Here is a 122,009-nt window from a genome sequence, read left to right on the forward strand (position 1 = left end):
ACTCGATATATGATTTTGCCATAAGGGCTCCTTGTCCCGCCCTTCTGACAATGTCAACTACCCTGTCAAAAGAAACGTATGTCTCCGTGGCGTCATCACTCGGTATCCCATCGTTCACTGACCGACCTTTCGGGTAGGACAGATGGTGAATTAACCGGTATTTACCCTGCCCTTTCTTGGGGACTATACACAAAGGGGAAACTCGAAAACACCAAAAAGCACAGTAAAACCAAAAACACTCTGTTGCAAAAAAAAAAAAAAATCACAGTGAATAGCAAGTGCTGTAAAAAAATGTATACTAAGCCGCTCTACCAAACGTCAAAAACGTTGGTTTTACTGTGCTTTTTTGTGTTTTCAAGTCTCTTGGTGGTATGAACATGTCTCTACAGGCTTGTTCACTGTGCGCACGGCTCATGTGTTCCTGTTTTACCAAAGGTGGAACTCGTAAATTCGAAAATGGGCGAACATTGAACGGACCGTGAAACCGTGAAATCGGGCTAATTTTATCTCTATGATTAGATTCTTGCCCTCGCACTTGCCCAGTTCCAATATGGCGGTTATGGCACTTGTGCGCATCCTCTGTGACCGGGGCGGGCAGGCCTTATCGCGTGATCCGCTTGTGATGTCATGGACGGCGCTTTGGCGCCTTTGTGACGTGGCCGCAGGTCATGTCCCGGGGACGCTGACGCTGCGGTGGCATGGGATGCGCCGCCTGTAGTGCCATGATTGGCTCAGGATATGCGGGCCTGCATATAAAAGGCAGTCAGTGTACCCCCTATGCATCACTCCCTGAAGAAGCGACATGCACGTTGGAGTGCGGGGTTGAGGCACAGGAATGCCAACATGAGCACCGGTAAGGTCCATCATATGCACTTTGCACCTTAAACTAATTATATCTTATAGAGAATGTGAGATAGGTACTGCACAGGGACTATACCCTACATTATTTTACATTGGCAGTAAGTGCCATTAGCGTTATGCACTGTGCACCTTATATTTGGATTACCTAGAGCAGTGGATAATAAATCCACAAGGTTTGAATGCACTATTGGCATTGATTCTATTGCTGGTTGGTTCTCACCGCGGCTCATGTTTGTATGGACATATAAATTGGAGGCAAGGGCTTTATTAATTATTATATTATATATTGAATGTTGTAGTAAATTGCCTTTGCACCGATTATTTCTGTGAATTATATATTGTGCCTCCTCCGGATTTCTGTGTTTTGTTTTGTTTGGTGTCTTTATATTATACAATAAAATATTTGGTTTTATAAATTTTGTGTCATCAATAATATTTTCAGGTAGTTTTTTTTTGTTATATTATTTCAGTAGGCCCAGGGACATGAGCTAGAGTTCATGTGAGAATGACTTGGCCCCTATTGTCACTAAATTATTGTTCACTGGCTGCATTTCTTGACTGGCTGCTGATTAGCTATTGTATGTGTCCTAGTATTGTTCTACTATCTATGGGAAACAAAGGCATAATGTTTGTTAATATGTTGATGACCCCCATTGGTTCTCTGCAATATGAAGGACAATCTATGCATATTGTTTGAGCACTCCAGCAGTGAGGGATGGCCTTCTACCACCTTCCCCCAAGCCTGTGGTGGAATGACTGAATGAGCAGTTGTGATCTATAAAAAGGAGGATCTTCCTGTGTTCATTTGACCATCACTGAACCCTCAAAGACATTTAGAGAATCCAAGGTTGGACAATCAAGTCACCTGGCCTTGTACATAAATGGAATCTTCTCATTTCCTCCTCACTGTGGGGGCCCGCCAAAAGCAGGGAGCAACTGTTGGGGGTACTACTCGGCCTTGGAAACAGCTCTAATCCCGGCGAGTCAGCGGAAGTGTGAGACACTGTAATTTGCACCATCTTGGGTATTTGCTGGGACTGTTCTGTATTCTATTGGTGTTAGTGGTCCAATAAATTATTGCCATACTGTTTTACCCTCACTCTATGTTGTCCGAGTAGTGTTCTACCCATGGGGAGATAGAGCGGGCGTGCAGTGGTATGAGCTCTGGTCCATGCAGTCTTTCTAAACAAAACCGGGCCAGTGGACGAGAGCACCCACTGACCCCCATGTCTCCACACCTTCCATCCCTCTATCTAGTTGCCCGCCTTTGAATTAACTTCAGAATATTCATTTTAAAAAGTGGAGCCCAAAACTGGATCCCATATTTCTAGATTTGGCTTCACAAATGATTTATAGAAGGGTAAAACTACTTTAGAATGGCGGGATTTTATTTCTTTATATACCCCCTATAAATATTTGCTTTTGCAGTTGCAGCCCGACATTGAATACTGCTGCTCCGCTTACTTGTAACCAGAATACCCAAGTCCTTCTCCTGTTCTGTAGTCCCGAGTATACTTCCATTTAATGTATATGCAGCAATAGGATTACTCCATCCCAGGTGCATTACTCTACCTTTATCAACCTTAAATCTCATTTGCCAAGTGTTTGTCAATTCAGGCATCATGGCCAGATATGCATGTTTTGGGTTTCTCTTCCTTATGCTGCTTCTTTTACTGCTCTCTCACCGAGTTGGGTATAGCCTGCTGTGGAGAGATTACTTATTTCTTGAAGAGTAATTCTTAAGGTACCTTCACACTCAGCAACTTTGCAACGAGAACGACAACAATCCGTGACGTTGCAGCGTCCTGGATAGCGATCTCGTTGTGTTTGACACGCAGCAGCGATCTGGATCCCACTGTGATATCGCTGGTCGGAGCTAGAAGTCCAGAACTTTATTTCGTCGTCAGGTCGGCGTGTATTGTCATGTTTGACATCAAAAGCAACGATGTCAGCAATGTTTTACATGGAGCTAACAACCAGCGAGAACGATAAGTGAGTCGCCGTTACGTCACTGGATCGCTCCTGCATCGTTCTGGAGCTGCTGTGTTTGACGTCTCTACAGCGACCAAAACAGCGACGCTGCAGCGATCGGCTCGTTGTCTATATCGCTGCAGCGTCGCTGAGTGTGACGGTACCTTTAGTGTCAGTGTTAATCCAACTGAATAGACTCACTAACAATTGTAACAACACTGTCAAAAATAAAGGATGGTATCTAAATATCCTCCAAGAGCAACTTCACCCAAGCATTCGGTAGCAATTTGGTGATTAGTGATGAGTGAATATACTCGTTACTCAAGATTTCCCGAGCACGCTCGGGTGACTTCCGAGTATTTTTTAGTGCTCAGAGATTGTTTTCATCACCGCAGCTGAATGATTTACATCTGTTAGACAGCATAAGTACATGTGGGGGTTGGCTGGTTGCTAGGGAATCCCCACATGTAATCAAGCTGGCTAAGAGATGTAAATCATTCAGCTGAGGTGAGGAAACGAAATCTCCGAGCACTAAAAAAAATAATACTCGGAGGTCACCCGAGCGTGCTCGGGAAAAATCGAGTAACGAGTATATTCGCTCATTCCTAGTGATGATTAGAGGCATTTTTGGTACTCAACGTAAAATCTTTCTTGGAGCCTTCTTTGGAGGACACAGGTAACCATGGGTGTATGCTGCTGTCGCTAGGAGGCTGACACTAGGCAAAAAAAGGAAAATAGCTCCTCCTCAACAGTATACACCCACCGACTGGCACAAAGCACATCAGTTAGGGTGTGTGTCCACGGTCAGTAAACGCTGCTTGTTTGACGCTGCGCAGAGCTGCAGCGTCAAACACGCAGCGTCCAGATGTTCCAGCATAGTGGAGGGGATTTTATGAAATCCCGTGTCCACTATGCATGGAAACACGCATCCGACTTCCCTGCGACTCCGGACATGCTGCGCGTCTTTTCAGATCGCAGCATGTCCGTACACCTTGCGGGGACGCAGCGTCCCTGCAAGGCATAACACAGGGCCCTATGGGAGGGGGGCGATGATCCCGGATGTGTACAGTTAACACATCCGGCATCCTCGCGTCCCAGAAAGGGGGCGGGGCTTCGCCGCTCCGGCGATACCGCCGGCCATCCTGACCGTGGACACGCACCCTTAGTGTTAATGGAGTAGGAGAAGCAACCAAAACTCACCATATGTTCCAACCCAACAAAGGCACGTAGGCCCAAAATAGGTTCAACCAGTTAGGGAGGGTGCTGTGTCCCCAATGAAGGCTCCAAGAAACATATTATGGCGAGTACCAAAAATCTCTCTTTCTTTATAACTTCATTGGGGGACACTGGTAACCATGGGATGTCCCAAAGCAGTCCCAAGGGTGGGAAACCAAAAGAATGCAAAGAAAGCAGAGTCTGGTCGGCCAGTGCTCCGCCTACAGCACCTTCCTTCCCTGGCCTGCATCAGACGGGGCATGGGTATGAACCCTGTAAAACCTCACAAAGGTGTACAAAGATGACCCGGTCGCAGCCTTACAAATCTGTAAAGCAGAGGCCCGGTGACGAACTGCCCAGGAAGCCCCCACCGCCCGGGTGGAGTGAGCCTTTACCCCCAGAGGAGGCTGTATGTCCTGAAAGCAATATGCCTCCAATATTGCCGAACGAATCCAACAGGCAATAGTGGACTTGGAAGCTGGGAGCTGCTTACAACAACCTTCAGAGATGACTAATAGTGCTTCAGAGTGATGAAAGGAAGAAATCCTTGAAAGGTAGACTCTGATAGCTCTGACCAGATCCAGCTGGTGGGGGGACTTCTCCAGGGTATGGACCGGAGAATAACAGAGAAGGAAGGACAATTTCCTCATTAATGTGAAATGAAGAGACCACTTTAGGCAAGAAGGAAGGATCGGGTCTGAGAACCAGGAATGGAGAACAACAGGATAGTGCTACTAACCCAGAGGTTCTCCTGATGAACATAATGGCAACTAAAATGGAAACCTTCCATGACAGGAAAGAACGCAAAGTCTTGAATGAATTCAAAAGGAGGGTGCTGGAGGATACCAAGAACAAGTTTAAGATCCCATGGATCTAACGGAAGACAATAAGGAGGTGCCAGGTGGGCAACTCATTAAAGGAAAGTCTTTACCTGGGGACGAGAAGCCAGATTTAATTGAAAAAGAATTGACAGTGCGGAAACTTGACCCTTAAGGGTACTGCGTGAAAAACCAAATTCAAGACCTGCTTGGAGAAAACCCAGGGTGGAAGGAAGGGAAAAGGACATCAAATTGTTGTCCTTACTCCACTGAAAGAAGGCTTCCAGTATCTGTGATACGTGAGGATGCTGGTTTTCTCACACTAATCATGGTCTGAATGACATGGGAAAAATCGACCTCCTTCAGGACTGTGACCTCAACAGCCATGCCATTAAACTCAGACTGTGAACTCTGGTGGAAGAGGGGGCCTTGTGAGAGATCTGGATGGTCTGGAAGCCTCTAAGGGGTATCCATGAGCATGTTCACTAGCTCCGCTACCAGGCCCTTATGGGCCAGTCTGGAGCCAACAGGATTACAGGAATCCGTTCCGCCATTATCTTTTTCACGACCTTCAGAATCAAGAATCAAGGGGAGGGTCGAAAAAAGATAAGGCGGCTGGATTTGGGACCATTGGATTACTAGGGCATCGTAACCAATGGCTAGAGGATCTTCGGACCTGGTATCGAACTGAGGCAACTTGTGGTTCATGCGAGACGCCATCAGGTCGACGTCTGGGGTGCCCCATCTTTGGCATATCTGCTCGAAGATGGCGGGGTTGAGAGACCACTCGCCCAACGCGAGGCCCTTAAACTCAAAAAATCAACTGCCCAACTGTCCACCCCCACTATATGCACGGATGATATGCCGGGGACGTGACGCTCTGCCCAAATTAGAATCCTTGCTACCTCCCTTATAACCTGTTTGCTGCACGTCCCGCCCTGATGGTTTATGAAAGCCGTGGCAGTGGGGTTATCTGACTGGATGCGGTCCAGATGACCTGGGAGATGGATCTGCCAGCGGCAAAGAAAACTGCCCTGATCTCCAGGTAATTGATGGGGAGAGCAGCTTCTTGGGATTTCCAACGACCCTGTGCTGTGTGATGAAAAAAAGGGGATGTGGAGATGGTCGTCTTAGAGCACGGTCCCCAGGCAGAGAGAGAACTTCTTCCCTGGCAGATTCTGGTTTGAGCCGGGTCAAACCTCATGCCCAAAAACACCAAGTGCTAAGATGGGGTCGGGGAGGACTTCTCCCTTTTGACTATCCAGGCGAGACGGACGAGTGTCCAGGGAGATCAGAAGACTCTGGTCGCAGTCTCCACGGGATGGCCCCTTGATCAAAAGGCTGTCCAAGTAAGGGATTAGGAGTATCCCCTTGGAAAGAAGGATGGCCATGACCTTCCCGTATACTCTGGGGGCAGAGGCAAGGCCGAAGGGGAGAGCTGTGAACTGATAGTGGTCCTCATGAATCGCAAACCGGAGGAATCTCTGATGCTGAGCACAAACAGGAATGTGGAGATAAGCATCCTGAATGTCCATAGAACCAGGGGAATTTCTTTGCTCTGTGGAGGCGATTACCGAACACAGGGACGTCATCCTACATGACGGTTCAATCGCTTGAGGTCCAGAATTGGACAGAGAGACCAGTCTTTCTTCAGGACTAAGAAAAGATTGCAGTAGAACCCTGAAAAGCATTTGTGCCAGGGAATGGCTACAATTACTCATGTGCGTAGCAGAGAAGAGACGGCCTGAAGAATACCTGGGGCCTGAAGAATACCTGGGGCCTGAGGCGGGGGTTCTTGGCGGATGAGACAGAAAGAAACGTCTTCCTGGGATGGGAATAAAAGCCGATTTTGTAGCCTGAAGTCACGATCTCTCTGACCCAGGCGTCGTCGACCAATGACAACCAGGCATCCCGGAAGAGAAGAAGCCGGCCTCCCACCCTGGAGAGCCCTTTGGGCGGAAGAGCAGTCCCGCTGAGAGGACGTCCCTGAAGGAGAGAAGGGCTAAAAGGAGCGAAATTGGAGCAATCTTTTCCTATTGAAAAGGTCATTTAGGTTTATACTGAGGAAGAGAAGTGCTCTTCCTTCCGGTAGCATCCGAAATTTTTTGATCCAGCTTGGACCCAAACAGTCTAGAGCCTTGGAAGGAGAGGTTAGTGAGGGACTTTTAGACGGTGGATCCGCATTCCAGGCTTTCAACCAGAGAATGAGAGGTATGGCAACGATGTTGCTGGTATCCCCAGCGGAACAACTGGCCGCATCCAAGGAAGCTGTCAGATTTTTGCTAGCATGGGCAATCTGGTTTGCCAAGTCAGCCAGCTCATCCAGAGAGGCTGCCGCTAGGATACCCTGACAAAGCATTCTTGCCCAGGCAGACGTGGACTTTGCCACCCGGGTGGAGGCAAAAATGGGACAGAGGGAGGCGCTGGCTATTTCAAAGGTTGACTTAGGCAAGGAGTCAATCTGCCTATCGGTAGAGTCCTTAAGAGATGCTACGTCCGGCAGAGACAAGACTGTCTTGCAGGATAGTCAAGAAACCATCAGATCAACATTAGGGGACTCTGTCAATCTACTAACAAGGCCTGGGCTAAAGAGAAAGAATGTGTAGCTGCTTCCTTTCTGGGAAGCACTTTTCAGGTTGTTCCCAGTGTTTAGACATGATTGCTTCAAATTCCCTGCGATTGGAAAAGGTCCAGGAAGGACGTTTCACTCATTTGAAGGAAACTGAGTGCTCCTGGGCAGGGACCTCGTCCTCCTTAAAATTAAGAGTTTGACTAATCGCTAAGATAAGGCTATTGACCATATCCTGCAATTTTGGGACCTGGTCCGTATCAGACTGACTGGGAATCCACATCTGATCCAAAAGCTGCCTCAGAGGATGGGGCATAGGTTAAGGCAGGCATCCTGGAAGATGCAGAGGGGCCCAGGAAACTGGAGAAGGAACTGGAAAGAGCCCACTTTCTTGACTTTGTACCCGATCTGTCCCTGTGAAGGTCATGGTCAGGTGCGTGCGAATCACCGTGAGAGGTGTTCGGAGCACTAGTGGCGGTGGACAAGTGTGGTAGTCGCTCAAGGACCTGGAGCAGAAACTGATACCATTGTCAGGTTAGAGACCGATTGGGACATAGCAACAGCCCACTCTGGAGGAAGGGGTGTGCTCTCGTCCCAGGTGGTAGGGGGCTCCGGTAGGGCAGACATGGTAGAAGGGCTGCAGGACTGACAGAAAGAAGAAGGCTAACCTGAAGACCACTTCCTTTTGCAGAGAGCACAGGCGTAATGAATAATAGTATGCTTAGAGGATCAAAAAGAAGCCTCTCTAGGGTTAGGCATAAGTCGAGCCTAGGTAATACTGCTATATAGGAGAGCAGAAAAGAGTGTGCAGGGCCTACCCGATGTCAGCAACGACCAGCAGATGACTGTCACTGGCTGTGTCCCCGTTTGCAGGTCTCCGCAGATCAGATGCAGAGAGCGCAGGGTATGGCAGTGTATCAGACAGGTAATTACGGTAAATCTGCTGAGACAAGCTCTGATGAGTTGCGTTCCAGTGCGGTCGGCGGGCACGTCAAAACGCCGCATGCGGACGCATCCACATACAATGCATGTCCCTGCGTACACAATGTTAAAGATGGGTATGCAGGATGCATGTGGAAGTAGGCAGAGCGTAGGTGGAGCTTAATGGAGGATGTACGGAGCCATACGCAGACCAGCCAAACGCAAGTGTGAAACCAGCCTAAGAGTCTGTTCAAAAATCGGCAATGCAAGTTTATGGGTCAGTAAATAATAATAGAAAAAAATCGTTCTGCACTCGGATGACTTTCACCTACAGTTCGATTTTCAGAAAGGGAAAGAGGGAGAAACTTTTTCTATGAAGAAAAACTGAAGACACTGATGCGGAAAATACGGACCTCTGAATGAGCCCTTAACCAGCAGAACTCAACTATTTCCAATACTCTTATTGAGGTTGAAGTAGAGATACGCCTGATTCGCCTCGGTACCATTCAGATACTGCCCCTTAGAAGCCTATTTTTGTCATCAGTAGGAGTTCCAGCAACTGAACAATCAGCAAATTATCCTCAACCCTATTGATCAGGGGAATATTGCCAATCTTGCTACAAACTTTTAGTCCAAAATTCTGATTGCATGGAGAGACCACTGGAAGAGTAAGGTTTTTGAAGACCATATTTAAATCAACCAAGAATAATCAGCAATTTTTGTTTGGATCCAATTATGGTCATTCTTTCAAATGGCCTAACAGCTATGTTAACCACCAGGATGTTGGAAACATCAGTAAAGTGTAAGACGCAGGTGCGCCGCTCGTCCACGCTACCAATCAAGGTTCCTCAAACCTAAACAGATCACCTACCAAGCCAATCAGAAACTTCCTTGGGCCCCTGGACCCTACAGGGACCTCATTTCACGTCTCTTAAACTTGAGTCACATATTATACCTGAAATAAAAAAGAAAAGGAAAACCACTATAGAGAATGCACACCCCTAAATAATATATAAAAGGTAAACTTTATTTTGACACCACATAAAAACAATTAAAATCAATAGCAAACAAACCAACCCCCCACTTACACGTGTGTGGTCACGCAATATACAGGAATATAAACATGCATATGAATATATGACTATTATAAACACCCCTGAGGATAGCAAATGATCCTGAAACCAGGATGATGCACAAGCATGGTACGCTGATAAGTAAAAGCCAGAAGAGTCTGATACGCCTAAAGTAAACCATATATTGCTATCTAAACAATTATAGAGAGCAAAGCCAGTGCCAGCCAATGAAAGTTCACAGGGCGAGCAGCCTGTCAGCAACCATAGGAATGCATATGCCCGTGACAAAAATTGCCCAAATAAACAAAGGCTGCACCAGATGATTGAGCCATTAAATAAGGCTCGCATGCACAAGGAGAAAACAGGCGTCCAGCTGGCTACTGGCAGAACAAGGGAGGGGGAGCACGAAGGCGTGGGAGGGGAAAGCCCAACGCGTGTCGCCGTTGCACGGACGGCTTCGTCAGGGGATAATAGTCATATATTCATATGCATGTTTATATTCCGGTATATTGTGTGACCACACACGTGTATGTGGGGGGTTGGTTTGTTTGCTATTTTAATTGTTTTTATGTGGTGTCAAAATAAAGTTTACCTTTTATATATTATTTAGGGGTGTGCATTCTCTATAGTGGTTTTCCTTTTCTTTTTCGCTATTCTTTATTACCACTAGTTTGCATCTCTGTTATATATATTGTTGATTGGTAGTGCGCCAATTTTTCTTGACATATTATACCTGAACTAAAGCGCCCTTAGATTAAGACCCGGGAGCGGTCGAAACATCCACACTGTTGTGTCGCATTTAAATTTGCTTGATTATACTGTATATTAATCCTATGTTGGTGATCAATATTTGTTTGTGTTAGAATAAATTTGCATTTCTGAAAAGATATTCCACATAGGGAGTGCGGTGGATTTAATAACTATGAAAAACAAACCGCACAACTGACTGGAATATCCAAAACGCACCAAAGGTTTCCAAAAATCAGATGTAAGAAGTAAATAGCCAATTTTCCAGGCAGTATAAAAGATGAAAAGGAGTAGCACCGTACGGGTATGGGTACAAAGTCTGCATGGCAAGGACCAGACAACCCAGACAGAAAGCAACAACTGAAGGCAGCACTCCAAAAACAGTTAGCAAAAAAGAGTGGTTTATTTCGCCCACAGGAGCTAAACCACTTTTTTGGGTAACAGTTTTTGGAGTGCGGCCTTCAGTTGTTGCAGTTCAGTTTTTCAGAAAGATGTGCAACTTTCATTTTGGCACTAATGGTGCTATACGATTAAAATAAATAAAGAGCCCTTTGTGATGGATACTCACGATGACACAGTTCTTGCTAATACACTTCCAAGAATACTGATCAGATTATTGGGGACGAGAGATCCATCGTGGAGGTTGATGATAGTTTTCACAGGCCAGACTTTATGTAAATAAATAGCACTGCTCATAAACTCTATGCCACCGGTGTTATTCATACCGGCTATAAGAAGCTGGAGCATCTTCACGATATGCTAGTCAATTTTAATTTGAGGGCAACAAAAAGTTGGCAATTAACAAGAGCTTGGACTTTAATGTAGAGGCAATTGTGCTTTAAACGTTTAAACGTAGTGGAACCAAATGGGAGGGAAGTTAGCTGTCTTAGTGAAGAGTTAGAAGGCCATTGAACAGACATGAATTGCTACGCAAGGCTCAAACTGGCCCCTGGCCCTCCCAACCAGAGCACGACTGCTGCACAGAAATTCTTGGGGTCACGCTCAGAGCCGACGGCATTATGCTGCAACTCACGTCCATGTTCTATGGCCGTCTGACTTCTCTTATAGCAAGAAGGCCGTGTGAACCACTGCTCATTAAGATATGAAAGCAGATCGATATGGGCAACACAGAACATTTTTTTTTACTGAAAAACAAACTCGACCCCCCCCCCCCCCCCCCCGTGGCACCGAGGAAGCAGGGGGAAAATCTTCGCCAGATCCCGCTTCAATATTCTCATATTACAGAATATTGTATGATAAACAAAATGATTGCATTTTGCCCAGATTAACAAAAAATATTAAGGTTTAAATCATCCCCCAACCCCACTCAAAAATAAATTGAAAACTGATTATATACAGGTCCTTCTCAAAAAATTAGCATATAGTGTTAAATTTCATTATTTACCATAATGTAATGATTACAATTAAACTTTCATATATTATAGATTCATTATCCACCAACTGAAATTTGTCAGGTCTTTTATTGTTTTAATACTGATGATTTTGGCATACAACTCCTGATAACCCAAAAAACCTGTCTCAATAAATTAGCATATTTCACCCGTCCAATCAAATAAAAGTGTTTTTTAATAACAAACAAAAAAACCATCAAATAATAATGTTCAGTTATGCACTCAATACTTGGTCGGGAATCCTTTGGCAGAAATGACTGCTTCAATGCGGCGTGGCATGGAGGCAATCAGCCTGTGACACTGCTGAGATGTTATGGAGGCCCAGGATGCTTCAATAGCGGCCTTAAGCTCATCCAGAGTGTTGGGTCTTGCGTCTCTCAACTTTCTCTTCACAATATCCCACAGATTCTCTATGGGGTTCAGGTCAGGAGAGTTGGCAGGCCAATTGAGCACAGTAATACCATGGTCAGTAAACCATTTACCAGTGGTTTTGGCACTGTGAGCAGGTGCCAGGAAGCATGAAGTGCTCCAAAATCTCCTGATAGCTAGCTGCATTGACCCTGCCCTTGATGAAACACAGTGGACCAACACCAGCAGCTGACATGGCACCCCACACCACTGACTGTGGGTACTTGACACTGGACTTCAGGCATTTTGGCATTTCCTTCTCCCCAGTCTTCCTCCAGACTCTGGCACCTTGATTTCCGAATGACATGCAAAATTTGCTTTCATCAGAAAAAAGTACTTGGGACCACTTAGCAACAGTCCAGTGCTGCTTCTCTGTAGCCCAGGTCAGGCGCTTCTGCCGCTGTTTATGGTTCAAAAGTGGCTTTACCTGGGGAATGCGGCACCTGTAGCCCATTTCCTGCACACGCCTGTGCACGGTGGCTCTGGATGTTTCCACACCAGACTCAGTCCACTGCTTCCTCAGGTTCCCCAAGGTCTGGAATCGGTCCTTCTCCACAATCTTCCTCAGGGTCCGGTCACCTCTTCTCGTTGTACAGCGTTTTCTGCCACATTGTTTCCTTCCAACAGACTTACCATTGAGGTGCCTTGATACAGCACTCTGGGAACAGCCTATTTGTTGAGAAATTTCTTTCTGGGTCTTACCCTCTTGCTTGAGGGTGTCAATGATGGCCTTCTTGACATCTGTCAGGTCGCTAGTCTTACCCATGATGGGGGTTTTGAGTAATGAACCAGGCAGGGAGTTTTTAAAAGCCTCAGGTATCTTTTGCATGTGTTTAGAGTTAATTAGTTGATTCAGAAGATTAGGGTAATAGGTCGTTTAGAGAACCTTTTCTTGATATGCTAATTTATTGAGACAGGTTTTTTGGGTTATCAGGAGTTGTAGGCCAAAATCATCAGTATTAAAACAATAAAAGACCTGACAAATTTCAGTTGGTGGATAATGAATCTATAATATATGAAAGTTTAATTGTAATCATTACATTATGGTAAATAATGAAATTTAACACTATATGCTAATTTTTTGAGAAGGACCTGTAATTAAAAAAAAAATGGAACATCTGAATTGCAATCACCAAAAATATACGGTAATCAGTAACCCCAACCCAAGAGGAGGCTGTTTAAGTCTGGTGTCACAGTAATCGTACTGACCTGGAGAATCATGTTACCTGTTCATTTTTATCCCACAATGAAAGCCATAAAAATCTAATCCCAGGAAACAATGAAGTAGTACGAAAATGAAAAATTCCCTGGTACTTAAGGAGTTATAATTGTTTATTCAGGAGTGAAGCGACTGCACAGCACTTAAAGAAATCAACCAACACAAAACTGTACAGGTGTGGATCAAAATAACAGGATGTGCGCACAATACTTCCCCTGGTAATTACACAGCAGCTTTGACAATCGGACCATATAGAAAGCCATTCCACCTGTTTAAGAACCCTACACCTGAGGCAAGACTGGGCAGGAGATTATTTCTACACAACTAACTTAAAGAGATGGTCCAGTGCTTTTGTATTGATGACTTAGCCTTAGGATAGTCATGAATATCAGATTGGTCTGGGTGAGGCACCCAGCATGCTCACTGATCACCTGTTCCCATTGCTGACCTGTTGTGATCAGCAGTGGAGTGAATAGCACAGCTTCATTAACTGTATAGTGGCCACAATGGGGTACTGCGGGATCCACCCCTACCCATTAGAAAAGGGGCGGATGTACAGCACCTGGATGGGACCACTATACATTTGACAGCTCTACAACAGATTACATCTAGCCCCCGGGAACAGCTGATCAGTAGGGGTGCAACACCTGGTACCACCACAGATCGGATATTGATTCCCTATGCCGAGGATAGGTTATCAATAGTACTAGACAACCCCTTTAAATGGAATCTGTCAGTAGGATAAACCCTGTAAGCCGTCTATATGGGTATGCAGGCCATAGGAAGCTGAATAAATTTATACCTTGATACCAGCCATCTGATGAATGGATTTCTCAGTAACCACTTTTATTTCTAAATCAATTAATCTGGCACAGATCTTTTCAGCTCATTTGCTTAAGAAAAACAAGGATTTCTCAGGAACCATTCATCGGTTTGCAGCTAAGGTATAATTTTATTCAGCTGCCAATGTCCTGCATATCCATATAGACTGTTTAGGAGTGTGCATGCTTCCTTGAAGGTTGTTTAACCCATTTTCGACATCGGGCATAATAGTACGCCGATGTCGGACTCGCTCCCCTTTGATGTTGGCTTCGGCGCTGAGCCCACATCTTTTCTGGCGCATGTCAGCTGTTTTGAACAAGGAGCCACCATCTTGTTAGAGAAAATTAAAAAAAAAAAAAAAAATTCCTTCTCCAAGGTGGCGCCACCTGTGCAGTAGCAGCCCTTGGCAACCGCTGAAAACTTCTACTGCACAGGCAGCGCCATATTGGAGGAGGAAAATGTTTTTTTCTTCTCTAGCAGGATGGCGCCGCCGGCGCAAAAGCAGCTATCGGATCACAGCTATGTACACCGATACCTGCTACTGCGCAGGCGCCATTTTAACTTTTAATTTTTTATAAACTTTATTTTTTACTGTACTTAATAGTCTTTTTAAGGAACTTCAACCTGCGATCTTCCAATCGCTCGTATTTTACAAAGCAGTGCATCAGCCCTGCTATACAAATCACAGTATCCTATGAATGCCAGCTAAACGCTAGCTTTCACAGGAGGATAGTCATGACAAGCACGGAGGTCTTCTGCAGACAGTGGTATTTAACAGGTTAACAGCAAATGTCGGAGTGTTGCTCCACTCGCGGCTGTTAGAGCCTGATTAATAATTCAGCCATCATAGGCCAGGAAAGTCAGGGACCCGGCATATGACAAAAATGTATGTCGTATGTCATGACGGGGTTAAAAATCATCTACACGCTACTGAAATATTCTGTGGGTAAATTGACCTGCGGTGCAGAATTTGTGATCAGCGGCATTTCAGTTCTTTCATTGTTGTTTTTACCATTTGCAATAGCTGAGGTTAAATCTGATAGTAATATATTAATTATTATGTCTTCCAGACACATTAGACCAGTGTTTCCCAAACTTTGGTCCTCATGGCCCCCAACAGGTCATGCTTTCAGGATTTCCTTGGTTTTGCACAGGTGATGGAATGATCATCATCAATGCACCAGAATTTGCCGCATGTTCTCTTACCTGTGTAATACAAAGAAAATCCTGAAAACATGATCCGATGGGGGCCGCGAGGACTGAAGTTTGGGAAACAAGAATTTGTGTACTCACTGTAAAATTCTTTTCTCCGAGCCACTCATTGGGGGACACAGGACCCTGGATGTATGCTGCTGCCACAAGGAGGCTGATACTAAAGGTGCCGTTACACTAAGCAACTTACCAGCGATCGCGACCAGCGACGTGATCGCTGGTAAGTTGCTGTGTGGTCGCTGGGGAGCTGTCACACAGACAGCTCTCTCCAGCGACCAAGCGACTTCGGCATCGCTGAAACTGTCTTCAGCGATGCCGAAGTCCCCATGTAAAAAAAAAAAAAAAAACACTACATACGCACCTTCTGTCGTCCTTCATGTCCCTCGGCGCTTGCCGCACTGACTGTGTCTCAGCGCCGGCCGGCCGTAACAGCGGTGCCCAGCGGTGAACCGCTGTTACTGCAGGTTCACCGCTGGGCTCTGCTTTACGGCCGGACGGCGCTGAGACAGTCAGCACGGCAAGCTCCAGGGGACGTGACGGACAACAGACGGTGAGTATGTAGTGTTTTTTTTTTTACTTTTACCATGGTATCCATGGTAAATATCGGGTTACTAAGCGCGGCCCTGCGCTTAGTAACCCGATGTTTACCATGGATACCAGTGAAGACATCGCTGGATCGGCGTCACACACGGCGATCCAGCGGTGTCAGCGGGAGAGTTGCGACGAAAGAAAGTTCGTCCACTCTCCCTGCAACCAGCGATATCCCAGCAGGATCCAGATCGCTGCTGTGTGCCAAACATAGCGATATCGCTATGCAGGACGCTGCAACGTCACGGATCGCTGGCGATATCGCTGCAACCTCGCCTAGTGTGACGGTACCTTAAGTGAATACAAAAAAGGTTAGCTTCTCCCCCTGCAGTATACACCACCCACTGTGACCAAGCAGTAGGAGATCATGAATACTAACAATAGGTACAACATGTCAAACCTGAGAACAAAAATAGCCATCAGGCCAACAGGGTGGGTGCTGTTTTCCCCAATGAGTGGCTCGGAGAAAAAGATTTTACAGTGAGTACACAAAAATCCCTGGTTCTCCTTCACCACATTGGGGGACACAGGACAGTGGGACGTCCCAAAGCAGTCCCTGGGTGGGGAAATAATAACACAACAGAGTAAACCCCAGGTACCCGCTGTCTAAGAAGGTGCGCCACCGCTGTCTGCAGAATTCATCTGCCCAGACTGGCATCAGCTGAAGCCTGAGTGTGGACATTGTAATGCTTTGAGAAAGTGTGCAGGCTAGACCAGGTCACTGCCTTACAAACCTGTTCTGCCGACGCTTGATGCCGAATGGCCCACAAAGCACCTACCGACCAAGTGAAGTGTGCCTTGATCCCCGCTAGGGCAGGTTTGCCTCTGACACGTTAAGCTTCCTGAATAGCCGAACTAATCCATCTGGCAATCGTCGACTTAGATGCGACCAATGTCTTCCGGTGGCCCTCCGGGAGCACGAACAGCGCATCTGTCTGTCGAACAGAGGCCATTCTCGAAACATACCTTCTGAGAGCTCTCACAAGGTCCAAAGTGTGAAGAGCTTTCTCCACACAGTGCACCAGGGCCGGGCAGAAAGAGGGTAGAACAATGTCCTTGTTAAGATGAAAAGAAGAGACAACCTTTGGTAGGAAGGGCGGGGACGGTCTGAGAACCACCTTATCCTGATGAAAGGTCAGGTCAGAAAGGGAGCTCGGCAGGACAGAGCCGACAATTCTGAAACTCTTCTGATTGAAGTTACCGCGACTAGGAAGGCGACCTTCCATGATAGGTGAGACAGAGTGAGACGTCCTGTATCGGTTCGAAGGGAGATTCCTGCAGGACACCTAGAACCAAGTTAGGGTCCCAGGCATCTAAGGGCCCTCTGTAGGGAGGTACCACATGGGAGACTCCCTGAAAGAAAGTTCTCACCTGTGGTTTGGAAGCGATCTTATGCTGAAACAAGATGGACAAGGCTGAAACCTTTCCCTTGAGGTAGACTAGTGCCAGGCCTGAATCTAGGCAGGCCTCTACACCATTCAAAAAAGAGGTTTTCGGGATCTGATGATAGATGCGTGCCGACACTGGCTTCCGAGCATTAATCATGGTAGACACCAGCTTGGGTTAGAACCCAGGATTCAACGGCCAAGCAGTCAAACACAGGACCCCTGATTTCTGGTTGTAAATCGGACCCTGGGAAAGCATGTTTGGTTGACCTGGTAGTCGCCAGGGGGTGTCTGCAACCACTTGTACTAAATCTGCGCACCATGCCCGGCGTGGCCAGTCTGGAGCAACAAGGATTACCGGAACCCCTTCCGCTTTGATCTTCCTGATGACCTTGGGAATCAAAGGTAATGGGGGAAACAGGTAGAGAAGACAAAAACTGTTCCATGGAAGGACGAACGCGTCCACCCCGATGGCTCCCAGGACCGAACTACTAACTCGGGCACCTTGGCATTGAACCGTGACGCCATCAGATCCACATCTGGAGTCCCCCAGCGAAGACAGATCTGCTGGAAAATCTTTGGATGCAGCGACCACTCTCCCGAGGCCAGGCCTTGCCGGCTGAGGAAGTCCGCAGCCCAGTTTTCCATGCCTGGGATATGAACAGCCGAGATGACCAAGTGCTTTCTTTCAGCAGAACGAAGGATGTGTTTCACCTCGCGCATTGCTGCGGGTGCCTCCTTGATGATTGATGTATGTAAGCCCTGGCAGTAGCATTGTCTGATTGAATTCGTATGGGACTGCCTGCCTGGAGACGATGGAACCGCTGCAGGGACAGCCGAATCGCACAAATCTCCAGGGCATTGATCGGAAGACGTGACTCCTGAAGCGACCACCGCCCCCGAGCCGTGTGATGACGGAAGACAGCTTCTCAACCCAGAAGGCTGGTATCGGTATTGACCACATGCCAGTGTACGGGGAGGAAGGATTTCCCTTGAAGGCGGGAGGACCGAAACATGCACCACCTGAGTGCCTGTTTGACCAGCAGGGAAAGTCGGTACAGGCGAGCGAGAGAGAGAGAAGGGGCTCCTGTCCCATGCGTCCAAAATCGCATGTTGTAGGGAACGTAGATGCAACTGAGCGAATGGGACCGCTTCCATTGCAGCCACCATTTTCCCAAGGACCCTCATGCAGACACGGACAGAACGAGGAGATGGATGACAGAGCTCGGACCCCCTGCTAAAGGGCAATGACCTTGTCCTGTGGGAGAAGCACCAACCCTTGGGAAGTGTCCAGGAAGGAAATCCGCTGAGCTGGGACTGCAAAGGATTTGCTGAGGTTTATCTACCAACCTAACCTAGAAAGAGTATCCAAGGAAACGCGGATGCACTCCTCGCAGGACGGTCTCTTGATCAAGAGGTCGTCTAGATAGGGCAAGACGACCAAGCCCCGAGAGTGTAGAATGGACATGACGCCATGACCTTTGTGAACACTCTGGGGGCAGTAGCAAGGCCGAAGGGCAAGGCTCTGCGAACGGCGAAGCGCAGGAACCTTTGGTGAAGATTGGAATGTGAAGATACGCATCCCGAATGTCGATGGAGACTAGGAACTCGCCTTGCTCCATCGAGGCGATAACGGAACGAATGGACTCCATCCTGAAATGTCGGACTCTGACAAATTTGTTCAGGAGTTTTAGATCGAGGATGGGCCTGACTGTACCATCCTTTTTTGGGACCACAGATTCGAATAGAACTCCTCAAACCGCTGGCTTACTGGAACCGGGGTAAAGACGCCATCCTGGCAGAGTGACTCGATGGCTTGGTAAAAGGACCGAACTCTGGTTCCCTCTTTGGAGGGACGAGAGGCAAAGAACCGGGTTGGGGGATAGGAAGCAAACTCGATTTTGTATCCGGAGGACACCAGATCCCTGACCCATTCGTCATGGACGACGGCGAGCCAGACATGGCGGAAATAGAGCAGGCAGCCGCCTACTCTGCTGGTCTTGTCCGGAGCACGTCGCAAGTCATTTAACCGAGAGTCTCTGGGACCTGGATCCTCTAGAACTAGCCTGCCTGGAGTGGGACTTCCATGAGTGGCTGGTCTTGCCCAATGGCTGTGGACTCTTGTGCCTTTGAGCGGGACGCCCCGAGGGAGACGAATTGTCCGTAGAGGACGAGCCGAGATTGCTGCGAAAGGACCGGAATTGTGTCTGCAAATAGGACGCCTAACTTTCTGCTGGGGAAGGAACTTGCTTTTACCGCCTGTAGCATCTGAGATAAGTTGGTCTAGTCTTTCTCCAACTAAGCAGCCGCTCTGGTAGGGCAAAGAAGTTAAAGACTTCTTGGATGCAAAGTCCGCTCGCCACTCCGAGCCATAACGCTGTTCTGATAGCTACTGCGTTTGAAGCCATGAGCGCAGCACAATTAGCCTCGTATATGGATGCGTTTACCACGTAGTCGCTGGCCAAAGAAATCTGATTTGCCAGCTCCGATATCTCCGGGGAAGATTACTATTTTGTATAGTCTTGTACGAGAAGCTGCCCAGGATACCATGGCTTTAGCTACCCATGTTGCTGCAAAGGAGGGAACAAGTGCAGTGCCTGATGCCTCAAAAACAGAGCGGGCGAGGCTGTCGGTTAGGCGATCCGTGGGATCCCTGATGGAGGATCCATCAGGCAAGGACAGATGAGTTTTGGAAGCCAATCGGGACACAGGAGGATCCACTGGAGGGGATTCTGCCCACTGTTTGCGGAAGTCAGATGGGAAAGGATATCTGGCCTCAAGGGACTTTTGTCGTGCAAAGCGTTTGTCTGGCCCACTCTATGTTCTACAACTCAGGGTGATTGGCAAACACCCTATGAGGACGTTTGGCCCTTTTAAAGGTCACCGCATTATCCGCGTGTGCAGAAGTGGTTGTTCGCTAACCTGCAAGGTCTGGTTGACGGCCTCTATGAGACTATTGTTGTCTGGTAATCCGGAGATTCTAAGTCAAGAGGCCATTCAGACTCATAGGCTACTTTCACACTTCCGTCTTCTGGGCTCCTTCGCAATCAGTCGTTATGAGCAAAAAACGGATCTGCAAATGTGCCTAAATTTAGCACAATGTCCGTCGGTACATCTGGCCTACGGTTTGCGACGGCCCCGTACTGACGGAAGTGTGAAAGTGGCCTTACTCAGAGGCTGGTTTGCTTTCAATCCCTGGAGAGAGAGCGAGAAACAGAGTTAATTGATGCTGAGGCACCAGAAGGCCTGGGAGACGTGCTATGTATCCATTTTCTAGATGCCTGTGTTTGCTTTAAGCGAGGACTTCCCCTGTAGACTGACGGTTCCCGAAATGTAGGGCAATCCTCCGAGAAAGGCAGATTAGTGTCCCCACTCCTGGAGGGATGCTGAAGGGACTCAATAGCCTTGGTTAAGGAAGCCATGGACTGTGATAAGGATGCGACCCACACAGGGGGACTAGTCACAGGATCGGTAGCGGCGGGGAGCTTGTGAGTGCATTTTGTATCACATGTTTTGCAGAGCGGAGTAGTGTGTCTGCTCGGTAATGCAGCCTGACAGGAGGTACATGAGGTGAAAAAACACTGTGCTTTGGTGGCCTTTTTAGAAGCCTTAGGTAGGGACATGCTGTACATTTATCTCAACAGTCTATACTGCAGGGAAGACTAACAAGTGCAGCACAGAGAATGCTTTACTTCAAGGGAGATTGTAGCAGAGCCCTTTGTGGTAAGAGACAGGGAGTGGCCTGGGGAAGGTGTGAAGAACCTTACCCTGGTCCTGTGCCCCAAGAAGGCCTAGTCGCCTATTGGTTGGCACGCAGTCCTGTCCTCCTGTGATGCTAACTCCGTCTAAGATGGCTGCCGAGAGTGGAAAGGCGCTTCTCTTGGAGAACGAGAAGTGCCTGGATGGTGGGCGGTACCGCCGCCGCACGCTTGTGGGCGGAGCTATCAGTTTGCGGCCTAGCAGAGGCCGAGGCCAGGGACTAAATTAGCTGCGCCTGGCCGAGGAACACAACCGGGCCCGCGACACGCTAACGAAATCACCCCCCCGGATCCCCAACTTACTGCAGAGCCTGGGTGGAGGAAAGGCCTTGCTTGCAGGTATGATGTGGATGATGCAGGAACCCGCTTATCCACCGTCCCTTTCTATGGGGGAGGTGGAGAGGGACCGTCCAGCTCCATGCAGAGCCGCTGTTGTATCAGTGGTGGTGGAGTGGGAGCAGCACGGACACCATAGGAGCTTCTCTGCAGCCTAAGGATTCACATCCGTAGGATGGAAAAGGGCTGTGTCCGGCTGTAGCCTGGCTCAGAAGGAGGTACATGGAGGAGACACTCCATGTTCCCGTCTGTTGCTGGGAGACCGGTGCCCTGAAGGGAACCGCCGCCCTTAGGACAGCTCAGGCCTGACTTGCGTTGCAGGAGAGGATACGGGAAGGCGACACTTCCCGTGCTCGCCTGTTATTGATTGGGGGAGATCAGCCCCTTGAAAGGGTCCATTGCCCCCTTGAAAGGGTTTATCGCCCCTTCCTTGTAGAAAAAAAGATTAAAAATGAAAAAAGAATAAATCCTACGCACACTAAGCTTGAACTGGTTTTCTCTAGAGCCAGTGGGTGGTGTATACTGCAGAGGAGGAGCTAACCTTTTTTGTATTCACTTAGTGTCAGCCTCCTAGTGGCAGCAGCATTCACCCACGGTCCTGTGTCCCCCAATGTGGCGAAGGAAAAACATTATATTAGACTAAAGTTGAATGACTGAGTCAGGTTTTTAGCTGCACGGACCTAAATGTTTATTCCGTTTCCTGAGAAGGATTGGACATTTTGAACATAAATGTCGGATCCTTCTGTTTCCCAGGAAATGAGCCATTGGCAGTGTTGTCTGACTGCCACTTACCCCACTCTCCATACATACCACATACAGGCTCCGAACTGAGCAGACATGTATGGTGGGGTGGGAAGAGAGAGGGTGGCCAAAAGAGTGTTCGATCAAAAGCTATACAATACATATGGCCGCCTTTAGAGCCAATCGGTAAGAAAGCCATGACAAGAAGAAAGAACAGATTTCAGTTTTATCCCAGTCTTAATGTCAACCTCTACTGGAAAAGTTTCAGGGGGAAAAGAAATTAAATAAATTGAGCTTTGTAGTAAAATTACTAAATCAGAAAACAGAAGACCTGATTATCCAGTATCCATGAAAAAGAGTCTTAGAAGCCATTTTGTTCCTGGCGTTACCAGGAAAAACTTTATTAAAAAGAAGAAAAAAAAAAGTGCAAAATAAAACCTGTGCATTTTTTCCATCACCAGCAATGGTGTGGCCTCACATCCACACACATTGTAGATGACTAGATGAGGCCTCGGTGCTAAATGTCCATCCATTGTGTCCCTATCTTTACAAGTCACCGGTATCTAGCGCGGGCTTCAGCGCTCCTTCTCTGGCGAGTTTATCAGCTTCTTCATTTCCTCCAAATCCAGCGTGGCCGGGAACGTGCATCTGAAGTGACATTATAAAGAGACACAGAAATTACAACTGGGAACATCTGAGGCTCAAGATGGAAAGTCAACAGGCTACTGTGTGTACAGTGTTTTATCAGTCATACTCACCCATTTCACATCCAACCCCTGCGTGAGCCCGTCTAGCTTTTCAAAGTCTTTCCTATTTATCACCTCTTTCCCCGTGCTCATCTTCCAATCTTTCAGCTTCCAGGAATGGATCCACTTAGTGATGCCTAATAAAAGCACAGATATGAAGAAGGCACTCATACTTTATACATTGGGGCAGAGGGAGGAGAACACCAAGTCTGTAGAGCGCACCAGTATTACCATTTATTGTGTGCATACTGTCCGTGTATAGGACGAGGTTGGTGATATTCTGACTTTTGGCTTGCTCTAATGCTTTACAAGCAGCCTGAAAATAAAGAGAGAAGGGCGGTATTATACTTCTATCCACAATGCAACGATTGCCGTATAAAATTTCCCCATCAGTAGTAAAGAACAATGTATACTACCAGGTACAACCTGTATAGGATTATAGGCTTTTCCATCTGCTCTACGGATACATCTATAACATCGATGCTCACACTGCTACCAATCATGCCATATACCACTGCAGCCACTCTGATTAAAGGAAATCTGGCAGCAAAGCAAAAAAACAAAACGTTTACCTGCAGTCATAGTGGTAATCTGCAGTTAAATACAGCTTTAGGCCATATTCAGACAAGTATATGAAAAATTATCTAATTTTCATTTGTATTCCATCAGAATGTTGACCCTAAGATCTGCTTTTATAAATCAGTGTATCAGTTTATAAATCAAGTGCTGATCACACTCTACAGCTCTCATCTCACAATGTGACAGTGCTGTGAGAGGAGAGCTGTTGTGTGTGAACAGCGGTCATCACAGAGTGCTCTGCAACTGTCCCAGGTACCAGGACAGTATTCCCTGATGACTGGCATAGATGTACAGCAGCAATTGTAATAATACACAGCTCTGCTCTCCTCCCCCAGCACAGTAATGGCTGGCAGCTAAATCCTAGTGTGACCTGGTTAGACAGGAGTCTTACCATAATCACACAAAGAAAGCCGGTTTTGACATTCTCTGGAGGCGTTTTGTTTTTACCTCTGCATGACGTTGACTAATCATACCACAGATGAAGCTCTGTACGTTTTAATTCAGATCTTTAGCCATTTCACCATGATGTGGCCAGTTTAGTATGTAAAATATGGTGAAAGGTGCTCTCTAACTAGCTTTAACCCGAGCAGCATAAAGATTTACAGACCCGAAAATGTGATTTAAGATGCAGAAATTCACTGTAGGATTTAATGCATGGCTTTAAGTACCTGTATTTCAGCTCGCTGATTAGTCTGCCTTCCTTCAAGTCTTTCTGCCACATTCCTGTTGACAGAAAAATCAGAATATGATTAGGATGTTACACACAAATGGACTTGTATAAGTGACTCTTATAGGGAAAAAAACACCACATGATCTACGGTTTCTGCTGGGGAAGTACCTGATGGGCAGCTATTTTGTTGAAGTACAGGACTGTGCTGAAACCAAAGTGTGGCACCCACCTATACGCCATTACCCATTTAGAGGAACAGGTTTTTGAGGATTTTTTTGCACTTATTTCCTCAAGTTCTTACAAAAGCGATAACCAAAAGCCATATTTTTCCACTGACAAAAAAGTATGAGGACTTGTTTTTTTGCAGAACGAGCATACCATATATTGTTTAAATGTTGTCACTTATTTTCATTATGGTTCATCATTGTATAGGATTTTTTTAATTATGTATTTTTTGCTTGCTCATCTATACTCATAAGAAAAATAATTTAAAAAAACTATGAGGCTACATGCATTTGTATTGGGCTTCTTTTCCCATCATTGTGCCCTTTATGTGACCCCACTGCCTTCTTTTTGGGTATAATGGGGTGTTTTTTGTGGCATTTGCTATACATTGTTGTACAAAATAGTTGTAATTTTGTATCAATATTAGTCATATTTTTGAACATTGCATTTTCATTTTTTTTTTCTTAAAGTGAATTATAGGTTAATCTAGGAGTCTTTTGAAAATTGACAGTATTTTATTGATTGCAAAGTACTGCAGTGCGCAGGTGCCGGTAAAGGTCAGAGAGGCCCTGCAGTACTTTGCTCTGCCCTCAACAGGGCAGACAAAGTACACCTGCGCCGGAGCCGCAGCGTGAAGACAAGAAGAGGACGTCATCGTAAGAAGATGGGAGGCCCCGGACCAGACCGCGACGCCCATCGGACCGGACCGCCCTTGGGCGAGTATAAGCTAACCTCTCTTTCTCATCTTTCAGGATACATCGGGGGCTTATCTACAGCATTACAGAATGCTGTAGATAAGCCCCTGATGCCGGTGGACTTAGCTCACCTTCGATTTTGGGGGTGACAGGTTCCCTTTAAGTTATGAAAAAAATATTCAAAATATTAGGAAACTATTTTTAACCCCTTCACGACATGCGCCGTACGTGTCCCCCCTTTTTAGGTGGGCTCCGGTGATGAGCCCACATATTTTCCAGCATATGTCCGCTGTTTTGAACAGCTGACATGTGCCTCTAACAGCTGTGGGTGGAATCGCGATCCACCCACGGCTGTTAGCTTGTTAATTGCCGCTGTCAATCTCTGACAACGGCATTTAAGTCACGCTTCTAGGAACGCGCCGGAAATCCCGCCCATCGGTGACCCTGTCACATGATCGTGGGTCACCGATGGGTTGGCAGGTCTCCAGCAGATCTCTATGGTTGTCACCGCTGGATTACTATGAGCGCTGCACAGTGGTCGGCGTTCAAAGCAAGTGAGCATTTCTGCTACACACAGGTGATCGAATCATCGCCTGTTTGTAGCAGAGGCAATCTGACAACTAGTCACCCCCTGACGAAGGAATCTTTCCGAAACGCACGTCGGGGTGTGCGCAATATCGGGACTTGGCATCCTAAAAAGTTATTTTACCCTTATTTCTCATTCCTCTTGATTTTTTTGCACTGGGCACTTTATGTGTGGCATTGTATGTCTTTAGATTACCTGGAATATATTGCACTTAATTTGATCTCATCCGTTATGTGTCTTCTCTTGCCAACTTGGTCACATTAATTATTGCACTATGCACTTTAAGCACAGCAATAAATCTTGTTTTTTATTATATTTTTTGCACACTAATTGTTTGCACTTGGGGGCGTTCCCCCTCTATGCATTTGGTAGAAAAAAGCAAAATTCTATGTATCGACTGTATATCGCATAGACAAAACCACTGTATAAATATCTGACAAAGCAAAAAATGTGGAAATATAAAACGTAACTTTTATTGTAACTAAAGCCACTAAAACAATACACCCAAGTAAATAAAAAAGGGGGGGGTCTCAGACTATTGGTATGATGACCATAGAGACCAATTAACCCCTAACAGGATCGTATGATGCCACCTGGTTGTAGGTGAAATCAATAAGACTAGGTCATAACCAGTGTAAGAGCTGAAATGAAAAAAACATACAGCACAGTATACCTAGTTACATGTAGAAACAACAATTAACCAGCAGTGGAAGCATATATTATAATCAATACCACTGGTGGCTATATACATAAAAAAAAGGAACAGTCTCACCAGTTCCAATGTATGGGCACAAGGAGTATCGGATGTCCGCTGGTCAGGGGATAATCCGGAAAAGAGGGACGACAGACCCTATGTCAGTCCCTATGGGGCTATCAATCAGCTATCCCCAAAACTCCTGCCCTTACAAGGGCAGTCCACAGCTACCCCTGTATAAACATGCCCTGCACTCTCCCTATGTTGTTCGTCCCGACGCGTTTCCTCTAAGCCGATTCCTCAGGGGACATGCTTGTGCGTAGAGATAAAGTGCCTACGTGCTAATGAAGAGGGACATGAAATATCCTGCCACCCTCTATGCTGTCCTGCAGAGAGTGGCAACAAAGGGCTTGTATATAAGTAATAAAACAGGAAGTAGAAAAAAACTCTAATTAGCCACTTCCCTATGGGTACCCATGTGGCCACATGGAGGTAACCATGGCAATACAGAAGACCTAAACCATAGTCATATAAAGGACTTACTGATTTGTGGCATGCTGCTGTATACAACATCCACGTGGCTGCAACATGACCGGTGAGCTGGCTGTGTAGATGACGTCACACGCCGAGGGCCAGACTGACCAATCACCAGCTAAGCGGTGTAAAACACTTACTGCCTTGCGTGCGAGTGCCCGCATCTCATACCTGCTAGTAATGGAGACGCTGCGCTGTGTACACATAGCGTACCTAAGACTTCCTGTAACAAACACCGGAAGTGAGTGTTACCCAGCAACGCCAGAACACAAAGCCGCTGTATACAACGTCCACGTGGCTGCAACATGACCGGTACACTGGCGGTGTAGATGACATCACACGCCGAGGGCCGGACTGATAACCGGCTAAGAAGTGTGAAACACTTCCTGCCTTACGTGCGAGTGCCCACATCTCATACCTGTTAGTAATAGAGACGCTGCACTGTGAACATACAGCGTCCCTAAAACTTCCTGTAACAGACACAGGAAGTGAATGTTACCTAGCGACGCTAGAACACAAGGCTGTATTGCGTGCGTGTGCCAGCATTATTATCAAATAGTAAAAACGCCACCTAAAAAAATCACTATAAATACTACCTGTTAAGAGCGATAGCTCCGGATGTAAGTATAGATATGTGGCAAAATGTGCTAGGTAATTTACCCAGAGTGTCATGCTGGGTAAAATAAGATAAATGCTATTGGCACCAATAATACTGACTACTAAGTGTGCTCACTAGAAAGGTAAATAAGAGTCATATATAACAGGAACCACATAAGGAGCCTGCACGCAATATTAAAAAACACACACAAACAGCAGGAACACATGCAGTTCAAGGTTCAATGTAAAAAATAATTGCCATGGCTATATAGTAACCCATAGATAAAGCCACATAACAACGGTACCCAAACGAAATACGTATATAATGTAAGAATATGAGTTGTTACTCATGAGAATCCCATAACGTAATTGGGTGAGAAATATTAGGATTTAGGCGTGATGTAGTAACACTATCTGTGTCACACCAAGAGAAGGACTACAGGCATAGGCTAAGGAGGACATTCAAATAAAGCAACTATAGTTAATTTTGTCATTGAGGCCATATGGGCTCACTGTGTTCAAATAAAACGTCCACTTTGCTTCACGTTGTAACAACATTTGATCCCAATTGCCTCCCCGTATTGGTTTATTAACCTTTTCGATGGCCATAAAATTAAGATGTTTGGTATGGCCATTATGCATGGTATTTACATGTCGAGAGACAGAAGTATCTCTACTATGCTCCACATCACCAATATGTTCAAGAACTCTTCTTTTAAACTCTCTGATGGTCTTACCGACATATTCAATACCACAGGTACAAGATATCTTATAGACAACCCCCTTGGTACTACAGTTCATAAATTGGTTGATTTTATAGCTCTTGCCGGTAACATTACTGACAAATTGTTTGCCCGTACCAATATACTGACAGGCCGTGCAATGACCACATCTGTAACAGCCTGTTACATCACTTCTGAGCCAAGTCTCATTGGCAGGGCTTACAAAATGGCTATGCACCAGTCTGTCGTTAAGTGAACGAGCCTTTCTGTAAGTAATGGCAGGGGTATCACTAAGATAATTTGAAATGTCCGAGTCCATTTGTAAAATGGACCAGTGTTTTTTTATGATTTCTCTTACATATGTAGCCCCATTATCAAAGGTGGTGATAAAACGTATAAATTCATTATCCTGTGTCTTAGTGGTGGGATTCAGGAGTGCTGTTCTATCTCTACCCCTCGCTTCATGATAGGCTTTCTTTAAGACTGTGGAGGGATATCCTCTTTCTTGAAAACTGTTTCTTAATTCTTTTGCATGGACCTCAAAAGTTGCAGCATCCGAACAGTTCCTACGGATCCTGAGGTACTGTCCCTTAGGGATCCCTCTTTTTAGATGATCTGGATGATGGCTGTTCCAGTGAAGTAGGGCATTTGTGGCTGTGGGTTTTTTGTAGTTAGATGTACCCAGACTACCATCAGCCCCTTTCGTGATTAAAATGTCAAGAAAGGGTAATGAGGAGAGTTCGATCACAGATGTAAAAAACAGGCCAATGTCATTATGGTTGAGTCCATCTACAAAGCTCTTGAAATCAGAAATAGAGCCCGTCCAGATCAAAAAGACATCATCTATGTATCGTGTCCAAATGTCCGGGACACGACACATAGACGAGTCACTCCCCATTTCATCACTCCAAACCACCGTCTCCTCCCACCAGCCGAGGAAGAGGTTGGCATAGGCCGGGGCACAGGGGCTGCCCATGGCCGTCCCCCTCAGCTGGTGGAAGATCCTACGGTCAAATGTGAAGACATTATGTGTCAAACAGAACCTAAGAAGTTTTAAGATGAAATGATTATGGTCCTGAAACTGACATCCTCTCATTTGTAAAAAGAAATTCACCGCCTCCAAACCCTTGTCATGGGGGATGGAGGAGTAAAGGGCCTCCACATCTATACTGGCCAAATATGCATTTGGTTCAACAGTAAGGCCTTCCAGCCGTCGGAGTAGGTCAGGTGTGTCCTTAACAAAGGATTGTAGAGCAGCCACAAATGGACTCAATACCCGGTCTAAGTAAATTCCTGCATTTTGGCATAAACTGCCTACCCCAGACACAATGGGCCTGCCTTTTAATGGGTTAAGGCCCTTGTGTACCTTGGGGAGGCAGTAAAAAGTGGCCGTGACCGGGTGGCAAGGAAACATAAAGTCAAATTCAGTTTTGCTTATAACTCCATTCTCCAATCCCTCTTGTAAAATAAGACGGAGTTCCTCACGATATTCCGTACTGGGATCACGTGTAAGAATCTCGTAGGACTGAGCATCAGAGAGAATAAGTTCACATATTTGCTGATAATGGGTCCTGTCAAGGATGACCACATTGCCGCCCTTGTCTGAGGGCTTGATGACGATGGAGTCATCACATTCAAGACGCTTAATAGCTTCTATCTCATTTTTTGTACAGTTAAACTTACATGACACTTGAGAATGTGACAAATTTACCAAGTCCGATGTAACGAGGTTAGAGAAAATATCAATGGCTGAGAGGTCACCTGTTGGAGGAGGCATCTTATGACTTTTCTCTTTTAATTCTGTAAAGGGGCCGATGCCTGATAAATTAGGATCACTCTCACCAATACTATGTAACAATCTTACGTCCGTTAGCATATCCATTGGAATACCAAGTTCAGAGCAGGTGCGAGATTCCTGTTTATGAAAATATTTTTTCCATCTCACTTTACGTAAGAAAAGATTAAGATCCTTTACAGTTCTGAAGAGATCGAAATCACTGTTTGGAACGAAAGAAAGGCCTCTCTTCAACACTGATACTTCATCAGCATCAATGTCTCTAGCCGAGAGATTGATTATCTGAATGTTTTTGTCAGTGGCCAAACCAGAATCAGCGATGGAAACAGTTGAGGAATATGCCTTTAGGGTTATTTTCTCACTTGAAGTGGTCTGTTTCTTAGGGTGTAAACCTGATCTAAAAAACCCCCACCAGGATTGCTGTCTGATCTGTCAGAGTGACCTTTCGACCCTCGGCCCCTCCCTCTCCCCCGATTTCTGCCCTTATTGGGTTTAATCCTATTATCGGGCTCTGAGAAATCAGTGTCTGTTGAAGATAATTCAGTATCGCGGTCAGGAGGGGTAGTTCTAGGGGTCAATACAAGATAGGCTTTGTTGTCCTTAAAATCTTGTGTGTCTCGCATATATTGGCGGTGTTTCCTCTCCTTAAGATGATATTGGAAACGTTCGATATGAGTCTGCAATTTGGTCTCTTTTGTTGCGAAGTCAGTTTCTGTTGAGAACTTTTTAGTTATCTCTATCTGCTCCCTAAGTTTGTCATTTAGCGCAGAAAGAGACAACTTTTCTTCCTCAAGTAACAACTGCATAAACCGGAGAGAACTCTCTGTTGCCTCTCTCTCCCACTTGTGTGTAAATGTAGGACTTTTGTGTCGATTACCTGCTGACAGGTTAATACGCAAACCTCGTGGGACAATCCTGGCCCTCAAGTAGCTTTCCAAGCTTTGGACCTCCCACCAAGAGGTGATTTGGTCCCGATAAATTTGCTGTAATTCTTTGAAGGCTACATTGTAGGTAGGAAGATACTTTTTTTGTACAAATGTCTGCTCTGAGAACACCTCCTTAGCCTCTGTCAACCAACTGTCAGTGTTGAGGCCCACAGACAAGAAGCCAGCCATATCCTAAACAATAAACTAGAAAAAAGCAAAATTCTATGTATCGACTGTATATCGCATAGACAAAACCACTGTATAAATATCTGACAAAGCAAAAAATGTGGAAATATAAAACGTAACTTTTATTGTAACTAAAGCCACTAAAACAATACACCCAAGTAAATAAAAAAGGGGGGGGTCTCAGACTATTGGTATGATGACCATAGAGACCAATTAACCCCTAACAGGATCGTATGATGCCACCTGGTTGTAGGTGAAATCAATAAGACTAGGTCATAACCAGTGTAAGAGCTGAAATGAAAAAAACATACAGCACAGTATACCTAGTTACATGTAGAAACAACAATTAACCAGCAGTGGAAGCATATATTATAATCAATACCACTGGTGGCTATATACATAAAAAAAAGGAACAGTCTCACCAGTTCCAATGTATGGGCACAAGGAGTATCGGATGTCCGCTGGTCAGGGGATAATCCGGAAAAGAGGGACGACAGACCCTATGTCAGTCCCTATGGGGCTATCAATCAGCTATCCCCAAAACTCCTGCCCTTACAAGGGCAGTCCACAGCTACCCCTGTATAAACATGCCCTGCACTCTCCCTATGTTGTTCGTCCCGACGCGTTTCCTCTAAGCCGATTCCTCAGGGGACATGCTTGTGCGTAGAGATAAAGTGCCTACGTGCTAATGAAGAGGGACATGAAATATCCTGCCACCCTCTATGCTGTCCTGCAGAGAGTGGCAACAAGGGGCTTGTATATAAGTAATAAAACAGGAAGTAGAAAAAAACTCTAATTAGCCACTTCCCTATGGGTACCCATGTGGCCACATGGAGGTAACCATGGCAATACAGAAGACCTAAACCATAGTCATATAAAGGACTTACTGATTTGTGGCATGCTGCTGTATACAACATCCACGTGGCTGCAACATGACCGGTGAGCTGGCTGTGTAGATGACGTCACACGCCGAGGGCCAGACTGACCAATCACCAGCTAAGCGGTGTAAAACACTATGCATTTGGACACATTCTTTAGGTTATATTATTATTTGCTTTTTAAATCAGAGAAATTTTGGATGTTTTTTTATGTATTTATTCATCATTTTTTAATCATTCATAGTTGGTATTTTTCTTTTATTAGGGTCTGCCATTTTTAATATTTTTATATATATATATATATATATATATATATATATATATATATATATATATATATATATATATATATATATATAGATTTATTCTTGTGTTTTTTGACCTGACATGTGCACATTGTCTTTTCTGTACTACTTTTGCCACTATGGTCTAATAAAGATATATTTTTTATAGATTATTTCCTGTCTGGAATTTCTTGGCTATCCAATGTTTTAGGTGGTTTTGGTTGGTTTCTTTATTCTGAGTGGTATTCCCTCTTTCTTCCTCACAGAGCACCGGGGCCATTCATTATATACAGTAGATACGTGTGTATATATATTTGTATGAGTGTATAGGACCGTAAGGTGTTCTGTGGTTCTGATCCAAGGCTAGGCTTTGCAGAGACTGGTTCACAAAATCTGAGGATCCCAGGAGTCAGACCCACAAGCACATGAGAAATTCTAACTTTACTTACAATGGATGGTTTGGACCCCAATAAACGCCAATCCCAGCTCGTGCTTTTAATCTTCCATTACGGGAGCAACAACCATCGGTGTACACAACTGTGGAATCTCCTGGAATAGGAAATAGAATGACAATTATACAGGGTCATTCCATATCAAGTGATCCAAATATGAATATTTTTTTTACCTGACGTCTTTAGATTTTTTTTTATTTTTTGTTTTTATGAAGTAAAACTTTAGATAATTACAAATTAAAAGTTTAGATTTTTTTTCTTCATCAGTTAATTTTTTACAGATTTTTAAAGTTTTGAAAAAGCGCTGATTTTGGCCTGGTATGGCTTTACATTTTTTATCATATCTCGGGCTAGAATTAAGATATAGAGGTGGGAGAGGCATCATTTTTCTCAGAACGGTACCGGCTTTCATTTGGTATGTCACAAGACTATGTTTCTTTATATTTTGTTTTAGTGAAATCAAATTAAACATTTTGATGCGCAATTCTGAAAAAAACTTATGTTTTAAAATTGTGAAAACATGCATGTGTGTTACTTGTGTCCTTGTTTATATTTGTACAGGGATTCAACTTGGGACCTATCAAATTTGTATTTTTTTTTAAGCCTTGAATCATCTGATTTTATGTTTGTGTGAGTTTCTTCCCTTTTTCTTTTCAAATTACAACTTATTGCATTCAGCATTTATATGTAACAATAAAGAAACACAAAAAAAAAATACCAAAGTGCCAGAATAAATACATCTTAATCATCATAACACAACTTGCTCAGCATTTTCAACCTGAATTCATTGAACAAGCCAAAAGAAAAAACGTGATCACATCCTCAAGTGTGATTTTCTAAATACAGTCTGATCCTAATTATATGTTAAAAACAAGATTAAAAGAACCAATATTTCTACCACCTATTTATACATGGAACAATTTTTTTTCTACTATATCACTAAACATGTCATTTCTGAAGTGTTTAAGAAGAATAGTCCAGCAGTTAAATCCTCGTTCTATAAAATATGAACTAATCAAACAATTAATAGTAGGTTTTTACACTGGCCTGTTATCATCAATGTGTCCCTTCTAGTGGGTGAAATGTCATCTTGTCCATAAGCGCTCACTAGCAATGGCCATTTCCTTCTGTGTCAGAGTATGTCCGGCCTGTCACGGTGCTCGGCTCCACCTGAGTTATATCTGATTTTTGTTCACTTTTACAATGTCTGATTTTCTTGGATACACAAAGGACGGCGCTGGACCAGAAGGTGCAGAAAAGTCACTTCTACGTCTTCATTTTCACAATCTTTGGAGAGTCCAGTAGCCGCCACCAGCGCCGATCATATTCACAGGTCACATAACCAGTTCTGTCATCCATGGCCGATCTTGTGCCGCCTTCTACCACTTCATGGACGTCACTGTCTTTATTTCCACTACATGGGATGACAGTCCGGTATTGCGGAGTCCCTGTGATGGGTTCTGCTTCCTGTAACCGATATAACAAACTCTCCTCCTCTTCGTAGTCCTGGATTGTACAATACATGAACTGGATGTTAAGAATATTTTTCTCCCTCCATTTGAGGAGTTGCCTGGGTGATAAGATTTGGTGTGAATACGGCCTGTGGAGGCCCGAGCTGCCGGCCGGTCATCTGCTCTGCAGTCACCGTCTACCCCTGTTCAATCTCAGGTTGGGCCCTAACAAAGCTTTCTCCTCTGTCCTCTCCTGCTTCTAAGCTCTAACATAATAAAATAATACAGGAATATGTAGCAATCATGGATTATTTGGTAAATATGGACCCCATACTTCTACACCACAGGCTGAACAGACCTGAAATCAAGATTTTTGAACTGACCCTGTAATAGTTTCATTTTTTAAAATATGATCCCATCACGATCCCATCTTGTATTTTGGTACAGATGTGGCTAGGAGCATAGCAGGCACATGTGCAGTTTTTGAAATTTTTAAATTAAACGTTTTTTTTCGGAAATGCGTTTTAAAGTTTTGCGCTTGCGTTCGCATAGGTAAAATATTATTAAAGATACTCGTGTGACATATCTGGTGAAAGCCTGTACAGTTCTGAGTAGAATGGTGTTTATTGTTTTCTCTATCTCTTTTTGAGCCTGAGTTATGGGGAGAAATGTAAAGGCAGGCAACACCGAAAATCGCACTTTTTCCGAACTTTGAAAATCAATAAAAAATAAAAACAAATATCTAGAATTTTTTTTTCTTCACATTTTGCATTCTCTGACACACTATTGCCAAATAACAAAATCTCAAAAGAATTAAAAATATAGTGGTAAAAATCATTGGTTCACTTGACATGGAATGACCCTACACTGAATATCAGTAAGGTGATTAGTGTCAAGCTATTAGGACAAAACGGTTTTCTAGAAATTCTATTAAGCGTTCCAAGGACCTATAAAGTAAAAAAACAAACCCGGGAGAACACCAATGAGTGATGTATCCCCCTATCTCTGGACAGGAAGCCAAAAACAAAAATAAAAAAAGACAAAAGTCCCACTTCCTCCTTCAGTGGTTTCCAAGTAGGAGCTGTCCAAATGTACCACCATTAGACAGAAACCTCAACTAGATGCAGGAGGTGAGCGAGTAGAGGTACCGTCACTGGATTCTGGAAAAAACGAGATTACGGATGAGTAATAATTTTTTCCCCATCAGCCATGAAAGGATAACAATGGAAGATACTCTGATAGGAAGGGAACATCCCTTGTAAGATCTTACACAAGAAAGAAAGATCCAAAGAATAACCTAGTCTAATGGGTAGTGCTTAAGGAAGAGAGTTAATGTTTTGATTGAAGAGTCTCTACTACTGTGACCATCCATATAGATCTGGAGCTCAGATGAAAAGAGTACCTGTAACCTCACTTGAGACACCTGGCTCCCTAAAAAATAATGTAACAGGTTATAACAAAATCGACTTGTTTTAAAAAAAAAAAAAAAAAAAGGGGAAAATCTGTATGTTTGATTATCTCCTGGGATTGGGAATGAACAGTGGAGAACAGTACAATTCCAAGCAACCAAGATTCCTGGAGGTCTTCAGCCTAGAGAGGCCAGATCTGGTCTAACTAAAAAACAAGGGAAAAAAAAAAAAGACCTCTAAAATCATAGTAAAAAGGAGGATGTAATAATGTACTTGATAAACCAACAACTACTGCACAAATGCTGAACAGTCAGTAAAGTTATAGAAGCCTTCCTCCCATCAAAGTTTTTATCCTCAATGTATTGGGTCAGAGTATAAAGCACTGTGTAGGTTTACAATGGCCTATTTTGCCCTTTTACACAGCCAGCCAATTCTTCTCCTTTCTGTTAGGTCAGTGACGAGCGATTACAAACTGACTAGCTGAATCCTACTGAGCTCTATGTAGAAACAGAAGGAAAATTTTCCCTGTGCGAGTCAGGAGTCAGTGCAAAAGTTCCTGGCAGAGGGAGAATCGGAGCAGCTGGATGAGGAGCTGAAGAGGGGAATGATAAATGCAGGGACAAGAGACTTTGTTTCTACATAGATCAGAGAAAAGAGAAGGATTAGTTGGGTAGAAGGGCAAAATGAGCAATTGTAAGTACTGCAATAGATGGTAATATGCTGACTGCAATATATTAAGAGGATAAAAACTTGGATGGGAGTGCATCTAAGTATGGAAGCAGAAGTCACGTGAGCCAAACCACGCCCAGAGTAAGGTTACAAGCGGGGGCAAGAGACCCAACAACTGCACCTTGCCAAAATTTATCCAAAATCACCCTGATTCAATCATTGTTGACACACTTATGATCAAACAAGGCACCAGAATTCAAATCATAACAAGTTACAAATTAGAGAACAACCCAATGTGGGTTCAAAAGGACAAAAAACAACAACAAAACAGCAAATTCCATATCAGAGTGTAGATTGTACACCCAGGTACGCCAAACTAGATTTAGTGACAAAAAAGAACAGTACTCTGTAGTGTACCCAAGGGATTTTATTCTAACTTTAGGGTACTGTCACACAGTGGCACTTTGATCGCTACGACGGTACGATCTGTGACGTTCCAGCGATATCCAATACGATATCGCTGTGTCTGACACGCAGCAGCGATCAGGGACCCTGCTGAGAATCGTACGTCGTAGCAGATCGTTTGGAACTTTCTTTCGTCGCTGGATCTCCCGCTGTCATCGCTGGATCGTTGTGTGCGTAAGGCAAGATTGCCTTGTGCAGGCGTGTACTATGGAGGACAGAGAATGAACTTCAATCCAATATTGCAGCCAGCATGCAGCCAGCGGGTAAGGAAAGGGTGAATCAAACACCAGAAAACCCCACCCCTATGGCTGAAAATTGTTCCCTCCAAATTCAGTTGACAGTGTCCCTTTAACGCTCCACCACCACTAAGAGATCTCAGACAACCAGAGCAAGCAAAACTGGTCTGAGATGAGAAGTATAAAGAGCCACAATCAAACAGATAGGTAGAGATAGTTAACTTGTTTATAATGGGACAACTCTAACGAAATGCATTAACTTTTTTTTCCCCCAGCTAATCATGTGCATATAATGTACTGTATTAACCCTTTCACAACCTTTGACATGTACATCAAAGGTCGTGTCCCTAACTTTGATGCGGGCATCTTTGTCAGCAGATGATGACTGTCACTCAGCAATCATGTGCTTTTAACAGCCGTGGGTGGAACAGTGCTCCGCCTGTGCTTGTTAACCTGTTAAATATGGCTGTTGATCTCCGACAGCAGCATTTAACATGCACCATCAGGAGGGCGCTTATTCCATTCCTATTGTCGCATCCAGAGCGTGATTGTGGGACGCCGATTGGTTGTCATGACTAGAGATGGGCGAACCCGAACAGTAAAGCTCTACGTCTGTACTGAACACCTACTGTTCGGGCACGGACACTGACTTCACCAGGAAGTCCGTGCTACTGTTCGGGTTTGGCTGCCCAAACACCGGGTGTTTGTCATGTGCATGGCAGCACGGCAAACACTGCTTCTGATCGGAAGAAAATCATTAACCGCCGGTCAGACAGCCGTGGTTCCCAAGCTGTCAAAAAAGTTTACCTCTGGTCACTGGTGTCAGCTGATGGGACTACTGCCAATAACAGCGACAACAACAAAATGCAGTTTTTAAAAGAAGGACTTTATTATTAGGAAAAAAGAAATCCAAACCTACAGGTCCCTGTGTGAAAAAGTGATTGCCCCCTAAATCTAATAACTTGTTAGACCTCCATTAACAGCAACAACTGCAATCAAGAGTTTGCGATAACTGGCAATGAGTCTTTTACAACGCTCTGGAGGAATTTCGCCCCACTGATCTTTGCAGAATTGTAATTCGGCCACATTGGAGGGTTTCCGACCATGTACAGCCTTTTTAATGGTCATGCCACAGCATCTCAATTGGATTAAGATCAGGATTTTGACAAGGCCTCTCCAAAGTCTTAAAGGGAACCTATCACCCCGTTTTTTAAAGATTAGATAAAAATAGTGTGAAATAGGGGCAGAGCTGGGCTTTACATTAGTGCCTCTTTGGTGCCTTTACACCCCCGTTAGGCTGCCGAAATACCTTAGTGAAGTGTCCGTTTTGTCCTGTCACTCAAGCTGGTCAGGTCGGATGGGCGTGGTCACAGCGCTGTTTGTCCCCCAGGATCCTGCTCATCATTACGTTGGTGGCGTAGTGGTGTGCGTATGTCCAGCAGATGAATCCACTGCCCAGGAGATGAATAACGGCGCGGTCTTCGCTATTCAGCCGTTTACCGGTGGGCGCGGCCATCTTTCCTGTGGCCGCGCCTGCGCAGATGGAGCGCTCTGCTGCCCGGGGCTTCAGGAAAATGGCCGCGGGATTCCGTGCGTGCGCAGATGGAGATCGCGGCGGCCATTTTCCTGAAGCCCCGGGCAGCAGAGCGCTCCATCTGCGCAGGCGCGGCCACAGGAAAGATGGCCGCGCCCACCGGTAAACGGCTGAATAGCGAAGACCGCGCCGTTATTCATCTCCTGGGCAGTGGATTCATCTGCTGGACATGCGCACACCACTACGCCACCAACGTAATGATGAGCAGGATCCTGGGGGACAAACAGCGCTGTCACCACGCCCATCCGACCTGACCAGCTTGAGTGACAGGACAAAACGGACACTTCACTAAGGTATTTCGGCAGCCTAACGGGGGTGTAAAGGCACCAAAGAGGCACTAATGTAAAGCCCAGCTCTGCCCCTATTTCACACTATTTTTATCTAATCTTTAAAAAACGGGGTGATAGGTTCCCTTTAATTGTGTTTTTCTTAAGCCATCCATGGGAAATTAGTTTTGATCATTTTTATGTTTTATTGCTTTTAATGCATTCCACTATGTAATGAATAAAGATTTGCAACTGAAATATTTCATTCAGTGATATCTAGGATGTGGTATTTTAGTGTTCCCTTTATAATGCTAAAGTAACCTCTAGAAACAAATTGCACCAATTACTGGACCAATTGGGCCCTGGGATATTAACATCAGCTAGGAAAAATCTAGATATCCTGCCTCCAGTATGCCTCCTTTTTGGGCCTTGTGCTGCACTCTTGGCCATGTGGCTTGGTTAGTCGGCTTTCTCATGGTTTTGGTGCTTTGCAGAAGAGAGAACAGGATACTTCTCCATGATTTTGATCAGAATTGAAATTCATATGTTTATTTCAACCTCTAAAGGGTGGCGTTAACATCAGCGCCCAGTGGAAGTCACAGCAGTGTCTGGAGGAAGCGTCCAGCGTGACAGCGCTGCGGTGGGAGACAGACACCGCGAGGAGGCGGCAGGATGCGGAGCATCTCTGTATTGCCTGCTCTGAGGCACCATAGACACAATACAGACTCCTACACAAGAACATGAACTGCACAGTATACACAAGATCATGTGTGACGTATTGTACTATGACAAGTCAAATATCATCCTGGATATATTGTCCTCTGTGTGACAATGACATATTGTCTGCTCCTACAGCATATTACTCAATGGCTGCAGAACATCACACACCAGTCACATCATCCTGTATAGTATGTTACACGGTCATCAGATGTTCTGCCAGTCACATTCTCCTGTGTAGACCGTCTGAGGTGTATAGTCACAGTATAGCATATTGCAGTCATATTACACGATGAGCACAGACATCATATGTATTATACAGGATAAAGTGTGACTACATAGTTCATGACTCATCTTACATATTAGGACCTGTTATCTCTTCTGCACAAGCAGCTGGATCCACCAAACCATGAGAAAGCCGGCTAAGCAAGCCACATGGCCATGGTGAAGCGGGTCACACGGCCCAACAAGGAGGCGTACTGGAGACATGATATTTAGGTTTCTCCAAGCTGATAATATCCCAGGGCCCAATTTGTTTCTAGAGGTTGCTTCAGAAGATCTTAAGGATGTTCCACAATTCACGGATGCTCTGTCTGTTCTCTCAAGGCTTCTATGCTTAAAAGGACAGGAAACCACTGAAGGTTGGAAGTGGGAGCTGTATTTAATGTTTTTTGCTTGTCCATTGATCAGGAGGATTCCTCCCTTACAAATGCTGTCATGGATGATGAGAAAACAGTTATAGAATTATCAAATAGTTGACCATCTCCCTTACACGCTCACATCTTTAATCTCCGCTGATGCTTTTAGTTATGATATAACATACAAGGGACGTAGTGTCCAGAGATGAGAAATCTGCTACGATTCCAATTCATCAAATCACATGGATTTCACAGGGAAATTTTATTTGCATTAAAGTTATTTGTATTATTAATAAACATTGGAGATATATTAGATATCAATAACTCCCCGCCCGCCATCTGGTCCTTCGCGCCCTCTTCTCGCCTGCCTGTCACACACAGGCCTCGTTGGCCTGCCTTGCTCTTTGCTAGATCTTTCTGCACAGAGGCCTCTGACATCTCTGAATGCCAAGCGACGTGTGGAGGACCCAATGGCAGGACAAGGAATAGTGAGGAAAAGTTATTTTTTTTTACTTAAACCTGTTGTCGGCCCTGTATGATTCATCAAAATGGAAGCTGCAGCATTCTGGAGAATAGAAATTTTGAGAAACTGGAATAGAATTATCCCTAATAATGTCACTATGGGTGACACCTCACCACAGCCGGCATGTAACATTACCATGTACGAGGACTGTAAACAGGGAAGCAGCAGGAACAGAGGAAATCCTATTTACAAGCCCCTGGAATAAATCTTTGAAAAGTCATATTTTTCTGTCTTAGAGCAATATAAATAATTGTTTTTCAGAAAATAATGCCGGCCATCATACCCATCTGCGTGAAGGATTGCCCAAGTAACGGCGGCAGCGAGTTGATGTCTATGAGCTTGGTTCGCTTAGGAGCCGAGGACTCTGTAGATATTGCACATGGAAGTGGTCTTTTGCTACTGTATGAAGGCTTTACATTTGAAGAACTTTGGTCTTTTGAATTACCTGAAAAAGAACATAAAATGTCTTACAGTGAGAAGATCTTGTGATGTACACTACATACACTTTCAATAGCTGCCTCTCAATTCCTTACACATGGCTTCTCAGCAGAGATAAGTGCACGTCCTCTCAATGGGGAGAGGGGAGTAAGCCGATCTCAGACACCACTATCGGCCGCTTGGCTACCTTAGAGTATTGGTCATGTTAAAATTCAACATACTTGATCCATATTCTTTTCACGCCTCCTTAACAAACATTGGGCAAGTAGCTAACACATTAGATGCTCGGCAGCTCCCACTGAAACGGTTGAGTTTTTATAATTTTACAGGAGTTGAGCAACATTAACCCCTTCATGACCTTGGGATTTTCCGTGTTCGTTTTTCACTCCCCTCCTTCCCAGAGACATAACTTTTTATTTTCCTGTCAATTTGGCCATGTGAGGGCTTATTTTTTGTGGGACGAGTTGTACTTTTGAACGACATCATTGGTTTTACCATGACGTGTACTAGAAAATGGGAAAAAAATTCCAAGTGCGGTGGAATTGCAAAAAAAAGTGCAATCCCACACTTGTTTTTTGTTTGGCTTTTTTGCTACGTTCACTAAATGCTAAAACTGACCTGCCATTATGATTCTCCAGGTCATTATGAGTTCATAGACACCAAACATGTCTAGGTTATTTTTTATCTAAGTGGTGAAAAAAAATTCCAAACTTTGCTTTAAAAAAATAAAAAAATAAAAAAAAATAAATAAAAATGCGCCATTTTCCGATACCCATAACGTCTCCATTTTTCGTGATCTGGTGTCGGGTGAGGGCTTATTTTTTGCGTGCCGAGCTGGTGTTTTAAGTGATACCATTTTGGTGCACATAAGTTATTTTGATTGCCCTTATTGCATTTTAATGCAATGTCGCAGCGACCCAAAAAAACGTAATTTTGGCGTTTCAAATTTTTTTCTCGCTATGCCGTTTAGCGATCAGGTTAATCCTTTTTTTTATTGATAGATTGGGCGATTTTGAACGAGGCGATACCAAATATGTGCATATTTGATTTTATTTTTATTGTTTTATTTTGAATGGGGCGAAAGGGGGGTGATTTAAACTTTTATATATTTTTTTAAATTTATTTCATTTTTTTTTAAACATTTTTTTTTTTACTTTTGCCAAGCTTCAATAGCCTCTATGGGAGGCTAGAAGCTGGCACAACTGGATCGGCTCAGCTACATAGGAGTGATCATCAGATCGCTCCTATGCAGCTGAATTACAGGCTTGCTATGAGCACCGACCACAGGGTGGCGCTCACAGCAAACCGGCATCAGTAACCATAGAGGTCTCAAGGACCTCTATGGTTACTATCCTGACTCATCGCTGACCCCCCGATCATGTGACGGGGGTCGGCGATGCGCGCATTTCCGGCCGCGCGGCCGGAAGCTGTAGTTAAATGCCGCTGTCAGCGTTTGACACCGGCATTTAACTAGTTAATAGCGGCGGGTGGATCACGATTCCACCTGTCGCTATTGCGGGCACATGTCAGCTGTTCAAAACAGCTGACATGTCCGGTTTTGATGTGGGCTCACCGCTGGAGCCCACATCAAAGCAGGGGATCTGACCTCGGACGTACTATCCCGTCCGAGGTCAGAAAGGGGTTAAAAAAAATAAAGTGTTTTGCAGGATTTTGGTCCGGCAGGAATGTTAGTAGTCATTGGCCACTGGACCAGAATCCTACAAACCTCCTACTTGCAGCCTTTTCTGATTAGCATGTCCTCATTATGTTGCAGCACAGCTCAAGTGTGAGAGCCCATCACAAGAAAACAAATGGGGTTGCCCCAGGTAGGATGTTTGCAGGTTCCTGAAAACCTTTTCGTTGAACTCTAGTAACCAGAGTTACAAGTATATTTAGTAGATGTAAAAAAAATAAAAATAAAAAAACACTATAGTCATGTCAAAAGTTGGTAGTTTTTGACCTTCTTATTACTGCTCCTCCCAAGAGTATTCAAATTTTTGTTTTTCTAAAAATCATACGGTTCCAGAGATATGGACCTCTTAATTTTATGCTCTTTACCAAGTGGGCCTGGCCCTCAGGGTAATAATCAGCAGACTGAAAACACACCCCTGAGGATCCACCCCCTTAGTAAAGACCATTTCTGAAACCACAAGGCTGATTTTTAGAAAAAGAAAACACCGGATTACGTACCGGTAATGCTCTTTTATAGAGCCACGACAGCACCCACTTGAGAGAGGGGATCCGCCCCTAGGAACAGGAAACCCTATGGAGAGATAAAAGGGGCGGTCCCCCTCGCTCCCACAGTTGGGTTACAGAGATTGCGAGGAACCGCCCACCAGAATTAGTAGGCAATTTGATTTCATCAATTATCATTAGTTAACTTAGTATGGCTAACTATAAGAACCAAAAACACCCTTAATCGTGCTTTTATAAAAATAACTTAATAGGGTGGGAAGTGAAGGGGTGCTGTCGTGGCTCTATAAAAGAGCATTACCGGTACGTAATCCGGTGTTTTCTCTTCGCCACGACAGCACCCACTTGAGAGACTTTCAGAGATAGTCATTTGGGAGGGATCACAGTGTTAAGAACTGATCTACCAAAGGACAGGTCAGATGAGGAAGACAGATCCAATCTATAGTGATTATAGAATGTAGTAGGAGAAGCCCAGGTTGCGGCCTTACATATCAGTTCTATTGGAACTTCCGCACGCTCGGCCCAGGATGATGCTATCGCCCGAGTGGAATGTGCTTTTACAGTCTCAGGCGGGTTCTCCCCTTTGGATGAATAGGCCAAACATATTGCATCCCGAATCCACCGAGATAAGGTACCCTTCGTGACTCCATCTCCTTTTCTATGGCCCTGGAAGGAAATAAAGAGAGCCCTGCTCTTCCTCCAGGCGCTAGTTCTATCTAAATAGGCTAATATGGCTCTCCTCACATCTAATGTGTGGTATTTTTGTTCTTCCTGATTCGTAGGGTTATCATAGAAGGAGGGAAGAAAAATTTCCTGTGACCTATGAAATTTAGTACATACTTTGGGCAAGTAGGAAGGGTCTGTTTTCAGGACAATTCTATCTGGATATACAGACATAAATGGTGGATCTATCGATAATGCCTGTATGTCACTTACTCTTCTAGCTGACACCAAAGCAACAAGGAGAGCTGTCTTGATGGAGACATGTTTTATGTGAGCTGAATGTAGTGGTTCAAAGGGGTGGTCTGTTAGAGCTTCGAGGACCAAATTAACATCCCAAGGTGGTACATGGGGAATTTGGACTGTTTCTGATCTTTGGCAAGCTGCGATAAATCTAGCTACCCACCTGTCACCTGCAATATCGTGACCATATAAAGCACCAAGCGCAGAAATGTGTACTTTTAAGGTTCTGACTGCCAGACCTAAATCGCGTCCTTTTTGAAGAAATTCTAGAATCATAGGGATATGAATTTTGTTTGATAGTGCTGTTGGGTAGAGGTTTAAAATTTTTTTCCACACTCTCACATAAATGGATGTGGTGGATTTCTTCCTACTCAGTAGCAGAGTGTCAATTACTTTGTTAGAGAACCCTCTCATTTTTAGCAGCTGCCTCTCAAATGCCAGGCTGTCAACCGCAGACCCTTCACCTGAGGGTGGTTGAAGGGGCCTTGAGAGAGAAGATCCTGATCCTCCGGAAGGATCCATGGGTCTGAGATTGACATGGCTCTCAGCCAGGAAAACCATGGCCTCTTGGGCCAAAATGGAGCTATTAAGATCACATGAGCTCTGTCTTCCCTTATCTTCCTGATTACCGTTGGAAGAAGTATTAGAGGGGGAAAGGCATATGCTTTCTGGAATGTCCATGGGACTTGCAGAGCATCGAAGATATCTGGATTGTCGGATCGGAACAATGAAGCGAACCTTTTGACTTGTCTGTTGCGTCTCGTCGCAAAAAGGTCTATCTCGGGAGTGCCCCATTTTTTGACTATCATTAAAAAGATACGTCGGCTGAGAACCCACTCTCCTTGGCGAAGAGTGTGGCGGCTGAGGAAATCCGCTCTTGGATTGTCGACTCCTCTTACGTGCAGTGCTGACAAGGATAGAAGGTGCTCCTCTGCTATGGATAGAATGTTGCCAGCTATAAACATGAGAGCTTCTGATCTCGTTCCCCCTTGGTGATTTAAGTATGCCACCGCTGTCATGTTGTCTGAAAGGATTCTTGTATGCTTTCCGTGTAGCTGTGGAAGAAATTTACATATGGCATAATAGATAGCCTTCAGTTCTTTTTTATTAGAAGAATCGTTCGATTCTTCAAGAGACCACAGACCTTGAGCTATTTGATCTCCTAAGTGTGCTCCCCAACCACTAGGACTGGCATCGGTAAAGATTGTTTTTGAAGGTTTAATCACCCAGGGAACCCCACTGGTAAAATGATTGTGATCTAACCACCAGGTAAGGGAATTTAACACGTCTGTTGGTAAAGATAATCTGCTATCTAATTGGCCTTGTAACCTCTCTTCTTGTTGCAGAATGTTGTACTGTAATTTTCTACTATGGTATTGAGCCCATGGGACAGCTGGGATACACGATGTGAAAGAACCCAGAAGGGACATCCCTTCTCTTAGGGAAATTAGGGGGTTATTAATCACCGATTGTACTTTGTTTATGATTGCTATTTGTTTAGAGTCAGGAAGAAAGCACCTCTGACTTGTAGAGTCTAGAATAAGGCTTAGAAATGTTTGTCGAGTTGTGGGGGATAATCTGGATTTTTCCCAGTTTACTAACCACCCTAATTCCTGCAGGGATGAAATTGTATCAAGTACTCGCTGATGGCATTGGGAAAAGGAGTTACCCACTATCAAAAGGTCATCTAAATATGGTATTACAAGTGTGTCTTTTAATCTCAAGTATGACATTACTTCCGACATTAATTTTGTGAAGACTCTCGGGGCTATCGACAGTCCAAAGGGCATTGCTGTATATTGATAATGCCTTACTTGACCTCCCATCATAACTGCCACCCGAAGATACTGCTGATGCTCAATGAAGATTGGTAGATGATAATACGCATCTTTAAGGTCAAGCACTGCCATAAAGCAATGGGGAAACAGAAGCTTAATAGTTGATCGTATAGATTCCATTTTAAAGGTTTGGTTTTCTAGAAAGACGTTTAGTCTTTTCAGGTTAATTATTGTTCTAAACGATCCGTCTGGTTTCGGAATCAAAAATAAAGGGGAATAAAAACCTCTTCCTCTTTGATGAAAAGGGACTTCCACTAGTACCCCTTTGGACAGGAGATTTATTATTTCTTGTTCCAAGGCCTCTTGTTGTGATTGAGACCTTAAGGAAGTCAATAGAAATGAGTCCGGAGGGACTCGGGCAAATTTCAATTTTAGACCTGTAGAAATGAGGCTAGTTGCCCACGGATTAGAAGTTATTGTCAGCCATTGTGACAAAAAGAAAGACAACCTACCACCAACGGGTAGATCTGTCCTAACGGGGTTTATCCTCAGGCTTAAATGGACGCTTTCCGAAGAACGCTCCTTTCTGTTTAAAGTCTTTATTAGCCCAGCGGTCTTGGTTTTTATAGTCCTTTTTCCTATTAAACATGGGCTTTCGGAATGCTCTCCTGTAGGATGGAAGATAAGTGTTATTGGGGAACCCCTTCTTCCTCTCACCTGCTTTAGTTAATATTTCGTCTAACTTAGTACCAAATAGGTACTCACCCTGGCAGGGAAGACCGCATAACTTAGACTTTGTTTGGGGATCTCCTTTCCACCCCTTTAGCCATAAGGCTCGACGAGCCGCGTTAGTCAGACCTGCCGATTTGGCCGCTAGCCGTATGGAATCAGCTGAGGAATCCGCTAAAAAGGCTGTAGCTCCTCTAATTAACGGCAAGGAAGAGATCAGTCTATCTCGGGAAAGGCCGCTCTTTAATCCTTCAACCAGACCAACATGGACCTGGCAGTGCATGTGGCTGATATAGCCGGCCTGAAGGCTCCAGTACAGGATTCCCATGCCCTCTTTAGGAGGGTATCGGCCTTCCGGTCAAGCGGGTCTTACAAGGAACCGGAATCTTCCACGGGTAATAAAGATTTTCTAGAAGTGGAGGCCACTGCTGCATCCACCTTCGGGGCTTTTAACCATATGGAGAAATCTTCATCGTTAAAGGGATAGCGTCTTTTTGATGAAGACGGTAATCCTCTTTGTCCCTGGCTTTCCCACTCCTTTTTAACTACATTCTTTATTGCTGGAATCACAGGAAAAGAAGGTTTTTTCTTCTCTGACAGGCCTGCAAACATCACGTCCTGTGGAGTTTTAGGGGTTTTTGTTTCCTCAATACCCATGGTGTTACAAACTGATCTTACTAAATTATCGATACTATCTGTGGGAAAGCATGTATCTCTCTCATCATCTGAGGAAATGATCTTTTGGGAACCATCCGAATCTTCAATATCAGAGGACTGTTCAGACCTAGGGGAATTATATTTTCTCCTACTCTCGGGAATTTTTTCTGAGCTTTGGAAGGCCCGCAATTCTTCTCTAATCATACTCCTAATATCTTCCGACCTTACTGAAGATTCCTCACGTAAGGTGGATTCGATGCAAGGTTGGCACAGTTTCTTTAAATAATTATCAGGGAGCGGCTGAGAGCATAACGCACATTGTATGTGTTTTGTTTTCCCCGTTCTTTTTGCCTAGGAAATATAGACAAAGAGGGGAAGTGTAATCAGCGTAAAAGGGCACAGACACACACTCACCCAGTGAGGTTGTTTTTTACAATACCGGCTGATGAGGAGGAGACGGAGGCACAGATGGAACTGACCGGCCCGACTTTTTTTCTCTGGCGCTTTTAGAAGAAGACCTGCGGCTGCTGCTTGTGCGGCTGACAGGTGTAATAGCGGTGACTTCGGATGAAGCCATCGCTGGGTCCTGTGGAGATGCCATGATGGACGCCGGAGGATCAGTGCCGGCGTCCTTTTCTAATGGGGGCCGCCATCTTGCTTCCTGCCGTACCCGGAAGTGACTGCTACATCCGGGTTGCGGCCATTCTGTATGCGCCTGCGCAGCCACCAGCATCAGCGCAGGCGCCGTCTCTCCTGAGTCACCCCGGAAGTTTGCGGTACTGCTTCCGGGGGATAATACACCGGACCCACGCTGCCTGCTGCCTGCGCACCATCCGAGATGGCGCCGCAGGATCACCTTACCCCAGCGTTTCGGTCCCTGCAGGTCGGCTGGGTGAATTTTCGTGAGCCAGGCGACTCCCCGGACCTGGCCTCACGGTACCCGCCAGCAGAGGGGGGAAGCTACCATAGGACCCCCGACGCTGCTTCCAGCTTCTGGAGCCCTTGCCGTCTCATAAAGGTAAACCGCGCAAGCGGCATCCAGGCTGGGTATCCTCTTCTCTCCACGCGTCTCCCGTAGGAACAGGAAACCAACTGTGGGAGCGAGGGGGACCGCCCCTTTTATCTCTCCATAGGGTTTCCTGTTCCTAGGGGCGGATCCCCTCTCTCAAGTGGGTGCTGTCGTGGCGAAGAGAAAAATCTGAATTCTTAGGGAAGCAGCAGGAATAAGACAAGAACAAAAACTGTCCACTTTTAATCTGTTGCCAGGACCTCTTTACAAAGCATTAATTAACACTTCTTACCTGACCTGTCTTCTGTACACAGATTATTTCTAGGTTCAATTTATTTTTATTAATTTTGAAAATACAAAAAAAAGACATAACATACAACCAAGTATATTATGATCAAATACATCACGCAGGACTTAACAAAACTTGTAATGATAACAATATTCATGCGGAAATATAAACAGGTCGCTCCATATTGTCGCTGCAAAAAAGAAACTACCTAAACGTTAATATCAGCAAGTGAAAAGTTATTTTGAAAATTCCAATAGAGGTTAGAAAGAGAAATAGGGAAAGAGAAGAGAAAATATAAAAACTTAAATTTTTTTTCCGGGAGAGTGGGAGGGAGAAGAGGGATGAAAAGTGTGGGGGGTAACAGGGAGAAGAGGTATGGAAAAAGGAGGGAGGGAAAGATGAGGGAAATGAGGTGACAATCTTGAGGTAAGCACACAGCAACAACTCAGAAACACATCACGAGAGAGCGACCCATCTATTGGAATAGTTTATGAAAATCCTCTGAGTCGCTCCACAGTCTCCTAAATCTATCACCGCGTCCAGAGCTTCCGGCTGCGAGTTCTTCCATCCTACAAACACTAACCATCTTAGGAAACCATTCCGACATTAGGGGAGTGTGGATTGTTTTCCAGTGTCTTGGAATCACTGACTGCACAGTTAAATAAAACCAGAGACTAGCTTTCCTTTGGGAACCAACTGAGGAGGGAAAAATAGAAAGAAGGGCAATCTAAGGGTATGTGCACACGTAGAAAGGTGCTCTGCGGATTTTTCCGCAGCAGATTTTAGAAATCCGCAGGTAAAAGGCACTGCGTTTTACCTGCGGATTTACCGTGTTTTTTAATGCGGATTTTGTGTGGATTCCACCTGCGGATTCCTATTATGTAGCAGGTGTAAATCGCAGCGGAATCCGCACAAAGAATTGACATGCTGTGGAATGTAACCCGCAGCGTTTCCGCGCGTTTTTTTCTGCAGCATGTGCACTGCGGATTGCGGTTTCCATAGGTTTACATTGTACTGTAAACGCAAGGAAAGCTGCTGCGGACCCGCAGCTGCAGATCCACAGCAAAATCCGCAACATGTGCACATAGCCTTAGGACTGGACTCCAAACTCCTTCCCGTAACCAAAGAGTACTTGAAAAAACCTTTTCCCAGAATGGCTTGAATCTACTGCAATCCCACTATATATTTATCATATTACCTCTATCTCTTCCACATCGCCAACATGTGAACAGATGGAAAGAGAGCATGCAATTTTGAGGGATAACAATACCATCTTGTAATAATTTTATAGTTTTTTTTTCCTGGGCAGGACAAGTGATTGATAATTTATATGTAAATACTAGAAATCCTTCCTCCCACTCCGACTGAGATAAAGATTCCCCAAGACCCCGTTCCTATTTCCCCCCCGCATCCCCACAGATTATTTCTATGCAGCTCAGAGCCACATTTTAAAGTAAACTGATAGTCAATGTAATCTGGGGCATACACTGCCGGAAACACATGTAATGATAGGGACTCGAAAGTCTATAACCAAAAAACTAAACATACTGGTGAAGAAAAAGAAGAAGAGACAATATCCAAAGTATCACAGACTTTTTCTCACTTTCTGTAAGACTTGAGGAAACTTTTGGGTTATCCCCTACAAATTTCCAGGCCTCTTCCTCTGAAGCAAACTTCTTGTACCTTGCTGCTGGAAACCGATCTACTTGTTCTTTACATTCTGCCCTACAGGTGGGAGAAAAAAAAACAAAACAAAAAAAAAACACAGTTGCACAATTTTGCACATTAACATCAGTATAGTGCAGCGATTATTAACACTTTTATGACTGAGCCAAATGTATACCAGCACGTACGCCTGGTGCGTCTATACCCATACACTGAGGGGGAGAATCTGCAGCTGCACATCCCTCCTCCTAGATCTACTATTTACCAAGTTGCTCAAGACAGATTTAAGGGGGCTGATCTTTTTTAGGGAAATATTAGTCCCCAGTTGCTGTTTGGTATAAAACAAAAGCCGAGCTATACCCCCGGGTACATCACCCTGCTCCCAGTGTCTGCGGCATGGACGTCATGTTGATAACGCTGCAGCCAATCAATGAGCTCAGTGGATCTGCCCATGAGTGCCCTTCTCAGAGGCACTGAGATCACAGATCGACTGCCACACTAGTGATATGGTGTCAGCGCCGCAGCTAATGACCAACACCGGCAGCAAGAGCAGAGACTGATCAATGGACCCGGGGACGGTAAGTGTAGCACGGTTTGTTTTATACCAAACAGTGCCCGGGAGACTGAGAGTTCCTGTAAGGTGACAACTCCGTTAACAGCGGCTGAGGAAGGAAGTTTCTACACCTGCATATAGTAGAGAGCAGGCGGCTTCTGGCTGATGACGCCTGATGGCTGCACATCTTACGGCGGTGATGTCAATTTCCCCATGGAAATTATATTACAAGGCTCTCTATATATTTACATATTCATACTCTACCAGTAGGTTCACTTTAAGGTCGTGATCACATTATCACATTTTTTGGTGCAATTTTCCAATAACATAGCCATGTTTCAGGAAAATGGCAGCAAGACAACACATTGTGTGAAAATGCCATAAACGTTGTAGCCAGAAACAGCCAAGTAGCACAGAAGCCGGGCTCACATCATGTTAGCATTGTCCATGAGTAACGATTTCACGGCAGGGACAGATCCATCCCATGACGGATACCAGCAACGCCTAGTAGACCCCACTGGCTTGTAATGGGGTCCACCAGGCATCTGTCACTCCATTGTATTAGATAGCCCGGGGAGCAGTGTGGGTTATTTTCTTACCAGGTCTTGTAGACTCCGGGACTGCGTCCTTTCCGCACAGCATAAAACATTCTGGCGACTGAACTCTGGGCACGAGATAATGCCGTACACAGCAGATGAGCTGAAGATAAGATGCCTGTCGAGATCTTGAACATGTCCTATTGAAGAGGCTATGCTCTACCAGCCGCGATAGGGGGCACACGAACACCGCACATCCTGCAGAGCAAAGGCAATCATCATCACATGTTCACTATACAGTCTCCGTGTATGATACTGAAAGGGGGATTCTGGAAACAAGAAGCGATTACCCACCCATAAGACAGGCAGGTTCTAGAACAGTGGTGGTCTGGCCACTGAGACCCCCACTGATCGTAAGAATGGGGCACTATTGTACACGTTAATCTGCCACTCCATTCTCTATGGGTCTTCCGGGGATCACTGAGCAATGTTTGGCAGTTCCCTTCATGAATGGGTGGTGGGCCAACATAGGTACTTCGGCTTTATTCGGATGGAAGACAAAAATGCCCAATGCTGGCGATTGGTGGGATCAAAGTGATCATCTATCCCGAGAAATTTTTTTAATTATACCAGTATGTGAGTAAAGGCACAATAGTAGTGTCAACTTAAAAGTGGCAGTATACATTCAAGGAGGCCAAACCCTGGCCATTGGCCAAAAATGTAACATGAACTGGGGTAGCGTAAAGGGCACAGCTGCCGGCTGAATACTCGACTGGTCGACAGCTGCCTCTCAATACAAAAGGAAAGCTCAGCTTCTCCATATAGCGACATATTAAACATGATAACCTCAGCACCATGTGGGCTGTGCGATCCTACAGTAGATAGGAGGTCATGGCCGACCATCTACTGCTATTCTCCGAGTCACTGACCGCTTCATCATCCTTCACTTCTCCGTAGGTGGCGCCGCCTTCCTGCACTTGATTGACATTGGATACAGAGTCTCTGCTGTGACATGTCATCTTTACCTCTGGCTAAATTTTGCGCAAGTTGGGCATTCACTGGCCGAAAAGCAGAATACACTACCGCGAGTTGCCCAAATGCTTAATTTCATGATGCACATGCACCGCCCCCCCCCCCCCAAAAAAAAGAGCAGCACATGCGCAAGATGTCAGCCGTGGCAGAAGCGACGTCACACAGACTCTGGGCCGATTCATTAAGACAGGCGTTCTGTATGCCAGGGGATAATTCCAAGGCAGTAAAATATCTAGAAGGTCATCTCTCACTTCTAAGCCAAAATACGAAATATACTCAAAGAGCATTCCGGCAGTAATTTGCACCACTCTTGAAAAGTAAATTATAATTTGTCAGCCCTGTTCCCTTCCCGCTGAGCTCAGACAAAAGAAAAAAAAAAAGGTCAATTCATTATTGAATATTAGCCTGGTTTTTTTTTTGTTTTTGGTGTTTATTTGCATGCAATTCCCTCCTTTTTGCAAATCTATTTTATGTGTTTTCACCTTTTTTGATCGCCATTATAGGCAGAGTTTGGGGGGGTCTCCAGATCCTTTCCTCTGATTCAATTGCCACTTATTAAATAGTCACTCTCACAGTTTACTAACTCTCCTATGTATGAAGACGGGAATGCTCTCGACTTGGTCTTCTCCTGGCTCTGCTCACTGCATGACTCTACCGACTCCCCTCTCCCATTCTCTGACCACAACCTTCTTTCCTTCTCTGTCAAGAACGGTCTAATCACTAGGGACACCCACTTTTATAGTAATACACGTGTCATCAATACCCAGCCGCTTATGGACAATCTCCACTCATCTTTAGCTCCCATCTCCTCCGACTCCTGTCCAGACTTTGCAATGTATTATTGTAGTGTGACAATGCTGAGCGCCCTGGATAAAGCAGCTCCTGCTACATGCAGAAAGAGCCGACACAGGCGATGGCAACCCTGGCACATGATGCAAATACGTTTTCTTCAGCGTTGCTCTAGGTGCGCTGAAGGTCAATGGAGATAATCCGTTTTAGCACAGGATTTCACCCACTATAAGTTCATACTCAAAACTTATAACTCTGCCCGTCATCTGGCCAAACATTCCTACTTCACCACCCACGTCACTTTATTAGTTAACAATCCAAAGACTTTTTAAAACCCTAAACTCCCTCCTGAGCCCTAAAGCACAGGCCCCCCATCACTAACCTCAGCAGTGAGGATCTGGCAACTCATTTCCTAGAAAAAAAAAATAACCACATCCATCAAGACATTTCTGCCCAATCTCCTCAGAGACTGGATCCCCTTCCCTGTAGCACTTCAAGCTCACTTGCCATCTTTGAGCCTGTTACAGAAGAAGTTACCTGGCTCTTTACTTCTTCTCATGTCTACAATCTGCAACAGTGACCCTATTCCCTCACATCTCCTGCAGTGACTCTCACCAGTTGTCACCACTTACCTGACTAAAATTTTTAACTTCTCTTTTTCTTCTGGTATCTTTCCCCTTTCACTCAAACATGGCAGAATACACCCATTACTTAAATATCCCTAGACCAGAACTGCACTGCTAACTACAGACCTGTCTCTAATCTTCCCTTCAACTCTAACCCCCGGGAACCCTTGGTCCACTCCAGTCTAATCCGCCATCTCTCAGGTAATTCTCTTTTTGACCCTCTGCAATCCGGTTTCCGCTCTTTACACTCCACTGAAACTGCCCTCACTAAATCTAATGGCACTACTCCATGATAATTCTCCTGGATCTCTGCAGCATTCAACACTGTGGATCATCAGCTCCTCCTCACTATGCTACACTCCATCGGCCTCAAGGACACCGTTCTCTCCTGGTTCTCCTCCTATCTCTCTGTCCGCTCCTTCACTGACTCCTTTGCTGGCTCTTACTCTTCTCCTCAACCCCTTACTATTGGGGTTCCACAGGGTTCAGCCCTAGGCCCCCTCTTTTTCTCTCTATACACCACCTATTGGACAATCAGCAGATTGGGGATCCAGTACCATCTCTATACTGACAACACCTAATTATACACTTCTTCCCCTGACATCACCCCCACCCTAATGACAAATAATCATTGGTATTTTATCATCTGCCTCTAACATCATGTCCTTCATCTGAAGCAGAATCTCTCAAAAACTGAACTTCTTGTGTTTCCTCCCTCTACTAAGCCAACCCTACCTGACACTGAAATTACCAATGAGGGTTCAACTATAACTCCAAAGCAGCATGCCCGCTGTCTTATATTTAACGCAGAACTTTCCTTCATTCCCTACATCCGATCACTCACTCACAGATGTCGCCTGCATCTTAAAAACATCTCCAGAATCTGACCTTTTCTCACCTTCGAAACTGCTAAAACTCTCACCGTCGCTTATTCATTCCCATCTGGACTACTGCAACTCTTTACTAATCGGTCTCCCTCTAACCAAACTCTCTCCTCTCCAATCCATCCTGATTGCAGAATTCAGAGTCGTAGGCTTGTTCAACCGCTTCCCCGATGCCTCCACCTTCCGCCAGTCATTACATTGGTTGCTCATTCACTGCAGAATATAAACTCATATCTGTCACCCACAAAGCCCTCCACACTTCTGCACCACCCTATATCTCCTCCCTCATCTGTCCATCGCCCCACTCGTGCCTCTGTTCTGCAACTGACCCAACACTAACATCCTCCATAATCCGAACCTCTCACCTCCGTCTCCAAAACTTCTCTTGTGCTGTGCCAGTTTTCTGGAATGCACTACCCCAGATGATCCGACTAAGGCCGGGGCCACACTGGAGACTAAAAGGGAACATGTCACCCCCAAAATTGAAGGTGAGCTAAGCCCACCGGCATCAGGGGCTTATCTACAGCATTCTGGAATGTAGATAAGCCCCCGATGTAACCTGAAAGAGGAGAAAAAGAGGTTATTATATTATACTCACCTGGGCGGGCAGTCCGGTCCGATGGGTGTCTTCTTATGATGACGTCCTCTTCTTGTATTCACGCTGCGGCTCCGGCGCAGGCGTACTTTGTCTGCCCTGTTGAGGGCAGAGCAAAGTACTGCAGTGCGCAGGTGTCGGGCCTCTCTGACCTTTCCCGGCGCCTGTGCACTGCAGTACTTTGCTCTGCCCTCAACAGGGCAGACAAAGTACGCCAGCGCTGGAGCGTGAAGAAAAGTTAAGGACGTCATTGTAAGAAGATGGGAGGCCCCGGACCGGACCGCGACGCCCATCGGACCGGGACCGCCCCTGGGTGAGTATAATCTAACCTCTTTTTCTCATCTTTCAGGATACATTGGAGGCTTATCTACAGCATTACAGAATGATGTAGATAAGCCCCTGATGCCAGTGGGCTTAGCTGAACTTCCATTTTGGGGGTGACAGGTTCCCTTTAAACAGATGAGTGGAATACGATTTAAAAAAAATAAAAAAATATCGCATTGCACTCGAACCAATGTTAATCTATGGGCCAGCTCCCAGCAGACGATTTTTTTGTCGGCCGTTTTCCTCGGGCTGAGAAAATAGCAGCATGCTGCGATTGTCACCGATTGTCGGATAGGACTCGCCAATGCAAGTCTATGGGTGCATCCTCGCATTCCAATCGGATGACAGACGGATCAATGTTCAGGAAACATTTGTGCGATTCTCGTCTGTCTAAAACGGACCGATTTTTTCTACGTTGTGTGTGACTCCAACCTAATACCTAACGCCCACAATTTTAAGTGTGCTTTAATCAATCGCCTCAACTCGCTGACCTAACTCTCCCGTTCCCTCCTCCTAAATATTATTCAGAATCTGCTCCCTCCCATTCATCCGTTTCCACACCCTCCATCCACATGATAACTGTACTGGATTATGCAGCTTTATATAAAAATCCCTATGTATTAGAATTGCTGGACCTGAAATAACAAGCACTCTTCACCTATTGTGTCCCCCTATTTCCTTGCAGATTGTAAGCTTGCGAGCAGGACCCTCAGGCTGTGTGCACACGTTGCGTTTGATTCGCTTTTTTTGCTATAAAAACGCATAAAAAAATGCATACATTATGCATTCCATCATTTAGAATGCATTCTGCAATTTTTGTGCACATGATGCGTTTTTTTTCCGCGAAAAAAACGCATCGCGGTAAAAAACGCAGCATGTTCATTAGTTTTGCGGATTTTTCGCGTTTTTCCCGCTATTTAATGCATTGGGAAGCTCCGGAGAAAAAAAACGCGTCAAAACGCGCAAAAAACGCATGCGGATTTCTGGCAGAAAATGTCCGGTTTCGGGCAGGAAATTTCTGCAAGAAATCCTGAACATGTGCACATAGCCTCACTCCTAATGAGCTGTCCTACCTTGTACTGAATTTACTGTCTGTATATGTCACAGCTTAATTGTAAAGCGCTGCAGAATAGGTTTGCTCTATACAAATAAAAATTATTATATTTACGCCAGTTAATTTGCAGAAAATTGTGCCGTTTTGCACTAAAAATCTGCAATTATAAACAAAAATAAAAGATGATTTTTTTTGTTACATAAAACGTGAACCTTTTTGAAAAATTTGGCACAAAAGCCAGCAACGAACACAAGACAGAAGGAAAAAAAAAAAAGTTGATATGTAGCCCCAACATTAAAGGGCTATTGGGTCCTAGAAGAAAAGTCTGCAGTCACTGTGAGCAATGTGCACACTGGCACAACTCCCGTGCGAGTAGGCGGTCAGGTGACCACAGATGCAACCGCAACTATGACTATTGCATCCATAGCAACCACGTGATCGCCCACTCACAGAGGATTGTGTGCACGGTCACCATTGTGTAGTCGCTTAGGGACCCCGATTAGTTGCAATTTATTGAACCCACTTTTTTTTATTGTTTTGTGTTATTTGCTGACTTTTTGTGCCAAATTCTTCAAAATGATGGAAACGGTTCACGAACTTGGAATAAATTTGGATAAAAAAAAAAAATCTTCGTCTTTAACAACAGTTGCTAGGAGCCAGAAGAGGAGACAGCCAGTAGCCAGGAGGGGCTTGGAGGGGGCAACCAGTAGGAGCTTGGAGGGGGCAGCCAGTAGCCAGGAGGGGCTTGGAGGGGGCAGCCAGGAGGGGCTTGGAGGGGGCAGCCAGGAGGGGCTTGGAGGGGGCAGCCAGGAGGGGCTTGGAGGGGGCAGCCAGGAGGGGCTTGGAGGGGGCAGCCAGAAGGGGCTTGGAGGGGGCAGCCAGAAGGGGCTTGGAGGGGGCAGCCAGAAGGGGCTTGGAGGGGGCAGCCAGGAGGGGCTTGGAGGGGGCAGCCAGTAGCCAGGAGGGGCTTGGAGGGGGCAGCCAGGAGGGACTTGGAGGGGGCAGCCAGTAGCAAGGAGGTGCTTGGAGGGGGCAGCCAGTAGACAGGAGGGGCTTGGAGGGGGCAACCAGTAGCCAGGAGGGGCTTGGAGGGGGCAACCAGTAGCCAGGAGGGGATTGGAGGGGGCAGCCAGTAGCCAGGAGGGGGATTGGAGGGGGCAGCCAGTAGCCAGGAGGGGGATTGGAGGGGGCAGCCAGTAGCCAGGAGGGGGATTGGAGGGGGCAGCCAGTAGCCAGGAGGGGATTGGAGGGGGCAGCCAGGAGGGGCTTGGAGGGGGCAGCCAGTAGCCAGGAGGGGCTTAGAGGGGGCAGCCAGGAGGGGCTTGGAGGGGGCAGCCAGTAACCAGGAGGAGGCAGCCAGTAGCAGCTAGGAGGGGGCAGCCAGTAGCCAGGAGGGGGCAGCCAGTAGCCAGGAGGGGCTTGGAGGGGGGAGCCAGGAGGGGATTGGAGGGGGCAGCCAGTAGCCAGGAGGGGTCAGACAGTAGCAGCTAGGAGTGGGCAGCCAGTAGGGGCAGCCAGTAGCCAGGAGGGGGCAGCCAGTCGGAGCTAGGAGGGGGCAGCCAGTAGCCAGGACAGGCTATGAGGGGGCAGCCCGTAGCCAGGAGGGGGAAGCCAGTAGGAGCTAGGAGGGGGCAGCCAGTAGCCTGGAGGGGGCAGCCAGTAGGGGCTAGGAGGGGGCAGCTAGTAGGCAGGAGGGGGCAGCCAGTAGCAGCTAGGAGTGGGCAGCTAGTAGGCAGGAGGGGGCAGCCAGTAGCAGCTAGGAGTGGGCAGCTAGTAGGCAGGAGGGGGCAGCCAGTAGCAGCTAGGAGGGGGCAGCCCGTAGCCAGGAGGGGCTTGGAGGGGGCAGCCAGTAGCCAGGAGGGGCTTGGAGGGGGCAGCCAGTAGCCAGGAGGGGCTTGGAGGGGGCAGCTAGTAGCCAGAAGGGGCTTGGAGGGGGGAGCCAGGAGGGGCTTGGAGGGGGGAGCCAGTAGCAGCTAGGAGGGGGCAGCCAGTAGGAGCTAGGAGGGGGCAGCCAGTAGGAGCTAGGAGGGGGCAGCCAGTAGGAGCTAGGAGGGGGCAGCCAGTAGGAGCTAGGAGGGGGCAGCCAGTAGGAGCTAGGAGGGGGCAGCCAGTAGGAGCTAGGAGGGGGCAGCCAGTAGTCAGGACGGGCTAGGAGGGGGCAGCCAGTAGGAGCTACGAGGGGCTTGGAGGGGGCAGCGAGGAGGGGCTTGGAGGGGGCAGCCAGTAGCCAAGAGGGGGCAGCCAGTAGGGGCTAGGAGTAGGCAGCTAGTAGGCAGGAGGGGGCAGCCCGTAGCCAAGAGGGGCTAGGAGGGGGCAGCCAGGAGAATGGATTTTTTTCTTAACCTTTTGATGGCCTTTTATAGATCAACATGGCAGCTGACGGCTCCCACTTTGCTGAATACGTGCACAAACAATTTACAACAAAATCCGCACTGTGGCCGTGTGTAATCCATTAATAATTCAGTCCCACGTGACTCCATCAATCTGTAATGCAGAGCGACCACCACCGTGTGTGACCCCGGAGCCATCACTGCCGAGCTGATACAATGTGCACAGACCCCTCCGCCATAGCGCGGCCTTATGTGCACTGACCTGCAGGGTACAGCTGGAAACTACAAGCCCCATCAGACACTAACAGGAGCATGCTGGGAGTTGTAGTTTCACAAGCCCTCGGGGGGGGGGGGGGGCAAACCGCACAGCACGCTCTAGGGCTGGGCCGCCAGCATTAGCGGTGTCTGCAGAGCCCCGTCCCGGTGTGAGCCGCTGCTCTCCCGCACTAACCTCCCCTGTGCTCCTCCTCGGCCGCTTCCTGATTGGCCGCCAGTAGCGGAGGTCAGCTGACCCGATAACAGCCAGTGCGAGCACGCGGACTACGGAAAGAGAAGAGAGTCATATCAGTGGCAGAGCGCGTGTAGTAATACATGTACATGGCTCCTGTACACACTCACATGTACCTGTATGCATTATAGTCGGTCTGGAAGCGATCTGTGTATGAGATCCAGTGCACAGTCCGGGGAGAGGAGCGATCTGCTGGATCCTACAATCAGGCAGATTCACCGGAGCATCAACAGTTACTTTTGTTTGCTGTTATTGAAAAGATAACTTCCACTATAAATCTCGCCATTCACTAACCGCAGAGATCTTAAAAAACCCCACAAAACTATAAGGAAATGTTACACAGCGCAGATTAGATCATTGGGTGACGCCTCATTAACCCCTTGGGATTTTCCGTTATTTTCATTTTTCGCTCCCTTCTTCCCAGAGCCGTAACTTTATTTTCCTGTCACTGTGGCCATGTGAGGCCTTGTTTTTTTGGTTTTTTTTGCAGGACGAGTTGTACTTTTGAACAACACTGTTGGTTTTGCCATATAATGTACTGGGAAAAAAATTTCAAGTGCAGCAAAATTGCAAAATAAAAAAAAAGTGCAATTCCACATTTTTTTGACCATGTTCACTAAATGTTAAAACAGCAAGAGAGAAAAGACTAGACTGATAATGGTACGCACATCCACAAAGAAGAAAACTGGAAAACCCTTTATTAGGCTGTGTGCACACATTGCAGATTTGGGTGTAGAATTTTCTGCACAAAATCCGCATCTCCTGGCAGAGAACGCAGGTGCAGATTTGATGTGTTTTTATGTGTATTTTGTGCATTTTTGTTGCGTATTTTGTGCAGATTTCATGCATTTTTTACCCCTGCGGATTTCTATAATGGAAGGGTGCAGAAATGCTTCAGTTAAGCACAAAGACGTGACACGCTACTTCTTTCAATCCGCTGTGTTTTCAGTGTGGAATTTTCCGCACCATTAGCACAGCATTTTTTTTCCTATTGATTTACATTGTACTGTAAATCACTTTGCGGATCTGCAGCATTTCTACGCGGAAAAAAATGCTGCGGATCCTCAGTAAATCCGCAATGTGTGCACATACCCTAAGGCTAGGTTCACATTGCGTTAGGGCAATCCGTTTAGCGCTAGCAGATTGCGCGAACGCAATGTATTTGTAGGGGTCGCGTTTAGGGGTCGGGGATCTGCGAGAGCGGGGAACGGACCTCGGGCGCGCCGCGGACGCTGCAAGCAGCGTCCGAGGCGCGCCACAAAAGAACGGCACATCGCCAGCGTGAGCCGAAAAAGGCAGAAACAACATTCCTGTCAATGGGTGCGCTAACGGACCCCTTGCACGGCGTTAATTGCGACATTTTTGCCGTGCAACGCTGTCCGTTAGCGATCACCCAATAACGCAATGTGAACCCAGCCTTACACCTCAAACAACACAAGATTAAAAACATATAAAACACATATAATGACAAAATACCAAACCCCCAATTCTGTAGGTCATGAAAATCCACCATGAGACAATTTATGTGAGCTGGCTAATGAGAGAGCACATTTGGGATGTAGCGACTCTATGACCAGCATGTATAGCAACAGCCCCAGGATCTCTGTATAAATGCCGTACTGCAGTGCACATGGACCACAACGTAGCCATCATGGGGTTGTGTCTAATGAACACGTAAACACATAGGATTTGCATACATCAAATATCAGGCATACATCATATATTATGTCCAATGATAAAAAGACATGCAGTAAATCATAGGCTATATATACAAAAAAAGACTTCCATCACATATAGAAGCGGAAGTTAATGAATCCCCACATGTAATTTCCCATATGGAATATGCCTAATGGGGATAAAGGAACCAGAGACCTGAGTTATCTCACTACCTGAAAAAGCAGAGAACAAAGATAAATATACAACCTGATAGCTAGAGACCAGGTGAGCAAAAGAGTAAGGCTACCATCACACTAGCAGTATTTGGTCAGTATTTTACATCAGTATTTGTAAGCCAAAACCAGCAGCAGAACAATCATAGGAAAAGTATAATAGAAACACATCACCAGGTCTGTATTTATCACCCTCTCCTGGTTTTGGCTTACAGTAAAATACTGACCAAATACTATGCTAATGCTAGTGTGACAGCAGCCTTATGGGAAGGCTCAGTAGCCCAGAGGTATGCAGGCAGTAATAGCCATACCCAAGGTACCTGCTCAAAGAGGCTCATGTGGAAGGGAAGGTATCTAAATAAAGTCCCAGTGGACCAGAGGGGGTGACGTATGGACCCCACGCGTATCGCCGCCAAATGCGGCTTCGTCAGGGGAAGCAGGTTCAAGGTGAAAAGTATTGGTTTAAATAGAACATTAATCAGAAGCAAAAGGTCATACCGGTGTGGTATATTGGTGTGGCGGCCAGGATCTGTCGGCTGTGTAAGCAGAACCAGAGGGCAAGCGCGGGGTCTGTCCGTAATCGGAAGTGACCATAGGGGTATACTGCACGCATGCGCAGAGCAATCGCAAAAAATGTGTTGGTAAACGCGCATGCGCCGGCACCAACAAGCATAAAAAACATGTATAGGTGCGCAAGCGCTGACCCTGCAAGAGAAAGGGGAGGGGGAGTTGCAAATGGATTAAGGAGCCGTATGAGTCCAATAGAAAGCCTCAGAAATGGGCATCTGTGTGGAGAGGTATATTCATAACCAACTATCAGGAATAAGATGGTATGGCTCTATTAATGGATATGGCAAGAGTAGCCTTTGACCCTTTCTGCAGTGAAAGTAGTCATATGCAGTCCATATCAATAAAGGTAAAGGACAAACTCACTGTCCGATGTTTTATTTCTAAGGGCCTAATATTTGGGGAAGTATAGAAAAAATCTTAGAAATGACTATATCTGATCCCCAAAACTAGGCTTTCACAATGGACTGTGAACATGTCCACAGCCCATCCGTAACCATATATAATAAGAAAAAAAATAGACATAATATATGATATATGCCTGATATTTGATGTATGCAAATCCTATGTGTTTACGTGTTCATTAGACACAACCCCATGATGGCTACGTTGTGGTCCATGTGCACTGCAGTACGGCATTTATACAGAGATCCTGGGGCTGTTGCTATACATGCTGGTCATAGAGTCGCTACATCCCAAATGTGCTCTCTCATTAGCCAGCTCACATAAATTGTCTCATGGTGGATTTTCATGAGCTACAGAATTGGGGGTTTGGTATTTTGTCATTATATGTGTTTTGAATGTTTTTAATCTTGTGTTGTTTGAGGTGTAATAAAGTTGTTTTTCTATTTTTCTTATTTGTGGATGTGCATACCATTATTAGGCTACTTTCACACTAGCGTCGTGCACTGCACGTCGCTATGCGACGTTGCAGCGTACCGACGCATAGTGTGGAAGCGCCGCACAACGGTGGCAGCGGATGCTGTTTTACATCGCATCCACAGTCCCATTGTGATGTGCGGGGAGGCGGGGGCAGAGTTCCGGCCGCACATGCGCGGTCGGAAAAGACGCTATCGACGCACAAAAAAACGTTACATGTAACTTTTTTTGTGCCGACGGTCCGACGCAACCGTCGCACGACGGTTGCGACGTGTGGCAATGCGTCGCTAATTCAAGTCTATGGAGAAAAAACGCATCCTGCAAGCAATTTTGCAGGATGCGTTTTTTCTACAGAACGACGCGTAGCGACTTGCAGTGCACGACGCTAGTGTGAAAGTAGCCTTAGTCTAGTCTTTTCTCTCTGGATGTGCCATATTCATATACAGACTAGGTTTTGCACCCCTTCAGATATATTCAGATGCTTGGATATTATTGATAGTAGTGTGCCTTCCGTCATTTTTTCTAGCGCTAAATGCAAAAACTGACCTGTCACTGATTCCCCAGGTCATTATGAGTTCGCAGACACCAAACATGTCTAGGTTCTTTTTCATTTACGTGGTGGAAAAAAAAATCCATAATTTGTAAAAATGGGGCCATTTTCCGAGACCCATAGCGTCTCGTTTTTTGTGATCTGGGACTGAGTGATGGTTTATTTCCTGTGCACAGATCTGACGTTTCTATCAATACAATTTTTGGGTAGATACAATGTTTTGGTCCTCCGTTATTACAATGTTGCGGCAACCAAAAAAAACGTAGTTCTGATGTTTTGATTTTTTTTCTCGCTACGCCGTTTACAGATCAGATTAATTCTTTTTATATATTGATAGATCGGGCGATTCTGAACTCGGCAATGCCAAATATGTGTATTTTTTATTTTATTAAAAATTGTTTTATTTTGACTGGGGCAAAAGGGGGATGATTTGAACATTTATTTGAAAAAACATTTTATTTTACACATTTTCCTTGCTTCAATAGTCTCTTTAGGAGACTTGAAGCTGCAATCTACTGATCGCTTGTGCTACACATTGTGCTTCAGCCCTGTTATGTGTAGCAGAAATTCTCATCTGCTATGAACGTTGGCCACAGGGCGGCGCTCATAGCAGATCGGCAATGACAAGAATGGAGGTCTCCTGAAGACCCCCAGTTGTCCTGCTAACCCATCATTGCTCCGCGATCATGTGACAGGGGCGCCAATAGGTGGGGTTAGTGACGCTCTTCCAGAGCATGCATGTTGAATGCCGCTGTCCGAGATTGATAGCGGCACTCAACATGTTGATTGAAGCTGATCAGATCAGCTGTCATGGGCCTGAAAAGATGCGGGCTCAGCGCCGGAGCCCGCTTCAAAGAGTGGGATGCGACCTATGACATATGGGTACGTCAGAGGTTGTAAAGTGGTTAAAAAACTAATAGGTTATTCACATCATAGATATTTATGGCCCGCAAGCCACAAGGGAAGAGGGAAAATCAGAGACCTTATCCCGAGTCCATCAGATAAGTCACCAAATACTCATTGTGGGAATGTAGTCTAAAAGATTAACTTCTTGATGCAAATGGACATAATTGTACATCCGTGCTGGAATCCCCATATGTAGAGACATGGGAGATGCTGGCTGTGTTATACAGTCGGCATATGCAAGTATCAGTGGCAGCCAGAGGTTGCACCAATTGATGTTGGTTAAAGGGGTATTCCCATCTCCAAGATCCTCTCCCAATATGTAGTAGGTGTAATAATAATAATATTTACAAATATCTCCAATTAGAAATGCAGTATAGTTTTTCTGATTAGCTATGTGCAGGGCATTGCAGTAGCTTAGATATCTGTGGTTATGATCACTAACAAGATGTACTTCAGAAACCATTATTTCTCCTATATGCTGCAATACTGTAATATTATTGTGTATAGAACAAAGGATCACAAATTCATGTCCCTAATGGGAAGTAAAAGAAAAAGTTTTGAAAGCTATTTATAAGAAATATACATATAATCGCCTCATTTGCCCAGTATTAAAATAAATAACCGTACTTGGTATCACTGTGTCTGTAAAAGTCCAATCTAAATATTAGGCAATTAATCTGTACAGTAAACCCTGGAAAGAGAAAAAAAATTGCTGGTTTCTGGTCGCTACACATCTCATATAAACTACAGTAAAAACAAATTGTCGCTTTACCCCACAATGGTGCGAGGAATAACGCCAACCCGCCACAAAAATAAGTCCTTGGCCTGCTCCATTACCAGAACACAGTCCTCAGAAATAGCTAGATATTGTGTGTTCTGGCCCCTGTTCTGTGGCCCCGGCAGGGCTTACGTCCGAACCCCCAGCAAAATGGGCTTAAAGGGAACCTGTCACCTGAATTTGACGGGACTGGTTTTGGGTCATATGGGCGGGGTTTTCAGGTGTTTGATCCACCCTTTCCTTACCCGCTGGCTGCATGCTGGCTGCAATATTGGATTGAAGTTCATTCTCTGTCCTCCGGAGTACACGCCTGCACAAGGCCATCTTGCCTTACGCAGGCGTGTACTATGGAGGACAGAGAATGAACTTCAATCCAATATTGCAGCCAGCATGCAGCCAGCGGGTAAGGAAAGGGTGAATCAAACACCCGAAAACCCCGCCCATATGGCTGAAAACTGTTCCCTCCAAATTCAGGTGACAGAGTCCCTTTAAGAGGACGAGCCTCTAACAAGCGAACGTCTCATAGTCTCCATTCACTTCCGCCCTCACTAGCCATTCACTTCCGCCAGTACAACGTGAGGGCGGGGACAACGGAATGACGTCGCGCCTCGCGTTTCCCATGATCCTTTTCGCCTTGCCGAGATCTGGGCCGCTCTCGCGGGAACTCGCCCTCTTCCTAGGCCGTCACTGAGAGAGGACGGTGAGTGCGGCGGCTCCTCCGGACACAATGTCTCCATTATTTCTTTCTTCCTTTGGTTGGAGGCACGAAATGGCTCCGCAGGCCGGCGGTAAAGACGCGCTTCTTCCCATAGGGGCGAGGCTGTGACTGCGCAGCGCTGTGTGTGCGGCGGATGGGGCCGGATGGTTGTGCATGGAGTGTGGCGGCCGGAGGTGCTGGCGGCAGCGCTGGGAGGTCACGTGGTGTGTGCTCGGCTCCTGCTCTGTATAGTGACCGCTGTATACCGGGGGCGCCGTATTGGTGCCTGCTCGGACTCCGTGCACCGGGCGCTATATGTGTGTCTGCTGCCTTATACCAGGGGCTGTGTAGTCCCCTATAAGGCTAATAGTGGGATGCGCTCCTCTAGGACTGGTGCTGTAGAGGGCCCCCGTGTGCTTTGTGTATGGAGGGGCCCCCCGTGTGCTGTGTGATTGGAGGGGGCCCCCCCGTGTGCCGTGTGTTTGGAGGGGGCCCCCCCGTGTGCCGTGTGTTTGGAGGGGGCCCCCCCGTGTGCCGTGTGTTTGGAGGGGGCCCCCCCGTGTGCCGTGTGTTTGGAGGGGGCCCCCCCGTGTGCCGTGTGTTTGGAGGGGGCCCCCCCGTGTGCCGTGTGTTTGGAGGGGGCCCCCCCGTGTGCCGTGTGTTTGGAGGGGGCCCCCCCGTGTGCCGTGTGTTTGGAGGGGGCCCCCCCGTGTGCCGTGTGTTTGGAGGGGGCCCCCCCGTGTGCCGTGTGTTTGGAGGGGGCCCCCCCGTGTGCCGTGTGTTTGGAGGGGGCCCCCCCGTGTGCCGTGTGTTTGGAGGGGGCCCCCCCGTGTGCCGTGTGTTTGGAGGGGGCCCCCCCGTGTGCCGTGTGTTTGGAGGGGGCCCCCCCGTGTGCCGTGTGTTTGGAGGGGGCCCCCCCGTGTGCCGTGTGTTTGGAGGGGGCCCCCCCGTGTGCCGTGTGTTTGGAGGGGGCCCCCCCGTGTGCCGTGTGTTTGGAGGGGGCCCCCCCGTGTGCCGTGTGTTTGGAGGGGGCCCCCCCGTGTGCCGTGTGTTTGGAGGGGGCCCCGCCGTGTGATTGGAGAGGGGGGCCCCCCCGTGTGCTGTGTGATTGGAGGGGGGCCTCCCCGTGTGCTGTGTGACTGGAGGGGGGCCATACAGTCCATTAATTTGCTGCACATAGTATGAGGTTGTTTGAACTAACCCCCCCACCCAACGTGGATATCCCGCGGGGTCGCTCTCGCGGGCTCTGTCCTTGTGGCGCATGGGAGCGTAGCGTCTTGTGGCGCAGTGACGTACAGTCCCCTTCCACGACGTTGGAGATCATGTCCGTCCCCGGTCTTCTGACTGGTGCGGACGACGTCCTGTATATTCCTACAACTTCCCAGAGCTCTCGGGCGATTACTGGGGAGATAAACCATGCAGGATACACGGCTCTCACGTGTGCGGACGGTTACATGGCTGCTGTTTGGTTGTTTTCTCCATGTAGGACACACGTGTGCGGACGGTTACATGGCTGCTGTTTGGTTGTTTTCTCCATGTAGGACACACGTGTGCGGACGGTTACGTGGCTGCTGTTTGGTTGTTTCCTCCATGTAGGACCCACGTGTGCGGACGGTTACGTGGCTGCTGTTTGGTTGTTTTCTCCATGTAGGACCCACGTGTGCGGACGGTTATGTGGCTGCTGTTTGGTTGTTTTCTCCATGTAGGACCCACGTGTGCGGACGGTTATGTGGCTGCTGTTTGGTTGTTTCCTCCATGTGGGACCCACGTGTGCGGACGGTTACATGGCTGCTGTTTGGTTGTTTCCTCCATGTAGAACTTGTGTGCGGACGGTTACATGGCTGCTGTTTGGTTGTTTTCTCCATGTAGGACACACGTGTGCGGACTGTTATGTGGCTGCTGTTTGGTTGTTTTCTCCATGTAGGACCCACGTGTGCGGACGGTTACGTGGCTGCTGTTTGGTTGTTTACTCCATGTAGGACCCACGTGTGCGGATGGTTACGTGGCTGCTGTTTGGTTGTTTCCTCCATGTAGGACCCACGTGTGCGGACGGTTACGTGGCTGCTGTTTGGTTGTTTACTCCATGTAGGACCCACGTGCGCGGACGGTTATGTGGCTGCTGTTTGGTTGTTTCCTCCATGTAGGACCCACGTGTGCGGACGGTTACGTGGCTGCTGTTTGGTTGTTTCCTCCATGTAGGACACACACCAGTGTGCGGACGGTTACGTGGCTGCTGTTTGGTTGTTTTCTCCATGTAGGACCCACGTGTGCGGACGGTTATGTGGCTGCTGTTTGGTTCGCTCCCCCATGTAGAACACATGTGTACGGACGGTCACCTCTTTGGTTCGCGCCTTCACTAACATGTCCCTCTGTCTTTTTCTTACAGAAAGGCCATGTTCAGCACGAGCGCCAAAATCGTGAAGCCGAATGGCGAAAAGCCGGACGAGTTTGAGTCTGGCATCTCCCAGGTGAGTGCGGTATCCAGACAGAAAGGGCGATTGAGGCACTTACTGGGGTTTTCCATTGCTGCACACTTACCTGCTGGGGTGCAGCATGGTCGGCACATGTCGCTTCCCAGTCATTTGAATAGGACACGTGAACGCCTCCCGTGTGTAAACTGTTCACCATTGCAATGTGAGCGGCCCTGGATGTCCCTGTGTCACCGCTCTCTAATGTGCCTTATATAAAGCCCTGTTGGGTCCATTTTTTTCTGTATATATCCATTCACCTACAGCAAGCTTTCCATGTGGAGGAATAGTAATCTTGGTATATAAGAAAGGTACACGAGGCTGGTCGTTAATGTGGAATTTGCAATGTGTCTGCCAAACTACCTCCAAAAAAGGTGCTTTGCCTGCTGCACATGCTGCACTAGATACAGGTTTTTCTTTCCTCCCCAGTACCGGCCACCATACTGATAGAACCATGAGGCACACAACCGCCCCCAAAAATGTTATGATAGATCCTGTTTCATCAGGGACAAGCCCCTTTTAAAAGCCTCTTCTGTGATCCCATCCCCTCTTGCACAAGCTAGTAGATGTGAAGAGCACGGCCTTTGTGTAGTCGGATGGCTGGGGGTCCCCTCCTTACAATCTCCATATCCTCTAAATAGAATTTCTCTGAAGGGTGCCACTTGCTTTTGGGAATCCTTACATGTCTAAGGCTGTTAACATGTGGCATTTTTGCCGCACTTTTTTTCTGTAGCTAAAACATTCACTATTGATAGTAACAAAAAAAAAGTCTGCGTAGCGGGCTTTTCTGTTTTTTTGTTTATTTTCTTATTCTGTTTTTCCGGCATGATCATGTGTGATTTGTCTACAGTACATGTTTAGAAAGGTAGTTGCATTCATCAACATCTTGCTGCATTTTTACAATCACTGATTTTTATGGGTGATAGAATTGTCATGGAATAAAAAGCAGCTTTCCTACAGGAAAAAAATACTGCAGGAATGCCACATGGGAACATAGGCATTGCAGACAATTTTCCACCTTAACGATAACCCAACGTGGATATCCCGTGGGGTCGCACTCGCGGGCTCTGTCCTTGTGGCGCACGGGAGCGTAGCGTCTTGTGGCGAAGTGACGTACAGTCCCCTTCCACGACGTTGGAGATCATGTCCGTCCCCGGTCTTCTGGCTGGTGCGGACGACGTCCTGTATATTCCTACAACTTCCCAGAGCTCTCGGGCGATTACTGGGGGGAGAAACCATGCAGGATACACAAATGTCTTTGTAGGATGACTTGTCTTACTCAGATGTGACCTGCAGATAACTGATGGTTTCCATTTTTTTTCCTTCTAGGCTCTACTGGAGCTGGAGATGAATTCAGACCTCAAAGCTCAACTAAGGGAACTAAACATTACTGCAGCTAAGGTACGGCCCGACCCTCGTCCTCATTGTTTCCAGTCTCCCAACTAGAGAAATGGCCAGATTTCGGCTTTAACATTTAAGGTACCTTCACACTAAACGATATCGCTAGCGATCCGTGACGTTGCAGCGTCCTGGCTAGCGATATCGTTGAGTTTGACAGGCAGCAGCGATCAGGATCCTGCTGTGATATCGCTGGTCGTTTAGAAAAGTTCAGAACTTTATTTGGTCGTCAGATCGCCGTGTATCGTTGTGTTTGACAGCAAAAGCAACGATGCCAGCGATGTTTTACAATGGTAACCAGGGTAAATATCGGGTTACTAAGCGCAGGGCCGCGCTTAGTAACCCGATGTTTACCATGGTTACCATCGTAAAAGTAAAAAAAACAAACAGTACATACTCGCCCTCTGATGACCGTCCCGTCCCTCGCCGTCCGCTTCCTGCACTGACTGAGCGCCGGCCGTAAAGTGAAAGCACAGCACAGCGGTGACGTCACCGCTCTGCTGTTAGGGCCGGTGCTCAGTCAGTGCAGGGAAGCGGACGCTGGGGGACGCGAAGGTGAGTATGTACTGTTTGTTTTTTTTACATTTTACACTGGTAACCAGGGTAAACATCGGGTTACTAAGCGTGGCCCTGCGCTTAGCAACCCGATGTTTACCCTGGTTACCCGGGGACTTCGGCATCGTTGGTCGCTGGAGAGCGGTCTGTGTGGCAGCTCTCCAGCGACCAAACAGCGACGCTGCAGCGATCGTTGTCTGTATCGCTGCAGCGTCGTTTAGTGTGAAGGTACCTTTACAGACATTCTAGTTTCTCTCCTCATTGATGGTTTCCTCAACCTCTCCCCGTGCAATTTAATTGTGATGATCACGTACAGTTTCGATATATCTGGTATTTAGTAGCGGGCACAATCACTTCTTCAGACCTGAGATGTTGGCAGTGCCAACTGCACTGTAATTCTGTCCTGTAGACCACTAATGATGGCAAATGTGTCTTGCTCCGTTGCATAGACATGTTTGCATAAGTCTTAACCTAACGTGGATATCCTGCGGGGTCGCTCTCGCGGGCTCTGTCCTTGTGGCGTATGGGAGCGTAGCGTCTTGTGGCGCATTGACGTACAGTCCCCTTCCACGACGTTGGAGATCATGTCCGTCCCCGGTCTTCTGGCTGGTGCGGACGACGTCCTGTATATTCCTACAACTTCCCAGAGCTCTCGGGCGATTACTGGGGAGATAAACCATGCAGGATACACGGTTGACACGAGTGCAGAATTTTTATTATAATTGTTAAATAATGCTTTTTCTTAAACTGGCTTTCTTGGATTTACAAATTATCCTTAGGCCTGCTTCACATAGCTGTATTATAGAGGTTTTTGGTTCTGGAACCTTGTCTTTCCACAACTTCTTCACTGAACATCACCAGGTCCAGCACTAAGTCTCTGCTACTCCTCCCAGCGTGTTATTGGCTGCAGGAGTGTAGACAATGGTAAGGCTCCACCTGATTTGCCGGCATGAGCCATTGATTGGTTGCAGCGCTGTCAACGTAGATGGCAATCAGTGAGTGCAGTGGCTCGTACCATCAACTCTGGCGAGGCTTACCAATTGCCAGTGTTGTTAATGTGACGTCTGTGCAGCAGACAATAACATACTGGGAGTAGTGGCTGAAACTCAGTGCTGGACCAGGTGAGGGTGTGTAAAGATTTTATTTATTTTTAAACAAACCAGCCGGGGATTGTGATTTTCTGAAACTGGAAAAAAAACAAACCTTTATGCTATGTGCGCACGTTCAGGATTTCTAGCTTTTTTTAAGCGTTTTTTCAGATGTTTTCAGTCGAAAAAACGCTAAAAAAAACTTACATAAGCATCCCATTTTTAATGCATTCGGCATTTTTTGTGCACATGCGTTTTTTTCCGTGGCAGAATTGCATTCCAGAAAAAAACGCAGCATGTTCATTCTTTGTGCGGAATCGCGGGGATTCCGCACACGTAGGAATGCATTGATCCGCTTACTTTCCGCATGTGGCTATGCCCACCATGCGGGAAGTAAGCGGCTCATGTGCGGTGGGTACCCAGGGTGGATGAGAGGAGACTCTCCTCCAGGCCCTGAGAACCATATACCTGTTAAAAAAAAAAAAAAAAAGAATTAAAATAAAAATGGCCTTCACGCTCCCCTCGATGCTTCCGTTCCCAGTAATGCCTCGCAGCAATGACCCCAGATGACGTAGAATCGCGTGAGACCGCTATGTCATCACAGGTCATTGCCGTGAGGCATTACTGGGAACGGGAGCATCGCGAGGAGCGAGAAGGCTGTGGGTGCCGCCGGAAGGTGAGAATATCACGATTTTTTAATTATTTTTAACATTACTATTGCATAGGCAGAATCAATAGTAAAAATTTGGTCACACTTGTCAAACACTATGCTTGACAAGTGTGACCAACCTGTCAATCATTTTTCCAAGTGATCCTACAGATCTCTTGGACAACGCTAGCATTCTGCAAGTTAATTACACTTGCAAAACGCTAGTGTTTAGTGGGAATACACATACCAATTCCACATACGCTTTACCCACGGCAGGGAGTTGCGGAATTGCTGCAGAAATTTCCGCTGCAATTCCGGACGTGTGCACGTAGCCTTAAGGCTCCATTGAACCTTGGGTCTTCACAGTATCTCTGTACATCAGACATCAGCATTTCCATAAAAAAAAAAGTGGTGCGGCGTTCTCATTTATGTCAAAGGTTTAAAATTGGCAAACATAGCAATTTACTATTATTGATGAGACGTCGCTCCCCCAGTCCTCGAGCTGCTGACTGACCATGTTCTCACTATTACTGTGCATACAGTGACGTCTGTCAGTCAGCAGCTCGAGCCCACAGGACTGCGGATCATGAATATCTGATCACTTTGGGGAAAATAGCGCTGTAGCTATAATTTTCTTATTTCTGGCAGGAAATTGAAGTTGGAGGTGGTAGAAAAGCAATAATCATCTTCGTTCCAGTCCCTCAGCTGAAATCTTTCCAGAAGATCCAAGTCAGGCTGGTGCGCGAGCTGGAGAAAAAGTTCAGCGGCAAGCATGTGGTCTTCATCGCTCAGGTGTGTGCTCGGGGTATTGGAGGCTATCTCCTAGGAGTCTCGGGGGTTGTGCACATGGGCTGTTTTCTCACAGTCTGCCTGGAGTTCCCGAGCAGTAAATCCGCTGGGATAGTGAATTCTTAACTATTCTTCACCCAACGTGGATATCCCGCGGGGTCGCTCTCGCGGGCTCTGTCCTTGTGGCGTATGGGAGCGTAGCGTCTTGTGGCGCAGTGACGTACAGTCCCGTTCCACGACGTTGGAGATCATGTCCGTCCCCGGTCTTCTGGCTGGTGCGGATGACGTCCTGTATATTCCTACAACTTCCCAGAGCTCTCGGGCTGTGACTGGGGAGATAAACCATGCAGGACACATCCAGATATTCAAATGTGCTTAAAAATGAGCTTGTCTTTATTGTCAGACTTGTGCTTTTCACCCGTGGTGGCCATTTTTGGTTAATTGACAACAGGAAATGACTCCATACTATTTGTCGCTTTTCAATATATTTATCACCAGTGACCAACAACATGGCTGTAGATCAGCTTCACTTGTGAAGATGGCTACTAAAATAAGATGGCGTAGGCAAATTAAGTAAATGATGAATATTAGACATAAATTACAAGAGCATTCCTCAAGGAAAAGGAAACCTGTCTGCGGGTTCACGCCGTCCTACACGGGCAGCATCTCGAGGGTGTTGGCGTCATTACAATTACTTGTGCACTGTTGGGTCGGTGTGGATCCTGGTACCACTGCAGGGAAATGGTGAAATGAAGCCGCCAGCTGGTATTTTATGCTGCCTTTTCTTAGGGCAACCTGAATCTGTGGACACGATCCCTTTAAACTCTACTTTTATTTGCTGTTTAATTTTTTACCATTTCCGACATTGCATCCTCATGGCAGAGAGTAAGGTCACCTTCCTACAAAAGCAAGTTTGTCGTTCCTGGCGGAATTACCAGGTTCGATCTGGGCCCAGTGGGGAAAGGATGACTTTCACATCTTACCATTGGACATATAGACTGTCTTGGTAAACTGTGTAATCCTACTTCCAGACGATATGAAATAAGACTGGGGGTATTGAGGACCCTGGTTTTGCCTCAAGTGCAGATTTTTTTTAAAATATTTAATTCTATTCCTGCAGATATAAGTTTCTGTGATAGTCAGCAGGCATTCATTACTTATATTAACTCCTCCTACAGAGAAGGATCTTGCCCAAACCAACAAGAAAAAGCCGCACGAAAAACAAGCAGAAGCGTCCCAGAAGGTAAGGGACGACGGTGGTCGCGGGCACGTCTGTTGTGCTCTTCTTCAGCTAACTTGGTCTGCATACCACTTCGTTGGAGCTGGGATAAATTGCGTGAAAGAGCCAAGTTGCATTATTAAACACCCTTGCATTAGGACAAAAAAATGTGACTTTGCAAAGGATTTTAAGCCAAAAATCTGGCAAACAAGCTTTGATGAATTACCCCCTATTGGTTTGTTTTTCATATGGCGGAAAGACTGAGTTCCATGTTTCTTTGGTTCTTATGTCATACATGTTTGTTTATTTTTTATCTTTCTATATGCAAAAAATGGATGGAAGTGTCCCAAGCTTTTTGCAGTAGTCTGTGAAAAAAAAGTGGAGATCACGCAGATGGCATGTGTGGCCTGTTTTGTAAGCACCAACGTGGATATCCCGCGGGGTCGCTCTCGTGGGCTCTGTCCTTGTGGCGTATGGGAGCGTAGCGTCTTGTGGCGCAGTGACGTACAGTCCCCTTCCACGACGTTGGAGATCATGTCCGTCCCCGGTCTTCTGGCTGGTGCGGACGACGTCCTGTATATTCCTACAACTTCCCAGAGCTCTCGGGCGATTACTGGGGAGATAAACCATGCAGGATACACTTGTAGTTATAGTTAAAACTGACACATTTCTGTCCAAAAGTAATGACTGCTTTCTTGTCAAATAAAAACTAAGTTTACGTGGGGTAAATAAAACTTGTGCTGTATTTTTGGCCATTTTAATGTAATTTTATGGTACTGAATGTTGGTGAAGATTGTTTGACCATTTTCTTCTTATTTAGCCGTACCCTGACAGCAGTACACGATGCCATCCTAGAAGACTTGGTGTTCCCAAGTGAAATTGTGGGCAAGAGAATCCGTGTGAAGTTGGACGGCAGTCGGCTCATCAAAGTCCATTTGGACAAGGCACAACAGAACAATGTGGAACACAAGGTAGTGGTTGGAATTCGGTTCAGATGTTGTCCCGGGGTCTTGTATCATCCGACTCATGATCTGGTCTTTGATTGTAGTCTTGTATTTGTATTTTATATATTTGGTTTAGATCGGTGGTTACTTGGATCCTGAGTAATGATGAGCGAATATACTCGTTACTCGGGATTTCTCGAGCACGCTCGGGGGTCCTCCCAGTATTTATTACTGCTCGGAGATTGTTTTCATCGCCGCAGCTGAATGATTTACAGCTATTAGCCAGCATAAGTACATGTGGGGGTTGCCTGGTTGCTAGGGTATCCCCACATGTACTTATGCTGGCTATCAGATGTAAATCATTCAGCTGCGGCAAGAAAAACTAAATCTCCGAGCACTAAAAAATACTCGGAGGACCCCCGAGCATGCTCGAGAAATCTCAAGTAACGAGTATATTCGCTCATCACTAGTCCTGAGACCACCACTGATTGCTCAGAAGACTTTTTGCAGAAGGGTGTGCACAGTGGTCTTTAGTCCCATACGCCTTTTTTTTACACCATTCCTACTGAAACACTGATCCTAGGACCCACTGATCTACAGCTCATTAAAAAAATAAATACAGAAAAACTCAGATCTCAGTTTATCACTTGTGGGGATTTTTTATTTATTTATTTTTTTAAAGTAATTTGTATTTGTCTTTGCGGAAGTCGCAATTGATAAATCTGGCAAAAACAGCTGGAATTGCCCACAAAGAGAGAAACAAACAGGCGAGAGGAATACAAATGTATTGGGTGTAAAAGAAGAGGGAACAGCACAAAACTAGTGCAAAGTCAATGAATAATTTGGGCCTTTCAGTTTTGTTGCCCATAAAGGGAATCTGTCGACAGACTTCTGCCACCTAATCTCAGAGCAGCATAATCTAGAGACAGACCCTGATTCCGGCAATTTGCCTCTTACTTTGCTTCTTGCTGTAATTTAGATACAATCACTATTTTATCAGCAGGAGATTATCATTAGTGTACTAGTAAACCTTCTGCTAGGCCTTCTGTAGGCCTCCATATTGATGAGCTGGGTATATCTCTTCCCCATCACTGATTGGCTTTGTTCACATGGTGGTGTTAGGTGGGTTATACAGAGCTCAGCATTCTGGGATCTGGTAGATCTGCAGCAGAGAAAACGGGGATTTTATCAGAACTACAGCAAGCACCCCCAGGAAGGTGACAGGGTCTCTGTCTCTAAAACATGCTGCTTTCGGATGGGGTGGGAAAAATTGGGGACACATTCTCTTGAAACCACAAGGTGACCAGTCACTGATGGTCATTACTCTTGCTTTCCCAGGTGCTGTAATTTTGGCCAAAACTACAGTAATGCATTTCCCATAACTCCTTGACTTATTGCTGCTGAAAGAAATACCGTTAAATACTTAGAGATGGGCTGGATTCACACAACAGTAAAGCTCCCAAATTTTACAGTCCTATATGTGGTCAGACCGGCTACTACGGTTGTAACATGGGCCACTATAATTCGGTCGTGGGAATTTAGCCCCAGAAATTGGGGTCTTTAAGTAACTAGATTAGGGCGGTGTCTGGGTGGAGGAACCAACACGTTCAGAAAATGTCATGATTTTTAATGGGAGCTGTGATGCTTGGTTGCAGAATTGGTTTATGAACATCTGCTACCTGGTTTCTTTGTAAAAATGTGGAAACTCCTCCACCACTCAATACACTGATTACAGGGGGTCCTAACTGGTTGAGCCTTGATCTTTCGCAGGACCTTGGAAAGAGTGATGCTCATAGTGGTTGTAACATCTGTCCTTTCCCATACATTGAGACATCAGTGATTTTGTTTTTGCCACTTCTAAATTCCATTTCACCTCGTGTAATAGGGTCGTTCGCTCATATTTATTAATACTCTGACCCCCAAAGATATCGACATTATTTAATTCTAGAAGTTTTACCAGTCATTGAGGGCTGACGAATTGTCTTTAGCATGAATAGAAAGTGTAATCTTAATCATTGAGTTTTTGTTGCACTTCTGTCCCAACGTGGATATCCCGCGGGGTCGCTCTCGCGGGCTCTGTCCTTGTGGCGTATGGGAGCGTAGCGTCTTGTGGCGCAGTGACGTACAGTCCCCTTCCACGACGTTGGAGATCGTGCCCGTCCCCGGTCTTCTGACTGGTGCGGACGACGTCCTGTATATTCCTACAACTTCCCAGAGCTCTCGGGCGATTACTGGGGAGATAAACCATGCAGGACACAGACTATGAAACCTTCTATTAATCTTTAATATAAATGTATATAACTTATTTTTTTACTAACCTGCTTTTCCTCTTCAATTAGGTTGAAACATTTTCTGGTGTCTACAAGAAACTCACAGGCAAAGATGTGGTTTTCGAGTTTCCAGAATTCCAGTTGTAAAGTGCAAATGTTCTAATAAAAAAAAGTACTTGTTATGTTGGTTTCCGTTTCTTAGTTGATGCAGTCGTTGTGGCATCTGGCACAAATACTTTTCGGAACTGTCATGGTTTTTTTTTCCCCCCTTTCTAATGCAAAATATCCAACATAAAATTAGAGGAGAGGAGAGCCAAATATATAAAGGAAATTGCTAGTATTGGCCTCAAACTAAAGTGCATCTGAGCATCACTGCTTCATGTTTCCTAAGAGATAAAGAGACCTCGTTGTGCCAACCATTGATTCATTACTTATGAGCCACGGACTCGCTGTATTCTGTGATCTTTGTTACTTGCACAAGTCTAGTGGTGTTTGTCCAGTGATAGTTGGATCAATATGGTAAGTGGAAAGTAAGAGCCGATATGATTGTATATATACATATTTTTAAGTCTATATACCCACATCTACATCCTGTGATTGAGTTGTAATTATTGCATGTGATTTTAATTTTGTCTTCTGTTTTGAATGGGTTTACGATTCTTTTCACCAACGTGGATATCCCGCGGGGTCGCTCTTGTGGGCTCTGTCCTTGTGGCGTATGGGAGCGTAGCGTCTTGTGACGTACAGTCCCCTTCCACGACGTTGGAGATCATGTCCGTCCCCAGTCTTTCGGCTGGTGCGGACGGCGTCCTGTATATTCCTACAACTTCCCAGAGCTCTCGGGTGATTACTGGGGAGATAAACCATGCAGGATACACACCATTGCTTGTTTCATCTCGAACCCCCTTAGATGCCACTATCAATAGCAACAGTGGTATTTACATGGTTAACAGAGACGGGGGTCTCCTTTCATCTGCATTTGTACAATGTGTTCATAGAATACCTAGGGTTGCTATGGATGCCAGCTACGCCATAAGCTGTGTTTAATGGGCACGTCGGTGTAGCTATCACAGTTCTGATCCATCGCTGTACATTAGTATTGATGGATATTAGATATATATAAATTAGATATATGTAAATTATTCAAGTTCCATAATGGGACTAAGTAAAAAAAAAACAAAACAACAAAACACTGTACCTTCACTATTAGAAATTGTTTTACGTAAAAACAAAATTACACGTAATTGATTTTGTGGCATCTGGACATCATAAATGACAGAAATTTAGTTTTTTTTTCTTCAATATGCCACTGAAATTAAAAAAAAAAACAAAAAAAAACAACTTTTTTCTTCAGAGTGTTATCACTGAAAATGTTATTTCATCTTGAAAATGAACAAAAATAAATGGTTGCTTAATACTTTTTGCCAAAAAGTTTGCATTTGGTGTATAGAAGTAGCAAAACATAAAAAAGAAAAAAAATCTGCTATTGATATACCAGTAATCATATTGACTCAAAGAATAGCATTGTCTTCTCTTTTTCCACAATGAAGAATTTATTTATTTTTTTTAATTTACACAGTTCACAATTTCTGTTTTTGTTAATTCTGCCCAAAAATTAGAGTAAGGCTGTGTTCACACGTTGCAGATTATTCACGTTTTTTTTCCCTATAAAAACGCAAATCTGCATACATTATGCATCCTATCATTTTTAATGAATTCCGCATGTTTTGTGCACATGATTTGCACATGTTTTGTGCACATTTCCGCAAAAAAAACGCATACCGCACAAAATCCGGACATGCTCTATCTCTTTGCGGTTTTTTTGCGGATTTCCCACTCCAAAATGCATTGGGAAGTGTCTGGAAAAAACCGCGGCAAAAACGTGTCAAAACCGCGGCAAAAACGCATGCGGATTTCTTGCAGAAAATGTCCGGAATTCTCAGGAATTTTCTGCAAGAAATCCTGAACGTGTCCACATAGCCTTAAGGTCGTTCAAATAATATGATGAACCCCAAATTAGTTCAAATAAAAATGTAAACTTGTGACGCAAAAAAAAAAGAAATGTCCGCTCTTGTATAGATGAGATGGCAGAAAAATAAGTTGTAGCTCTCACAATACTCACAATATTTTGGGGGTGAAAAAAAAAAAAGCGGTTCAGTGTGCTAAGGTGTATGTATATAAAAAAATAAAAATCTGGCATCGCTGTACTTTTACCGACCACACCCAAAAGGCAAAAAAAAAGTGTTAACCCCTTAACGACCGCCGATACGCCTTTTAACGGCGGCCGCTAAGGGTACTTAAACCACAGCGCCGTTAATTAACGGCGCTGTGGAAAAAGTGAATAGCGCCCCCCAGAGTCGGATTTTCTCTGGGGTCTCGGTTGCCGAGGGTAGCCGAGACCCCAGAGAACATGATTCGGGGGGTTTTTACCGACCCCCGAGTTGCGATCGCCGGTAATTAACCGTTTACCGGCGGTCGCAACAAAAAAAAAAAAAAAAACGCGATTTGCCGTTTAATTTCTCTGTCCTCCGATGTGATCGCACATCGGAGGACAGAGAAATGTGGTCCCCGATGGCCCCCAATAGCCCCCCAATACTTACCTACCTCCCCCGGTGCTCCTCGTGTCTCCCCATGGGCGCCGCCATCTTTTTTCCGGGAAAAAATGGCGGGCGCACGCGCAGTGCGCCCGCCGCCCGGCACCCGGATGTTCTTTGGGGTCTCGGCTGCCGGGGGTAGCCGAGACCCCAAAGAACATGATCGGGGTCGGTTTGCACCGACCCCTGCTTTGCGATCGCCGGTAATTAACAGTTTACCGGCGACCGCAAAAAAAAAAAAAAAAAAAAAGCGATCAGTTATTTCTCTGTCCTCTGATGTGATCGCACATCAGAGGACAGAGAAATAGGGGGATTCGGGGACCCTATCATACTCACCCGGGGTCCCTGGGTCCTCTTCTGTCTTCTCCTGCCAGCCGGCTTTTTCATCATGGCGGGCGCATGCGCAGTGCGCCCGCCATCTGCTGCCATCTGCCGGCCGGCAGGAGAAGACAAGTTGGGGCTAAAATTAGGGTTAGGGTTAGGGTTAGAGTTAGGGTTAGGGTTAGGGTTGGGGCTAAATTTAGGGTTAGGGCTAGGGTTAGGGTTAGGCTACTTTCACACTAGCGTTTTTTGGCTTCCGTCGCAATGCGTCGTTGGAGAAAAAACGCATCCTGCAAAAGTGCTTGCAGGATGCGTTTTTTCTCCATTGGCTTGCATTAGCGACGCATTGCGACGGATTGCCACATGTCGCATCCGTCGTGCGACGGATGCGTCGTGCTTCGGCGGACCGTCGACACAAAAAAAACTACATGTAACTTTTTTGTGCGACGTGTCCCACATATTTCAGTGCCACGTGCCACGTATTTAAGTGACACGTGCCACGTATCAAAGTGCCACGTGCCACATATTTCAGTGCCACGTATCAAAGTGCCACGTGCCACGTATCAAAGTGCCACGTGCCACGTATCAAAGTGCCACGTGCCACATATTTCAGTGCCACGTGCCACGTATCAAAGTGCCACGTGCCACGTATCCCAAAGTGCCACGTGCCACATCTTTCAGTGCCACGTGCCACGTATCAAAGTGCCACGTGCCACATATTTCAGTGCCACGTATCAAAGTGCCACGTGCCACGTATCAAAGTGCCACGTGCCACGTATCAAAGTGCCACGTGCCACGTATTTCAGTGCCACGTATTTAAGTGACACGTATCACGTATAAGTGCCACGTGTCACGTATTTAATTGCCACATATTTAAGTGCCACGTATCAAGATTTTCCATGGAGAACAGACACATCCAGAGATATGTCTGCTCTCCACGGCTGCAGCAACACACTGACAGGAGCCATAGTTCCTGTCGGTGTGTCACTGCGCATGCGCGAGCGAGTTTACCGGCGGTCATTGACCCCGGCACTCTCGCTTAACGGCAGTGCTGCGTGGGAAAGTTCAACGCAGCTGTACTGCTGTTAACCGAGACGCCGGAGTCATTGAACTCCGGAACAGTACGCGATACACTGCTAGGAGCTTCGCTCCTGGCAGTGTATCGCCGGAGAGCAGCCGATCGGCGTGGGACACTCGTTTTATGGATTCTGCGGACAGGGAGTATGAATTTGGTTTATTATTTTTGGATTTTTTCCTGGAGGATCGAGGGCTTCGCCTACAAGTGTGCTGTTGGTGAGTATATACTCTGTGTTATATGTTGTATGTACTGTGTGTCATGTATGTGTATTGTGTGTAGGTGTTTTGTGTAACTTTACAATTGTGCTAAGTCGCCGGACACAGGGACAACTCTCCCATCCTAATACCGGATGGGAGTAGTAGTCCCATACGGCGACTTAGCACAATGGTGGCACTAGCGTCGCATGGGGACACACACACGCACACACACGCACACACACACACACAGAAGGACTCCATGCTGCTTCACTGGGGGGCGGGGGCTTCCCTCTTCCTGTCCGACGTCACGTCCGGTCCTGGGTGTCAACCCCTCCGTACAAAGACGCCGACACCCAGGACAAAGGCGCTGTGTGTGGAAGGTAATATGGGGCCCTAGGGGGATACGCAGACACGCCGCTGCGTAAAGAATTGACATGTCAATTCTTTTTACGCCGGCGTGTTTGCAGACAAAAGCGCCGCGTTTTTTTGCGGTGTGTCTGAACGGCAAAGTGAATTTCTCATTCACTTTGCCGGCAGACGAAAATGACATTGCGCATTTTTGAAAAGCGCCCGCAAAATAGCGCTCAAAAATGCGCTATGTCTGAAAGTAGCCTAAGGCTTCTTTCACACTTGCGTCGGTACGGGGCGGTCGCAATGCGTCGGCCCGATGTACCGACGCACGTTGTGAAAATTGTGCACAACGTGGGCAGCGGATGCAGTTTCTCAACGCATCCGCTGCCCAGTCTATGTCCTGGGGAGGAGGGGGCAGAGTTACGGCCACGCATCCGCGGAAATGGCGGACGCGACGTACAAAAAAAAGGTTACATTGAACTTTTTTTGTGACGACGGGGGCTAAAGTTATGGTTAGGGTTGGGGCTAAAGTTAGGGTTAGAGTTGGGATTAGGGTTAGGGTTTGGATTAGGGTTGGGATTAGTGTTACGTTTGGGATTAGGGTTGGGATTAGGGTTAGGATTAGGGTTAGGGGTGTGTTGGATTTAGGGTTTTGATTAGGGTTATGGTTAGGGTTGAGATTAGGGCTGTTTTGGGGTTAGGGTTGTGATTATCGTTAGGGTTGTGATTAGGATTATGGATCGGGTTGAGATTAGGGTTAGGGCTGTGTTGGGGTTAGGGTTGGAGTTAGAATTGGGGGGTTTCCACTGTTTAGGTACATCAGGGGGTCTCCAAACACGACAGCCAATTTTGCGCTAAAAAAGTCAAATGGTACTCCCTCCCTTCTGAGCTCTGCCGTGCGCCCAAACAGTGGTTTACCCCCACATATGGGGCATCAGCGTACTCGGGATAAATTGGACAACAACTTTTGGGGTCCAATTTCTCCTGTTACCCTTGTGAAAATAAAAACTTGGGGGCTAAAAATCTTTTTTGTTGGAAAAAAATATATTTTTTTATTTTCACTACTCTGCATTATAAATTTCTGTGAAGCACTTGAGCTTTCAAAGTTCTCACCACATATCTAGATAAGTTCCTTAGGGGGTCTAGTTTCCAAAATTTGGTCACTTGTGGGGGTTTCTACTGTTTAGGTACATTAGGGGTCTGCAAACGCAACATAACGCCCGCAGACAATTCTATCAAAGTCTGCATTGCAAAATGGCGCTCCTTCCCTTCCGAGCTCTGCCGTGCGCCCAAACAGTGGTTTACCCCCACATATGGGGTACCAGCATACTCAGGACAAATTGGACAACAACTTTTGGGGTCCAATTTCTCTTGTTACCCTTGTGAAAATAAAAATTTGGGGGCTAAAAAAATCTTTTTTGTGGGAAAAAAAATATTTTTTATTTTCACTACTCTGCATTATAAACTTCTGTGAAGCACTTGGGCATTCAAAGTTCTCACCACATATCTAGATAAGTTCCTTGGGGGGTCTATTTTCCAAAATGGGGTCACTTGTTGGGGGTTTCTACTGTTTAGGTACATTAGGGGTCTGCAAAGGCAACATAACGCCCGCAGACAATTCTATCAAAGTCTGCATTCCAAAATGGCACTCCTTCCCTTCCGAGCTCTGCCGTGCGCCCAAACAGTGGTTTACCCCCACATATGGGGTACCAGCATACTCAGGACAAATTGGACAACAACTTTTGGGGTCCAATTTCTCTTGTTACCCTTGTGAAAATAAAAACTTGGGGGCTAAAAAAATCTTTATTGTTAAAAAATATATATTTTTTATTTTCACGACTCTGCATTATAAACTTCTGTGATGCACTTGGGCATTCAAAGTTCTCACTACACATCTAGATAAGTTCCATGGGGGGTCTAGTTTCCAAAATGGGGTCACTTTTGGGGGGTTTCTGCTGTTTAGGCACATCAGGGGCTCTCCAAACGCGACATGGCGTCCGATCTCAATTCCAGTCAATTTTGCATTGAAAAGTCAAATGGCGCTCCTTTGCTTCCGAGCTCAGCCATGCGCCCAAACAGTGGTTTACCCCCACATATGGGGTGTCGGCGTACTCAAGACAAATTGTACAACAGCTTCTGGGGTCCATTTTCTCCTGTTACCCTTGGTAAAATAAAAATTTGGAGGCAAAAAGATCATTTTTGTAGAAAAAATGCGATTTTTTTATTTTCACGGCTCTACGTTATAAACTTCTGTGAAGCACCTGGGGGTTTAAAGTGCTCACCACACATCTAGATAAGTTCCTTAAGGGGTCTAGTTTCCAAAATGGTGTCATATGTGGGGGGTCTCTACTGTTTAGGCACATCAGCGGCTCTCCAAACGTGACATGGCGTCCGATCTCAATTCCAGCCAATTCTACATTGAAAAAGTAAAACGACACTCCTTCTCTTCCAAGCTCTGCGGTGCGCCCAAACAGTGGTTTACCCCCATATATGGGGTATCGACGTACTCAGGAGAAATTGCACAACAACTTTTGTGGTCTAATTTCTCCTGTTACCCTTGTGAAAATAAAAATTTGGGGGCAAAAAGATCATTTTTGTAGAAAAAATGAGATTTTTTATTTTCACGGCTCTACGTTATAAACTTCTGTGAAGCACTTGGGGGTTCAAAGTGCTCACCACACATCTAGATAAGTTCCTTGGGGGGTCTAGTTTCCAAAATGGTGTCACTTGTGGGGGGTTTCCACTGTTTAGGCACATCAGGGACTCTCCAAACGCGACATGGCATCCGATCTCAATTCCAGCCAATTCTGCATTGAAAAAGTCAAACGGTGCTCCTTCACTTCCAAGCTCTGCGGTGCGCCCAAACAGTGGTTTACCTCCACATATGGGGTATCGACGTACTCAGGAGAAATTGCACAACAATTTTTGTGGTCTAATTTCTCCTGTTACCCTTGTGAAAATAAGAATTTGTGGGCGAAAAAATCATTTTTGTGAAAACAAATGCGATTTTTTATTTTCACGGCTCTACGTTATAAACTTCTGTGAAGCACTTGGGGGTTCAAAGTGCTCACCACACATCTAGATAAGTTCCTTGGGGGGTCTAGTTTCCAAAATGGTGTCACTTGTGGGGGGTTTCCACTGTTTAGGCACATTAGGGGCTCTCCAAACGCGACATGGCGTCCGATCTCAATTCCAGCCAATTCTGCATTGAAACAGTCAAACGGTGCTCCTTCACTTCCAAGCTCTGCGGTGCGCCCAAACAGTGGTTTACCTCCACATATGGGGTATCGGCGTACTCAGGAAAAATTGCACAACAAAATTTGTGGTTAAATTTCTGTTTTTACACTTGTGAAAATTAAAAAAAAATGGTTCTGAAGTAAAATGTTTGCAAAAAAAAGTAAAATGTTAATTTTTTTCTTCCACATTGTTTTAGTTCCTGTGAAGTACGTAAAGGGTTAATAAACTTCTTGAATGTGGTTTTGAGCAGCTTGAGGGGTGCAGTTTTTAGAATGGTGTCACACTTGGTTATTTTCTATCATATAGACCCCTCAAAATCACTTCAAAGGTGATGTGGTCCCTAAAAAAAACATGGTGTTGTAAAAATGAGAAATTGCTGGTCAACTTTTAACCCTTATAACTCCCTAACAAAAAAAAAAATTGTTTCCAAAATTGTGCTGATGTAAAGTAGACATGTGAGAAATGTTATTTATTAACTATTTTTTGTGACATATCTCTCTGATTTAAGGGCATAAAAATACAAAGTTTGAAAATTGCAAAATTTTAAAAATTTTCGCCATATTTCCATTTTTTTCATAAATAATCGCAAGTAATATCGAAGAAATGTTACCACTAACTTGAAGTACAACATGTCACGAAAAAACAATCTCAGAATCAGCGGGATCCGATAAAGCGTTCCAGAGTTATAACCTCATAAAGTGACACTGGTCAGAATTGTAAAAATTGGCTCGGTCATTAAGTACCAAATTGGCTCTGTCACTAAGGGGTTAAATAGCTTGTATGTTTATTCTGCCTCCCAAAAAATCAGTATAATGGCTCACTCACGAGCGACTCACTTGGGACGAGTGTTTTGTCTGATGGCACTCTGACCAATGTTACATAATGGAGCAATGCAGATCTGTGTTTTCTTGCACAGACTGAATCTCTGTGTGTGTGTGCAACTGCAAGTTGCTGTGAAAATCTGACTACATGCATCCATTCAAGTCTATCCTTCAGACTTCAACAATGAAGATGTTCGAAACAGCGGACATGTCCTTGGAAAGATGTGGGCTCACCACCGAAGCCCACATCAAAGGGAGGGACCCGGAAGTTGGCGTAAATGTACGCCTGGTGTCTGTAAGGGGTTAAATTATAGTTGCAGAAATTCTGCAATGTCAAAAACTAAGCAAAAGCTCATCTTGGGAGCATAGCCTAAGGCCACGCTACCATGTTCAGTATTTGGTGAGTTTTTTACCTCAGAATTTCTAACCCAATAACGAGTGTGGGAAAACTGGAGAAGTGGCGACGTGTTTCTATTATACTTTTCCGCTGAGTGTTCTACTGGTTTTGGCTTACAAATACTGACCTGTGTGGACATGGCCTTAAGGTACCGTCACATTAAGCGACACTGCAGCGATATCGACAACGATGCCGGTCGCTGGAGAGCTGTCACAGACAGCTCTCCAGCGACCAACGATGCCGGTCCCCGGGTAACCAGGGTAAACATCGGGTTACTAAGCGCAGGGCCGCACTTAGTAACCCGATATTTACCCTGGTTACCATTGTAAATGTAAAAAAAACACTACATACTCACCTTCTGATGTCCGTCAGGTTCCTGGCCGTCTGCTTCCCGCACTGACTGTGAGCGCCGGCCGGCCGTAAAGTAAAAGCAGAGCACAGCGGTGACGTCACTGCTGTGCTGTAGGGTTGAGCGACTTTTGCTTTTTTAGGATCGAGTTGGGTTTTGTGAAACCCGACCTTCTCGAAAGTCGGATCGCGTGAAATTGGCCGATTCTACTGTAAGGTCGGGTTCCGGACCGGAACACGAAACCCAATGCAAGTCAATGTGGATTATTTTTTAATTCTCTCTCTCTCTTTGTGTTTGACTACGGAAATCACTGCAGACCAAACGGTAATATGGCTCTATGACGCCGCAGAAACCAGGCCGGAACCTATGTCATCACGCTGCCCACACTCCTTAATTGGCTGAAAAAAATGGCGGGGAAGGCGTCATACAAAACGCGACTTTGGCGTCAAGATCGCCGACCACGTGGCCGATCCCACGCTGGAGTCGGGTCGGGTTTCACGAAACCTGACTTTGCCAAAAGTCGGCGACTTTTGAAAATGAACGATCTGTTTCGCTCAACCCTACTGTGCTGTGCTTTACGGCCGGCGCTCACAGTCAGTTTGGGAAGCAGATGGCCAGGGACCTGACGGACATCAGAAGGTGAGTATGTAGTGGGTTTTTTTACATTTACAATGGTAACCAGGGTAAATATCGGGTTACTAAGCGCGGCCCTGCGCTTAGTAACCCGATATTTACCCTGGTTACCATTGTAAAACATTGCTGGCATCGTTGCTTTTGCTGTCAACGCCGATCTGACGACCAAATAAAGTTCTGGACTTTCAGCAACGACCAGCGATATCACAGCAGGATCCTGATCGCTGCTGCGTGTCAAACACAACGATATCGCTATCCTGGACGCTGCAACGTCACGGATCGCTATCGTTATCGTTGCAAAGTCGTTTAGTGTGAAGATACCTTTAGAGTCCTGAAAGATAAGTCTCCATACTTATACATCAGTATTTACTTGTGCAGCAGTTGGGTGAAAAAATAATTATGGTCAATACAGAACCGCTTGTTTAGTGCAAAATGTCCCATCCTCCGTATTGCTTCATAAGAAAGTGGAGTTTAGGAGAACGGACAGTGGGAGCTGGAAACTCCAAGAATATTCCATGGTTTTTTGTCTAATTTATAGGGAAATTCTATTAAAATGTCTTTAGTTGGACAGCAATAAATAAAGGACAATACATGGAAGCCAATACCGCCATCTAGTGGCCAGAAGGTGGTACAACAGTGCCACATTAACCAGTTCAGCACCAGGCTGTTTAGCTCTCTTCCTGACCAGTCACATTTTCAGGTTTTGTTCATACATGCAATTTAACCCCTTCACCCCCGGAGCTTTTTTCGTTTTTCGCTCCCCTCCTTCCCAGAGCCATAACTTTTTTATTTTTCCGTCAATATGGCCATGTGAGGGCTTATTTTTTGCGGGACGAGATGTACTTTTGAACTATACCATTGGTTTTACCATGCCGTGTAACAGAAAACGGGAAAAAAATTCCAAGTGTGATGAAATTGCAAAAAAAGTGCAATCTCACACTTGTTTTTTGATTGGCTATTTTGCTAGGTTCACCAAATGCTAAAACTTACCTGCCATTATGATTCTCCAGGTCAGTACGAGTTCATAGACACCTAACATGTCTAGGTTATTTTTTATCTAAGTGGTGAAAAAAAAATCCAAAGTTTGCTAAAAAAAAAAAAAAAAAAAATTGCGCGATTTTCCGATACCCGTAGCGTCTCCAATTTTCATGATCTGGGGTCAGGTGAGGGCTTATTTTTTGCGTGCCGAGATGGCGTTTTTAATGATACCATTTTGGTGTAGATACGTTCTTTTGATCGCCCGTTATTACATTTTAATGCAATGTCGCGGCGACCAAAAAACGTAATTTTGGCGTTTTGAATTTTTTTCTCGCTACGCCATTTAGCGGTCAGGTTAATCCTTTGTTTTTATTGATAGATCGAGCGATTCTGAACGCGGCGATACCAAATATGTGTAGGTTTGATTTTTTTTAAAATTATTTTATTTTGATTGGGGCAAAAGGGGGGTGATTTGAACTTTTATATATATATATTTTTTTTTAATATTTTTAAACACTTTTTTTTCTTAATTTTGGCATGCTTCAATAGCCTCCATAGGAGGCTAGAAGCATGCACAACTCGATCGGCTCTGCTACATAGAGGTGAAATACAGATCACCTCTATGTAGCAGAAATGCAGGTGTACTTTGAGCGCCGACCACAGGGTGGCGCTCAAAGCATTCGGCCATCAACAACCATAGAGGTCTCAAGGAGACCTCTGGTTGTTATGGCGATGTACTGCTGACCCCCGATCATGTGACGGGGGTCAGCAATGCGAGCACCTCCGGCCGCGCGGCCGGGAGCGCTAGTTAAATGCCGCTGTCAGCGCTTGACGGCGGCATTTAACTAGTTAATGGGCGCGGGCGGATCACGATTCCGCTCGCGCTCATTGCGCGCACATGTCAGCTGTACAAAACAGCTGACATGTCGCGGCTTTAAGGTGGGCTCAGCGCCAGAGCCCACCTTAAAGCAGGGGATCTGCCAGCTGACGTACTATTCCGTCAGCTGGCAGAAAGGGGTTAAAGAGCTGTAAAATGTCTTAAGACTGGTGAGTATGGAGGAGGAAGCACTGTGTATGCAGCAACTGAGAGTAATAATAATCTTTTTACAGCGCCAACATATTCCGCAGCTTTAGGCCATGTTCACACTTTGCGGTTTTTACCGCGGAACCGCTGCGATTTTGATGCTGCGGGTCCGCAGCAGTTTCCATAGCGTTTCAATTTACATGTAAACCCTATGGAAACCGCAAACTGCTGTGCACATGCTGCGGGAAAAACCGTGCAGAAACGCAGCGGTTTAAAACCCGCAGCATGTCACTTCTTTGTGCAGAATCGCTGCGATTCTGCACCCATAGGAATGCATTGAACCGCTTACTTCCCGCATGGGGCTGTGCCCACGTTGCGGGAAGTAAGTGGCTAATGTGCGGGTGGTACCCGGGGTGGAGGAGAGGAGACTCTCCTCCAGGCCCTGGGAACCATATTTGGGGTGAAAAAAAAAGAATTAAAATAAAAAATCATGTTATACTCAGCGCTGCACGCGGCCGGCCGGTCAGAGTTGTGCGAACAGGACCTGCGGTGACGTCGCGGTCACATGACCGTGACGTCACGAAGGGTCCTTCTTGCTCAGCATCTTTGGAACCGGAGTGCCGGGTGCAGCGCCGAGGAGATCCGGACATCAGAGGGTGAGTATAACCAATTTCTATTATTTTTAACATTACTATTGATGCTGCATATTGCTGCATATGCAGCATCAATAGTATAGGCGGAAACCCGCAGCGGAAACCGCGGAACAAACCGCGATAAATCTGCAGGGATAACCGCAGCGGTTTTGCCCTGCAGATTTATCAAATCCGCTGCGGGAGAACCCGCAGAGGGACGCCTCAAAGTGTGAACATGGCCTTACAGTTTAACAGTTTCAAACACAACAGTCATAAGTAACAATGTTAACAATACAATAATTAAAGCTCAATAAGATGACCCTGCTTGTGAGAGCTTACAATCTACAATGAGGTGGGGAGATACAAAGTACAGGTGTGTATTTACAGTGATGCATTTACAATGATGGTCCAACCATCTTCAGGGAGTGGGAGATAGATGGAAGTAGTGAATGGGCTACACACACAAATATAAAATGACTTTGATTAGGGAACAAGATAGGCCACACTGAACAAATATGTTTTGAGGGAGCGCCTAAAACTATGCAAATTGTGGCTGGTCCTAATTTCTTGGGGTAGAGCATTCCAGAGGATCGGCGCAGCACGGGAGAAGTCTTGGAGTTGGGAGTGGGAGGTACGGATTAGTGCAGAGGTTAGTTGAAAGTCATTTGCAGTGGTCGGCTAGTTGTAAGGGGGTGCCGTACTGTGAAGAGCTTTGTGGGTGAGAACAAGTACTTTGAATTGTATCCTGTAATGAATGGGCAGCCAGTGTAATGACTGGCGAAGAGCGGACGCGTTTGAGTAACGATTAGCTAGATGGACGAACCTGGCTGCTGCATCAAGGATAGACAGGAAAGGGGAAAGTCGCGTGAGGGGGAAGCCAATTAATAGACAGTAGTCCAGGCGGGAGTGGATCAGGGCGACAGGGTTTTTGTTGTTTCTATAGTGAGAAAAGGACGGATTCTAGTGATGTTCTTTAGGTGTAAGCGACATGAGCGGGCAAGAGATTGTATATGGGATGTGAAGGAGAGATCGGAGTCAAACAAAACACCCAGACAGTGTGCCTGCTGTTATTATGGTGCCACCCACGGAGAGGGAAACGTCAGGTTTAGGGAGGTTAGTAGATGGTGGGAGCAGAAGAAGTTCAGTTTTGGAAAGGTTGAGTTTCAGATAGAGAGCGGACATGATGTCGGAGACTGCGGACAGACAGTGGTGTTCTGTAGTACAGCAGGAGTAAGGTCGGGATGACATGTATAGTTGTGTGTCGTCGGCATAAAGATGGTACTGAAAGCCAAATCTGCTGATGGTCTGTCCAATTGGGGCCGCGTAGAGGGAGAAGAGAAGGGGGCCAAGGACTGAGCCCTGGAGTACCCCGACAGTGAGAGGAAGAGGAGATGAAGTGGAGCCAGAAAACAACACTGAAGGAGCGGACAGAAAGATAGGAGGAGAACCAGGAGAGAGCAGTGTCCTTAATGCCTAGTGACTGGAGCCTAGAGAGTAAGAGAGGGTGGTCAACAGTGTCGAAAGCTGCAGAAAGATCGAGAAGAATGAGCAGAGAGTGGTCACCGTTACATTTTGCTGTCAGAAGGTCATTGGTCACTTTGGTGAGTGCAGTTTCTGTCGAGTGTAGGGGGCGGAAGCCAGACTGTGAAGGGTCTAGGACGGACATCATCACATATGTCACTGCAGGCTCACCCGAACAGATTACAGTTCATTCGTCCTGAACAGACTTCATACACAGAAGAATCACGATCCTACCAGTTGCGGTATCAACTTCAGCCCGCGCTCCAGCAACTTCCAGCGCCAAACAGAAGTGTCCAACTCCAAGCACAGTTCACACTGAACAATCTGCAGCTTCCACCCATTACTCTGCAGCTCCAACACACAGACTGCTCAGCTGGCCTGTGCAGTCTCCATTCACAAAGAGACTGCGGATTGTCTCCCATCTACAGGTCACATTTTGGCTGGACACACTAGCAGCACACTCGACTGTTTCATTCAGCAGAATGACTCCCTCAGAAGACTGCCACTCCATGAAGCTACAGTGGCTTGCAAAAGTATTCACCGCTAGGCTTTTTACCTATTTTGTTACATTACAACCTGTGTTTAAATATTTTATAACCTTTATAAGTGACATGCTTAGTGAAAGGAAGTCCACCTGTGTACAATCTAAGTGTCACATGGTCTGTCAGTATATACACTTCACCTTTTCTGAATAGCCACAGAGGCTGCAACACCATTAACAAAAGGCACCACTAACCAAACACCATGAAGCTCAAGGAGATCTCCAAAATCACAAGCCATACACTCCATAAAGGTGGCCTTTATGGAAGAGTGTGCAGGAAAAAAAAACCTTACGCAAAACAACTGTAAGGCTTGTTTTGAGTTTGACAAAAAAACATGTGGGAGACTTCCTAAATATATGGAGGAAGGTGCTGTGGTCAGATGAGACCAAAATGGAATTTTTTGGCCACTAAGGTAAATGCTATGTCTGGCATCAAACCAACACAGCTCATCACCCCAAGATCACCATCCTCATAGTCAAACGTGGTGACAGCATCATGTGTGGATGTTATTTGACAGTAGGGACAGGGAATATGGTCCGAATCTAGGGGAAGTTGGATGGTGCAAAATACAGGGACATTCTTGAGCCAAAACTGTTTCAGCCAGTGATTTGAGAGTGGGATGGAGGTTCACCTTCCAGCAAGACAATGACCCAAAGCATACTACTAAAGCAACACTTGAATAGTTTAAGGGGAACATGTAAATATTTAAAGAGTGGCCTAGTCAAAGGCCAGACCTTAATCAAATTGAGAATCTGTTTGAAGTTATCTAACTTGAAGGAGATGGAGCAATTTTTCCTTGAGAAATGGGCAAAATCCCAGTGGAAAGCTCAGAGATTTAGCCAAAGCAACTTGCAGCTATAATTGCTGCAAAGTGAGGCTCTACTTTGGGGGGGGATGAATAGTCATGCACACTGAAGTTTTCAGTTAAGTTAATTATGTTATGAAGATGCCCCCTGCTTCCCATACTGTATCCGCACCCATCCTACCCCTTCGCTCCCCATACTGTGTCCTGAAACTTATCCCCTTGCTGTCCATACTGTCCTCAAATTTCCTTCCATCTCTCCCTATACTGTGCCTTAACCCCCCTCACTGTCCATACTTTTTAACCACCCATCCTGCCCCCTTGCTCAACATACTTTGTCCGCACCCATCCTACCCCTTCGCTCCCCATACTGTGTCCTGAAAGTTATCCCCTTGCTGTCCTCAAATTTCCTCCCCTCTCTCCCTATACTGTGCCTTAACCCACCCCCCCCACTGTCCATGCTTTGTAACCACCCATCCTGCTCCCTCGCTCCCCATACTGTGTCCACACCCATCCACCCCTTTGCTCCCAATACTGTGTCTTGAAATTTCTCCACCCGTTTGCTCCTCATACCGGGTCCACATACACTCACTCCCCATACTGTGTCCCCATACATTCCCACCACCCTCACTCTCTCTATACTGTGTACTTAAATTTATTCCTCCCTTCCCCTAATTACAATGAGTTTCGGTGTCTTCAATTCCATTGGAGCACTTACCACACCAAATTTTTGCCACCTATGCGGCACTGAGGACGACCTGATCACGCTGCTGATGTCTCCCTGACCCTAAAGTGATGGCGATCAGGGATTCAATTGTACTCGTACCTGAAAGATGTGAGTAAAATTGACCACTGGGAGCCGGCGCACTGCACCTTTTGTGAGCTGGCAGTCAGCTTGACAGCCGGCTCAGAGAATGTCCAGCTCCCATTATGGGGGCAGCATAATGCAGCCACTGGGGAAACACCTCAGACTGCTGCATCAGGCGGCCTGACAGCGCCCCCCACTGCAATCTGTGCTAGGGGCAGATGCCCCTAATGCCCTCCCCAAGTTATACCCCATGATCACAGTTATCTGTTTGGTTGCATTGGGCTTTCTCATTCCTACACCTGAATGTGCCCTCTCAAATCCTGTACCCTAATTTTCCAGCAAATCTTTTGTTATTAAATTTCAGCGGTGGTTTCCAAGCTGAAACCATCAGAAGACTGGACTGGTTGTTTATTTTAGCAGCTTCACAGCTTTTGAAGCCTGAAAGGGTTAAAAGAAGTTACAAAAGACTGAACATATGCAGAGCAAGTCGCTTTGACACTGCTGTGCATTATGTTCCTTTTTTGTGGGTCTTTAGTGCTTTTTTTGGTGACATTCAGGCAGAATCCGCTGAAAAAGACATTGCGTGCACATACCGTTATATGTAAGTGTGACTTTTTTTTCTTTCCACAAGCTGCACTTTTCCCTTTAGGTGTGTGACTTGCATCTTTCTTTGGCATTTCCTATTATTAATATAAGTAGGCAGACTTTGTATATGACCAGATGATCCAGAGGGGAGTGTGAGATGGATCTGAACCCACCTGCTAGTGAACACTATGCCTATTCACAGAATTCTAGGAGTGGGCAGGAGCACTAGGGTTTTTACACCAAGGTTGCCAATTTGACTTTTTACATTTTCTGGACAGGTTTTCTATTTGAAGGTATGTAGAGTGGCAAAATGTACGAAGAATAAATCCGACTCGTTACATAAATAGGTCACTATTGGTTTACGTTCTTGTCTTAGCATTAAAAACACGTTCTGCGATCACGATGGATGAGCAGCCCAAAGTGTATTTGCCAGATAACGAGCTGCAATCACGGAGAATATTGGCTCCACTATCACTTGTTCTGCCTGGTGCTTTATTGAAGTCAATGTTGATCTCAATCCAAACTTTGCGCTTCATCTACAACCCATTGACATCTTGTGCTGCTCCTTACAGATGAGCCGCAGTGGGTTACATCATGGACTATTCTCTTTTTTCCCACACTTTTTTTGTGCCTAATTATCCAGAAGAGCAGCTGAAAAGTTTCAAACAGGAAACAGTTTACAGATAACACTTGTGACTCCTTGAGCTCCAGAGATGAAGGCATCTTTTTCAATTAAGATCTGTCAGCCTTCTGTAAACAGCAGCAATGAGGTTCACGCGCCTTGGGAGACAGAGGACAGTTCCAGACCCAAATCCTCACGGGAAATATCAGGTAGGAAACTTGCTCAACTTTTTTTTTAATATACTTCTTCTACCTGTATTTCTCCATCTTTTCAAAGATGAGACTTTTAGGTCATCTCATTTTTCTTTTTGTCTCCACTTGCATTCATGCATACGTGACAATGATGATCGCTTCCATCATTCCACCTATAAATCTAGGAATTCAGAATCAGATCCAAATCTTGATGCTTCACACCTATGTGCCTGGCAGAGGCGACCCACATTTTGGTTGCAATTGCGGGAAAAATTGATTTAAGGTTGTGGACACATTTGATAGAATTTTTGTCACAGTCGTAGAGTTGTGATCTTCTACTCATCAAGAATGATCTTCACATCAAAGCTATAGAAAGTCATAAGTCAAAGTTATAAAATCTATTATAAAACTTAGACATGTTGGGGGGCTTTTTTTTTAGTGAAGTTTTTGAATCCGAAATTAGAAAGGAGTTAAAAGAAAAAGTGAAGAATTTACTTATATTCTTCCCTTTATTTTCTATCAATTCTTATCATTATCTTTGAAAAGAAATTGCCTAAAAAATGCAACAAAAAAAGCCTCAACATTGTGACTAATGGTGAATTCTTGTAATTAATACAAAAACTGAGAAATGTATTTGGCAGAGAGCTGTGAATGATAACTATGACGCGTTGCACATACTGGTTGTGGGTGAACATGTGCGGATCAATAATCTAAAGGAATTTTTCCAAGTGCCTTTTTGATCAATTTAATTTTTTGAGATTTTTTTTTTATCATAAAGGAATTAAAGAAAATGCACTAAAACCAGCACATATCAACATACTGTGCCCACTATGATAGAAGGGGGTGAGAGAAGCCCAAGGAGAATTTCTCTACATTTCACTGTGTACACGACATTACTATGAGGCTCTGTGTTTAGATGTAGTTTTTGGTGCAATTTTTTCTAAAAATGTAAAAATGTCCGATAAAAAGTATTGCATTCAGGCCAATGTTATTCAATGAGGCCGTGCAGATCTGCATATTTTTTTCTTAGCTGTATTTGGCATGAGAAAAACAATTGCAGCATGCTACGATTTCACTCCGAGATTGGATGAGTGCAAGAAAATTATTGGATGCCGTATGGACTATCGGAGCGGCATCCGATTTTTATGGATATATTACAATTCTGTAGCATAGGAAACTAAATGATTAATAACGGCCGAGTGAAAAAACAGATTGCACATGGATGACAAACTAGAAATTGTCCCACCTTTCTTCATGCAAATCGGACCAATTTTTTTTTTATACGCTCAAGTGACCCTGGCCTTAGTCAACGTTTGCAACTTTTTCTGAAAAATCAGACATTTCTTTCTTTTTCTTTTAAGCCATGTTCGCACATTCCGTATTTGGTCAGTATTTTACATCAGTATTTGTAAGTCAATATCAGGAGTGGAACAATCAAAGGAAAAGTATAATAGAAACACGTCACCACTTCTGCATTTTTCACCCACTCCTGGTTTTGGTTTACAAATACTGATGTAAAATACTGACCAAATACTGAACATGTGAATGTGGTCTTTGAAATGAAAAACTTAACTGTTGTGTCTTTTGGTCTTACACATTTTTACTTTTTAGCAAAAAATAGGATTTGGCCATAACTTTCTTTACGCAAAATGCTAAATATCTACATACTGCCACTTGTTAATTCTGTGATATATACAACCGCTATTTATGGATGTTACAAGCAGGATGGTAAAAAATAGATTCTCCTAATATCAAAGGGCTTTTATGCTGCTCCGATCACAAAGGTGAGCAGCCATTGTGGTGGGCACATTTACTAATGTTTATTGTGCAGCGGATGGGAAAGACGCAACACTCTCTTTATGTTTGCAGGATGCAGAATTTCACCAAAATTACATTTTTTGGTTGGTATAAATGTTAAAATTTGCCATTATTAATTATACAGCAGAAACATTTCTTGTGGCATAAAACAAAGTGGAAAATATGCTGATGAATATAATTAAGGTTGAATTAATTGTTAGACTTAAAGGTAGCAATGGGAGAATTAATTTGCAACACTATGGTCCATCTGGCAGGTCAATAATCTGTGCCTTCCAGACGTGACCCCTGTTAATCTCCTCTTACTTCCTTGGAATTCTCAGTTCTTCTGATTAGTCAGGCTAATCATTGCATCATCATGACGCACACACAACATCGCACCATCCCCGCTAATCAAAAGAAGAGCCTGGGATGTTGGGAGGTAAGGAGATCTGCGTGGCTCCTGTCCAGTGGTCACAGATTACTGACCTGGCTGACGGACCTGAGCCTGCAAATCGAAGTCCTGCCATCTCTACTTAAAGGGATTTTGCAGCCAGGATTAAAAAAGCAAAACCAAAACAGTATAAATTGTTTTACTATAGGAAAAGAAGTCATACTGGATCAAGTCATCTTCACTTCCTCTACATGACCCATACCAGACAAGTTACTGGGAACCATCTTACCGGACTTCAGTGACTGTGTTTTGCATCCTGTGATTGTTTGGTTTCCCCACATTGTATCTAGATAATCTATCTCTTCATCAATTTACAACATGTGGCCCTCAGAAGAGGGACCCCCATGCAGGAACTTGTATACTACATTGACCCTATGATTCCTTAGGTTATTATTGCTATGTGTTGGGTTAGCATAGAGGTGTATCAAGGTTTTCTGGCACATGGGGCAAGAATTCAGTTTGGTGTTCCCCCAAGCACATATGTGATTTGCACACTTAGTCACGTGAAGTATCCCCAATTTATGGAGTGATGGCATACTTCTAGCTCATGCCATTACTTTATGACTGATGCGGATCACCCTCTGGAACCCTTAGTGATCACTGATCCTGTTGCTCCAAGGCATGCAGGAAGCTTATGCAGGAAGCTTGCAGCCCTACATCTTTGAATGGAGCTCCAATGGACTATGTGTGGAAGTGTACACTCCTGACAAAAGGCTAATTTTTCCAGAGAGAAGATTTTGTCAGTTTTAGGCCACGTTCACACGTTCTATATTTGGTCAGTATTTTATATGCCAAAACCAGAAGTGGGTTAAAAACGCAGAACTGGTGACGTGGTTCTGTTATACTTTTCCTCTGATTGTTCCTCTCCTGATTTTGGCTTACAAATACTGATGTAAAATACTGATCAAATACTGAACATATGAACATGGCCTTAAAGGGTTGCACCCATCTTTAGGAGCACAGTGCTCTACAGCCTCATGATTTCCTTGTTGCTGGGGTACTTTTACTTGAGTGACACTTCAGGTCAACAGCATCGTCGTGCCACAGGTGGTGGGAAAAGGTGGAGTGTTGAGCCACGCAGTTGATCGGCTCCTTAGCTTCTGTGCTTGCCCAGGAGCTGTTTTATATATTAGGAGTTGATGCACACTCAGTCGTCTTCTGTATGAAGAAGCTAAAGGGGTTTTCTAAAGTTTGAAAGTTATACCCTATCTGTGGGATACAGTATGACTTCCCGATTGATGAGTATCCAAGCTCTGGGATCCCACTAATCCTGTGAATTGGGACTTTGAAGAGCCCTGGCTAAATAAAGCCATTGTTGATCATGAATACTGGTTCTCCATTCTTATTGGGAACGCCAGAGACTTCCGAGCGTTGCTCTCCTCTGGTCTTCGCACTCCAATTAAAATGAATGGAGCAGTAGGGCGCATGATCAACCACCAGTCCATTAAGCCAGGGCTTTTCAAAGCCCTCATTCTTGGGATCAGTGGGGGGCCATAGCAGTCAGACCCCCGCACGATTAGGAAGTTATTCTGTATCCCCCAGATAATGGATAACCTTCCAAACTTGAGAATACTCCTTCAATAAAAACTGCACACGTTTAGGGAACCGGTGACCACTGCCATATTGGATTGGTGGCTTGTCCTCTAGGCATCAAAATGTAAGTAATAAAACAGGAACAGTGGTATATTGGGAGATCTGGCAGGGGAAGTGGGATTTAATATGGATGTAAATTGCAACTGTCTAAATAACACAGTTGAAAAGAAGGGTAAAACACGTTAAAGAGGGTTTTCACTGTTAAAAACATGGCCCCAAAATACTACTAGTCATGTAAAATAACAAAATCAAATAGTACTAACATTGCCAGAGCCGTTTGTCAGCCGAGGCTCCTGATTTTGCGGTTTGTCTGCAGTGGAGATGTTACATTTATAGCACTCATCACCGCTGCAGACAATCTCTGAACTCAGATACTCGTGCAGTCTCCATCAGCAGAGTATCTGAGTTCAGTGATGTGCGTTGTGGACTTGATGTCAATGCTGTAGCTAAAACATAGGGACAGGAGCAATGTTGGACAGCTGGTGCTGGATCCAGGGTGGGTGAGTACTAACTAATATTGTTATTTTACCTGACTGCTGTCATCTGGGGACCGCTTTTTTTTTAAAGGTGGAAAATCCCTGTCAATTTCTCTGTAGCATATAAGTGTAGTAGTACATGTCAGCCATTCAGATTAATGGATGCCAATTTAACAAACGCTTTCTCACCAAGACAAATCCTATTTCGAGAGTGAAGATGATTCCAAGTCCTGGCGTGTAAGTGTTACTACAGGGAGGGCGGGGGTCAGGTCTGACAACAAATTGTCAGTACAGCAGTATGAGTGTCACATTACATTGTGGACATTACAATAGATGGATGGCATCTACCGGAGGGAGCAATTAGACCATGTTCACACGTCGAGTATTTGGTGAGTATATTACATCTGTATTTGTCAGCCAAAACCAGGAGTGGGTGATAAATACAGAAGTGGTGACATATTTCTATTATACTTTTGTTCTGATTGTTCTATCAGCAGGTGACAGAATGCAACATGCAGATGGGGACAAGGCGACAGTAACCAATTAAACTTTTTATTTCTCTAGTATGGCGGCAAATTGTAATAACTATAGCAACAGGGAATTATGCAAATTAGAATAATTACAGCGTGAAGTAAACAATATTTCTCAGGTTCACGCTACAGTCTCCTATATATTCTTATAAACTAACAGGGGTAATGATCGTAGGACTATATGAGTCACTGTACTGTTTCTTACTCTAACACAGGCCCTAGCAGAAGTCTCCAGTTCTTTCTGCTAGGCTACAAGTCCTCCTGACAAAGTCTTACAAGGCTCATTAGGCCTCCTTCACTTGAATCGGTTCCCAACCTGTCTGTCGTAGTAACCCAGGCCTACCCCCTGTACCGTACATCAATGCTGGAAGCAACGGCCATGCTCACTCATGCTTCCCGTTCACCACAACAGGTGTTCAGCCTGAGCTAAGTGTCCTTGCGGATTTTCAGTGCTTGACCAACGGTGGATGTCTCCCGTACCCGATGGATTGCTCTTGACTGTTGTCGTCTGGGCTCCGGGTCTTGTCTGGCGCAGGTCTGGTCTTCTGGCCTTGATTGGCTTAGTCTGGGTTCCATAACTTACCTGAAGCAGGTCTGGTCATTGACCAGCGTCGTCTGAGTTCCGGAGCTTGTCTGGCACTGCCTGGGTTCTGCTTCTAGGTACGCCACAATATGCTGGTCACTCATTCCTGCCACCCTCGGTGTCTTCCTCAACACATGACTTGATCATCCCTTTCCTTGGCCCAAATCCACTCCTGTTTTGGGGCTTTGGCTTCTTATACCAGGGAACTGCACCATCAAAGTCACCTGACCTGGTACTCCATCTAAACTCGTCCCTCCTGAAACTATGCCAGTCGGTTCCACAGGGTCCCGTTTGGACAGTACATGGAAGTCTTTATGCACAAATGCCGCACAGTGCTTGGGATTGTCAGCCTCTATATCACACCCCCTTCCAGTTCCATTCCTGATTTTTTATTACAAATACTAATGTAAAATACTGACCAAATACTCAATGTGTGTATGTGGCCTTACACCGAAACTCTCTTCTCGGGTTCGTAGAAGAAAGTCCTGAAAAGGGTAATGGACTGATATTGTTTTATTGGAACAACATATTTAGTGTATGGATGGTTCAAGTCTTCTTTCTAATTGGGTATATTAAGAAATATTTTTTTCCTTTATCCTATATCCATCTTATCACAACAAAATGATTGGTAAAAAGAAGGACATAGTCTTAATTAAAAGTAGTCCTAACAAAAAAGGAATGTGACTTAAAGAAAACCTATAAAACGATAAATTGAAGCCTGCAGGTCATCTGTTTTTCACTGACTTACAGAAGGAGAAGGTAGAGAACATTTTTTTTTTATCATCAGTGAAAAAAACAACGAAGCGCTGATCAAACTCATTCACTACTAAACATGGTCCGTTTTTTCATATAAAAACTTGATGCCTGAATGAGACCTAAGGCCTCATTCACACCAACATTTGGTCAGTATTTTACGTCAGTATTTGCAAGTATCATTATTCATAAATGGGGTAAAAATGAGAAGATGTGTTCAATAATATGATGTACAAGCAATATTTGTTCAACACAACACATTTTTGAGGACAATTCTAAAGAAAATGGACCTGAATACCATCATAATGCTATAGAGAAAATATAAATTTAGTAATATTTGATTAGTCTGCCTATTGTTTTTCTTGAGGTCATGGTAATTAAGAATGAGACAGAATAATTCTGAACCAGATAGTCTGGAAGTTGAGACACTGGCGGACACATATAATGCGCCTGTAAAAGAACATTATATAGACCCTTTGCAGTCCAACAGCTCATCCGAATGCCATAGTGATTGCAGACTTGAACCCCAAACCTGGACAACCCCTTTAAGGCCTCCATACAAAATAGACAGTTGGACTAACCTGCCAATATTGGCAAGATCGGTCGACAGTCTTATGTACTGTACATGGTGGCCTCATGCCTTTGCACTGACGGATAATGTCGGGGGAGATATATGTTGGGCAGTTTGAATTTGACCAAGACCCTTTTGTTATTAAAGAAATAAATAACTGCCAGAACTGTCTGGCAGCGTCTTTTAAACTTTCCTCTTTGAAAACACATGAACATTTGGCCGATCTGAAGATGCATGTGAATAGGCGAGTTGGGAGAGATAGCTGACAGATGAACAATCATTCAGTTGATAACCTTCTAAGGGTGCTCCTTTCACGATAATATTGCCAATCACCCGATGAACAAGCAAATTGTTATATTTTGTTGGATGAAATGATGTTTTGGTTTTCCCAAATGGTCATAGCATAGTTCTCGGCAGAGCATCGTCCTATGCTAAAAGCAATTGCGCAACTGAGCACAATGGCCACCTACGTGCACTGAAATGTCTATTATTGCATATGGGTGTTTTTAATCCTCTTAAAAAGAAACTGTCCACTTGCTTAAAAAATTTAACAAAATATCTTCTCAAACTCAATGAACTACCCTGATTCTGCTGCTCTTTTCTGTTTTGTGGTGTGTTGCTCCATTGCGGAGATATTCACATTTGTTGCTTTTGGAGCATAGTATGTGAAATCTCTGATTGTAGTGTAACGGAACCTTTCTTCAGAGTCTTCTCAGGGGTCTTGTGTTTTAACCTCTCCCTCCCAGATGCTGCAAATCACAGGTCACAAGCTGATCTAGCAATTTATCAGTTTCAGATACTTCTGAACTGTGAATGCCAGCGCCTGGTACAGAGGGGTGAAATTACACCAGAGAACACTATGAAGAAAAGTCTAGTTGAACAACAAGTAGTGATTTCACATACTGAGCTCCAAAACAAACAAATGTGAATATCTCTGCAATTGAACTATGTAGAGCAAAATGGAAAAGAGTGGCAGAATCAGCTACGCTCAGGGATTTTTTAGAAGGCATTTAATTCAGTTTTTTTTAGCAAGTGAAAGGTCCTCTTTATGTAAAAAAACCTTTTCTGTCACGTTATCAAGAGGGTGTTTTGTGACTCATGATCAAGTTTGCTACATCTGCATATGTGAAGTTATATCAAAACAGAAGCATTACCATATTATATAAATCTCCAATACTTTGTCATCCATAGTAATCCAGCACCTCAGTGTCCCTGTGTATGCCAGATTATTGGAATTTTACAAAAATGATAATAAAACCGCAACAGGGACATAAACGTTTCCTATTGAAATAGGCAGAAGAACACCTCCGCCTGGTTTCCTGGTATTTGGCTCATCATGGGCCCCCCTGATGGGTAGAATTAACAGTTACACCTATTTGACATTCAGCTCTGGGTATCTGCGCTCTTGTGAAATTTCCTGCCTGGGCACGGTCGCTTAAGAGTTTCCTTATTTGAAAAACATTTTTGGGAATCTCTGCTTAAATCTTCCTTTCTGATGTGGCTCCAATTCCTGCAGTCAGCAGCAGTCCGTGTTTGGAGAGGAGCTCGGCCGGTTCCATCCCTGTGTTGTGCTTGGACCGCACTCTGTCCACAGTTCTCAGAAGAACTTTTCATAACATCTTTATTTTACTTCTCTGCCTCCATGCAAATTTCACATGCGGAGAACAGGAGAAAAGAATGCAGCGTTACATGTCATTAAAAAGCACACAAAATGTCAGTTCGATGGAGCTGCTGGGGGCAATAATAACCATATAATAGGCTCTACCGGGCACTACATGCACGGACCCTTAGTTATAGCACAGCCACAAGAACATTTTCTCTCTCGTCTTCATTTGATTTGGTTAAATGCAGAAATTGGACCAATAAGAAGCAATTGGACGTCTTTACTGGCTATAAAGGTGAGGTTATCTACTCCTTAGTAGTCATTTTGTACAGATGTAGCAGAGCTGGATTGGTTATTTAATGGTGCATTGCCATAACTGCCTTAGTTAAAGGGTATATGCACCTTGCAACATCATCTGACACATCCATGACTCTTGTCAGAAAATGTGCCATCAATTAAGAGCCCCCCACCCACAACCTTATTGATTTCAATGGCAGAAGCAGACATAGTGACTCTTTGGTCTGGTGTTCAGTGGGGATTTCAGAAAAAGGATCCCCTTATAATGTCTTCTGCCGTGTCTCAAAGATATGTCATAAGATGAACCAGGGTGCACATACTCTCCAAGCGTTTAGGGACAATTTTTCTATTTATTATATTTAACTTAAATGCATGGATTTTTTTTGGCTAAAAATAATGTTTACAATTGGGTTTCTTTAGCAATATTGTACCATTTGCCTTCCATACCCCCGTCCATTGCCGGCTTCTGAATGAGTTAACTGAGAGTCTGCCAGTCAGTCTGTTATGATTGAGTGATGGGAGAGTTTGTAACATTAAAGTAAAATTACATTTACAGGGAAATAAAGCGAAATTATGCAACATTTTTAAGGCAATGAAATAACCCCCCCCCCCCCCCCAAAAAAAAATAATAATAATAATTTTCTTTACTTTTTTTTTAGGCCGAAATATACGTATTTAAATAAAAAATTTTAAAAAATGCTCCCAAAGATGGACAACCAAATGTTCGGCTATGGCTGCAGTTTATTATAAAATAACAAATTGTGCTGTACTTACCATCCTCGGATCCATTGCTGAACACGTTCGTTATTTGCTGCAGATGTTGGTGCAGAAATTTCTGCAACTAAAAATTGATTCTATTTATGTGAATGAAATCATTTCAGATAAATAGGACAGATGCAAAATTTTCTACAGCAAATCCGCAGCAAATAACCAACTTGTGAAGAAGCTCTAAACGTTATGTGATTGTAACTGGGTCTGAATCTGTGTAATCCTGAGTAAGCCGGGGATTTGGCTCCTTTACCGATTCCGGAAAGACCATGGACTCATTTGTCCATGGATTTCATTTCAAATTTACCTCTGTCTGGGGGGATGACTGCTATTTGGGCGGTAGTCGATCGCTTCAGAAAACAAGCTCATTTTGTCCCATTATCTGGGTTACCCAATGCTGAAACTCTCTCCAAACTGTTTATTATTCATGTGGTACAAGTGCATGGGATTCCTTTAAATATTGTTTCTGATAGGAGGGTACAATTCGTATCTAGATTTTGGAGGGCTTTCTGCAAAAAATTGGGGATTGATTTGTCCTTTTCCTCTGCTTATCAACCTGAAACTAACAAGTCAGACAGAGGGGACCAATCAGTCTTTGGAGCAAGTTTTAAGATGTTTTGTCGCCCGCCGATCAGCAGGAGAATTGGTCATAATTTCTTCCTCTGGCTGAGTTTGCCTTTAACAGTCGGATTAATCAATCAACGGGGACCTTGCCATTTTCCTGTAATTAAGGGTTTCATCCTCATTTTGGTGAGTTCTCCAGGATAGGATCTGGGCGTCCTGGGGTGGATGTCACTATTTAAGAGCTGGAGGATGTCTGGAGGGAGGTTAAAAACAACATTGGGCTGGCTCAGCATCAGCAGAAGCGGAAGGCCGATAGGAGGCGCTTGTCAGGGGTCGCCTTCAAAGTTCGAGATAAGATATGGCTGTCGTCTAAGAATATTAGATTGAAGATGCGCTCGCTGAAGATTTATTGGTCCGTATGAGATTCTGGAGGTGGTCAATCCAGTTGCCTTCCGATTAAAACTCCCTCGGTCTTTCCGTATTCCTAATGTGTTCCATAAGTCGTTATTGAAGGAGTTTATTCCCCCTGCTCTGTCTCCCTTGCCCCCGCCTCCTCCGCTGTCTATTGAGGGAAGCTTGGAATATGAGGTACAAAGGATCATTATTTCCCGAATGGTCTGGAATTCCCTTCAATATCTGGTACATTGGAAGGGGTACAGACCTGAGGAATGGTCCTGGGTCCCAGCTCATTCTGTAAGGGCTGATCGGTTTGTCCTAGTCTTTCATCTGAGGTTTCCTGGGAAACCTGGAGGTCTGGTGGCCCCCCTGGAGCAGGGGGTACTGTCATGATCTCCACACTGTCCTTGTCTGCTATGTTAATATTGTGTGGAAGCTGTCAGTCTGTTTTGGTTGTGCTGGGTCTGGGCTGCAATCACCGGTGTTCACTTCTCTTGATTAGTCCTCTACTTAAGCATGCTAGCTCCTCCATCCAGTGTCAATCGTACACTTGCTGCTGCCTGTGTAAGTCTGATCCCTCTGTGCTCTGCGCCTGACCCAGCCTGACTTTATTCCCTTCCTGGATTTAGACTCTTTGCTTGTGACCTGACTTCTCTTTTGCCTGCTCCCTGTAAACTATATTGCCGCTCTGGTTTTCCTGACCCCGGCTCATGAATTGGATTTCGTCTCTGCCTCCCACTTGTTGTACTGCGCCATTTCCTGGACCTGACCTCGGATCGTTCGACCTCCCTTTACTTATCCAGTAAGTAGTATTATATTACTATGTGTTATTGTAGTCTTTCTCTCCACATTTTGGACTTTATTATTTCTATAGTCACTCATGTCACAATCATACTGTGTGTATGGGAATGTACTGTGGGGGGCATCATATTATGTGTGTGGGAATGTACTGTGGGAGGCATCATACTGTGTGTGTGGGAATGTACTGTGGGGGTAATCATACTGTGTGTGGTGTATGGGAATGTACTGTGGGGGGCATCATACTGTGTGTGCGGGGCTTTACTGTAGTGAGGACATCATATTGTATATGGGGGAATATACTGTGGGGCAGGGGCGGACATATCATTGGGGAAAACTGTTCAGCTGCAATACTTCTACCTCCAAAACAGCAAGCAGCTTCTGTCATTGACAGAACTATTAAACTGTTAGTGCACAGGGGCCCTTTTCTGTCTGGGTCCTCCACTGCCCCTGAGTACAGGTAATGTAGTAGATGTTCCCAGTCCTATTTAACACCACAGGTAACACAGTAATAACTCCTTGAGTCTAATAATGTAGTAAGTGTTATACAAGCATGTCATGAGCAAACAGTATCTATACAGATTGCACACTACACTGAAGCAGAACATCCATCCTTCAGCCCCCCATCAAATCCAAAGGTTTAATGCTTATACCATAAATACTTATAGTAACCCTTACTACTTTATAGATGTAGTTATGAAGCATGTCATCTGACAAATTATGGGTTGCTTCATCTGTAGTACAGGATCAGTACATGCCGATAGCACCGACTGTAGCACAGCGATCAATGGCAATGTCAGGTCACCACTCACCATAAACATACAATTCTCAGGTTCTCGTATACATTGATAAGAACTGGAGATACTGGTTGTTACCTGTCATCGTCAGTCTGCGGACCATACAGGGACCACAATACTAATGAAAAGTAGTCAGTATCACCAATAAGCACTAACATCCAGGTATCTTAGAATTGACATTGTCTCTGATGGGAGTCATATTTTGCTTTTCTTCTTCATTTTGGTACAGATCTCATGATGACTTTTCTCATCCACAGTTCTTCTCTGCAGACTTCCATCTTCTCTGGTCTTCTGCAGAACATGGTGCCGTTAAATATAACATTTTTATTTAGGAGCATTAACATGACAATATCTTCCCATTATGTGCCCTAAATAATCTCTATGCTGTGTCTCTGAATAAATAATTGCCATTCGCTGTGCTCCCTACACAAAATATGACCCCCCACACTGTTGTTTTTATGACAGATGCTCTCCACACTGTCTTCTATAAAATATTATGGAGCGCCCCCACACCGCCGCAGGGCCGAGGGGTACCCGGAGCCGGGCCTCTGGTTCTCAGTCTCGGGGTTGTCACGGTGGCTAGACCCGGTCCGTGGCCCTGTCCGTCAGTGGGGGACGTCCGGCGAAATAGGTGGTAGTAATGGTAGCGATGTAACGGTGCGGTTGTGGGGTGTAAGTCGCGGTAAATAACGAGGACACCAGTTTGCAGTCTCTTTACCTCTTTACTGGAGATCTCTGAGTCCTCAGTCCAGAATACGGTTCACCAGGCTGCGCAAGTCCGGCCGGTCCAATGGCACCTCCAGAGCCCTCCTCTCAGGTGGAAATCTGTGCCTTCCTTCTAGCGCTATGTGTTGTAGTCCTTCCCTGCTGTGCTCACGGAAAGTGACCCCACAACGGTTGTGTCTGTTTCTTAAGTTCCCTCACAACTCGATTTGATGTTCCTCTGTAATCCACCCCTTCCCTGTATTCAGGTTGGAATGGCACCCGTTTGTCAGGTAGGCCTGGAGTTCTTCCGGGACCCTAGAGTCGCCCCTCTCCCGCAATTGCCCCCCAAGACTTCATAGGCGATATGTGGTAGACAGCCAGCCTGAGACCGACTGCCCTGCCGCTGTTTGGAGTATGGCTTGAAGCTGTATTCTAATCCACTCCCTCGGCGTTCCGGCCACCGGTATTGCGCCTCAGCAAGGTGCTGCCTCTTTGAGCACAACCCCTGCTGGTATTCTCCTTCTGCTTGATCTCGTTTCTCACTCAGCACAATCTGTCTCGCTTCTAGTCCTTTCCTTGAGTCCCGCCGCTTCCAGGAGCCTGCGCGGACCCGTTACGTTCTTTCAATGCCAAGCCTCTGCCAGGATCCCACCCCTGGCAGAGACCCTACAGTCTCTCCCTTCACAACACCCCCTGCCACAGGGTGTTGCTCCGTTCAATCCCGTCAGCGTACTCTCTAACTTCCTGCCTGACCCCCAGTTTACCCACTATGGTGGGGAGTGGCCTAATGAATAGCACCCTTAGCTCCCCCCGGAGGCCCAGCTGTGAAACATATTGGTGTCTGTGATACCTGATTGGAGGAACTCCTTCGGTGCCATCGAACGTACCATGGCTCCCCTTAGCGGCGAAGCCACAGCACTGCAACGACCAGGACTCTGGGGCGCTGCACTCCCCCCTGGTTAAACACAGTACTCCGGGACTGGGAAGAAAAACAACAATACAGATTAGCAAAAAGACATACAATTTTGTTGAGTGCAAAACGATAAGTATACTTGAACAGGCTTCCCTTTATGGGAGGTGAGGACACTTTTAACGTTACAAACATAGTCAACTTTATAAATTACAGGCTATACATAACTCCTGTTACCCAACCGGGTATTCTACTTAGTGCAAATTCTGGAACGATAAATTAACATTGCCTTTAAGAAACATACACTCTTAGTTTACCAAAGGCCTTCCTATAATCACATTACAGGGTAAGGTAACTTTACATTCTCCTACTTTGAACCTGCAGGACCGCCTGTCCCTATGGCACCAGACCTACTGCCTCTCCTTTCTTTTACAGGACCGCCCCGTTCAGCCAGGGCCTACTGCCTTTCGCTACTATACATAGTATAGACATAACATTCCTTTCGTTTAAAGAACTCTGAGCCCGCTCTACTCGGCTCCTTTAAGGACTCACTCTCTAACCCCTACGGGTTCACTTTCTGTCCTTAGTAACAAAGTAACTTTCTATGGGGACGCAGGGTTTACCTTCTATCCTCACCTTCATCATTACTTCTTTTACTTTCAACTATGCAGACCTCTATCTCTACCCCTACGGGCTCTCTGCATCTTTCAAAACATTATTCAGGTTTCACATTTCAAACAAATTGAACACATTTAACTTTTCATGTAAAACAGTTACATTCTTTTCGAGCATCATTATAGCTTTACTGTTCTGCAACAGTATCTCTCTCAAGTTCAATTCTTCACATCCCCTTTAAGAGGGAACCAAGTCTCTCTTAGGTAGCTCGTTCTCTCAGCCTACCAGTCCATGCAAAGGTTCCGGTATGGTATCTTCGCAAAGTGTCTTTAATTAGAACCGGTAGGAAAGGTATCTTCACAAAGTGTCTTTGGCTCAAACCAATAGGGCAAATATCTTCGCAAAGTGTCTTTGGCTAAAACCAGTAGGGAGCACCTTTAAGAAGGTGCAAACTATTTACAAAGGAAGTTCGAATCATGCACAGTCCATGATTTCTGCAGTTTGTATAACTTTGTGCAAAAAAAAAACTTCAAGGAAAAAGGAAAACAATAGTGACCCCGGGTCAACAAAGGGGTCACCTTTTAAAGTTTACCCTGGACGGGTTTTAGCAGCAACAGGAACAGTTAAAACAATAAAGTAGCAACTATTTACATTTTCATCAACATTGAAAGCAATATCTTACTGAGGTTCAGCGGAAGGTGATCTCTTTTCTGGCCTCACCAGACCAACAGATCGGCCCGGTGAGCCAGGACGCCGTTCTGGTCCCAGTAAGGATAGAATTCCCCGCCGAGAGGTCCTCCTTGCCGGCAGATGCACCCGTCCCTCTGGTGCGTGGCGAGGCTGGACTTCTTGCGGTTCCGCGGGGCCGGGTCCCGCTGCCTTTCCCCCGGGACTATCCTCTTCTGGTGTCCCAGCAGCAGCCTGGAGGGCGACACATCGTTGGACCCCCCGGGCAAACCAGCCCGTCTCACTGGCGTTCCTTCTCCACCTCGTATAGGTGACGGCGTCCCCCGGCTCCAGGTTACAATCGAACCGCCTGCCAGAAGGTTCCACCTCTTCTCGGTCCACCCGGACCTGGATCGGCTCCCCAATCTCCTGTATGACCCCTCTCCCTTGCTGGGGATGGAAGGCCACCACAACACCCCAGTGCGAGGACGGGATCTCGGGGACACCAACCAAGTCCACTTGTTCTGCAGGCTGGGGCCGGCTCCGCCACTCTGCCATAAGGCGCCGTAAGTGCTCCGTATCCGGCATAATCTTCAGACCCGGTGCAGGTGGGGTGCTTTCAGCCGGGCCCGGGTAAGGGGCAATGGGAGACAGCTTGATCTCGGTGGGTTGGCCTACCCGGGTGAGCGCGCGGGCATCGGCCCTCAGTCGGCGGGCCAGCTGGCGGGCCTCAGCCGCAGCCACACGTCCCTCCGATAACGGCGTCGGAGGTCGGCCCATCGGGGGCTCGGTAAGGGTCAGACCTCGCAGCAACGGCGTTTCGGGGCCTATCTCAGATGCTACGGCCTCAGACTGGGCCGATTCAGCTCCACATGGTGCTTCTGGTGCCGCCATTTCTTGCTCTTTTCCCGCGTCTTCTTCCCGCGGTCTCTTCCGTGGGCGGCCCCGTCCCCATGGTCTCCACCCTCCGACCAAGATCAGGAGGCGTACCTCCGCTGTTGACGGGCACGTCCTCAGGACACAAAAATACTTAGACTGGGCGGCCATTATTCTTCGCGCTCTCCAGCTCGTCTACGCCCACTCCACGCCCCTCTTCTCTTCCTGCGCTCTCCTCAGCGCTGCAATGGCGGCGGATTTTGGCGGCAACTGGCGCAGCACAGTCTTTGTAATAAAGTACAGTCCAAGCACAACAAATCACAGTCTCTAGGCACACATGACCTGATTCTTCAGGCTTAAGTAGATCCTGTTTGTGACGCCAAGTTGGAGCGCCCCCACACCGCCGCAGGGCCGAGGGGTACCCGGAGCCGGGCCTCTGGTTCTCAGTCTCGGGGTTGTCACGGTGGCTAGACCCGGTCCGTGGCCCTGTCCGTCAGTGGGGGACGTCCGGCGAAATAGGTGGTAGTAATGGTAGCGATGTAACGGTGCGGTTGTGGGGTGTAAGTCGCGGTAAATAACGAGGACACCAGTTTGCAGTCTCTTTACCTCTTTACTGGAGATCTCTGAGTCCTCAGTCCAGAATACGGTTCACCAGGCTGCGCAAGTCCGGCCGGTCCAATGGCACCTCCAGAGCCCTCCTCTCAGGTGGAAATCTGTGCCTTCCTTCTAGCGCTATGTGTTGTAGTCCTTCCCTGCTGTGCTCACGGAAAGTGACCCCACAACGGTTGTGTCTGTTTCTTAAGTTCCCTCACAACTCGATTTGATGTTCCTCTGTAATCCACCCCTTCCCTGTATTCAGGTTGGAATGGCACCCGTTTGTCAGGTAGGCCTGGAGTTCTTCCGGGACCCTAGAGTCGCCCCTCTCCCGCAATTGCCCCCCAAGACTTCATAGGCGATATGTGGTAGACAGCCAGCCTGAGACCGACTGCCCTGCCGCTGTTTGGAGTATGGCTTGAAGCTGTATTCTAATCCACTCCCTCGGCGTTCCGGCCACCGGTATTGCGCCTCAGCAAGGTGCTGCCTCTTTCAGCACAACCCCTGCTGGTATTCTCCTTCTGCTTGATCTCGTTTCTCACTCAGCACAATCTGTCTCGCTTCTAGTCCTTTCCTTGAGTCCCGCCGCTTCCAGGAGCCTGCGCGGACCCGTTACGTTCTTTCAATGCCAAGCCTCTGCCAGGATCCCACCCCTGGCAGAGACCCTACAGTCTCTCCCTTCACAACACCCCCTGCCACAGGGTGTTGCTCCGTTCAATCCCGTCAGCGTACTCTCTAACTTCCTGCCTGACCCCCAGTTTACCCACTATGGTGGGGAGTGGCCTAATGAATAGCACCCTTAGCTCCCCCCGGAGGCCCAGCTGTGAAACATATTGGTGTCTGTGATACCTGATTGGAGGAACTCCTTCGGTGCCATCGAACGTACCATGGCTCCCCTTAGCGGCGAAGCCACAGCACTGCAACGACCAGGACTCTGGGGCGCTGCAATTACATCCACATTGCCCACTGTTCCTTTTTCATCTGCCCTTATGAACTATCTGCATTAGTAATGAGCGAGTGTACTTGTTGCTCGGGTTTTCCCAAGCACGCTCGGGTGACGTCTGATTATTTGTTAGTGTTTAGAGATTTAGTTTTCATCGTGGCAGCTGAATGTGTTACAGCTATTAGACAGCTTGATTACATGTGGGGATTCCCTAGCAACCAGGCAACTCCCACATATACTCAGCCTGGCTAGTAGCTGTAAATCATTCAGCTGAGGCGATGAAAACGAAATCTCCGAACACTAACAAATACTTGGAGATCACCCGAGCAACGAGTATATTCGCTCATCACTAATCTGCATATCTCTTCAATTCTATCCAAGTGTCATTGGCCCTGATACAATTGAACCCAGTGGGGAACCGGACTGAATCGCCGAACTGGCTGTTAATTTAACAACCGGTTTTGGAGTACCAGGGTGACCCAGCTGAATCTCACCATTGTAGACAAGCCATTTAAAAGGATGGAAATACCCCTTTAACTCAAACCACATGTGATGTAGCATGCAAACTGGAGATATATGCCAATATGGATAAACATTTTAAGAATTTGCCACAACTAAAAATACTTGAGATAAGTAGTTGCGATCTGTTTCCGAAGCTTCTTTCTTTCTGCTTCGTTATCAAGTTCCATGGCTATTTAAGGATAAGTCATTGCCATTGCATATTTTGTGGAATGCAAGGAAATTACTAGTGGTTTAGTGATGCTTGTTCTCGCGTCTGAAATCCACTAGGCAAGGCGACCACATAGTCCACATCAGAGTCTATAGCTCATCAAGTACTGTAGCCACCTAAAAGAAGGTATAGTCATTATCAGGTTGTCACAGGCTAAACCGGTGTTCGTATTCTTAGCGAGCCCATCCTTAACCTACACTGGACTTTGTTGCAAGTAGTCTGCAGATCAGGGTCCTAGGATAGTCCCTAGTAAATGGCCCAGTTGCAAGTGAAGGAATATACAGGTCCTTCTCAAAAAATTAGCATATAGTGTTAAATTTCATTATTTACCATAATGTAATGATTACAATTAAACTTTCATATATTATAGATTCATTATCCACCAACTGAAATTTGTCAGGTCTTTTATTGTTTTAATACTGATGATTTTGGCCTACAACTCCTGATAACCCAAAAAACCTGTCTCAATAAATTAGCATATCAAGAAAAGGTTCTCTAAATGACCTATTACCCTAATCTTCTGAATCAACTAATTAACTCTAAACACATGCAAAAGATACCTGAGGCTTTTAAAAACTCCCTGCCTGGTTCATTACTCAAAACCCCCATCATGGGTAAGACTAGCGACCTGACAGATGTCAAGAAGGCCATCATTGACACCCTCAAGCAAGAGGGTAAGACCCAGAAAGAAATTTCTCAACAAATAGGCTGTTCCCAGAGTGCTGTATCAAGGCACCTCAATGGTAAGTCTGTTGGAAGGAAACAATGTGGCAGAAAACGCTGTACAACGAGAAGAGGTGACCGGACCCTGAGGAAGATTGTGGAGAAGGACCGATTCCAGACCTTGGGGAGCCTGAGGAAGCAGTGGACTGAGTCTGGTGTGGAAAGGCGTGTGCAGGAAATGGGCTACAGGTGCCGCATTCCCCAGGTAAAGCCACTTTTGAACCATAAACAGCGGCAGAAGCGCCTGACCTGGGCTACAGAGAAGCAGCACTGGACTGTTGCTAAGTGGTCCCAAGTACTTTTTTCTGATGAAAGCAAATTTTGCATGTCATTCGGAAATCAAGGTGCCAGAGTCTGGAGGAAGACTGGGGAGAAGGAAATGCCAAAATGCCTGAAGTCCAGTGTCAAGTACCCACAGTCAGTGATGGTGTTGGGTGCCATGTCAGCTGCTGGTGTTGGTCCACTGTGTTTCATCAAGGGCAGGGTCAATGCAGCTAGCTATCAGGAGATTTTGGAGCACTTCATGCTTCCATAGGCTGAAATGCTTTATGGAGATGAAGATTTCATTTTTCAGCACGACCTGGCACCTGCTCACAGTGCCAAAACCACTGGTAAATGGTTTACTGACCATGGTATTACTGTGCTCAATTGGCCAGCCAACTCTCCTGACCTGAACCCCATAGAGAATCTGTGGGATATTGTGAAGAGAAAGTTGAGAGACGCAAGACCCAACACTCTGGATGAGCTTAAGGCCGCTATTGAAGCATCCTGGGCCTCCATAACATCTCAGCAGTGTCACAGGCTGATTGCATCCATGCCACGCCGCATTGAAGCAGTCATTTCTGCCAAAGGATTCCCGACAAAGTATTGAGTGCATAACTGAACACTATTATTTGATGTTTTTTTTGTTTGTTATTAAAAAACACTTTTATTTGATTGGACGGGTGAAATATGCTAATTTATTGAGACAGGGTTTTTGGGTTATCAGGAGTTGTAGGCCAAAATCATCAGTATTAAAACAATAAAAGACCTGACAAATTTCAGTTGGTGGATAATGAATCTATAATATATGAAAGTTTAATTGTAATCATTACATTATGGTAAATAATGAAATTTAACACTATATGCTAATTTTTTGAGAAGGACCTGTAATTGAAATGGAGATTACCTGTGGTCAGAGGTACGCACAACTTGGTTCACAAGAGAAAAAGATCAGCGCTAGCCACTTGTATACACAATTTGGTTAACTGGAGAGAGCTGGCAGCCATGGTCAGATGTATGCAGAGTGTGGTACACAGGTAAGCAGAATGACTGACGAACCAAAATAATTGGATGCAGGTAGTACAACACTGTGGGAAAAAGTAGGGCAGAAATAACTGTTCTTGACAATGGCGTATCTTGAAGCTTGTGGGCGCCAATGCAAAATCTCGGAACAGGACCCCCAGTTATTACAGGTCTTAAATAGTATAGGTCTTCATATGTAGGCCAAAAGGTCTTTTGGGGCTTCCCTATGCCTAGGTTCCAGGGTCTGGATGCAACTGCAACCTCTGCACCCAAAACACTTACGCCAATGGTTTTTGGCCACAAAAAAAAGTACAATCCATAACTAATCACCCCGGCAAGCACATGGCTGGGGCAAAGTTGCAGTAGTCAAAGCTGCAAAAAAAGGCTGGATTGTGTCCAAAGTACAAGGATGTGTAACTTAGGTTCCTGACAGATAATTTTATGCAAATCAAATGGGCATTCATGAAAGAATGATAGGTGGAGCAAATGGACAACATCTTTTCGCTGTTAGCAAACATTAGATAACGGTTGACAGATCACACTGATGTCAAGAGGATTTTTTATAGCAAACTAAGGGCTCATTTAGAAATCAGTTTTTCACATACAGGTTTGATCCATGAATTTCACAGATAGAATTAATTCCCATTATTGGGCTGCTAATATGTCTTTGTATTTTTGCGGACGGAATGCTCCACACAAAATCACGGTGACGTCCGATTTTGATCCGCCAAAACAAGTCTATGGGTCTGTGAAAAAATCAGACGGCACTCAGATGCCATCCGCTGTCCATTTTTCAATCACTGTGTGATAGAAGCTTCAGAAACCTCAATCTTTTTTTATTACATATGAGAAAAACTGATGAAACTCTGATGGTAAAAACGGAAACTCAGAATATAATTGAATCAAAAGCATTGATGATACCAGGATCGTTTTTGTGTACCACAATAATCACTGACGCCTAAAGTGTATGAGGGCAAAAAGTTGGCAAACTTTCATACTTTCAAGACTGGCAGCTTTGTCTTCAAGGTCCGGGATGGAACTGAACAATCAACAATGTTACCCTCCCTATCATCTATCATTGCATATTTATGGGACTTTGTTGCTTTGTGGTTAGACATGGAGGTTAGGAGAACTCTATTGAAGGAAAGTGTCTGAGCCTACAATGTGGTTTTGATCCTACATTATGAGCCCCTTAGTTACATCATTTTATATAACTGTTAAATAAAATACTGAAAGTAATAATAGCTTCATATACAGTATATTGCATTAATTAATTTGGCTCAAGTGGACTATCCATATCCAGTCTAAAAAATAATCACAAAAATTTCAGAAAAGCTAGATAAAGCAGTAAATTATTTTAGAACAACAGATAAGGTAGCCAAGATTTCTGGATGTGTGATGTAATTCTGCATATAACAGTAGGAGACTGAGAAAATACTGATCACATCTACAGTAGATAAGTTTGAGGAAACCAATTTTTTATGTTGCCTATAGCCAATGCCTGTTATTTCTAATCCCAGGTCAGAGACCAATTACTTAAATCTAAAAAAAAGCCTTCTGCAGACTTGCATTTTTAAGTCACAACTCGAGAGTCCAAACCTAACACATCAAACACCATTGGGAATGAAGAGGTGGTCACACGTGCGCTGCTGTTTCTATTCCTTTCTGTGGAAGTTCTCAAATTACAGAGTTCAGCAATTTTTGGAACTCAAGTAGAAGTAAATGGAGAAAGCTGTGTGTGCACAAGCACCTATCCATTCCCTGTGGGGTGAGGCATCCGCATGTTCTTGAGGTAGGTGCGGGTCCCAAAGGCAACATCTACATCTAGCAGACAACATGCTGTAGATTTGCCATAAATATCAGCTAAGAATAATCCTTTAAGTCTTAATGATGTTTCTTCAGAGAAGAGCAACAACATCAGTGGCGAAGCTAGACTGATTGGGAACCTGTCAAAAACTTTAACACCCCTCAAAACATTTATATAACTGTATAGTCATTTAAAAGAAAAGCCAGTCAGTCCCCTTATGAACCCAAAAGTGCTTGCTCCAGCAGCAAGATATCAGGTTTTGAAGTTCTGTATTAAAGTGTCTGGAAATGCATTGGGGCATGATGATGCACGTACAGCTCCTCAACCTCCTGCTGTATGCCCTTACTAGCAGCACTCACCATGGTTGATTGCTCTGGTACATGGCCACTGACCAGTCAAGCATCCAGGGGAGGGTGCTGCTAGTTAGGGAATATACTGGAGGCTAAGAATCTGTAAGTGCATTGTCATACCTCAGTGCATTTCCAGACATGTGTATACAGAACTTCAAAAAGTAATTTATCCCTGCTGGAGCAGGACTTTGGGATCAAAAAGGAATCAACTGGCTTGTTTTTTAAAGCTACACATGTTTTTTGTTTTGGGGGGGTGACAAACAGGGCTGATTTAAGAGTTCATCAAGGTACATAGCAGCGGCGTCTTCACCGTCGGAAGTTATCCGGGGAGCAGGGATAACTAGGGTGACCCTAGTGTTAGCGAGAGGGAAGGAGCCCCTGTCCACAGGCATTCTGAAAACAGAGCTGTGACATTAACACTGGCCCATACAATTTTTTTATCCATCATGGATCCTATTACTGCTCTGGCTGGGCAACTGCAGCAGCTTAGCCTGGAGATGGCAGATCTTCACTCTTTGCTACACAAAAGTCAAACACGGCTGGGGTGGGGACCATTACTCCCAGGCAGCCCCAGATGGAGCCCAAGATTGCTTTGCTTGACAGGTTCTCTGGGGGAGCGAGACAAGTTTGTTGTGTTAAGGGAGGCCTGTAAGTCATACTTTAAGTTACATCCTCCTCTGGAACTGAGAAGCAACAAATGGGAATCGTAATTTTGCTCCTTCAGGATGACCCTCAAGCCTGGGCACCTTGTCTTCTGGCCGGCTCTCAGTTGCTCTGGATGGTTGAGGATTTTTTTCAGGCGCTGAGTCACATATACGATGACCCTGACCGCGTCTCCCTATCTAGCAGAGTCTACGCTATGTCAGCTTCGGCAGGAAGATAGGCCGGTGGAGGAGTATTGCTCCGAGTTTCAGAAGTGGTCCACGACAACAAGTGGAATGACCCCGCACTCAGTAGCCAGTTCTTTCAAAGGTTATCTGTAAGGGTAAAGGATGCATTTGCCCTGCATGAGACTCCGCTGTCCCTTGAGACGGTCGTGTCTCTGGCCATCCATGTCGACTACCGTCTTCGCCAGAGACCCAAGGATACACTCTAATTTCCGGGGGGGGGGGGGAGTCGAGGGAACCTGGGTCTGAGTCAGCCATTGAACCCATGCAGTTGGGTGGGGCAGCTTGTTCTGTTGGTCCAACAGTAGTTCGGCATAAAGGGGGAGTGTTTTTCTTCTGTGGTGAATAGGGTCATTTTGTGGGGGTTTGTACTTCCATATCCCACCATAAACAGTTACCGGAAAACTAAGGAGCCCGAGCTGCAGGAAGGTTGGCAACCCAGGTGTACTTATTTCCGATATCTATATTGGCAAAGATAAGGTGGTCATTTCTGTCTTTCTGGACAGTGGGGCAGGGTTTATTTTGATCAACGTTAGGTTCGTCCAGGCTCATGGCCTCAAATCACAAATATTTTCTAGATCAATACCCCTTATCGCTATTGACTCTGCACTCTTGTGCCTGGGGGTATTTTACTCAGGTTGTTTGTATGTTGCATTTACAGGTAGGGGCATGCACTCTGAATTTAGACTGTTATGTGCTAGAGGGCTTGACCTCTCCTGGGGCTCTTGGACCACCTTGGTTTATGCTGCACAACCCTGTCGTAGACTGGCAGACTTGGGAGGTGGTGAAATGGAGAGAGTATTGCCAAGAACATTGCTTGGGCACCCGGCTAGCCAGGGTCGGAACCCAATGTCGGCCTGAATAATTGTCTGACTTTGGGGATGTGTTTTCGCAACAGGGGTGTTAAGAACTTCCTCCATATCATCCTTATGATTGCGCTGATTAATCTGATTTCTGGCACCAAGCTGCCAATACCAGGTTATACAATATATCTCGTCCAGAGAAGCAGGCCATGAAGGACAATATTGCTGAAAGTCTGGCAAAGGGTCATATTAGACCTTCTTCATCTCCCGTTGCTGCAGGGCTAATCTTTGTCAAGAAAAAAGATGGGGAGTTACGCCATTGCCTTGACTTTTGCAAACTCAATCAGATCACGGTCCAAGATCCATACCCTCTCCAAATGATCACAGACCTCTTTAATAAGATTGTGGGAGCCAAATAGTTTTCTAAACTGGATCTCAGAGGGGCTTATAAACTGATTCACATCAAGAAGGGGGGGATGAATGAAAGACAGTCTTCAATATACCTGAGGGACACTGTGAAAACCTTGTGATACCTTTTGGCTTGACTAATGCTCCTGCCATCTTTCAACACTTTGTTAATGACATTTTTAGTCTTCTGGCCAGAAAGTTTGTTTTGATCTACCTTGATGACATTTTAATTTATTCACCTGACCTCAAGTAACATCAGGTACTTGTCAGGCAGATCCTTCAGATACAATAAATTATTTGTCAAACCAGAGAAATGCATGTTCTCGGTTCAAGAGATCCCTTTTCTGAGTTATTTTTTATCATCCACAGGTATTGGTATGTCTTCGGAGAAAGTCTTGGCGGTATTGGATTTGGATCGTCTAGAGGAACTAAAGGCCTTACAAAGGTTTTTGGGTTTCGCCAACTACTAAAAGTTCATCAAAAACTTTTCAGGAGTAGCCAAATCCCTGTCGGATATGACCAAGAAAGGGACGAACTTTTCCAAATGGTCCAATCTGGCCCAGGAGGCTTTTGATACCTTGAAAAGATATTTTGCAACTGTGCTAATCCTTACACAGCTTGAGGTCACTCAGCCGTTTCGAAGAAGTTGAAGCGTCTTAGGTGGGGGCTGTATTATCGCAGGGTGCATCTCCTAGTAAATGCTTATTTTTTTAAAAAACTATTGTCCGCTGAGAAAAACTATGACATTGGTAACAGGGAACTCTTGACGATTAAGTGGCTTTTAAAGAGTGGCATCATTTTCTGGAAGGGGCAGTTCATCAGGTGATAATCACTGATCATGAAAAACTTTTATATTTAGAATCTCCTAAGCGTCTGATGCCTAGGCAGGCAAGGTGGTCTCTGGTCTTCACCAGATTTCAAATTTTTTGTGATGTATAGGCCGGGGAATAAGATTGTTAAGTCAGATGACATCCCATTGTTTTCCTGGGGGTAGAGCTAACTGTGAACCGGTTCCTATACTACAGAAAGGGGTAATTATTGCTGCTATAAGTTCTGACCATGAGAAAGAGATTGAATAGGCTGAGGGGGATGGCCCTGTCCTTCAGGTAAACTGTTCTTACCTGTGAATCTCTGTCTTAAAGTTATAAGTGAACATCATGATTCGGTTTTGGCTGGACAACCTGGTAGTAAAGCCATCACAGATCTCCTTATCTGGTGTTTTGGGTGTCTGGGGTGCATCAGGATGTTCGGGAGTATGTAGCTGCCTGTAGTTTGTGCGCGTTCTTAGACCCATCATACTCGTACGCTGGATCTCTCCATCCATTGGCGATTCCCAGTAGACCTTGGACTCATTTATCAGAAGATTTCATTACTGGTTTACCCATATCTGCAGGTAATACAGTTATTTTTGTGGTAGTGGACAGGTTCAGCAAGATGTCTCATTTTACTGCGCTATCCAACTTACCCAATGCCAAGACCCTGGTGCAAATTTTCACAAAAGAAATCGTGAAATTACATGGAATTCCTACCGTTATTGTTTCTGACCAGGGGGTGCAATTTATTTCCAAACTTCGGTTGGGGATCCATCTGTCATTTACCTCAGCCTTTCAGCTACAATCTAATGGGAAAACTGAATGCATTAACCGGAATCTTGAGACTTCTCTTAGGTGTTTTGTGTCTGGGAATCAGGAGGATTGTTTTACTTATGTATCTCTAGTTGAATTTGCGGTGAATAACTGTTGTCATGAGTCTACTGGTAAGTCCCCATTCTTCCTCAGTTCAGCTCTTTTAATAGGAATTGTTCCTCAGGAATACCTTCATCATTTATTACACCTGTGTGGAAAGAATTCTTAATAATTCTTGGAAACTGGGTCCCAGGTTCATCGATCCTCCTTATAAGATTGTGGCCGTCGTCAATCCTGTAGCTTTCCGTCTTGCTTTGCCACCTACTTTTAGGATTCATAATGTGTTTCACCAGTGTCTGCTGAAAAAAATACTTTGTGTCCCCTGAACCATCACCACCACCTCCATCTCCGGTCATTGTTGATAGCAGTTTGGAGTTTCAGATAGCCAAGATCATGGATTCTCACTTGGTTTATACTTCTCTTCAGTATCTGGTACACTGGAAGGGTACCAGCATCTGATGTCCATGCGGTCAGGTTAATCCGGTACTTTCACGCAGCACACCTTGTTAGATCCGGCCCTAAGGTTCTGGAGCTCCCTCTTAGAAGATGGGGTACTATCATGGGTTTACAGTAGAGGGGCCATAAGACCACAGCATCTGATTTTCCTTACTCCTGGACTGATTAGAAGCACTTCACCTTCATATTAAACGGTGCAGGTTTCTGCTAGCAGTGCAGGGGTTAAACTGTTCAGCTTAGAGTCTCTGGAGCTTTCCTGCTTGGATCATCTCAGCTGTGCGGTATTGGTTACTCCCCTCTCCTATATATACTCGCCTCTGGCAATCTGGATTGCCAGTGTTAGTCTTATACTGCTCGGTGTGGAGTGGAGGTGTCAGTTGTTCGTAGAAGCATTTTGAGTGTTTATCTGTGACTGATGCTTGGTGCTCCGGCTGTGTGCAAATCTTCATCCTTCCCAATTTGGTTTCCCTTCCTATTCTTCCTGGTGTTCCTCTCTGTTGTCTGAGTGCATATTTGCGTGCTTGGTATTTTCATTTATTTCTGTATGTCTTCCGTTGTTTGTCTGATTTGTGTATATACATACACTATTACTCCCCACTTACCTTGGTGGGGGAGGGGTACAGATATAGGGCTGATTCAGAAGTTCAGTAAGGTACGTGGCCTCAGCATCTTCATCATCAGAAGTAATCTAGAGAGCAGGGATATCTATAGAGCCT

The 122,009-nt window shown here is 45.4% G+C and overlaps 2 protein-coding genes and 7 non-coding genes across 12 annotated transcripts; 8 read left to right on the top strand and 1 right to left on the bottom strand.

The window, feature by feature from the left end:
• Nucleotides 1-22,423: 22,423 nt before the first annotated feature.
• Nucleotides 22,424-59,602, bottom strand: LOC143808569 (ribonuclease H1-like). 2 transcript variants are annotated; one of them, XM_077291380.1, is made up of 9 exons: nucleotides 59,489-59,602; nucleotides 51,467-51,661; nucleotides 50,253-50,374; nucleotides 40,877-41,038; nucleotides 32,623-32,722; nucleotides 24,050-24,104; nucleotides 23,034-23,118; nucleotides 22,815-22,939; nucleotides 22,424-22,704 (listed from the first exon to the last, which is right to left on the bottom strand). In XM_077291380.1, exons 2-9 carry the CDS (start codon nucleotides 51,598-51,600, stop codon nucleotides 22,603-22,605), a joined length of 885 nt encoding a protein of 294 aa, XP_077147495.1. In that variant the 5' UTR covers nucleotides 51,601-51,661; nucleotides 59,489-59,602; the 3' UTR covers nucleotides 22,424-22,602. The 2 variants fall into 2 exon arrangements, with proteins under 2 accessions (XP_077147495.1, XP_077147496.1); XM_077291381.1 differs by having other exon boundaries at nucleotides 59,300-59,495.
• A 6,029-nt stretch (nucleotides 59,603-65,631) lies between these two features.
• Nucleotides 65,632-78,577, top strand: RPS7 (ribosomal protein S7). 3 transcript variants are annotated; one of them, XM_077291384.1, is made up of 7 exons: nucleotides 65,632-65,814; nucleotides 68,198-68,279; nucleotides 69,609-69,680; nucleotides 72,618-72,761; nucleotides 73,937-74,001; nucleotides 74,798-74,948; nucleotides 77,261-78,577. In XM_077291384.1, exons 2-7 carry the CDS (start codon nucleotides 68,205-68,207, stop codon nucleotides 77,336-77,338), a joined length of 585 nt encoding a protein of 194 aa, XP_077147499.1. In that variant the 5' UTR covers nucleotides 65,632-65,814; nucleotides 68,198-68,204; the 3' UTR covers nucleotides 77,339-78,577. The 3 variants fall into 3 exon arrangements, with proteins under 3 accessions (XP_077147499.1, XP_077147497.1, XP_077147498.1); XM_077291382.1 differs by having other exon boundaries at nucleotides 65,748-65,814; nucleotides 74,798-74,951; nucleotides 77,261-78,358; XM_077291383.1 differs by lacking the exon at nucleotides 65,632-65,814 and adding an exon at nucleotides 65,878-65,902 and having other exon boundaries at nucleotides 74,798-74,951; nucleotides 77,261-78,358.
• Nucleotides 67,021-67,242, top strand: LOC143810736 (small nucleolar RNA SNORA73 family). Its single transcript, XR_013223168.1, has one exon. It is a non-coding gene; the product is annotated as a small nucleolar RNA SNORA73 family (small nucleolar RNA).
• Nucleotides 69,310-69,531, top strand: LOC143810739 (small nucleolar RNA SNORA73 family). Its single transcript, XR_013223170.1, has one exon. It is a non-coding gene; the product is annotated as a small nucleolar RNA SNORA73 family (small nucleolar RNA).
• Nucleotides 70,704-70,925, top strand: LOC143810741 (small nucleolar RNA SNORA73 family). Its single transcript, XR_013223171.1, has one exon. It is a non-coding gene; the product is annotated as a small nucleolar RNA SNORA73 family (small nucleolar RNA).
• Nucleotides 72,896-73,117, top strand: LOC143810734 (small nucleolar RNA SNORA73 family). Its single transcript, XR_013223166.1, has one exon. It is a non-coding gene; the product is annotated as a small nucleolar RNA SNORA73 family (small nucleolar RNA).
• On the top strand, nucleotides 74,399-74,620 carry LOC143810733 (small nucleolar RNA SNORA73 family). The gene has a single exon (XR_013223165.1). It is a non-coding gene; the product is annotated as a small nucleolar RNA SNORA73 family (small nucleolar RNA).
• Nucleotides 76,961-77,182, top strand: LOC143810735 (small nucleolar RNA SNORA73 family). Its single transcript, XR_013223167.1, has one exon. It is a non-coding gene; the product is annotated as a small nucleolar RNA SNORA73 family (small nucleolar RNA).
• On the top strand, nucleotides 77,858-78,071 carry LOC143810737 (small nucleolar RNA SNORA73 family). Its single transcript, XR_013223169.1, has one exon. It is a non-coding gene; the product is annotated as a small nucleolar RNA SNORA73 family (small nucleolar RNA).
• Nucleotides 78,578-122,009: the final 43,432 nt, after the last annotated feature.

This window comes from Ranitomeya variabilis, chromosome 2 (assembly GCF_051348905.1).
Source record: "Ranitomeya variabilis isolate aRanVar5 chromosome 2, aRanVar5.hap1, whole genome shotgun sequence".
Taxonomy (NCBI): domain Eukaryota; kingdom Metazoa; phylum Chordata; class Amphibia; order Anura; family Dendrobatidae; genus Ranitomeya; species Ranitomeya variabilis.

Bases quoted from the DNA above. Each gene is read 5' to 3' on its own strand.
- LOC143808569 (XM_077291380.1), bottom strand. From the start codon at position 51,600: ATGTTCAAGATCTCGACAGGCATCTTATCTTCAGCTCATCTGCTGTGT. The intron at 32,723-40,876 runs GTATGATGGCCG...TTCCTATTCCAG, and splicing joins GCAATCCTTCACGCAGATGG to GAGATTCCACAGTTGTGTAC. The intron at 22,705-22,814 runs GTGAGTATGACT...ATGTCACTTCAG, and splicing joins AGGGGTTGGATGTGAAATGG to ATGCACGTTCCCGGCCACGC.
- RPS7 (XM_077291382.1), top strand. From the start codon at position 68,205: ATGTTCAGCACGAGCGCCAAAATCGTGAAGCCGAATGGCGAAAAGCCG. The intron at 69,681-72,617 runs GTACGGCCCGAC...TATTTCTGGCAG, and splicing joins TAAACATTACTGCAGCTAAG to GAAATTGAAGTTGGAGGTGG. The intron at 72,762-73,936 runs GTGTGTGCTCGG...CTCCTCCTACAG, and splicing joins ATGTGGTCTTCATCGCTCAG to AGAAGGATCTTGCCCAAACC.